Source organism: Microchirus variegatus, assembly GCF_963457635.1.
Source record: "Microchirus variegatus genome assembly, chromosome: 8".
In the NCBI taxonomy this organism is placed as follows: domain Eukaryota; kingdom Metazoa; phylum Chordata; class Actinopteri; order Pleuronectiformes; family Soleidae; genus Microchirus; species Microchirus variegatus.
Window position 1 is genome coordinate 8828845 of NC_139809.1, and position 122073 is coordinate 8950917.

The 122073-nt window shown below is 39.3% G+C and overlaps 9 protein-coding genes across 9 annotated transcripts in view; 3 read left to right on the top strand and 6 right to left on the bottom strand.

Moving 5' to 3' along the window:
- The window catches only part of ampd3b (adenosine monophosphate deaminase 3b), a 13827-nt gene extending 12753 nt beyond the window's left edge, over positions 1 to 1074 (bottom strand). The window contains exon 1 of the mRNA XM_083894379.1: positions 1069 to 1074. The gene's annotated coding sequence lies outside the window, so the exon portion shown is untranslated. The remainder of the gene's footprint in view (positions 1 to 1068) is intronic.
- Positions 1075 to 29107: 28033 nt separating this feature from the next.
- On the bottom strand, positions 29108 to 48282 carry swap70b (switching B cell complex subunit SWAP70b). The gene is made up of 12 exons (XM_083893480.1): positions 48123 to 48282; positions 46464 to 46604; positions 40180 to 40353; positions 39127 to 39354; positions 37727 to 37873; positions 37343 to 37448; positions 36598 to 36779; positions 33230 to 33337; positions 32438 to 32604; positions 31148 to 31346; positions 30772 to 30868; positions 29108 to 30343 (listed from the first exon to the last, which is right to left on the bottom strand). Exons 1-12 carry the CDS (start codon positions 48216 to 48218, stop codon positions 30225 to 30227), a joined length of 1764 nt encoding a protein of 587 aa, XP_083749606.1. The 5' UTR covers positions 48219 to 48282; the 3' UTR covers positions 29108 to 30224.
- A 2270-nt stretch (positions 48283 to 50552) lies between these two features.
- wee1 (WEE1 G2 checkpoint kinase) lies at positions 50553 to 55054 on the bottom strand (the record flags this gene model as incomplete). The annotated part of the gene is made up of 10 exons (XM_083894006.1): positions 50553 to 50709; positions 51451 to 51596; positions 51763 to 51933; positions 52029 to 52114; positions 52231 to 52320; positions 52484 to 52752; positions 52916 to 53088; positions 53253 to 53313; positions 53684 to 53898; positions 54566 to 55054. 10 exons carry the CDS (start codon positions 55052 to 55054, stop codon positions 50553 to 50555), a joined length of 1857 nt encoding a protein of 618 aa, XP_083750132.1.
- Positions 55055 to 56303: 1249 nt separating this feature from the next.
- Positions 56304 to 65321, bottom strand: znf143b (zinc finger protein 143b). Its single transcript, XM_083893202.1, has 15 exons — positions 65287 to 65321; positions 63125 to 63240; positions 62717 to 62905; positions 62496 to 62576; positions 62140 to 62336; positions 61811 to 61879; positions 61609 to 61725; positions 61380 to 61455; positions 60979 to 61104; positions 60453 to 60632; positions 60014 to 60241; positions 59233 to 59381; positions 58645 to 58797; positions 58297 to 58413; positions 56304 to 56561 (listed from the first exon to the last, which is right to left on the bottom strand). Exons 2-15 carry the CDS (start codon positions 63228 to 63230, stop codon positions 56478 to 56480), a joined length of 1872 nt encoding a protein of 623 aa, XP_083749328.1. The 5' UTR covers positions 63231 to 63240; positions 65287 to 65321; the 3' UTR covers positions 56304 to 56477.
- Positions 65322 to 71690: 6369 nt separating this feature from the next.
- Positions 71691 to 74711, bottom strand: akip1 (A kinase (PRKA) interacting protein 1). Its single transcript, XM_083893960.1, has 5 exons — positions 74616 to 74711; positions 73301 to 73490; positions 73133 to 73207; positions 72915 to 73034; positions 71691 to 71928 (listed from the first exon to the last, which is right to left on the bottom strand). The coding sequence occupies exons 2-5, from the start codon at positions 73454 to 73456 to the stop codon at positions 71776 to 71778; spliced, it is 504 nt and encodes a 167-aa protein (XP_083750086.1). The 5' UTR covers positions 73457 to 73490; positions 74616 to 74711; the 3' UTR covers positions 71691 to 71775.
- An 879-nt stretch (positions 74712 to 75590) lies between these two features.
- Positions 75591 to 79144, bottom strand: rpl27a (ribosomal protein L27a). Its single transcript, XM_083894417.1, has 5 exons — positions 79071 to 79144; positions 77847 to 77910; positions 77665 to 77740; positions 76360 to 76534; positions 75591 to 75760 (listed from the first exon to the last, which is right to left on the bottom strand). The coding sequence occupies exons 1-5, from the start codon at positions 79071 to 79073 to the stop codon at positions 75632 to 75634; spliced, it is 447 nt and encodes a 148-aa protein (XP_083750543.1). The 5' UTR covers positions 79074 to 79144; the 3' UTR covers positions 75591 to 75631.
- A 14752-nt stretch (positions 79145 to 93896) lies between these two features.
- Positions 93897 to 98962, top strand: rerglb (RERG/RAS-like b). Its single transcript, XM_083893395.1, has 5 exons — positions 93897 to 94029; positions 96102 to 96158; positions 96410 to 96483; positions 97275 to 97423; positions 98331 to 98962. The coding sequence occupies exons 1-5, from the start codon at positions 93978 to 93980 to the stop codon at positions 98614 to 98616; spliced, it is 618 nt and encodes a 205-aa protein (XP_083749521.1). The 5' UTR covers positions 93897 to 93977; the 3' UTR covers positions 98617 to 98962.
- Positions 98963 to 108882: 9920 nt separating this feature from the next.
- LOC310930812 (rhombotin-1-like) lies at positions 108883 to 117014 on the top strand. The gene is made up of 5 exons (XM_083893862.1): positions 108883 to 108992; positions 109892 to 110105; positions 113467 to 113592; positions 113914 to 114022; positions 117005 to 117014. Exons 1-4 carry the CDS (start codon positions 108971 to 108973, stop codon positions 114017 to 114019), a joined length of 468 nt encoding a protein of 155 aa, XP_083749988.1. The 5' UTR covers positions 108883 to 108970; the 3' UTR covers positions 114020 to 114022; positions 117005 to 117014.
- A 1821-nt stretch (positions 117015 to 118835) lies between these two features.
- Positions 118836 to 121659, top strand: ric3b (RIC3 acetylcholine receptor chaperone b; the record flags this gene model as incomplete). The annotated part of the gene is given in 7 exon segments (XM_083893954.1): positions 118836 to 118956; positions 119910 to 120136; positions 120297 to 120375; positions 120490 to 120583; positions 120916 to 121046; positions 121161 to 121394; positions 121397 to 121659. Coding segments are annotated over 7 exon segments (1149 nt in total).
- Between the last annotated feature and the right edge of the window lie 414 nt (positions 121660 to 122073).

Below are 122073 nucleotides of genomic sequence, written 5' to 3' on the forward strand. Positions count from 1 at the left end.
CACACACACACACACACACACACACACACACACACACACACACACACACACACACACACACACACACACACACATTTTACTATTTAGAAAGTAAATAATACGTGTCCAGTTTGGTTGATCCATATGTTTATTAAATCGTTGCAATACTGTTTAAGTTCTTTTGGGCTTGAGTCTGAAACATCTATGAACTGATGTTGTTGTTATCAAAACCCGGAGGTAAAAGTAAATAGAAGTAGCACCCAGGTTGGTAGTTGATTTACAAGAGTTTAGCTTGAAGTGGTTTGTTGGTTTTAGAATTTCCGGTTTGTCAGATGAGTCACGCTGTGACTTCCTATTCATGAAGGGCGGCACTGATGCTGTTTTGTTGCCTGTGAAGCAACAATATCAGTGTGAATGTAAATTTTTTTTGAGGTTATTTGAGGCTGTTAAGTAGATTAAGATGAATTAGTAACCGGTTATAACTTAGATATTTGCATTAACAGACAACCCAGGCAGTTATGAAAATGAGATTGGTTTCTGTTTACCTGGAGGATAATCAGTCAAATGGTATGTTGAGTGCACCACTGAGGGAAGTGCCTGCACTCGTCCTGCCCTGATAATGGAATGCAATCCTGTGGAGCAGTGAACTTGTTTCTGTTCACTGCCGTGTCTGTAACTGCGGCGTGTGTAACAATGGCATACATTATACATGTGGGTTAATCCTATTTTATTCTGTAAGTTTCACAGAAATGTATCATCGACAGAAGTAAGACGGATAAGTGTATTTATACAGTGTTTTTAGTGTCTAGGTTGCTTCCCTTTCACACAACAGACACGTTCATACTTGTAGTTTCACGGTTACCTGAGATGATTTGGTTTGGAGAGTGTGGAAACAATAAAAACACAAAAGAATACAAAACATACTGCACAAAACTCAACCCAGTCTGCAGTATTAAGCAAAGTGCAACTCTCACAACTATTAGTGCAACTTATCAGTATCTTCTGAGAAAAATATATTATAACAAATATAATAGCACTAAAAACATCTATTTCATTTACAAAGTTTGGTCGTGTCAGCAGCGTACTCACGGTTTGCAGGTTGGTGCACAATGTAAATAACTCTTGGTACTGCAGCGACCCTTATTAGGCGTCACAGGACAGAAGACAGCGCCTTTTAGAGCAGCCTCTCCGACTGCAGACAGCCTGTTTACTCTTTCAGTGCCAGTGTGAACAAGTGCCGAGGATAAACTAGTTGCACTGCTCAAAGTGACTTTCAGGAAGTGATTTGCATCAGTTCAGTGCAGGAAATGGAGGAGGAAGTTTTGTATTTACACTAGAACTTGTGCTTTGCTTGTGAAGAGCAATTGGGAAGTATTTATAAACAGTTGTTAGTTTACATAAACTCTCAAAATATGTAGAAAATAATTGGATCTATAAATATATAGGTTCAGATAACTTTGATCCACAATCACACAAACGATCACTATGTTGTCAAACACAGCTCAACAGAGGTTGGTGTCGGACAGCAAGATAAACACTCAACATTAATAAATGGGCATCTGTTATATTTGTCTGAATGTGCTGAATTATTCACAAAAAGTAATTTAAAAGTAGTGTTTATTGATTGACAGATAAATATTATGTTTTATCTGACCTAAGAAAGTTTACTTCATATTAACATTCATGTTGACCTTTGCAGTGCTAAGTTGCCTGAGGAGCAAAGTGTGTAAAAATCAAGTCATTTAAAACAGCAGGAGCAGAACCAATGTGCTTTACAGAGAAATTATGTTTAGAAATGTCATAAAAAATATCATGATGAACAACTCATGATTAACTTGTGCACTATTTTTTTTTTTATATATAATTACCTGACCAAAACTCTGCAGCATTTTTGATGAGGTAAACCACGTCAAGTAACCATACAATAAATGGCAATTAAAACAAATAAAATGAAGTACTTAAATGTTGTCAAATACCAATGAAAAGGGATGAGTTTTAAGAAGAGATATACAAAAAGAAAGGGCAGAGGCCTGTCTAATGTGCACAGGCAGATTATTACTGATTACTGTTTTGGGGCTGCAACAGCAAATGCATCGTCCCCTCAGAGCTTGAGATTACTTTTTGGCACAGTCAGAAGCAGTCGATCATCCAAAAACCATAATTTCTGTCTTCTTTTCATTAAAATTTTAAAAAGTGAATAGCTATCCAACCATTTATGTTGTCAAGACACCTAAAAAATGATTGGATGGAAAAAAATGTTTTTCTTTTAAGAGGCACATAAAGCTGACGATCATCTACCGAACAGTTGGATGACAATGTTGTGCCTCCTAAGTATAGAGCCAAGTGGAAGCAGATAGAGAGTGAAGAGAAGCCCTGAGGGAGCCCACACCGGAGAGCAGCAGAGGAGGATACAGAGTCACCAAGACTGACACAGAACGTTCGGTCTGTCAAGTAGGACCTGGAGCACTCCATTGCTAAACCCCTAATGCCCACTCAGCGCTCTAAAGGAGAGCAGCTCAAGATCTCATCGTCCACTATGTCAAAAGCAGCAGTTGGATCTAAAAGCACAAAAATAGCACAGTCAGCAGCTAAGAAGAGATCGTTGAAAGCTCTTAAAATAACCGATTCTGTGCTGTGTAGAGTTTTAAACCTGGATTTCTTCCAGAAAGACCAGGAATCGACTGAAAACTATCTTCTCGAGGATTTTAGAAATAAAAGGCAACTTGGAGAAGGACCTTTAATTTGCAAGAACTGTGAGATCTAGAACTGTGAGATCTACACCTGTTTTCTAATCCAGGGTGGCACTGCTGCAATTTTCAGGGACCGCACCTGAGCAAAGACTGCTCAGTAACTGCTTAACAACTAAGTGCAGAAGATTAGCCTGCATGAACTTGTCTGACAGTATTTTGACAGTAACTTCTCTTCTCTCTGCTTTGTACATATATTCTTCCTATATACAACACTTTCCTCTCACACTCAATATTTATCTTCTTTGCATGTGTATATTAGGTCGATGGACTGTAACAACTTAGATGCTCTTTGTGGATTCATAAGGTTTCCTTCTCTGTATGTGTCAGTAAATGCTGTTCAGCATTATTGTGTACACGTTTGACTGTGCACCACTGCAGGTTGGGACATTAGTGCGTTCTGAGTAGTGGAATACAACACCACCTTGTGGACAAAGTAGGAAGTCGCACTCTTGTGGCCCCTTAAAACTTTTGTAGAGTTCCACTTTTGATTGTGCCATTGTTACTTCATCCAAACACTATTTTAAAGAATTGGAATCGTTTCTAGGAATTTATAGTCTTGTTATTTTGAAAATGTTCACAATATCACAAAATTGATTTATTTATTACTGATGAATCAAGACTTTTGCTGACCACACTGAAAGCCATATTGCAGTATAAGCTCAATGTTATGCTTTAAAAGTTGGAGATTACTTTGTAATCTGGCTTCAACTTCACAGTAATAAGGAATTTTGATCCAAACTGACTTTTTCATAAGCCGTGTGCCACATCAGCAGAATAATCTTGTCAACGGCAAACAACAAAGTCTCTGGGTTGATATCGTTTTCTTCAAACTATACTGTTATTGTACAAATGATGTTTCCAATATGGGCAAATATAGCCCAGCAATCAATCATATTAGATAAAAAGCTGTTTCGTTATTTTTAGCTTGGTGTATATGACGATGTGATGATTCGTGAGACAGTTGGATGAATCCATTTAAGTACAAAGAATGTTTGTAGTAATTTGTTAGCGTATATCTCTCTGTTATATCTATGTGTGTGATTAATTGTTCACTTGACCCAAATAGTTGACACGAGCTGCATCGTTTTAGATACTGTGCTGAATGTTATGGGGGAAAATGGGGTGATTCTGAATGTTTGGACATTTGCGGGAAGCACTGATTTTCGCTTGAAGGAGCTGGATTCAAGTGGATTTAAATACAAGATTATAATAAATGTCAATGAAAGGGTAAATTTTCTTTGCAGTATTTAAAACCATTATTTTTTTACTTATTCAAACAGGGAGGTTTTGACATTTTCAAGAAAATAGCCAGATTTGTTGTGGATGTGTTTTTACTGTTTCAGGTCAGAGCATCCACGCTGCATATGATCTGTGGAGGTCAAATTCCATAGTTATTAATATCTTTTATCTAATCCTCTTTAGAATGTTGCTGATGTGCAGCGAACCCTACTGGTCCTTTCTCTCCATTCATCAAAACTTATCTCTGCCAAAACAATTCATTTTCTAGAAATGCCTTGATTGCACAATTTGGGAACATTGTGACCCAAAACAAATTAAATTATAGATCCCATTAAATTTATGCAGCACAGATGAAAAATTGGTTTTTATTTTTAGAATGGAATGTACCCCATTGGTTCACATGTTTTGGACTCGGTATTGAATCATTATTCGTGAAGTCATAAAATCACTTTGATCAAGGGTTAAAAAAAAAAAAGAGAATGAACGCCAAATCCACACATACACACATGCTCTCAGGCAACGACTGTCTTGTCATAAGCCTCAAAAACAAAGTTTAAATGTAGTAATTTTGCAAATTATTCATGAAAACAGGGCCAAAGTAGTAACTAAAACCAGTAAAAGAAGGGACATTGCTGGACAATATTTTACTGGTGAGACAGAATAAAGTTTTACTAACTTATTTTACTTCATGTGCCATTGAGAAATGTGTTGTTTTTGATTGTATTCTTTTGTCTATCTGTCTCAAATAGTGAAGGATAGATTTTGAATTGTGTTTATTTGAGGACCTGTAATGAGTCAATCAACTATTTTGATAATAGCGGAGTGAAAATTTGTTGTTTTTCCTTTCAATATTTTTCTGTTGTCATATTTAGGTTTGTTTGAGGACATCATCTTTCCTAAACAATTACTTGATAACACATTAAACATTCAATTACAGCACAATTATAAAATAAATTATGTTTAAAAGCAACATTAATAAAATGTAAATGTTAGATTTAGATTACATTTTCTGTGAAAATTCATTAGATTTTGCTTGGTGATCAGGACTTGGATCCGGTTTCAGGATTGTTTAAAAACACTTAATGTCCTTGCGAGACTGTGGAGTGTGTTGACACTGGGTGTGGTGTTTGCACAGGTTTTCATGCTCCGAGTGTTTTCTTTAGTTGTTTTTTAAACTGCTCTGATCAGAACTTGCTTCCTGGTGTTGATGTCTGTCAATCTTTAAAAATATGTATATGTGTGCGTTAAATGATTATGGTTAAAATTAGGTTTAATCCTTTGTTTTGGCCATACGTGTGTGCGTGTGCGTGTGTGTGTGCGTGTGCGTGTGCATGCGTGCGTGCGTGCGTGCGTGCGTGCCTGCGTGCGTGCGTGAACACATTGAGTTCAAGTTCTTAGGTGCATTCATTTATTTCAAGGGTGAGGACAAGGCATGCGGCTGAAAACATTCACAATTTCTGTCTTTTGCCACAAGACATAAATCATTCTTACTTTTTCAAACATTGAATTATGAGCACATTTGATTAATCACATTTAAATGAGCAGACAGATTCCAAAACTCAGGCTTCTTGGAATGAAACATTACCACAGTCATTGCTTTGTTGAACTAACTTAGTACTGAATCAATGGGCTCTGCATTCACAATACTTTTCAAAGGCGACTATAAAGCTAGATGGCAGCAGAACACCGACATTAGATTATTTGGTTCTTCTACATCATAACAGAAGGATTTTCTCCATCACTCCGTCATGGCTTCTAAAGTCTGGCCAAAAACTCTTTTCACCTTTTCAGTTACTATGTCTGCATTTTACCTTTCAGAGTAATGTTTTTAAAAATAAAATGTGAATAATTTCCAGATGATATATATACATACATGACAATAATGTTAAGACACTGATAATTAATTCACACATTACAAGGTATTTATGTACACAGACAGTAAAGATACACCAGGTACTTCACTGAAGTTAAAAATAAGAGACGTGTAAAAATATATTTGTGCTATATGATGAAATACAAGGTTGTTTAATATATTCCTATATATATTTTTTGTTTATAAGCTTGGTTCATGTTGTATAAATTGCACTTCAACACATTCAGTTGACTTGTGAGAGGACTTTGACCTTCACAGTTTGTGGTTCAACGATGACCGTCTCTTGTTTCTCCCTTTGTGAGCCTCAGTTCCTCTTCAGTTCATTGGTATTTCTAAGAACATCTTCAGGAATCGCCTTGAATCTCAGCTGCCAAGCTCACTTTGGAGGCTGAGGCCGAGGCAAACATTCTTGTCCAGTCCCAAAGGTCTAACTTGAATTCACCCATAACTCACACACCAACTCTGACACACTGAGACCTGAAGGAAAGCATGCACACTCAATCTTCTTGGTATCTATTATAGGCATCTCGCTGTCATCCCCGGAGTCCAGAGGTGTTTCTGATGGACTGTACAGGCGCACCAGTGGTTCTTTCGTCATGTCTTGATTGACAGTTATCTTCTTCTGTGAGCAAAAAACCAAACAGAACAAGGATTCCTTGTCTTTCCATCAATGTCTTAGGCCAATTTGCATATAATTGTGTGTCTGCGGACTCGCTGACCAACTCATCCTACCTGGACTGCAAACTGAGTGACATCCAGGGGTGAGCGGCGGCGCCGGCGCCCATAGCCTTTCGAGCCAATCTTGCCCTCAGGGGCAACAGCATCTTTTTGACTGTTGTTGATCTTGTGCAGTCGGTGGATCAGGTCGTGGTATACACATGTGACGAGGGCACAGCCCGACGGCTTGGATGTTGTCCTCTTGGTTCTGCTATATGAGGGGAAAAAAAATATTTATTTTTACTCCACCTTCTGGGCAACTGCACTGCCAACTGATATACAACATGCTAACATACGTAATGGTACGATATACTTTATTGTCCACCATGGGCAAATTCATTTTGGTCTTAGTGAAGCTTCATACATCACAAACAATAAATACTAAGCCACACATTTCACAGCTAATAATTAAATAAATAAAGACGCATTAACGGTATAATTATCCAGCTGTTAGCATTGCACATAACCACATTCAACCACTTCAACATAGCTAAGACCCTCAATTTGCACGTTGACAGATCTTTGTCTAATTAATCGTATTAATCATTCACATCATCATAAATATCCTTTTTTTATACATGATGACAAGTGGCATCTGCAGTACTCATTGAAAAAAAGCGTAGTGCTGATTTAGGGCTTGTTGGAATAGCCTAAGCACCACATAAGTCCCATGTACTTGATTCCAGCTGCGGACGTTTGCTGCATATCCTACACTTTTCCCTCTTGACATGTTTACCATCAATCTGTCATCAATCCAATATCTGAGGGCAAACATTTTCCTTCTTAGCGCGTCTCCTTACCTCAATGGAGGTAAAACCACTTGTCCATTCTCATCCTGCTCTTGTCCACCGTGGGCGTCAGAGGACGGTTCTTTGGCTGTGATTAAGATGTTGCCCAGGTCACTCTTCACATGGCCCTGCAGCCACACTCTAAACCTCCAACACAGAAAAGAGGCCGTGATTTTAGCAACTGGCACCAATTCACATACTGGTAGACATAAAGTGATCACATAAGAGCACTAGTAGTATTAGTATTACATGTCCAAAATAATGCACAGGTACTGTAAGGTGTCTTTATATTAAATTTAAATCACAATGTTTTATGATCAGAGTGATGGCACCAATGAATGCCCCCCAGTTACATAGACTGACCAATATCAGCTAACTCATGTGGCTAAGTGACAAGGCATTGTGGTAAATATGATGCCAGAAATACGTTATAATCTTCTTTAATAACCAACAAAAATGTTTTAATACAATTTATGTATTATAATTGGCTTACTCACCTTTTCTTCAGGTTGAAGTTGAGCTCCCCTGTGTCACATTTCACCAGTGGCACGAATGTGGTGAAAACACAGCAGCAGATGATGGTGTGCAGGGCTAATCTCATTTTGGCTGCAAGCTGTCAACAGCAAAGACACACAAGTGGTATTTTGTGATATTTAGTTTGAAATGCTGTCATAAGTGTTTGAAGAAAGCATTTAAATAAATAAATATTAAAGGATCTGTAAAGCAATTATCAATGGCAAATTAATCAATACTGCCAACACCACAGAATACAAGTACAACATCCTAGTCATTCAAAGTGTATCTTAAATTTTACAAGCCATATACATTCCTTACTACATGAAATGTGTCTCAAGCAGTTGTTTTAAAACTTAAATTAAGATTGTGGGAAAAAAAATAAATGAACTTACCTCAGGCTCTAGCTCTAGAATTTATGGCACACTTTCAAGTGTGTTTTGCACGGTTTAGTAAAATATGGTGGTGGTATTTTTTTTTTTTTTTTTTTTTTTTTTTAAGGTTGTAAAGAGTTTACCATGAGTAGAAATCTGAAGTTTACACTGCTAACATGAGAAGCTTTATAGAGAGAGGGAGGGAGCTGTACCTGAATGCCAGACCCAGTGGGAGGGACTCTGGGACAGTTCATGTCAACCCCATCCACCCCACATGTAGACAGTCAAAGCAAAAGCCTGCAGATAGAGATTTATAATCAAGTCAGCAGTCCTCGACCAAAGTGTGACTGATGCTTCTTCCTTTGTGTTTGTCTTGACTTTTGTCTCTTGGAAAACATATTAGAGAAAAAGATTTAGTAAATTAACATAAATATGTGTTTTTCCTTTTCATATTTGTTAAAAAAACCCTGGTAATTTTAGGATTAGATGTAATGGTAACTCCATGCTTGCTTGCAAAGGTGCAATGTGTGGGATTTAGCGACATCTATTGGTGAAGTTGATTGTTGCAGCGGAAGATCTCTGACCTCACCCTTCCCTTTCAAGCATGAAGGAGAACCTTTGGTAGCTTTCAGTTATCATTAAAAGTCAAGTGTATAGTTTGTCCATTACAAACATGGTGGCCTCTGTAGAGATGACCAACCTCTGATAATGAAAACAACTAATTCATACATTCAGGTGATTGTACAGTCAAAGAAAACAGTATATCATTATAGTTAGTTTATATTCCATGCACCCATCCATTTTCTTCCACTTTATCGTCCATGTGAGGGTCGTGGTGGGAGCTGTGCCAATCTCAGCTGACGTAGGACGACAGTTTGCCAGTCCATCACATACAAGCACATCCACTCTCACACGCACAGTCAATTTAGAGGATCCAAGTGACCTAATCCCCATATTGCATGTTTTGTACTGTGGGAGGAAACCGGATAAAACCCACACTCACACAGGAGAACAAGTAAATTCCATGCAGAGAGGCTATTTTTATATTCCATTTCCGCCAAATTTAAAGAATTTCACCTAAATCTTACACACGCTCAAGTTGGTAGCAAACACTGTTATAGCTGAAATGTCTTCTGTGGATGTGATTCCTGTTGCAGTCCAGGTTAGCCATCTGTGATTTAAAATGTCTACAAAGGGCTGAGGATATTTAAATTAGCACTGGTGCCATAGCAACTGCATGCCCTGCGAAACTTAGGTAGGGACACGAGCATCACACTGAACTTGAACTTGATCACTTTGACTGCTCCCTGCATCCACTGGTAGTTAATTAAAGGCATTCTAAACACATACAGTGTAAAGATTAACCAAATATTGAGGTTTTCCACACTGGCTTCCATGTATTGTCATCACCTTAGGGACATTTGGAGCTGTTGAAACCGTGCAACAGTTGGCTTAAGAGGTCAAGGATTACATTAAAGCGTCAACAGTAATCCTGTTGTGTCTTAAAGTTGATGTGATGTTCTCTCTTTCCAGGACAAAATGTGTCAACTATCAGATGGACGGATGTTGCATTCAAGATAATTACAGTTAAAAGTAGGGCTGCAGTTCAACATCAGAACAGAGTGAGAAACGCTGGCCATAAACTTGTTTACCAACAGTTCAAAAGATATTTGATTTACAGTCATATAAAGCAGAGGTCATCATATCGTAGAAAATGGAACCAGAGGAATGTTCAACATTTGCTTGATAAACGGCTGAAATGACAATCAATTATCAAAATTGTTTGCAGTGAATTTCCTCAGAGATGAATAATAAAGTACAGAGCAGCCCAGAAAGTCTGACTTTCAGAGAATGTCCAGTGTGGAAACTTGAACTCCCCCAACTGCTCATTTGATTCATTTTATTTAATAACTTTAATCAATATTAAGTGTAAGTAATATTAAAATCAATGGCAGACTTTTAACCAGAGGTTACAGTTACAGCCGTTACCTAGAAAGAACCTCAATTTAGAGCATTTCCATGCCTGCTGATCCTAGCTTTGTGTTTAGTTGTAATGTCGCTGACCCTGATAAAATCAGTTGCTCAGGGGAGAGATGAGTGTTTTGTTTAATACATGCATACAGTCTACCTGCGTAATTGTTCGATTGCGTTAATATTTCATGATATTATAATGTTAAGACTTGTGAAACTGGTGTTTACTAGAGAGAATGTGCACAAGAAACTGTTGCTTCTGAAAGCCAATGAGTCATCATGTTCAAACCTTCAGCAGAGACGTTCTGTTACTTCTGGCAAACGTGAGCAGGAATTAACAAACATGTAGAAACCTGTATTTCGGAGATATTGCTTTGTACACATTTAGGATTGTTTTTATGTGGTTATGTTCCTAATACTGCCTAATTGTGATGTGGATTGTCCACAACCTTACCCTAACCCTTGCAGATCAAGCTGTGTAATCCACACACCATAATATGTTCGTATCTACGCTCTGAACCTGCATCTGCATCGCACCTATTTTTATTATAAGGCCGCTTTTCAAAATCAGTTTGGAACTTTATATAGTTATGGCATGTTTCCACTGACTCGACTCACCTTGGTTAAGTTGCTTTCCACTAGCATAGTGCCTGGTTACCATGGTACTTTTTTTAGAAAACCAACCTAAACTATGTCGTGGTGTGGCTTGCGGGCTGGGACCATAGTGGAAAAGGGCCATCAGTGATGCCCTCTTCCTTTTGACTGATTGATAAAATGATTAAAGGTGCATTATGTAATAAATCTAAAGCAACTGGCCATAAAATCCTCCTAATATGTCACAGAGACTCAGGAATAATGTTCATATAACAAACTGAACACACAACAACAGTACAGACAAAATATTCGCATTAAAAAAAATATTTTGCAGACTGCAAATCATGTTTATGTTTTAAATCATTTTGGCATGTGGCGCCACCTACCGCCGTCTACCAATCATTGCAGTCAGTAGAGTCTCAGCTGCCGAGCAACCACGGGTTGCCAGTTACGTCAGAAAACGAAACCTAAAAAACCTGAAGTTGAATGTAGTAACCGTTTTTGGCCATATTCTTACATATGGCACCTTTAAGCAAAGTTGATGCCTGGTGATGAATGTATAATTTACAGATTCAAAACAGGAAAACACTTTGCACATCCTCTTCTTTAGACGGGTGTGTAAAGAGGAAAACATATAGATCATTGAGTAGCAACGACACTCTTGCACACTGTCTAAACTTGCAAGCATGATTTTATTAAGGCAACAATTGAATATAAACAATGAAACATTTTTTCACTAATGTATGTAAATAATAATAATAATGATATTCTCTCTTGGCTCAAAATGTATTTACAAGTTCATGATTGTTTTTCAGACACATCAATATTGAGGTGCGTTCAGCAAATGTAATCACAGCCAAAATTACAACAATTAATTTGTCATGTCTGTTTTGATAAGAATTTTCAACACAGACTCATTTGAAGGTTTGATGGATCTATGTCATAGAGTTAGATGCACACAGTGATGTCAGGGCAACAACACGGCACCTTTCACAAGCCAAAAGGTGATTCAGGAGATCTGTGTTCTGACTTGATCCCTTCCAGTTCTCAAAGTAGTGTCTGTTTTTCATCCTCATGCAGTGGAAATTTCGTAACTAGTAAATGGACTATCATCATCAATGTTTGAATGACTTTTTTCTGTTCTTGGAAGTTGTTGCTACTTTTATGTTGCATACAAGAGAAATCAAGACAGTATGGCGCTTGGACAGAGTACAGTCTCATGGAAATCTTCAAAGTCATGGGTCAGTAGAGCACAGTATTTGCAGGCGCCCATTATATGGTATTATTAGACACTCGGTGTCTATTAATAGTCCCACGTTCAGTTCTTTGTTATCACTAAGAGGGAAAAAAAAGGGAGGAATACATGGTGTTTTCCTCACGAGTGTCTCTGGAAATACACTGCTTTACTTGCTCTGTTAACACGTGAGACCCAAGCATTCCTCAAAGATCATGTTGAAGGCAGTAATGGAAAATTTCAATGAGTGGAAGGAAATGGAAAAAAACAAGATCAGATATTTGCTGTTTACATTTCAAAAATATCCATTTACCCAATGTTCAGGACGTCATACTACAGTTTGTCGACCTGAATTTGACTTTTTTTTTTAATATAATTTTGGTCCAAAAATTGACAAAGACGTCATACTATACTATGTCGTAACCTCATACAACAGTTTGTCGTCCTGAATTTGACTTTTTTTGGAAAAAAATAATTTTGGTCCAAAATGTGACAAACAGACTATACCATGTAGTCCTGAATTTGACTTTTTTTTTTTTTATATAATTTTGGTCCAAAACTTGAAAAAAACGTCATACTATACGATGTTGTACGTCGTACTATACTATGTCGTCCAAAATATGACCATTTTATGAAAAAGAAATGTTGGTCCAAAATTGGACAAAAACATCATACTATATACTATACTATGTAGTACGTCAAACTATACTATGTCGTCCAAAATGTGACCATTTAAAAAAAAAAAAAATTTGGTCCAAAATTTGACAAAAACGACATACTATACTATGTCGTCCAAAATGTGACCATTTTTTGAAAAAGAAATGTTGGTCCAAAATTGGACAAAAACGTCATACTATACTATGTCTGACAATTTTTTAGAAAAACAGTTTTTTGGTCCAAAACTTGACAAAAACGTCATACTATACTATGTCGTCCAAAATGTGACCATTTTTTGAAAAAGAAATGTTGGTCCAAAATTGGACAAAAACGTCATACTATACTATGTCGTCCAAAATCTGACAATTTTTTTGAAAAGCATTTTTTTGGTCCAAAACCTGACAAAAACTTCATACTATACTATGTAGTAAGTCATACTATACTATGTCGTCCAAAATGTGACTATTTTTTTGAAAAACATTTTTTTGGTCCAAAACTTGACAAAAACGTCATACTATACTATGTGGTCCAAAATGTGACCATTTTTTCGTAAAAAAAATTTGGTCCAAAATTTGACAAAAACGACATACTATACTATGTCGTCCAAAATCTGACAATTTTTTTGAAAAACATTTTTGTGGTCTAAAACTTGACAAAAACGTCATACTATACCAAGTAGTACGTCATACTATACTATGTCGTCCAAAATGTGATCAGTTTTTTGAAAAAAAAGTTGGTCCAAGATTTGTCAAAAACATCATACTATACTATGTAGTACGTCATACTATACTATGTCATCCAAAATGTGTCAATTAAAAAAAAAATTAAAATTTGGTCCAAAATTTGACAAAAACGACATACTATACTATGTCGTCCAAAATCTGACAATTTTTTAGAAAAACAGTTTTTTGGTCCAAAACTTGACAAAAACGTCATACTATACTATGTCGTCCAAAATGTGACCATTTTTTGAAAAAGAAATGTTGGTCCAAAATTGGACAAAAACGTCATACTATACTATGTCGTCCAAAATCGGACAATTTTTTTGAAAAGCATTTTTTTGGTCCAAAACCTGACAAAAACTTCATACTATACTATGTAGTAAGTCATACTATACTATGTCGTCCAAAATGTGACTATTTTTTTGAAAAACATTTTTTTGGTCCAAAACTTGACAAAAACGTCATACTATACCAAGTAGTACGTCATACTATACTATGTCGTCCAAAATGTGATCAGTTTTTTGAAAAAAAAAGTTGGTCCAAGATTTGTCAAAAACGTCATACTATACTATGTAGTACGTCATACTATACTATGTCATCCAAAATGTGTCAATTATAAAAAAAATTAAAATTTGGTCCACAATTTTACAAAAACGTCATACTATACTATGTCGTCCAAAATCTGATTTTTTTTTTTATAAACATTTTTTTGGTCAAAAACTTGACAAAAACGTCATACTATACTATGTAGTACGTCATACTATACTATGTCATCCAAAATGTGTCAATTAAAAAAGAAATTAAAATTTGGTCCAAAATTTTACAAAAACGTCATACTATACTATGTTGTCCAAAATGTGATCTTTTTTTAAAAAAAACGTTGGTCCAAAACTTGACAAAAACGTCATACTATACTATGTCGTCCAAAATCTGACATTTTTTTTGATAAACATTTTTTTGGTCAAAAACTTGACAAAAACGTCATACTATACTATGTAGTACGTCATACTATACTATGTCGTACAAAATCTGACAATTTTCTTGAAAAACATTTTATTTGTTTGGTCCAAGACTTGACAAAAACCTCACACTATACTATGTAGTACGTCATACTATACTATGTCGTCCAAAATCTGAAAATTTTTTAGAAAAACAGTTTTTTGGTCCAAAACTTGACAAAAACGTCATACTATACTATGTCGTCCAAAATGTGACCATTTTTTGAAAAAAAATGTTTTGGTCAAAAATATAACAAAAACAGCATACTATACTATGCCGTCCAAAATTTGACAAAAAACGAAATACTTTACTCTGTCCTCCAAAACTTTTAAGAACATTTTTTGGTCCAAAATTTGACAAAAAGACAAACTATACTATGTCGTCCAAAGTTTTTTGAAAAATGTTTTTGTTCCAACATTTGACAAAAACGACATATTATACTGTCATCCAAAAATTTGTGAAAAAATTTAATTGCTCCAAAATTTGACAAAAACGACATGTCGTCCAAAATTTGACAATTTTTTTCCCCAAAAAATGTTGGTCCAAAGTTTGATAAAAACGTCATACAATATTATGTCGTCGAAAAATTTACAAAAACGTCATAAGTTGTCCAAAATTAGAAAAAAATTGAAAAAAATGTTTTGGTCCAAAATTCGACAAAAACTTCATACTATGGTGTGTCGTTCAAAATTTGACAATTTTTTCAGGAAAATGTTTTTGGTGCAAATTTTTACAAAAACATCATACTATACTACGTGGTCAAAATTTGACAATTTTTTTCTTAAACATTTTTTGGTCCAAAATTTGACAAAAACGTCATACAATATTATGTCGTCAAAAATTTGACATAAACGTCATACTATACTTTGTCGTCCAAAATATGACAGTTATTGCGAAAAAAATGTTTTGGTCCAAAATTTGACAAAAACGTCATACAATATTATGTCGTCGAAAATTTGACAAAAACGTCATACTATACTATGTCGTCCAAAATATGACAATTTCTGTGAAAAAGTTTTGGTCCAAAATTTGACAAAAACGTCATACAATATTATGTCGTCGAAAATTTGACAAAAAGTCATACTATACAATGTCGTCCAAAAATGAACATTTTTGTGTAAAAATGTTTTGGTCCAAAATTTGACAAAAACTTCATACTATAGTGTGTCGTTCAAAATTTGACAATTTGTTCAGGAAAATGTTTTTGGTGCAAAGTTTTACAAAAACATCATACTATACTACGTGGTCCAAAATTTGACAAAAACGTCATACAATATTATGTCGTCCAAAATATGACAATTTTTGTGAAAAAAAAATTTGGTCCAAATTTAACAAAAACATACTATACTGTCGTTCAAAATTTGAATTTTTTTTTGAAAAAAATGTTTTTGGTCCAAATTTTGACAAAAACATCATGCTATACTATGTCTTCCAAAATGTTACACTCTTTTTTCAAAAAAAAAATGTTCAGTTCTTTGTTATCACTAAGAGGGAAAAAAAAGGGAGGAATACATGGTGTTTTCCTCACGAGTGTCTCTGGAAATACACTGCTTTACTTGCTCTGTTAACACGTGAGACCCAAGCATTCCTCAAAGATCATGTTGAAGGCAGTAATGGAAAATTTCAATGAGTGGAAGGAAATGGAAAAAAACAAGATCAGATATTTGCTGTTTACATTTCAAAAATATCCATTTACCCAATGTTCAGGACGTCATACTACAGTTTGTCGACCTGAATTTGACTTTTTTTTTTTATACAATTTTGGTCCAAAATTTGACAAAGACGTCATACTATACTATTTCGTAACCTCATACAACAGTTTGTCGTCCTGAATTTGACTTTTTTTGGAAAAAAATAATTTTGGTCCAAAATGTGACAAACAGACTATACCATGTAGTCCTGAATTTGACTTTTTTTTTTTTTATATATAATTTTGGTCCAAAACTTGAAAAAAACGTCATACTATACGATGTTGTACGTCGTACTATACTATGTCGTCCAAAATATGACCATTTTATGAAAAAGAAATGTTGGTCCAAAATTGGACAAAAACATCATACTATATACTATACTATGTAGTACGTCAAACTATACTATGTCGTCCAAAATGTGACCATTTTTAAAAAAAAAAAATTTGGTCCAAAATTTGACAAAAACGACATACTATACTATGTCGTCCAAAATCTGACCATTTTTTAGAAAAACAGTTTTTTGGTCCAAAACTTGACAAAAACGTCATACTATACTATGTCGTCCAAAATGTGACCATTTTTTGAAAAAGAAATGTTGGTCCAAAATTGGACAAAAACGTCATACTATACTATGTCGTCCAAAATCTGACAATTTTTTTGAAAAGCATTTTTTTGGTCCAAAACCTGACAAAAACTTCATACTATACTACGTAGTAAGTCATACTATACTATGTCGTCCAAAATGTGACTTTTTTTGAAAAACATTTTTTTGGTCCAAAACTTGACAAAAACGTCATACTATACTATGTGGTCCAAAATGTGACCATTTTTTGAAAAAAAAATTTGGTCCAAAACTTGACAAATACGTCATACTATACTATGTAGTACATCATACTATACTATGTGGTCCAAAATGTGACCATTTTTTCAGAAAAAAAATTTGGTCCAAAATTTGACAAAAACGACATACTATACTATGTCGTCCAAAATCTGACAATTTTTTTGAAAAACATTTTTGTGGTCCAAAACTTGACAAAAACGTCATACTATACCAAGTAGTACATCATACTATACTATGTCGTCCAAAATGTGATCAGTTTTTTGAAAAAAAAAGTTGGTCCAAAATTTGTCAAAAACGTCATACTATACTATGTAGTACGTCATACTATACTATGTCATCCAAAATGTGTCAATTAAAAAAAAAATTAAAATTTGGTCCAAAATTTTACAAAAACGTCATACTATACTATGTCGTCCAAAATCTGATCTTTTTTAAAAAAAAACGTTGGTCCAAAACTTGACAAAAACGTCATACTATACTATGTCGTCCAAAATCTGACATTTTTTTTGATAAACATTTTTTTGGTCAAAAACTTGACAAAAACGTCATACTATACTATGTAGTACGTCATACTATACTATGTCGTCCAAAATTTGACAAAAAACGAAATACTTTACTCTGTCCTCCAAAACTTTTAAGAACATTTTTTGGTCCAAAATTTGACAAAAAGACAAACTATACTATGTCGTCCAAAGTTTTTTGAAAAATGTTTTTGTTCCAACATTTGACAAAAACGACATATTATACTGTCATCCAAAAATTTGTGAAAAAATTTAATTGCTCCAAAATTTGACAAAAACGACATGTCGTCCAAAATTTGACAATTTTTTTCCCCAAAAAATGTTGGTCCAAAGTTTGATAAAAACGTCATACAATATTATGTCGTCGAAAAATTTACAAAAACATCATAAGTCGTCCAAAATTAGAAAAAAATTGAAAAAAATGTTTTGGTCCAAAATTTGACAATATTTTTCCCAAAAAAATGTTGGTCCAAAATTTGAGAAAAACGTCATACAATATTATGTCGTCGAAAAATTTACAAAAACGTCATAAGTCGTCCAAAATTAGAAAAAAAAAATAAAAAATGTTTTGGTCCAAAATTCGACAAAAACTTCATACTATGGTGTGTCGTTCAAAATTTGACAATTTTTTCAGGAAAATGTTTTTGGTGCAAATTTTTACAAAAACATCATACTATACTACGTGGTCAAAATTTGACAATTTTTTTCTTAAACATTTTTTGGTCCAAAATTTGACAAAAACGTCATACAATATTATGTCGTCAAAAATTTGACATAAACGTCATACTATACTATGTCGTCCAAAATATGACAGTTATTGCGAAAAAAATGTTTTGGTCCAAAATTTGACAAAAACGTCATACAATATTATGTCGTCGAAAATTTGACAAAAACGTCATACTATACTATGTCGTCCAAAATATGACAATTTCTGTGAAAAAAGTTTTGGTCCAAAATTTGACAAAAACGTCATACAATATTATGTCGTCGAAAATTTGACAAAAACGTCATACTATACTATGTCGTCCAAAATATGACAATTTCTGTGAAAAAAGTTTTGGTCCAAAATTTGACAAAAACGTCATACAATATTATGTCGTCGAAAATTTGACAAAAACGTCATACTATACTATGTCGTCCAAAAATGACAATTTTTGTGTAAAAATGTTTTGGTCCAAAATTTGACAAAAACTTCATAGTATAGTGTCGTTCAAAATTTGACAATTTTTTCAGGAAAATGTTTTTAAATTTTTACAAAAACATCATACTATACTACGTGGTCCAAAATTTGACAAAAACGTCATACAATATTATGTCGTCCAAAATATGACAATTTTTGTGAAAAAAATGTTTTGGTCCAAATTTAACAAAAACATCCCGCTATACTATGTCGTTCAAAATTTTACAATTTTTTTGAAAAAAATGTTTTTGGTCCAAAATTTGACAAAAAAAGTAATACTTTGGTATTTCGTACAAAAAATAATTAATTTCCGCGTGGACGGCCCCTTTATCATTGATTTAATTATTTGGCATTTTTCCCACTTGACATTTTGAGCTTTGCCAATTTTTTTGCCAGACAAATTCATGTGAAAAAGGCCTAAAGCTGCCATATACTGGCTACCATAAACCCTGGCGTGTAGTCCCTCATACAACCCCACTTCACAAATCCCTTCAACCCAAAATAAGTTTTATGATACATGACCAGTGCTGCAATCTGCTACAGCAGCAACTATAATGTAATGTTTGACACACACACATACTCAGACAGACAGAGAGACAATGAGATACAATGTTATCACTTTTGTACAATTAATTACAGTTGCATTTGTTTTTTAAAATGTTTACAGAATTTATTCTAAAGGAAAGGAATACTTTCAAATTACGAATATTCTTGCAAAATATGAGTTAAATGTTAAAAAATGACTGGTGTATTTAGTAGTGGAGTAAGAAGTGCAATATGAGTGTTAATGTTTTCTACCATTTCAATTGCACTTGTTTTAAGAATTAAATACAGATTTTAAAAGCATACATGATCTGTAAATGTATTATTACTCTGTGGTTAAAAGGACTTGAAAGGACTCCACTCAAACTGCAGGACTTGGGACTTGACTCGGGACTTGAGGGCAAAGACTAAGACTTGAGACTTGTGACTTGCAAAACAATGACTTGGTCCCACCTCTGCTTATTCCTGGCACATTCATGCAAACATCATAATCCCATCTTATCATGAGGGAGGATAATTCAAAGCTCCACTCCATAACTTTCCAGAGTTGTTAAATCGTGTGCTGTAGCATAGTGATCCGCTGTGTCATGTTTATATGCCTGATAATCGTTCAAACTCAAAATGAGCGTCCTCGGGTTGGATTTCGCTTTCTGTGAAGAGGTTTCTGGTCTTAAAGCCTGCAAAAAAAACAACAACTGCAGGATGATACAGTAAATGATGACTGTGTGTTGGGCCTCAGCATTACTGCATCACTTTGAGCCCCCACACTCTCGTTTTCTGTTTCATTAGAGCAATAACTGACTTGGATTGGTATTTGATTGTGTTAAAGCTGCTCTAGAGTTTAAAGGTACAATGTGTAGTATTTATGGGTTCATATAACCCAAAATCCACTTTTTTATACATATTATGTGCTCCTGCATTGTCTAGTGGCTGTATAATAGTTTTTGTTTCATTTTCGTAGTGTTTCAAAAAGTGATTTAAAATAACATGACCGCGGACCGCGGTTGCATAGCCACTGTTAGCAGCGAGACGCCATGTTTCTACCGGAGCCTGTAAGGACAAATGCGAGAGAACAAAACAAGCGTCTCTTTACTTGTAGCGGAAGTCCCGCCTCCTCTCTCTCCGCTTCGTCTGCTACAGCCGCGGTAGCTCGCCCTCTCCCTCGCCTCACGAACATCATCTGCTGACACGGAGAAAGACGACGAGGACGACATTTGACCAGCTGCGGATACCGTAGCGCTCAGGGAAGGGAGGGGGTGAGCAGAGCAGCAGGTCTTTGTTGTAAATTTCAGCCTCTCCTCTAGATGGCACTATAAACTACTTATTTCCCCTTTAAGATAAATGTGTTTTTATCATCCTTCATCGCATGGGCTGTGGCAGCAGAGACGAGTGCTGCAAAACCTAAAACTTAAAACAGTGGCTGTTGCGCAGCGAGAGCTTTACTCAAAAACTGACGTATTTTTGCCTCAGTGGCCTCATGTGCCACAAAATGTCATGTTAAATTGGGGTTTCTAATTTCAGATTTTTAGGTTATAGCCAGTGCTATATTTTTGGCAGTCAAATAAATCTAATGTATATCTTCCTATAATGCTGTGTAGGAACTGGCAAGGTTGAGTATTTTTAGCACTCGGGTTATTTAAGGATAAAAATGACGTGCCAGTAGCTTTCTCATAGCATAGTTTATTACATAGTTAAACATGTGAGTGAGTAGTGTGTCAGAATATCAGTGGGGGTGAGATTTTTTTTCCAAAACAAACTAGAAAGTGACTTTAGAAGGCCAGAAACACTCAACACGCTGTTAAATCACAGATGTACATTACTCTATGATATTCTGGTCATTTTGTAACAACCTTTTGATATTTCGAACTCAAAAGCACTGCCAATATTTTACTTTAGCAGTGTTTCTGTGCAATTTTATCCAACACAGAGAATCGGGCCTATTTCAACACAGTCGTCAACACAGCAGACTGCAGCAGATTCAGCGGCTTATCCTGGACCTGACCTGTTTCTTCTTAAAAATCAGTTTTACTCTCGATGTTTTTATGTTATTTAAAGCTCTTCTTTAAGAATAAAATGTGCTAAACTGAAATGACTTACTACATCATCCTGACCTCTAATGCGATGGCTGGCACGACTTCCCTTTGGCGAGGCATCTCATGTAGGATGACAGTGATGATAAAGATGATGCTGATGATGAATGATGATGCTGTTTCAGCCATGACAGCATACTCAAACAATCATCACTTTTGCACTTTTGTCTTTAAAATGCCTTGAGATAATGTATGTTAATTTGACACCATACAGATTAAGTTGATCTGACGGCTGGTTGGTTTGTATTTATATCCGTTTCACTGAAGCCCACAATGTGCACATCATTTTATTTTGTTATTATTGAAGTAAAAGATAAGCCAGACTCTTTCACTTTCACCTTCTGTCAGCTGGCATTGGCACCATTGGTGACCTTCATGTGGAGGATAAAGCTGCGGAACATGAAGAAAAAACTGTGTTTTTGCTTAATGGAGATGTGGTTGTGGTTACTTGACCACAGGAGAGTAAGTCGATGAACAGTAAAGGAGTAGGGCAATGATGTGCAGACCCACCATTAAAGGCATATGGATTTACTGTTACTGTACGTCATCACTGGATTGGATATCGGAGGGGGACAAAAATGTAAGGTGAAATGGTGAAAGCCTAAATATCACATACATAAAAATGCACCAACAGCATTTAAGCAGAATCATTGTTAGACAGTTGAAACTGTATACGTTTTGACAACTTAAAGGGACACTGTGTAGTATTTATTGGTTTATATAACCCAAAATCCACTTTTTTATACATATTATGTGCTCCTGCATTGTCTAGTCGCTGTATAATAGTTTTTGTTTCATTTTCGTAGTGTTTCAAAAAGTCATGTAAAATAACATGTTCGCGGGCCGTGGTTGCATAGCCACTGTTAGCAGCGAGACGCCATGTTTCTACCGGAGCCTGTAAGGACAAACGCAAGAGAACAAATCAAGCTTCTCTTTACTTGTAGCGGAAGTCCCGCCTCCTCTCTCTCCGCTTCGTCTGCTACGGCCGTGGTAGCTCGCCCTCTCCCTCGCCTCACGAACCTCATCTGCTGACACGGAGAAAGACGACGAGGACGACATTTGACCAGCTGAGGATACCGTAGCGCTCAGGGAAGGGGGGGGTGAGCAGAGGAGCAGTTCTTTGTTGTAAATTTCAGCCTCTCCTCTAGATGGCACTATAAACTACTTAATTCACCTTTAATAGTTTTATGATGTAAATAAATCAGAAATGTAATATTATAGTTTTGTTATCTTCAAGTTGCTTCATTTGTATTTTCCAGCTTGGATCTTCCCTGTGTTTCTATTCTACGTTCACTGGCCACTTTATTAGGTACACGGGACAATTTATATATATTGGTGCCCGGTGGCGTTGAGAAGATGGTCTTCTGCATTCCTTGCTTGTAACACATTACTTATCTGTCATTACTGGACAAAGCAATCTGGCCATTCTCCTCTGACCACTGGATTTGAATTGCTGCTCACTGGGTATCGTCTCTTTTTTGGGACCACTCTCTACAAACCCAAGAGAAGATAGTTATTGCATGAAAATCCCAGCAGATCAGCAGTTTCTGAAATACCCAGATCATCCCATTTTGTCACCCACAAACCATGACATATTCAAAGTTTGCTCAGTTTAAACTTCAGCAGGTTCTCTACGAGCCTAAATGCACTGAGATGCTGTTATATGATTGGCACAGCAGACCTAAAACATGAATATAGTTGTGCTGCCCCACAAATTAAAGATTTAACAGTTTTTGTCCTTAATCTCTGATCACATGGTCATAGTCTTAATATAATACATTTCTTACATATACAGTATATCACCCTCAGACAAGATTGCTTAGTCGTGTGTGTGTGCGTGTGCGGGTCCACCAAAATGATGTATTTATTATTTGTGATGAGAAACAGATTACACAACTATGTGACGCATGAGGTCATATTTTCATTATGCAGAGAATGTATTTTATCAATCACTTGAGCAGAGGAGACGTGTGCTGCGTTCACTCTTTGACCTGTAGCTGTCACATTTCTTACTGTTTGTTGCTGACGTGTCTGCTGATATTGGTTTCTCACTTGTCTTTCATTGTTGCGCTGAAAGTGCAAATACGTCAGGGATCGATTTGGAGAGTCTTGAGATTCCAGTGGGTGCGGCGCAGGATGGAAAATGTGTTTCGGGGGCCAGAAATCTCTGCACCTGGCAGAAAAGTCATCGATACTGATCAACATCATTGTCAACAAAGTGCAGATATGTCTATTTTGTAACAGTTATTGGTCAATAGTTGTCTTTTTCTTGTAGTCCTTTTTTAAATATTTATAGAAACCTCTCACTACAGTGTGTTCTCAGCGTGGGTGAAGCGTGATTAATTGGATACAAACACCTATGTGTGAGTCACACTAACAACGACATGCAAAGGATGCTTACATAAGAAATTGGCTGTAAAAGAGCAGTTGTGTGAAAGTTGCCTGACATTTTATTCAAGAAAAGTCAGGCGCATCCAGCAGCGCTCTGCTTCTCATTTACACAGATTCACGCCTATCGATGAGGGGTGAGATAAACACTTATTATTTTCTGTGACTAAACCTCCTGCCGCAGAAACAGCCCAATTTCTGTGTGGTTTCATCAGCCTGGACTACGTATGACATGGATTTATTTTTAGTTATGCATTATAAACAGCAGAGCATAAGAGTTTGTGTGAATATGCAGCTTACAAAAAGGAAGAAGGAAAAAAACACGTACATATTTATACAGATCCATTTCGCACGATATCCTCCCACACTGTCATGGACCAAAAAAAAGGAAAAGGCTGAAGATCAAGGCTTATTTTTGCCTCTCGTAATCAATCCCTTGGATTCTCCACATTATCTGGAACAAGAAGGATTAATAATTATTATGTTTGTAAGATTGCACAAACGTATTATTGTTATAGTTGTTATTTGACAACATAGCACAGCAGAATTATTTACTGCGTTTTATTGAAGCTGCTGCTTTATATTGATGCAATAAGCAGAGCAAATGCACTGCACATTTCCAGGATGCTTTTATTTTTCACGTTGTCTCTCCCAGTGGATGCGTCAACTATCAAGTGGCCCATAAATGTGTTTTTGAAAAAGTGCCATGTTTACCCCTCTGAAGTTTACAGTGCAATTGTGAGTGCTGCGTTTCCTGCGCCATCACATTCTGTGGCTGTGACTCATCTGAGGCTCCCCAATGATGGATTATAAAGTAAATATGGAAACTAGCTGCAACTGACTAATTCTGATTTTCAATTAATCTGATTATTTGATTGGTTGTTTTGCTCCATAAAATGTCAGAATTCTCAGCCTCCTCAAAACCAAAAGTCTTCAAAAACAACATATTCTACAAGTTAAAATGTTAAGCATTGATTAAGTGTGAGCTATCCTTAACCTTCAACTATAACACTGCCCTGGCTCTCTTAAACCTGGAATGGAACCCTCACTAATGGTAAAAACCTAAAACTATTTAATGTCAAATCTCATCATATCTGCTTTTACTGCCAGGTTAAACTGAGTTAAACTCACCAAGTGTCAGTCACATCAGTCCAGCGATGAGAGAATCTGAAAGACATAAAAACACTGTACTGTAAAAGATAATACAAGAAATGTTTTAGCGGGTTATTCCCCTTCATCCACATTTAGCCTGTCGGTTAATTAAAGGCACATGCAGGGATATTAAGGATTATATTCATAATCAATGAATTAATCAGTGGATTATTTTCTTGGCATCTCCATGTTTGGTCCACCACATGTGAGAAAATATAGAAATGATGGTATTTCTTTGTTATGTGGAGCAAACAAAACCAAATAATACTCCCATTCAAGACGTTATACATCAGAGAGCTTTTTATTTTATCAATAAAAAAAACGCAAACACATTTTAGTTTGATGAAACCACAACGCTGGGAAGTCACATCACTCAAAATATGACTTCAGGAGGATCAAATCAGTTGGGATCAGGTTCCCTCTGAGTCACATGTCATGAGAGGACATGGAATTCCTTTTGTCTGGACTTTGATAAGAGAGTAGAACAGTGTGTGTTAGTCTGTGGTCACAGTGATGACGATAGACTCGTCCCTGAGGGAGGATGATGATGATGATGATGATGATGATGATGATGATGATGATGATGATGATACAGGAGTGTACAGGTAATTCTACCCTCGGCATCACTTTGTCAATGACTTGGCCTTTCACCTGGTAGAGACCAGCTCTGCTGACTCGTGCTTCTGTCAAGTCCGCTGTGCTCAGCTATTTCTTTCTGTGCAATTAAGAAGGATGCTGGTAAACAATGCTCTGGTCAGAGGCCAGCTCCAAACTTGGCTCAGTCATAAATCAGACGGTTTTAACTGAAAAATGAATAGCTTCATCTGCTGGCAGCAGCACAACTCAGTCCATGGGGGTGGAAGTTTTTTTTTTTTTTTTTTCCCTTCCAAAGAAACACTTGTGTTTTATATTTGCGCCTTGCCACACATTCTTTTGTGTTCATGGGGGAGGAAGAGGATGAGACGGCGAAGTTTTGAAGTCTTTTTGTCTTGTCACGTAAAGCATTCCTCACAGATAGAGTAGGGCCATGTCGACAAGCAGTCACCTTTCACCACATCTTGGTTACAGTTCATATTGAGTTGAATTAAAAAATAAAGTATGTGCACCTGTGTGTGTGTGTGTGTGTGTGTGTGTGTGTGTGTGTGTGTGTGTGTGTGTGTGTGTGTGTGTATGTGTATGTGTGAGTCCATAGCAAGTGTTGTCTTTTAACAGAGTGCATCTGTATTGTGAAATGTGTGTGTGTTTGTTTGTGTTTGCCTTGAATGCTTCAGAATTAGTATAAAAAAGGTGTGTGTGTGTGTGTGTGTGTGTGTGTGTGTGTGTGTGTGTGTGTGTGTGTGTGTGTGTGTGTGTGTGTGTGTGTGTGTGTGTGTGTGTGTGTGTGGACTTTCTACATGTATCCATGGTAACCTCTAATTCATAAAGGTTAAATATACAAATGGGAGGTCAGAGCGGCACGTGGCTCACCTTTTAGTTTGGCTGTTTGTGTTGTCAGAAGATATTTATATCTGGAATGAACAATTGAGAAAAGATGGGTTTGATTTCCCCACCGTGGCCTCGGGCTCGGCCTTCCTGTGGGTGCAGAGTCAACCTCACTCAGATGCGCTGATTAGAGCCAGATCCTTTGTCCCAAATTCCGCCGTGCACCCTTGAACCTCACGAAATCTCCAAACTAAAACCTTCACTTATTGGTGTAAATCCGGCGTTTACTCGAATGTGATGTTGTGAAATGTCAGGAGGGACGGTGTGGAGGAACATGTGTTGGTGTGGACGAGAGGGATGACGTTCAGGTGAAGTAAGGTTGAAGGTGAAATTCCACCAGTGAGTCAAAGGCGCTCTTTTACCGTAATAGTCGATGTCGTTGGTGTGAAGTGGAATGCTGTTGTTAATTCCTGACTTTCTGGACCCTCTTTTGGTGTTTTTCATTTTTATGAGGTGCATGAGGACATCTGTTTGTGTCGTTCACTCTAACAGGAACTCTCTTGGGACCTTTTAATCTTCCATCCAGATCTATAATGTGAAGATGCAGCGATATGCTATTTTTGTCTACTCTGTGGCCAGATGCTTCCCTGAACTCTGAATGTGGCTGTATCATTCCCCCGGGGTCTATGAATTGTCATGTGCAACACTGCGAAGGAAGGTAAACGTTCTGCTAGCGTTTTATTCTGCTGTCCCAAGAGAACCCCTGTGCTTCGTAAACCTCCAAAAGTCCATGCTCTTCAGAGCCACATTCGCTGTAAATGCCCAGAATTCCTGAAACTTTCGAACTCTATATATTTTCAATTCCTCACACGCCTTTAGACACTTTGCATCTCAGATGCTCTGGTACTCTAGGGGGCAGTGAGACCCCATAACCCCACCTTATTGTGATCCTTCTTTTTCCAAACCAGCCCCTCTGAACTGCTGCTCACACACACACACACACACACCCCCTGCGATGGATTCCAGATCAGGAATTTAATGCATTTCTGTTTCGCATCACCTCCCAGGAATGCGGCACGCGTGCCACAAGCCTCATAACCTCAGGCTGATGAGTGTGAGGATGTTTAAAAGAGAGAAGGATGATGGGATACAGACGCTGCTGGGGGTTATGAGGGCTGCGGGGGGAGCAGGGAGGGGAGGCAGGCGGGGGGGGGGGGGGGGTTGAAAGAGCGCATCCGGTGCAGCGCTTGGCGCTAATGACAGGCCATCTTGTTGCATAAAGCCATGTTAGTGCAGCTGTGGTATGTGCTGAGCGCATCTGGACCACAGATTTTTGGGAATGTATTTAGTGTGTGTTTGTTTGGTCTGTCCCGTCTCACTCAAATTAACGACTGTTGCACGATACGAGGGAGGATGGAGTGAATTAACGTAGTTGGGGATCTTTTGAGGGGGAGCTGCTCTTAAAGTGGAGGTTTTACAAGCTGGTCTGTTTTGCATAACATTCAGATGCTGTTTCTCTTTGCTCATTTACACATATTTTATCTCGTCAGCATAAGATGCTCGTCGCCATCAGGTTGTTTTGTGGGGAAGGAAAGTTCTTGTGCTGTGGTCAGTTCTCCAGTTCACTGTCTCGACTTTGTCCCAGGAACATTTTTAAATAGCAGCTTTGTTTTTTGTGATTTACAGTCAGATGAGGCTCGTTGCAGTAAGAGCATCCTGGGCTTTTCTTTTTTTTACTCTGTGCTGTGATCTACTATTGAAGCTGGACACTGTTTGAAAGCAACATCACAATGTGATGCATGACAATACAATTCTAAATCACTTTAAAAACAAGCAAGCAAAATAAAAATTAAATAATTACAACTTGATTTGCAAATGTTTGCTCTACATGTCTGTGAATTTATACAAAACATGGACACTTCAAATCCACACATGTGAGAGCCTTAGTCTTTATTATAAAGACTTATTTCAATGTATTTTATTTAGTAAATTCCTGTTTGATCACTTGTGTTTCGGTAACCTTTGAAATAAAAACAGAGCATGATTTTGAATATTTAACAGAATTTAATCCAGACTTTGCCCTACAATGGGCTGGCGAACTGTCCAGGGTGTGACCCGTTGATCGCCCCATGTCAGCTGAGATTGGCACAGCGCCAAAACAGTAGATGGATGGATAATCCAGGCTTTGTCTAAAATTAACATATTATCTCATCAGTGTAGATGTACAATATGTTTGGTTTTATGTACTTCCTCATCGGTTCCTGTCTGACAGACCGTATGAATGAATTAAGTCAAATAATGTCATGACACGTGTAAACAGGACATGTTATCGTCTTTAGACCCTGACCATCTTTGTTTAAGAAGATTGAAGGGAAGGACCATGAAGTCATAGAGATTAAGTCACCATTTCCCTATTGTCTCCTCCAGTGATCTACGGGTTGATCACACTTTCACAGGAAGTTCAGCTTTGTTGTTTGATGTCAGCACATGCTGTAGTACTGTAACCTGTTTGTGAAACTGTAGCACCCTCTGGTGGACATGTTTGCAAAGCTACAGCTTACTATGAAAGTAGAAGGCTGTTATTGTTTTTGATTGGCAAGATGATTCATAAATAAAAGTTAAGAGATGGAAATTATATAAAACAGGAATATAGGAAATGTTTGGCAGTTTCAACATTACTAATACAGTAATGACAAGTGTTAAAATATGTACATCAACATACTGAAATTCTGTGTTTGTTTACAGATCTGCAGTAGAGGGGGAATGAAAGATGAACCAAAGAGTGGTAAGAAAGTTATTTAAGATAGTTTATTACACACTTTTTACATATATATAAAAACATAAATTTGAACTCAATGTTTACTCGGCAGTATCAAAAGCACTGGAGGTTACAGTTACAGTGCAACAACACGGTACAAATGTTTGGCAGTTAGCATTCTTGTTCAGAGTAAGGCCGTGTTTGTGTATAAGCAGGAAGTGTGTTGAACTGGTAACAATGAACGAATAACAATGATCTACTCATCATTTTAGTTGAGATGGAAGGTTTGTTAAACACAGACTTTAAATCACATATTTTATCAGTTGCTAAGGACGTTGCCTCTCTGCAGCCTGACATTAGTAAGGAACTGAAAGAAAAACAGAATGATTTTATCATTATAAAACCATTTATAAAGACCCTTCTATTCCATGTAAACATGTTCCCAAACAGCAGTTTTAGAAATATCAGTAGCTCTATACTTTTCAAAGGATTTTTATAAAAGAATGGATGTGGTTGACCACAGATAATTAACTTTGTTAACAGCCTGAACTCAAAGCAGGTGTTGGACAGTTGGGACTGTGGTCAAACGTAGTGCATTTCATAGATTCAACTAGGAAGAAAATAATACATGGACACTAATGACTTTATGTAAGATGCTCCTCTTAAATCATCAGCTTTATATTATACATAATTGTATAAGATTTCTAATGGTCACCAAGCTTGATCCACTGTTAAAACACTGAAGCACTAATGACTGTTGGACAAATGTACTCGTCTGACAGGATCTAGATCTTCTGACTTCTGATCATAGCTCTTGGTCCTTCAGAACGATAAATGCTAGCTTCTAAAATTGTGTTTTCCTGACCAACGTTTACTGTAACAACTAAAAACAACAGTTTTAAATTAAACTTCTACCAAGTTCGCTCAAAACTTGTCAATCGATACATGCACCTACCTCTCTTCATTTAGCATTTTAGTTGGATCCATGAATTAGTGCTCCTCCCCTGCTCCTCTAACATATTTTGGCCGACAGTGATAGAGACTTGATTAAAAGGGATAAACATTATTACATAATTACCTCCTCAGCATAAAATGCCTCTTTCATTCCTGATGCTCCAGTTAACAGAGACCTCTTTCCAGTCATTACCTCTCTATGTTTTTCACAGACGGTTTATACCGGCAGCTCTCCTCTGAATTGCAGGTCTACAGTTTAGATCTTACAGTGGATCTACTGAGCCTCGGACGTCTGGTTCTTCATCTTCTGCCACTTCTTCTCCCTCAGATTGAGCTCTCCAGCAGAAAAGGCTGCTGGACCCCAGTTGGTGATCAGTGTCGGTCCCTTGGAACCTGGAGAAGAAACCACTCCAAGCATCATTAACCTGACAGGTAAGAGTATTTCACTCTTGGTAGACTGGAAACATCAAAATGTGTATATTATTGCACAGATGTGGCTTGTACATGTCACAATAAAAGACCGCTCTAAAATGTGCAGGTTATTTTTTGGGCAGGGCAGAAAAACCATGGTCTGCAGTTATGAGTTTGGTTTAGATGTAGGAGTGGGTCAAAATATCGTTTTGGTGATATATATCGTCATCCTTCCTTGTGCTGTTGTGGTAATCGATACACCAGGGCCAATATTGATATTTAGTATCAGTTTGAATTAGTCATTTTGTGACATAAGTCTGTCATTATTACCACTACTAGTCCTCACACAGAAAGTCCAGTGTCCTCACAATAGTCGTAGCAGTGCAGGCAGTCAGTGGTTAATGTGTTACCTGGCTGAATAAGTCGAAGCATGCCCTCGTGTTCGGCCACTTTGTGCTTCCAGGTCTTTGTTTTGTTGGCTGCATCTTCAAGCTTTTTGATCACCGTCTGAAAAACACACATCACAATTATTCGATTAGTTTGTAAACGCTGGAACATAGGAAGGAAAACTGTATGCATCTGTACTTACATTTTAAATCGCTTCAGTAGTTAAATACTTTTACTTACTTAACTGCATCATTTTTGCATAATAAAAAATTGGGACATGCACAACAGCCTCAGACCACCCTAGCATTTTTGCTAGTTTAATAAATAATCTCAAGGATTCTACATAAGCCATATTATATGATTTACTGCAAGTGGATTTCAATAGAATGAATCTCTGACCTGGTACTGCTCCAGAGCTCCGTGCCTCTCTTGCTCCAGATTTTCCAGTTGTGTCATTGCTGCTTGTAGCGCACTCTCTTTCACCAGTCGCTCCCTCTCCAGCTCCTGTTTCTCAGCCTCCGTCTCAGCGATTGCTTGCTGCTGCTGTAAATGGATTTGCTCCAACTCTGCTCTCTTCGTGGCCTCCTCCTCCAGTAACCTGCTCCACAGACATTCACATGGGTGAGCTAAACCATTTAGGCATAACAACTTGTGCTTCTGAGAAACAAAACTAAATGCTGATAAGTCCATGCATCATCACTAAATATTCATGTTTAAAGTCAGTGTTTTACAGTCTTGGACTGAGGAAACATTCCGGTGCAAATGTGTCCAACTGATCCAGTTGTGGCATGACAGTGTGTCAGCAGGGGGTGCTGTGGTGCATTTATCCATTTTGGTCATTTCAAGATTGCTTTATTGTAAATTCAGATTACGCTTAATGTGATTAACAATTAATTATTTGTTAAACAAATAAAACATTTATAAACATGTCACTGCTTAAACCTAAATGCAGAGGGCCCATAGTGCCTCAAGCACTCAAGAATGACAGGTGTTACTGATAAAATATACAAAACTAAAGTTTTTTTCATTCATACTATTATTATACTTACTGCATAACCACATCCTCTCATAGTCTCTGTGCCAAGTTCCAAGAACATTTTATTTTCAACTTACTAAAGTTGGTTTCACTGCACTTGTTATAAGAACATTTCATTACAATGAAAAGATCAGTGAACTGGTGGCTACATCCATGGACTAGTCTTTAAAAGTTGCCTTTAGTGCTGATCTCGAGTGAGAGAGTTAAATGCTCTTCACACATTTTATTTAGTAGTCTTTTTTTTTTAATGCAGTGGTGTATTTTTGCTGACTTGTTCTCCAGTGGTTAGTTAAGTGTGAGGTGGTAAGTAAATGTCAGCAGAGAGGAAGGAAGGGAGTAAAGAGTGGAGAGAGGGAAGTAGACTGTGTGAGTCCATGTGTGAGAGAGAAGCCCATATTTTTGATCAGGCAAGTTATAGGTTTTTTTGTTTGTTTTTTTAAATGCATTCGAGGCAGATTGTCAAAGCCTTATGTTCCTCAAGGGAAGAGGAAGTCTAACTCACTAACTTCATTTCTCGAGTGCATTGCTTCCGAGTGCAAAAGAAGCCCAAACTGGTTACTGCAGCAAAATATAGCAAGACATGGTTTTAATCTATTTAAAGCACAACAAGCTCTCACAGATTCTGATGCATCTTTTATTGCTCATTCACTAACCGTGACTGCAGCTTACGAACAATTTCCTCATCCTGTCTGGCACGCCTCTCGTCCTCCAGAGCGTCCTCCAGTTGACGGTACATGTCCTCCAGCTCGCGGACCCGCTGCAGGTACTGCTCCAGCTCTGTGGACTTCTGGGCCACCTGTTCCTCCATCTGCTGTCGTACCTATTGGATAAAGAAATGGAGAGAAATACTTGAAGAATTAATACCAACTTTTGTCTTTAAGCCTCATTCCTCAGTGTTTACCCTGTGTAGTTAATATCTTGAAAGATGAAGCACAATTGCACATTTGTGATGATCAGATAAATGTCTGACTAATTTCAGCTTTTTTTGTTGCTTTTCTTTTTCCACTATGAATTACTTTGAGTAAAAATAGACAAATGTCTGAGCTCCCACAATGTTGATGAAGCCAGTCAGCTGCACATGACTCTCTCTGTGTTCCTCAATATAGCAGCATTTATTTTACATGTCTGTGGTGACACACAGTGATGCATTTTACATCACGACTGATGGAGTTGCCGGTTCGAGTCCCCACCAGGTCAAAAAAGGACTGGGGTACCCCTGAGCAAGGTTTCAAGTAAAGGATGGGTTAAATTCAGAGAAGGGATTTCCCCTGTAGGACTGATACAAACCACAAGTTGTACAATGTTCTTGCGGCTTAATGGTGACAGATTTAGTAGATTTTTTCTTGTATTGTATGCATTAGCCTAAATCCACAATCTATATGGATGAAAAAATGCTGACATGCTATGAGTTGTGACCTGGAGGAAGATGGCGAGTGACCACATACCATTTTCTCTCTTTCCAGGTCCATCCTGTAGCGGTCTTGGAGTTCAGTTTGTGTCTGAAGTCTCCTTCGTTCCTCTTCTGCTGCATTAGCTGCTGACTCTTCCAGAGCCTGGTATGGGGAAAAAAAAGTTAAACTAATTTAAATATAAAAGAACCCAGCATTCTTGTAATTTGGCCATTTTACTGGGTAATATTAGTAATTAAAAGGGTTTAACATGCATTATTGGCCTCACACCATATACTGTTTTCACTTAGTGTACATTACATATTCAGCACATAGTAAAGGCGTTTTACATAAATCTCTTTAGTACAGAATTATTAGCCGTCTCTCTCAGTCTCGTCAGAACAAATATCTGAGTTGATTTCTATACACATTTGTTGTTTCTCATTATCTCCTTGTGTTGAATGTGTCCATTTTCTTTCAAATATGAGGTATAATGTGCAAATATAAAGTCAAAAGGAGCCTTTTTACTGTTAAGTTTTCTTATTTTTATAACTTTTGTAGATGAAGAGCCTAAAACATATAAACATACTGCAGGATAAGAGACTTAATTTGTTACAATATAAAGTCTCACGATTAGATGTCACTAATTCTTACCCACTGGACCTTAGTTGATGGTTGCCCAGTAACTTCCCGTTACCCTACTGTAGACTGCAGCAGTCTACTTGCATGATAGCAGTGTAGTGTGAGGAAGGGGGAGGGAGACTGCGAGAGAGACAGAGAGCCCACTGATATCTGTAGATGACCCTAAGCTCCCTCCCCCCTCCCCCCTCTCTCTCTCCTCCATGCCTGTGTGTCCATTGTCCATTCATGCAACACAGCTGTAGAAACTTGCACCTCAATGGCAGATTATTGTGCACTCGGTGCTTGTGCAGTGTCCCTGACAAAGAGAAATTGTTGTACCTTACTGAACTCGTTACACAACCACGATGTGAACATCCATCTTGTCACAGTGCTGCAACATGCCCTGCACTGCACTGTTGGAAAATGTTTGACGAAAGTGTGATATTTGTCGCCTCAGCTCAGTTGAAGGATAATGTTAATTGGGCCCAGACAATACTGAAAATACCACCCCAAAGCCTTAGAATAAGCATTTTATGTGTACTTCAGATAAGGAAGTACTTCAAAGAGGCTGCAGTCCTATGCCAGTCATAGCAGGCATAATGGACAAACCAGCTAGACTGTCTGTTTTTGTGTTTTGATCTGGAAGCTTGCCACACAAACAAAGAAGCATGTCATCCTTTTCTGGTATGTGAAGGCCATCATAGTTCCCTGTGTGTGTGTGTAGAACTTTCTAGCAGTTATTCAGCGCATTCTGTACGGAATCAGAGTGAGATTGTCATCAAAGCAATCACAATCAAAGCCTTAACATCCAAGGCACTTCTTATATATAACCAACCCCTTATTTGTGTGTTTTCATCTGTAACTGATCATTAGAACCTGTATGCTTTGCCGGTTTACAAACTATTAAGTAGTGTATTGAGTTGTGTTTAGAATAAAACCTCTTAAAGACACTCGAGTTGTCCGCCATACTTGTTCTGGTCGCCCTTTCCAGAGGGTAGTTTATTGAGCTGTAAGAAGCAGCCGATAAAAATCTGGACAGTGTGAGAAGGGGACGAAGGGTTGTGTGTAGAAGTCCTAATCATTGGATGTTCTTACACATGAAAGAAGCCTTGGCAAGAACTGCGGATGTCAACAGTGGTTTAAAAACCCCATGAGAATTTAAGTTGTTTGCATGACGATGTGAGCATTGCTAATTTGCGCTGTTGCTGATAATATGTAAATACACATGTTTATATTACAGATATATAAAAGAAGAAACAATTGGGAACAAAAGCTTAAACTGACTTTAAGCTTTTGTTGGCTTAAACTGACTTAATGTGACATGACTTCTAAAGAACATTCAACTGTAAAACCACAGCTGTCAGCCTTCTGCACTGTTTGTGGGACCGCCCATTTGCAGCATTAACAGAAAGCAGCCAATCACTGTCAGTATCTGTCAAATCCACATTATTAGCCATTACCACTCGGTCAGCAGTGAGTCAGAGGTGTTTTCAAGACCATTTACCCCCAATTCAATCCATTTCCTCTATTTGTGGTAAGTGACGGACTGTTCAGTAAGGGGAGGAGCTGATCTATTGTTGGTATTCATGAGCCTCCTCCTAGTTTCAGAGAAGAAACACCAGTGTTTGAGTGAAGTTTATACTTCACACTGCCATTTACAAGAACACTTGGTTATTGTGCTATGGTGCATGTTAGTTTTAGCTTTTACACCTTGACTGTAAGGAATGTTGTTCAGTCGGACACGTAGTAGCTGATGATCAAAATAATTATACACCGCATTTCCTTCTGCTGATATCCAGAATGATTGAGATCAGTGGAGGTGAAGGAAATAAAAACACAGCCTGATTCCATGAAGTGATGGTGGATTGTCAGATCACCGAGTACGGGGAAGTAAACATGTTAGTAGTAGTTTTATCTTTCTCAAGGTAACTGGCAGAGATGTTTCCTGAAAAGGAAAGCGCGCACACTTCATTTGCAACAGCTGAGGACATGCATTGCTCTTCAGCTCGAGAACATGTCCTCTTCATTATCCGTTATTGGGGAGAACGGTGACCCGAGTTTGCCTATTTTGAGAAGCTTCTTCCTTTTTTGCCACACAGATATAAAAATGCCTTTTGGGGAAATCCCTGAAGTTCCATTCATTCACAAACACATTCCAGTTCAGTAACTTCCCCTTTGCTGGTGTATTTGCGGAGCATGTTTTTAAACAGAAAATAAATCCCTGTATTTCAGGTTCACACTGATGGTGAGAGCTGAAGTGTCTGCACAGTAAACGGTTTGTCTACATGTCTGTTAAGAAAATATCCACCTCTCTTTTTTTAAATCACACTTAAATACAACCTTCCTATTCTGATCCAAATTTATTTATTTTGGCAATAATGCAGTTGTAGAATTAGAGCTTTTTGTCTTGCAGTGCTGCATGCTGTGTTTTCTATATTTGTTTTTACAGTGATTCAATTCTCAATGTCTTAGTTATATTTTCCTCAATAAAAAATGGACAATAAGTTAGGTAAACATGTGCAATCTTATTCTGCCTGATAATGGCAGGTTTTTTAAGATGAACAAATAAGCTGGCCTGGATTTCACCATGTTTTTTGTCACAGTTTTGTCCTTCTGTGTACTGGGGTTTAAATTGTGGTGCATGTAGAGAACACACAGGCCAGCTCGAGTCTGACTAAACATATAAATACAGTTGTAATTCAACTCAAAATCGCATATTTAGAATAATTTCAGTCAGACGAACATGTTTACATGCGTTTTAAGCGTAATGTTTTTACATGTGTGTTTGTCCGTTTCCTGCTCACCTTCCTCATGTTCTCCAGCTCCTGCTGTTTGGCCTCGTTGGCCGTCTGCAGCTCCCTCATCCTCAGCTCCAGCTCCTCCTGCTCAGCCTGCTGCCTCAACCGCAGCTCCCGTCGCTTCTGCCGAGCCTCGCGGTGCGGCACCGGTCGGCCCAGACGCAGCAGACTCACACAGATCTGAATAGCTGAAATCAGAAAGGCTTTAAGTTCCAAAAGATCTATTTTTAGATCGTATTTCTCAAATGTATTTGTATGAAAATAAACAATCTTTGATTTTAACAGAGAGTCCCTTGGTCGCAATGTTTCAATCCATCCAGTAATTAAAAAAAATATACTGTGTATACTACTGTATATGTATTGATAAGTAACAGTTATTGGTTTCAGGTTTACAGTCATCACTATTGGTAACTATTTTAAATAATACAAATCATTTTTCAAGAGGAAATAAATGATGAGTTTTCACATTTATCATTTGAGGACGTCACCTTTCCTGATCAAGTGATTAGGGGATTTTGATGAAAACAGGTTATGGCCCAAAATAGCAAGCAGTTTATATTTTCCATTGTTGCTGATAAACATACTGCATGTTTTCGCTTTCGATTAGAAAGTGCATACACAGCATTGATCAGCGAATGAGACAGTGAGTCATCCCATTGAGGATTTGCAACAGCACACAATAAATGGATGTTATCAGACACAGATAAGCCATATCTGTGATTCTTACTTTAAAAAGTCATTTAACACTCACCCTGGACCCACTCCTGCTTCTTCTTCTTGTCTGACACGCTGATTTCAAAACTTTTCACTGACTTGATGAGGAAGAGACACTTCTTTCCCTCTTTGTCTTGTAAAGACTGAAAGGAAAACAGAGCATACGGAATACATCAAAGAAAATAGATGCAAATGCAAAGAGCACAACAAAATTTATTATATAACAAAATATCAATAGAGTTTCCAGCTTCTTTAAATATAAGGAAATTAATGCTTAACCTGGTTCTTCTTGAGTAAGTGCTTTGTTAGCTAAAGCTAAGACCTGTGTATTTGATGTAAGGTGCAGTTTTAGTCATCAAGTCCAAAGATGAGGTAAGAGTCAAGGGGAAGAGTTTTTCATTAGACGGCAGTAGGTTCTTGCCTCCACAACGCAGTTTCCATCCAATAAGATGTCTCCTTTTTTATGAGCCAGGTCCTCACCGACATAGTAGGAAATCAAATTCGGCTTCAGCACAAACCAGCGCTCGGTCCAGTTCTTCCTCTTGTGACCTTTCTTCATCATGTAGCCCTGCACAGACAAAAAACAATCACTTAAATCAACGTTTGTTTTTGTTTTTAACTGACCAGATGCTCTGTATTAAATATGATCTAAAATATTACATGATCATGGTTCATTTAACCTTTATTTAACCAGATAAGACCCATTCACATCAAGACCTCTTTCTTTTAAAGTGCTACTTAATAGATGCAGATTGCAGTAACAATTTAAGAACACGGGCACTGTTCAATGGATTGCTGTTGTCGGTCTTTTAAGATTAAGATTTTGATCATCTTCTCAGTGGATTAAGGTTGCAACTAACTTGATTGATCTGATTATTATTATTATTTTGTCTATAAAAAGGTTAAATAGAATTGATTACATTTTGTTGTAATTTCCCACAGTCAATGGTGACACCTCACTGTCTTCTGCTGTCCAACCAGAACCCCAAAACAGTTAATTTACCAATCAAGGGAAACAGTAATGAGTCACTGTATATACTGTAAATTACACTGTATACGTGAAAGAAATGAGTCACAAGAGGCCACACTGAGTCTGCTTGTCTGAGGTTACTTCCTGTTCAAGGGTTGGGGTTTTTAGTTATCTCTACTGTCTCTATGTGCTTGTATGTGGTTGTGGTTTTAGACAAAGAGCTTGGACGAGGATAAAGAATTACCAGGACTGACTGTTCCACACACTTTTATCATGTGTGGGGGGAAAAAAGATAAAACTAGCTGGGTACATCCAACAGAAGCAGGTGCTTTATCTGGATGATGGGAAGTTCATGTCTTATTTTAAGACAGGACAAAGACCAGTCTGACCTACTTCTTCAGACAGGATACCAAAAGACACAATTTAACTACTCAGTAAATTAGGAAAAAGATTAGACTTTTTTTTAATGTTGATGAGACACTGCATCTCTCTGGTTTGAGTACCCATCTGTCATGTATCTCCATTTAAAGTAATTCATTTGTGCTTGAAAAAGATTCTCTATGTGACCGCATAAGGTTCAACTCTGTGCACCTACAGTAGTAATCCGACATCTGCGTGTTAATCTGATGCCATGAAACCACGCTTGAACAGAAATAAAAGTTGACAATCTCTCGTTCATGTATGAATACCATTATTATATTATGTGACTTGAGATCCACCTAAACCAGAAATAATCCCTGGTTGTGGGTTTGGTATAAATATCCAGAAATATGGTTACACCGGAGTGTGTTTATTATGGTATGGAATTGAAACCTCTTTCGATACTTTTAAAGACTTTGAGATCGACGCACCTGTTTGAGCACGTCCAGGAGGAGCTCCTGGTAGACTTCGCTGATGCCCATGGAGAGCGTCTGCTGGTCCATGCCTTTACTGAAATGGCCCGACCCCACCAGTTTGATCAGCTCCCAGGCGTTCAGACACTGCTGCGTGGAGTCCAGCTGCAGCTTGTAGTCCTCAAAACGCTCCTCCAGCCAGCTGCCCTTTATCGCCTCAGTAAGCTTACGCAGAAAGTACTCGATCTGTGTACAGAGACAAATTCAGCACGACACACAAACACTCAATATTATCTATAGCTTATACAGAAAATTTAAACACAAAGACAAACAATGATTTCTATCAGATTTGTCTGCAAACCCTTAAGCTGTTTATTTATATCCAGCCGTATGTTTGTCCCTGTTCTGCATTGTTCCCATTATTCATTTTGAAAAAGGTGTCTTGCAGCAGATACATGTACATTATATTTGCAAACAACTCTCCAGTGATTCAGCTCTGATGTTTGTCATACCCAACAATAAATCTTCCAGTGTTTGCAATAGAACAGGAAGCTGGAAACTTCCTTTTCTGCTCTTGTGTAACAGAGAATTACATCTGCTCAGTTAGTGAAGCAGTTGATACACCACACTAATACAACTACACCCGAGTTCTGAATTCAGCCTGTGCTTTGAGATATTTTAAACATTCATTTAGCCATCAGCCATTTCTGGATTGCAAAGATTGGACAAATTACTTGATTAACGACATTTTTACCTTATTTTTCTAAGTCAAGATTCATAAAACAATTATGTTTTTTTGTTTTTAAAAAAAACCTAAAACTTTTCTTACATGATTGGGAGTGATGACACTACACTTGATGCAAAAATGGAAGACGGTGTCACTGTGGTAAATTCCTAACATCTGTGGTTCATTAGTTGGCATTGGTGTAATCAATAATAACGCTGATATTTATGTTAATGGTTTTCAGGAAAGACAGGTGTTCGCTTCTTAATACCACATGGTGTTTGGGGAGAAAAAGGTGCCACAGACTGTAGTGCAGTAATCTTGCACTTGTTGTGATGAACACTTACCTCCTCAGTGACAATGATCAGTGGATATCGGTCTTCAGACAGGAAGTTGAAGATGCTCCAGATCTTGAAGGCGTCATCGTTGGAGATGAGCAGATGACTTTGATTCATGTTTTTCCTGTAGCACAAAGTCCAGCACATTTTGTTGAAGTCCTGCCGGTCAAAGTTATCCGTCACCTGTGGCAAAGCACAATAGCAGCTGTGGTGAGTCCAGGATTAACACTGGATAGCAGAGGATAGCTGTGCTTTACAGGTGGCAGTACACCGAGTAAAACGTGAGCTGATTTAACAGAGGTTTTTCTGTCCTCATCGTCAGCGGTTTCCAAATTTGATGACAACCATTTACCTACAATATTACTGTCATGTATACAGAAGTATAAAACACCAGATAAAGGGTATTTTTCACCACCTGCAGAACAACCAAACTTCTTACATTTGTCCCTCTGGCTCCTCAGGGGGAAAACAATACAAACACTGCTTATAGCAAACTGCCAAAAAAGTGAGAAAAGAAAGGGCTCTGTTTGGAAAAACACAAAATATCTAAGGTTTAAATTCCAGGGCAAATTGGGGGGAAAAGTTCTTAAAAAGGTACACATTCAGCTGTGGAGGGTCCAGAGGAAGTGTTTTCCTTGAGCCATGGACAGAAGTGTCTCCATGGAGACTTCTGGCATCTGTCCCCTCAAAAAGCAAGGCACCAGTAAACCTCTAAAAAAAACAACTCATTCGCTCACTGAACCGATCACGCACTGAACTGTGACAGAGAATGTCTATTCAAAACACACTGTGATTAGTGTGACGCAATCACCTCATTATGATTTGAGCAGCCAGCGATGCAGGACCTGCTTTTATAACCTCCACACAGGCAAAGGACACAATTGACAACTCAAGTATGAGACCAGCATAGAAGATGAGTCTGCACCGAGACATCGGTCACATTTTAATCAACCACACTGTGACACCCCTGAATTCACCATCACAGCTCTCAGTAAGCGTTTTAAATTAAGGCACAATAGCATGCACTCACAGCAAGGTTAACAGTATGGAGATTTAAGAATTTTCAGTGAATAAAAATTCACTTTTTGCTTAAAACTTTCATTTGAATCTCAATGTAGTGTGTTGTTCATTGAGAAAATACTATAAACAAATGAATAGGGAACTCTTGTTAATGGGTTGCCATCATTTACTACTTCCTTATAGATAAGCTTTAGAGTACAGAGCATTTTGATTGCACATCCCAGCTGACGGGATGAGAACAGCAGGGTACATCCTGGACAGGTCACTAGTCCATCACAGGGTCAACACACAGAGATGATGAACAGCCATTCACTCTGTCTTATTAACCTCTACATGTCTTTGGACTGTGGGAGGAAGCTGTAGCCTCTGGAGAGAACCCACACACACACAGGGAGGACACCCAAACTCCACACAGAAAGGATTCAAACCAGTAACCTTGTTGACCAACATGCTGTTTGAATTGTATCCTGGATTCTCTCACGGCCATTTCATTATTTTCAATTTTTTGTCCTGGGAGACATTCAGCCCAAGTGAATGGTCGCACTGGAGTGGTGTGAACTTTTCTAAAGCTGCACAGGATCTGATGTAACGCTCTATTGTGCTAATTTAGGGCGAGTGCCTTTGTGCAAACCTGGGCTGGATGTTAAAGTGACACTCCACCCACAATCTCTGAAACTGTCCTTTCCAGCATTTGTAATGTAGTCCTTCAAAGATCGGCAGCTGACAGCAAAATAATCGCAATGTTATCCACCTGGAGCAGAGAAAATATACGACAATCAGCATGTATGTTAGAAAATATAGTTCCATTGTCTTTTCCACACATACATCCCTTTAATGTTATATTATCACCTTCCTCAAGGCTGAGATGCTCCACTGGGTTTGGCATTTGTTAACAGAAACAAAAACAACACAAAGATTAGCTTTTAACTTAAGTATTAACTGTAAAGAACTTAAACTTTGAGCCATTATGGCACTAAATAATAATAATAAAAAAGATTATTTAAAACCCAATGCACTCAATGTAAGGTTTATGCCACAGCTGCCATAAATGAACAGTATTGGTGATTATCAAAATATGTTTTTATGTTTCTGTAAGTGTTAATACGTGGTTAACTGAAATTATATTGTAATGATAAAATATAACTATAATTGTTATCCATGAATTAATTCAAATGCACTTTTCCCCAAAAAATTGTAAAGCACATTATTCTAATTTCTTGATTAAGAGGTCAAATAATAGTTCATTATTTGCATTCCTGAAGAGAAAATGCTGTTTTAGTGGTTGAATGTTATGCTTGATTAATTTTTGACTTCTCAGAGAAGAAGAAGCCCATATTTGGGGATAAAAAAGGTACATCATTTTGTTATTTGCCCAATAAATAACACCACTTAAAAATATTTATTAATTTTAATATGAATGTGCATGTCATGTTTATTTGGCTGACTGCTATTAACCACTGCATGACATCAGACAGCGTCTATCTCATTCTGCTCATTTTGGACTTGAGGTTCAGAATGAGTCAACAGGGACAGACGAGGAAACCTGAGTTTGTCATGAAGGAGCAGCTCTTTGTGCAACACTGTAATGTCACGCTTGCCTTGTTTCTCTTTGTCCCCGTGGCTCGCTGACTCTTGCTCTCCATCCTCTGCTATTCTTTCTCTCGCTCCATCTATCACTCTTTTCCTTCTCAACAATAAGAGCCTTGTCAGTGGAGCCTCCCCTCCCCTCCATCAGCCACATGCCCATTAAGATTCAGGAGCCACACTCCAGCTTCATGAGCAGCATCACTTACAACTCTCACTGAAACTCCAAAGAAGTAAAACGAGTGAAACAAGACAATTACACGGCTTGTAACCAGTTGAACCGCATAGCATTCTATGCATACAAGGGGCTTTTGCAAATGGAATATTTAACGACAAAGAGTTGTTAATGAAGGGAAGTTGTAATGCTCCAGGGCACATAATTATCATACATAATGTGAAGGTGTTGTCTGGGTGTTTCATCCATGCTAAAACTTGACCACAGAAATGCCCATTTACATACTCTAGGAAAACTTGTTGATGGACTCCTTTCAGTTGCGAATCAGAGTTTGTTCCTACAACGGAAGACAAGTCTGAATGCAGACAACAATGTGAACCTCAACGTCATCAGTCACTAAACCTCAGCTCAACATGAAAGTGAATAAAAAGATGAGCCCAAATGACAAGGAATGTGAAAATCATGAAAACCAAAAGGGAATAAATGAAGCAGAAGGGCAACAGCAGTGTGACATTACAGGTTCATGTTTCATAGTTGTCCTTCCTGTCCACAGAGTGGATGAGAGGAAGAATCTCATTCTCATGCAATTTCAATGACGAGCGAGAATCTGCGTACAGAAATAAAGTTACAACTGACGTTTAAAAATATCCAAACAAATTATTATTTTCCAAAATATTGAGGTCTGGAAATATGAAGTTGTGCCTCAAATCTTGATGCTATTTGTGTATTGTTTGTGTATTGTCCCACCGCAATGCTTATTATTTATACATGATTATTGGACTAAACTTTGTTCCCTACTATCACAGCAGCTCAGCAAAGAAGTTACCACTTTGAATCAACCTTTATTTTTTCTCAGGAATGCTGAAGCTTCATATTAACTTTATTACACTTTGCGATTAATCAGGTTTTCCAATGTAATGGCATTCCAGAGCTTGTAATAAAAGTAATTATGGGAAAAATAAATAGCATTTTGAGAGGAATCCTGTCACAGTCAGTCAGTACAAATAGGAATGTTTACAGTTAATAACACTACTTTAATTGTGTCTGTGTGTGTTTTAAAGTGAACCTTAACCAACACTGTTAGTTTGTGACATCTCTCTCCGACACCACACTCACTCACACACACTCAGGATATGTCAGGGTCACAGAGGGTCACTTGTGTGTGAGGAATGCTACGCTCCGACAAACCACAAAGTGCTGAGTCCTGAGCTTCAGCATCACGTCTTTGTCTGCTGCCAAGTCGACATCGTCAGCGCGTCAGTGTCAGCTTATTCAGCTCAACGACTACAGCATACCGATACAACTTTGAGCATCTCTGCACAATCCAAGATTAAAAGTCAGTGACCTGCTACACTGACGGGAACAAATTATGACACAACACATCCCCAGGAACAGACACAGAGTCACAAAATGTCTTCTATAGAGTTCCCCTTCCTTTACAGACCTCTATGACCGTCTTCAGAGAATGGCTCAGTTCCACTTATTTATCTCCAATAACGATATCAATATCACAACATTGAAATCCAACCAATACTGATAGTAGCCTTTCATCTCCTTTTAATAAATGAGCTGTTCAAAAGTCAAATTTACTGAAGCTTTTATATGAGGCTAGCTATAACACAAGCCGTTTCAAAAACATAATGTTCCAGCTACATGCCAGACATTTGCAGCCCTCACACAACAGTGATGTCATACATGTCTCTTAACAGCACGTTGCCTGTGCTTACTAAAGCACTGCAATCATATACAGGGTTAAGAATCTAACTGTATATTACTTTATTCTTTTTCTTCTCGTCCCTAGTTCAGATCTGGGTTATCTTCTGCTTTTATTTCTGAGGATTTTCATTTTTTTTTATTAACAATTCCATGTGTAAACGAGCATTGTTGTTCTCTGACGCATGTGCACACGTAATCATACAGGGTTTCCTAGTGGGAGCGGGTGGAGTTTCCTCAGAAGTCAGAGCAGTTGAATGCATTGACTACACCCCTGGTGGGTGGGTGGGGTGGTCATGGGTGAGAGTGTGTATATGGAAAACGCTGTGGGATGTACAGGTTAGGAACATGCTCATTATGTCATGTCTCCTTTCCTGGAACTACATTTCCTAAAAGAAAGGTGTGTCTGTTTCAAAGCCATTTTCTAACGCAGCCCTTACAACCAGCTCAAATTCACAGCAAGTAACTTTATTTAAAATACTATCTAAATCAATCACTTTTGGGGAAATGATGGATATGGGCAGCCAAATGTATTCCTAACCTTAACCCTTACCAATGAATGCCCCACAAGGGCCTCAGATATTAGGTTCTGCTTCATTAGGACCAGGCGTTGGACCCGGCGTTGGACCCCATTAATAAGTTAAATTTCATGTTAGTCATAATAATAATAATATATCCTGTTAATGCGTATTATGACCTCCACTTAACGTGCACACTGAAATGAAATGCAAAACTGAAATGCTAAGTAAGCAAGAAAACATTTGTGCTAAATTTGATAAGAATCTTTCAACACATATGAAAGGGAACACCTTTCATGAGGCAAAAAGGTCACAGTAGCCTTGACCTTCACCAACAGAATCTATGACGGTTTTCTTTCAGTGAATGCCAGTGCAAAGTTGACACAGTCATTTGTGGTAAAAGTGTGTACAGTGCAAGTATAAAGGAAAAACACCAGAGAGAACTTAATGAGACACGTGGCATGCGTCCTGACATGCAGCCAATTAATTCTTGTTAATAGCTGCCACAGTAAGGATATTCATTGATAAGTAAAATGGACAGATGAGCTTTTTACAATGAATCTGAAATAAAGAAGTGTGAAGACTACAGAACCCCAAGCACAATCTACATAACAATGACAGAGTTCTATGACAGAGCAAAATTACAATCCTTCACCGTGGTAACAACCACTACACGTACTACTACATCATATGAGAATGTCAGACAGCCAGCTGCGCACCATCTCAAAATGAAAAAGACCTTTTCACACTAACCAGAAAAACAATCACATCATTCTGTCTATGCAGTGATCAGTTATGACATCATCAGAGAAGTTGAATGAACAATGAGCTCAGGACTTGTGCAATGATGAACAAAATGTGTTGTCATTATATAACACCTTAATGACATTTAAACTGGATGTGTATGAAAGTCATGTGATGTATTTACAACTGAATATATCTCAGATGATTACATCAACATCAGAGTCTAATCTTTATTTCAGTGGTGAGACGATCAGACGACACTGTATGAAAATCTAATGGGAATTTCAAAAAAGGTTGACATACAAAAGTGGAATTGAAACTGTTTGGATTAAGTGTTTCAATCTATTTTTAGGGTTTGTACTGCTGATAATGTACAAAATAAAAAAAGAATTGAAGCATTATTTAAGGCAAAGACGACTCACTTTGTCATAAACATAAACATCTTTCTGTGAGGCAACAACTGTGATCCTCTACTAACTTTTAATTCAGCTGATTGTGTCCACATGTGCCAGACCAAAGTGACTCCATGAATAACTGACCTTATCCAGGATAAACTTGTTCAGGTATGGCATGTATCCCTGGGTAGAAACAGGACCCTCGTCATCATCTTTAAAATGCTCCTCCAGTGCCACAGGGTCATGTGGGATCTTCATCACCGTACATAAGTTGTGGGACAGCACCTGGAATGATAGAGGACAAAACATTTACTATCATTATTTACTTTATCAATGTAATTACCAGGTTAATATTAAGTCTATACAACATAGCATCATTTTCCATCGATTGTCCAAAACTCAAATATAATCAGTTAACAGTTAACTCACCAGCAAATCATCACATTTGAGAAGGTGTAATGGGAAAATATTTAGCAATTTTCTTGAAAAATAAAGTGAAGATTGTCACTGCCATTATCACAAGTCCAAAAACAACAGTAAACATATTTCTCATAATGCGGCTCATTAGAATTTATATTTAGACCCTCACTGCAGGAGTTACAATCATATTTTCCTGAGAGATTTCCTCACATTCACAAACATTAAACCTGGCTTAACTGCTGTTAACTGATGGTCAATTTAAAATGTCAGTACAAAAAAATAATAATAATAATAATAATGAGGTTCAATATAATGTTGCATCTGCTGTATCGAGACAAATTCTGCAAATATTCAATTTGGTAATCTCCTCTCTAAATGGTGATGCTTATTCGCTTATTTCATAAACGGATGGTTTCCTGTATTACACAGAATGTCTTGTAAATGTAAGTTGCTTCTGATTGTGCTTACATGCATGAACACACATGGGAGAATAATGTGACAGTGACAAGTTTTACAATCAGAAAAGAAGGGGTTTCACGTCTTGCACAAACAATTTCAACAAATGGCTTAAAGCGACATTGCATTCTGATTTATTGAGGAAATACCACAATAAAAACATACCTTTAATCTTAAGACTCAGACATGGCTGACCTGAAAACTCTGACCTTTATTGTTTAATGATTTATCTATTGATTAAACAATGTTTTGGCTGGAACACAGACGGAAGTGCAACAGACGTGGAAATATGAGGACATAGGTGTTGTTTACATGAGAGTAATCAAAGAAAAACTAATGAACCATTGATTTGCACCCAATTCACACACAATGAATAATACATTTACATACATAAATACATCTACTTTGGTCAGCTCTTTTGCCATAGCTTTCAAACACCTGCTGATGAAGAGTACTGTAATAATCCAGTAACTTCACAATAGAAAACGATTGAGAACAATATAGCAATTATGTGTACAAGATACTTGAGACTGTATGAAGGCACTGTTTTACTGGATGCATGTGTAGTTAACTTTGAAACAGTAGTCGGGTGTGATAGAGAGCCTTTATGGGCATATTATGTGGTTAAAATAATTAATTTTATTTCAATGAAACCTCTCCTCACAATGTTTAAAAGTCCCCACGGGCTCCAAAATGGCTGTGCCCGGCCCTGTTCGTGATTAATCAGCGCGACAAGGACAAACAGGTGCGTCGCAAACTCCCTTTTTAAAAAAAACAAAAAAAACAACGTGCGACAAGACACACAGTGAAAGTTGAAAAGTTAAAAAAAGGTGACCACAGTTCGCAGGGGCTTATGTTTCTGCTCCGTGTCCAAAACGCACAGACTCGTGAGAAAGACATTGACAGACTGAGTTAATACTGTTTTACCTTCAGCTGAGATTTGGAGACTTTGCCGCTTTTGTCCACGTCCAGCGCTGTGAACGCGTGCCATATCGACTTCAAAAGTTCGTCCCGCAGAGCCATGGTGGAGAGAGACTAACCGTGTCCTCTCTCTCTCTCGTCTTTTACTCACACCTTCTGTCTCTCTCTGTCGATATATGTCCTTCCCTGTAACGTCGTTTGTCCGTCTGTCTGTCTGTCTCTCTGTGAACTTGCTTCTCGAGCTCCAGGACGTGAAGAGCGCGGCCACGTGACGCGCGCGCTTGGAGCTATTTGGCACGGTCCTGATGGTGGAGATGAGCGAAGAGTTGCAGCACCGCGCAGCGTGAGACACGCGGAATGATACCGAGATTGTGCACAAATATATTGACATCCAGTGGCGTAGGGTGGTTACAGTGCGCGGAAGGGCACTCTTGATTGGTAAAAACATGAGGAAGTGCGTCTGAATATAAATGTAAACAGTGTATTGTTTATGAAGGAGTGGAACAATAAATGCAGTGCCCTATAATAGCACTTTTCCACTACACAGTTCCAGCACGAATCGGCTGGACTCTACTTTTTGCTTTCCCATTAGTACCTAGGACTTCTTTTAGTACCAGCTCTGGCGTGGTTCCAATAACATCAGCTCAGCTGGCTTGGAACCTCACCTGAGCAGGTACTTAAAAAGTACTAGGTACTATCAGAAAGCAAAATAACCGTGCCGAGGTGAGTCCCGATGGGACCATGCAGTGGAAAAGCAGCATTGGAACACGCAAGCTGAGCTGAGTGTGACATCTGACAAAGGAATCAAACCGAACAATGTTGAACTGTAGATAAGATAAGGAGACGTTAAAATTCACTAAGACATGCGCTAATCTCCAACACGTTTAACTGTCTGGTGTGTCAATATAATCTGTTGGGCAACAAATGTATAAAAGTTAATTGTTGGAATTGTTGGAATTTTTAAAATCTAATAAAAGTGCAGTTACCTTGTGTTCAATGTACATTATATTTAAATGACATACTTAATTAGTCATTTCAGTCTATAAAATGACTGAGAAACCAATGGAAATCTTCCCCCCTTTAGTTTTGTGTGATGACTAAAGCTGATTAACTAAAAATGTCCATTTTGACAGGGTTGAAATTAACCAGATTGCCTTACCTTTAAAACTGCTCACATACTTGAACACTGCAGGTGGAAATTACCTTTATCAAAGGTCAAAACTGAAGAAATATGAGTGGCATGAATTGGCACTATGAAACCTCTGATTTAGGGACCATGCCACAAAAACAAACTATGCAATTCAACTCTATGCCAGTCACCTCTGTCGATTTACTTAAAATGTGTGCAAACAACTACTAGTAGTTTTATAAAATCATCACACTGAACAGAACATAAAGTGAAGAGACAATTTATTGAAAGAACTATGTACATGTTACAACAAACTTTTTTGAGTTAGAGTTTATAACAACAGAGATGAATGCTTCTCTCTAAATGAAGGCAAGCCTTGAGGGAATGAGAGGGACTGGGGTACAGGATGATGATTGTTGTAATGCTACAAGGCGGGGTTGGCAGCACCATTCAATGGGGGGGAATCAAAACCTGTCTTCTATTAAAACAAATAGAAGACGAGATGGATTGTTTTACTAAAACTGCATGCATTTTTTTTCCACCCAAGCAGAAGTATAAAACCTATCAGACAAGGAAAGGTGGGGATGGACTCCTGCTACTTAAAAATAAGAGCCAATGACCTCCAGAGTGATCCAACCTGAAACTGGCCAAACCCCAGAACATACAAAACATCAATAGCAGCATCAATTACTTTTTTATCTTTAAAATGTGGCAGGTTCCACATTTTGCCTACAAAGTGCTTGATTACAAACAGAAATTGTCAGTTCTTAGACCCTCTGATACCCAGCATCAGGCATTTGACAGGCAGTAAGGTGCACAAGGCGACGGCAAGTACATTCACACTGAAGAGAGCTTCACTGCAGCTTTGATCTGCTGCCAACAGGCTTCGGCTTTGTCTTGAGGGAAGTGCAAGGACAGATGCAGAGACCAACGTCTGTGCCGACTTAAGGAATGACAGAGAGTTAAGGTAGGGCAACTACCTTTTGAGGAATGAGTTATTTATCCCAGACTCAAGTTCCTCAGCAAAAGGTCAAAACTACATTGGCAATGAACGTCTCTTGAGTTCAGGATCAGTGTCGCAAACTGTTTATTGTTCCAACAGTGCTGAAGAGCTCAACGCTGTGACCGACGCGAAAGAAACAGCGGTCCTGTCACAACGAAGCAAAGTCTCAGTAGATGGTGATGTTGAAGTCTCTTGAGTTCAGGTTCAGTGTGGCAACTGTACATTGTCCCAACATGGCTGAACAGCTCCGCACTGTGACCGACACGAAAGAAACAAAATGGTCCTGTCACAAACGAGCAAAGTCTCAATAGATGGTGAGGCTGAGCGAACGGTTCATCTTCTTTCCGATGAGTCTGGAGGTTCTGGAATTGGACTGGACTGTGGAGCGGGTCAGGATCCTGTCAGTGGACAAAACCTTCTCTTCTGCTGCAGCCCTGGCCAACTGGGCCTTTTTCAGCTCCCTGAGAAAGACAGAAATACAGGTTAATCCTTGATGAGGCCACTCAGGATGTCAGTTTATTTTATCCTCTACAAAGCTTGTTTTTGTGTTTTAGTCGATAGAGCTCAGTGTCTGTGAACAGCTGAAGATGCAGCAAAAATTAACAGAACCAGTGCTGGATCCAAGCAGTGTACTTTAAATCCACATATTGGCTGATATATCACAAAACTTGATAAGACTGAATATATGACTATGTCCATATAATGCCCCCAGCATGCATTTTAAGGGTTTGGAAAAAACCAGGGAAAAAATTGTCATTTTGAGGAACATTCAACCATGGAGTTTATCAGCTAAAGACAGTGTTGTTGTCAATAGAAGGGCATTAACCATATTAGCATAACAATAGCACCGGGCAGTGTAATGTAAATAATTACTGTGTTCAGCTGGAGACGAGTTGTCTAACACATAGCCTGATTTAAGTGTCGTCTAGTATATGTGGAGGGGAAAACTATTGTTCCCTGTCAGAGCTAACTTTCTGTCTGTTGCTGCAGTTAGCACCTTACATTTGGTGAAAGTAGAATTTATGGTTACACAGACCAGCCTAACCTAAGCAGAGAAAACCACCTCTTTGAGGAGTTGTAACAACTAGTTAAACCTGTAAATACACTTTCTCCTAAATTTTCAGTGTAATGAGACTATGACCCAGGTCACATACAGTGGCCTTATGTCTTTGCTGGGAATTTTTCCAAGAAAAAATACTTACTTTTGTAGCAATGCATTTTTGAACTTCTCGGCACTGAGTTCGGCTCTCAGCTGGTCTGCACTCATTCTGGCAGCAGTGAGGAGTACCGGGTGTTTCAAAAGGTCAGAGGCCGATGGTCTTCTGGTTGGGTCAGGGTGGATCATGATCTAAAAACCCAAGAAAATGTAAGTAAACAAAAGTGAAGCCACAAAAGAAAATTATAGATGTTGTAAAAAAAAAAAAAAAAAAAACCGCAAGCACAAGCACAAAGCAATAACAACCGATAGTTGCAGCCCCATTCAGAACAAACATAGTAACCGTGGGGATTATTACCTTGAGAAGACTGAGAAACTCAGGTGAAAGTACTTGAGGGATGCTGGGGAGTTTTCCCTGTCGAATTTCATGCCACTTGTCTCCATTTGTGGGAAGAGGCTCAGCCCCAGCAGCATTGACAACAGTCAGAGCCAGCGCAAAGATGTCTGCCTTTGTCAGATCACTGTAATTCTAAAAGAGAACAGAACAAAGAGAGATTAGAGACGTTGTGTAAAGATGTGCTTGTTTACACATGCAGTGTCTTCGTTTAGAATAGAAGCACAAACCTCTTGCAAAACTTCATTGGCCAGGTATCGGCTGTCACCCTCCTCCACCTGTGGATTGTTCACTCGTGTCACAAGACCAAGATCACCTGAGGGGGAGCACAGACAAAAAAGGTTTGAGATGAAATGATATGCACCTACTCCAGAGTGTGAGAAGACCAAATGCAGAATGAATTCATACAAGAACTGAGAAAAATATGTGTACCGATTTTGTAGACAACACTGGTGGTTTGGCCATCATCATCATCACAATCATCACAGCTTGGTACAGATTTGCGAGAAATAAAGATGTTGCCTGGGAAGAAAACAGTAATATGTTCATTAGTCATATTTACTCACATGTAATACAGACCATTTTAAATGAAGATTTGGACCCAACAACATGCAAGTCTCACTTCATAATATATGGTCTAAAATTTCTGTTACATCTACATCTTTTGCATTGCACAAGTACTCACTGGGCTTGATGTCCATGTGCACAAGCGATGTTGAGTGAATGTATTTGAGCCCTTGTGCGACTTGAAGCAGCAGATCTTTCAGCTCCAGCTGTGATGGGTAACTGAGTTGCCTGTCGTTCTCTGCAATGACATCTGACAGCGTGCCTCCGCTGCAGTACTCGTTTTGAATAAGCATGTGGTCGTTCTCGGCCCAGGCTGAGTAGTAACGCACCACATGTGGATGTTGGCCCAGAACAGCATGGGCGTACACCTCCCGCAAGGCGTTCTGCCTATGGAAGGGGAGCAGATTGTTTGAATTAGTTATGTTTTTGATCAGCAAGTAAAAGCAGGTTTATACAGTTCAAGTCAACCATCATTGTAAAATGATATCTGCTTGATATGAGAGAACTATAAGCTTGTGTTTTTTTTTATAGTGTTATAAATTCAACTTACTCATCTACTGATCCTGCCAAAGGTTTCTTTGACCTCTTGACGGCATAGATGCAACCATCAAGTCTTTTCACACACTTGAACACAGCTCCAAACTCCCCGCAGCCAATCTTCTCCAGCTCAAGAAACTCTGATTCGTACCGAGGCATCATGTTGCTTTCCATCATGGTGAGCCTCTGCAGATAGAAGCGGTTTATTACCATCAATGACAAAAAAATCATCTCAAATGCAAGTTATAATTAAGTTTTTGATGAAGAACAAACTAAACCAACAATAGTAAAGTCTGTATTTGCACACATTATTTGAATTAGTTTATGCAAAAAAAAAAACATTAAATTACCTTCGAGGGTGGAAGGAATTCCTCTTCACCGTCACTTGCTTCCATATCTTCTCCACAAGAGCTGTAAGATCAAACACGACAGTGAGTGTTTCTGTACAGCAGGGGGCAGTATTGAGCACGTCAGAAGCACATGGCAGATAGGTAAGTAACCATGAGGTCTTGGTTCCAAGCCAAAACTCCTGTTCCTAGTCAACGGCTTTAACGAATCTGGTTATTATAACAATGGGTTTGCTCGACTGTTTTTCAAAGTGGTCATTTATGCATCTGATTAACTAGTGCATCATTACTGTAATAACAAGGTGTAACACCCACGACACCAACAGAACATTGCCTGAAACCGAGAAAATATGTGGGTATTTTCAGGAGAAATCATCTTACACAACTAAACTATCAGTGTCAACAACAAAAAAGAAAACATCTGATCAACATACTCATTCCAGTGTGCCCGCTTCCTGTTGACTCTCTGCTGCGTGACTGACTGGATGAGGAGGGAGTCAGGGGTGAATGGGTTAAAGTTGACCAGAGGTGCCTGGTGTCTCCTGCTGCTGTCTGTGATTGACTTTCCTGTGGAGTCCACATTCTTGAACAGGGAAACTCTCCTGCTGGAGGATCCTGTCCCGAGGGCCCTGGCTCTAGACAGCAAACTCTGGGGAAAAAAGGACATGTTTTTATTCATTTGAGAGCAGAATCAGGGACACATGGATTTATTTAATCACAGCAATCGACAAGGAATCAGATCACAAACAACCCTGGTTAATGCAATTATTATTTTAGTAATGAAATTGTCTGAAACTTCTAGCTTTCAAGCCTGGGGTTAAAAGGCCAATGTAGCTGAAACTCCAGGTGAACAGGTCATCTTACCACATTGAGTTATGCAACTAGGAGTACTACGTAAAGTGGGTCACTGGGTCGTTAACCGACACAGCAGGTAATTCAAAAAGATGCCTACGCAAAAACACGACCTAACACCAAATTTCTTAAAAAATTAAAAAAAACTTTATTAAAAAAATTAACTATTTTATAACAATTCCTGAACATACTGTCATAGCATGTGTGCATATAAGAATATGTATACATTTTACAACGATGCCTCGTTTTCTTCTCAAATTCTGCTTATCCTATTTATGTTTTATATATTTTAAACATAAACATAAACGTAACCGACTCTGTATCGCTAACTCGCGTTAGCAAAGATAGCTTAGCTTGTTTACGTGGTCTGCTAGAACACTGAAGAAATGTGTAGATTTAACCACTAAAATGTCGAAAGGACTCTAGTCATTTTACAGAAATAACATTTGTAGACAAGAGCTCACCTTCGGCGTGTGCGGGGTGTCGAAGAGTCTGAGTTTTCTAAAGGTTTTGTGCGGAGGAGTGTCTGGACAGTCTGGGATCGGGGAGCTGGAGCCTTCCCCGCCGTCCTGTACGTAGGAACGCTCCGGTGAACCACTGTACAGTTGGGACGTTTTCCTCGGTGATGGTGAGCAGGTAGTAGAGATAACACTAGCAGGGGACCGCTGGTGAGACGGCGACCCGAAACCCTCCTCGTCCCACAGTTCAACTTCGTCGTCCTCAACGGACCGAGCCAGAGGGCTGCTGCCGTCGTCCAGGCGCTTTTCGCCGGGAGCCCGTCGCACAGGCATCGGGGAATCCAGCTCGGTGAAGCCAGACTCTCCACCGGTGCTGTTGTTAACATCCTCAATAGGCTCGTCCTCTCCATCGCTTGACGTGAATAATAACTTCTGGCGAATTGGTCGAGGCTTCGGGGACTGCGATCCATGTCGTTGACGACTGTAGCTGGACATTTTCAGGATTTAAACCCCAGCTTCTTCGATGGGAGAAAACACGCGGTTGGACTCCCACTAATGCTGCAGTGGCGTTGTCCGTAAAAAGCACAACGTATCCAATGCTTGACTACCTTTTAAATAAGGTACTTGGCTTCAAATGTATCCAACAAGGTTTAACAATAAAAGTTTGTTAACATCACAGAAGAAAAGTTTACGTGTCCACGAGCTCCTACACGCCCATCAGCGGTGAGAAATGGCACTGGAGTTAGCTTGCGTTCAACGTCCCAGCAACGTCCGTAACTTTCCGATCAACCGTTGGGTCCAACTCTTGTATCGGTATCGGTCACCAACGTCTCGGTTTGTCGCCGACTCAGAACTTCGTCCAAACCAATGTTTACACAAAAACTTTGTCGGTAAAGAACGAGAAACCCCTTCCTATCACGCGCGTGGCAGAAGACTTCCCGCGACCGTTGATCACACGACCAGAGGGAGCCAATCACGAAGCGTCTAGGAAGTTTGAAAAATGGGCGTTCCAGAAAGTGCCGTAGAGACGTTACGTCAACGATTGCTCAGCACAGTATGGCGCGAGTTGCGACAACGCGGCCATTATATACGCTAAATCGAAGGAGCAGCGTGACGTCATAGATGAGAATACACGTTGACCCCGCCCCTATCTGTTTCGAATCGGTACTATCGATAGTGACAAAAAGTATGATCTACAGTGGATGCAATTTAAAACCACCACAGCAAATTTGAATACACTTCATGACAACAATGTTTTACATTAATTACCCCCACTATCCCTTAGGGTGACTGTGCAATCTCTTTCTTGCACCGTTTAATAAATTAATTAGATAATTTGGCATCATTGTATTTACACTGTATTTGCTGTGTTTTGTATTCTAACATGAGTATAGTTTTTAACTTTGCTTGTTTTGTTAGTAAAGGCCTAACCAGGGACAGGGGTTGCAAATTAGTCTTGACTAGAAACCTGTATGCATGGCATCTATTTTATATTTTATATGAAACAATGTATAATATATTTGTCCCTGCTCAATAAACTTCTGAAATAAAATTAAATAATATTTTGAATAAACTAGTCATCTCCGGGATACATATACTAGTAAGTCAACCTGGCCATGATTAAAATAATTTTCAATCAAGTCAATTAATTACACTATCTTTTTTTATTAGAAATAGCATTAGCTGTACACTGCACTGTACACTGTGCATCATAAACATTAGAAAGCATTTGCTCCTCTCCCATCTTATTGACTGAGGGACAAATTAGCATAGCGGAACTCCAGTTATCAAAATACTATTTACACATAAAAGCAAAGTTCTGTTGGGAAAAAAAAACATGATGGAAGACTTAATTTCTTTTCTTGATATAATCCATTGACATGGATCCGATCCTTATTCACAGTTCAAAAGGAGTCCATTAATCATCCAGACCAGGTGACTCTCCTTGTTGTATTCTTGATGCTATTCTGATGGCTTCCTCCAGCGAAGGCTGATCACTGAGCTACAGAGAGATGGAAAACAATGTGTATTACACAAAACACTGATTGACACACTGGTAAGGACTGTTACTACTGATTAAAAATGCTGATTAAATCTATTCACTCTGCCACCCCTTTGAAAGACACATGATAAATGAAAAGCAGGAATGAGAACTGGAACCTCTGCTGCTGTAAACAAAGCCCCTTGGGGGTTTGAGGCCTAAATACTTAATACATTGTTTAAATTTAACATCACAGCAAGTAGTTAAACCAATTTACTTTTGAATAGTTAATACACTAATCTTTCACGTAGGGACAAACACTGTCATTTCAGTCATGTAGTGGCCCCGCCAATGAAAAACAATGACCCTGCTTTAAAGAAAATTCCAATAATTTCCTTCTGCTTTTGCTGATAAAATTTAATATTGGCCACAAAGCAGGAAAAAAACACAACTGTAAATTATATCAATCCAGCGATGGCTTCCTTTTCAGGAACAGTGGATTACAAATGGAAATATCTCAAATTGTTAAGTTTCAGTTTAGTTTTCTTAATTAAATGTACCAGCAGGAAGCCAGACCACCTACACCCATTCAACTAAACCCCACCTACCTGTGATTTATAATCAAGCGTTACAGCAAATAGCAACAGGGTGGAATCAGGGGTGTGAATATGTATGTGGGGGTGTGGGTTTTACTTAAATACTCGTAAATCCTGGCTGAAAAGCCTGTCAGTATCACATGAATCCCCTGTCAGTATCACATGACTCTCCTGTCAGCATCACATGAACAACACTACTATTTTGACCAAAAAAAGACAAAGACATTTGTGGGATGACATTGTCCCAGAAATCCATTTTAAAGCGGACCTAGACCGGAAGTTCCAATTAATGCTGTTGTTTAGTGTGTATTTGCGTCATTACCTTGTTTACGAAGCCCTGAAGTTTCGAAACAAACAGTTCAGCCATTGCTGAGAACGCTGTGTTTTATTGTAATCTCGGGCTCAGCGAGATCTCTTAAAAAACTAGGTCCGGTTACGTAAACAGCGGTTCTCTGGAACAGCAGATCCTCCTGCTCTGGTAACTAGTCCGGGTACATCCGGTTGCGTACATTTGAACCACAGAAGAAGAATAACGTCCGTTGTGGTGGTGTTTCACGAGCGACAGTGTCTTCTGACTCAAGGTCTGACTCTGGGTCAAAGTCATAAAAGGGACTGCGGCGGGGAGTTGTGAAGAAGCTATATTTAAACATTGTTAAAACAATGTTTTGATAATGAGTAGCAGTGCATCTGCCGTTCCAGAGGGGGGAGCTGCGCTTCCGAGAGCGGGTGTGCTGACAGTTGGGAAGGCTCTACGCTGGCTGGCCAATCACAGCACACTGTCTTCTGGGGGTGAGATTTATGTCTGAAATATCACAGCTGGGGAACAGCGTTTCTGACGCTGAGAGGATTTCTATCGGCGCGTTTACAGCAACTAGGAGGTTTTTGACCATAAAAACAAGTTAATGTATGTAAGTAGACCATCATAACTAACATAATATGTTAGCTATGATGGTCTACTTACATACATTGCACTCTGCACATGTTGCACATATATTATATGTGCAACAGGACCACTCTATGTGAGCTTTAAATACTTAACATTTTCTACATTGACACAACATGGAGAGGGAAATGTTCTTGTTTTCTTCGTCATTGAAATGAACAAATTCACAGACATGAACTTAGGCCACCATTCTATATTCTATATTTATTCTACCAACCTGCACAGCAATGTGAGTGCCATTGGAGGTGGCCAGTAAAGTGACGGGATGATCTTGGCTGTAGCCTGCCTCCTCCACAGATTGGAATGAGGTCATGTCTGGTGTCATGATGGCCACCTATGGGAGACAGATATTGCACTCAAAATCAACAAACCCCTTTGTTTCTTTATTTTCTCCTGTTTTGAGAAGCATGAAGAACACTTGTTTCTCAATTTAAGTTACTGTGACACATTTATTGGTGCATCCATGAAACTGTACAAATTAAACTACAGAGAAACAGAACGAGAAAGAATTAACATTGTTTTAACTTTTCTGTACAGTCAACACAGAACTCACACAGTTGTTTACCTGTTCTTCTGAGCCATCTGTTGTTACCATGGTGACTGAGTGAGCCCCTTGCATTGCCAGCTCATGGGCTGGAATGGTTATAGTTGTGCCTTCTTGGGTCACCATGGTGATTGTGCCACCCATGGCTTGCAAGTCCGCTTCCGAGATACTGACCTGACATGAGACACAATTCACAGTACAGCTTTTGTGATCTATCATCACATATCTGTTCATAAAGTGTCTTCAGTTATCCTGAATATGAGGTTCATCATATTCATACCAAAATCATGCCACCAAAATACAATGAACCGAGTTCAAAAAGACATCGATTGCCATGTCAGCCAACATGATTTACAAAGGCAGATCAATCTGAATCTGAAGCCCAATGATCTCAAACTAAGCAACAGTAAGTAAGGTACTAAAAATCCATGGAGAGCCTATCACGAGGATCTAAAAATGTGTTGTTAAACATAGATGATTAAACATGAGTGATGTGGTCACATCTCTTTGTTCTGGTTAAAGCTTGACAGATACATTTATGTTATCTGTTGTCCAGTTGTACTGAAGCGTATTCACCAGTGAGCTGGTGGTGTCGCCGTATTCTTTTACCTGCTGTTGTGTCCCATCTTCCTGTTTCACCAAGGCAATGTGCTGCTGGCCAACCATGTCAGTGCTCTCTACTGGAGCCTGCTCTGAGCCCGAGTCCTCTCCTCCAACCACTGTTGTTGTATAGTTCACGTTTGGATCATCAATGGCATCTGAATTAACATTAACAAAGGTTTCTGTTAGTGTTTGCTTTTTAGCAGTTCTGGAGTTGTTCATTCACCTCACTTACATTTCCCTTTCTAGTACTTGTTCTAAAAGCATTTTCCCAAACACAAATGAAAAATATATGCTTCACTATGCACAGACCGTAAAAATGTAAATAAAAATCAGCAAAACCATTTCAGCTGAGTCATGTTCTGCCTGTTTATTTCTTCTTTTGAGAGAACAATATTTGTTACATAGTTGGGTAATTATTCTTTGAAATGACTCAGCACAAATTTGTTGTTAACAGCGTCACCATACATGGTCTATAATGACTGTATCAGACCAGTATTAGTAGATACTATCAGTTTGTGATAACGGTATCAGGATTGGACACAAAAAAGTGGTATCATCCCATCCCTAGTTGAGATGGCTCATTTTATTCAACTAGCAGTTCAAACCTTGAATATACTACTATAAATTAATTTTAAAAATACAGCTTACATAATATTATATATTGTTTGCCAATTAAAGTATCAGTTTGTTGTTTGATGTAATGAATAACTGTTGCAGTTCTACATTCAGTTTGATGTAATCTTACTCAGACTTAAGCACTTAAGTGTTTTTGTGTCCTTATACTGACCTGCCGGTGGTTCATAGTACTCATCCTGCAACTCCTCGATGGGCTCTGTGTCGTTGTGGGCTGTGCGTTTGTGCATGGCGAGTGTGGAGATCTGTTTGTAGGTTTTCCCACAGTGGTTGCAGTTGTAAGGTTTGCAGGGTGTATGAACAACGTGGTGTTTGTAAAGGCTGGAATATTCTGTGAACCGCTTCTCACACCCAGGCACTGTGCACACATACGGTTTCTCTCCTAGAGAAGCAGGAAAGCAGTCACACATTGAGATTGTTTTGCTTGATTGAACAATAAGAAATGTAAACATTCTGTACGTCTTTTTTTTTGTTTTACAGCATAAATAGGCAAGTAATAAGTTTTATGCAAATCAATTAATGTTTAACTTTCAGCCTGTGGCTGCAGGCTTACTATGACACACCCAAAGAAGTAACAGTATGAAGTAACTCACCGGTGTGAATCCTCATATGGTTCTTGTAGTTTGTTGCACTAGCGAAGGACCGCCCACAGGTCGGCTCAGAGCAGTAGTATGGCCGCTCTCCAGTGTGTGTTCGGATGTGAACTTTTCGGATATTAGACGTGGTGAACGACCTGCCACAGCCGTCTACAGGACATTTAAAAGGCTTCTCTCCTGCATGGTAAGAAATGCAACATCAGGGTTCGATGAGTTTAATGGTTCTTACTGCATCTGATTAAAAATTCACAGTGATGAGCCAATCCTGGCCACGTATCACTATCTGTGTGATTTCAAATTCAGGGGGGTGTACCACTCTGGCCTGTTCATTTACACCAATAGTAACAGTACTTTAAATAGTAACACACAGTCAGGTACTTGAGGCAGTCAATAGCAGTCAACACTGACTGTAGCAAAACACACTTAACAATGACATACATGTATTTGTGGTGTATTCTCACTTCAGGTTAAAGGTATATCAGTACATAATGACTCAGTGCTCAATGAGTGTCTGTATGAGTACCTGTATGAGTCCTTGTGTGCTTCTGAAGGTCACCAGAGGTTTTGAAGGACTTGCAGCAGTTCAGTTCCTGACATCTATATGGCTTCTCCCCTGTGTGTGTGCGTGAGTGACTCTTCAATCCATACCCTTAAATAGCCCAAAAAAAACGATATTCACATTTATTTTTAGGTCAACAGCACTTTGTCACGTAGACATTTTTATTCTGTCTTCATATGATAAGAATGTCATTATTCAACAAGATGTACAATGAGAACATTGCGGCAAACTATTAAAGATCTCCAAAGCACATCATGAACAAAATGCCTCCATCTTTGGCTGTCACTAGTATGATGACACAAAACCATATTAAATTGCATAAAGATAATGTTGTTTCTGACAAATAATCCAATCTCCACAGCTACCTGTTGCAAATTTCTTTCCACAGCCACGGAAGTCACAGATATATGGTTTGTCTCCAGTGTGCGAGCGCTCGTGTACCTGTAAGAATCACAACCATACTGTGCATTAGTGAAGATAAAAAACAATTACATGGTTGAGTATGGACAAGCAAGTAAACACAGAACACACACACACACACACATTTATATACATAAATAAATAAATAAATAAACAACCACATCTCCCACTCACCTTGAGATGGTGGGCAGTTGTGTAGAGCTTTCCACAGCCCTCATATTCACAACGAAATGACTTCTCTCCTACATTCGAGACTCTTGCTGGCCTGTTGTCTTGACCTTGTAACACAATCTAAAAGAAGCAGTAAATAGACGTTGATTTGAATCTAGGGTGAGATACAAATTTATGAAATATAAAATAAATCAAGACACTCTACCCTCATGTGAACACCATTATCTGCTTCCACTCTGCCGTAGGATCCTAGAGGGTTTTCGATATTCTCTACCTGATAGAGAAGAAAAAGATTAATTTCAGAACTATGAACCTTCACATCAAAAGAAGTCAGACACACAGGTATATCTGAATCTGAAAACAGTTTACATGATAAACCGTAAAGAGTGAATTTCAACATTTAACCCAAACAAATGTCAAAAACACTTTGGAATGCAAAAGATTAAACTATTTGTGATCACATATACAGCTAGTGTTCTGAATCGTACTATTTGTTAATTATTAAATGAAGGCACAATGCTGTAGTATGTGTACCTTGGTGGTGTACTGTTCCAACACACTGATGGTCTCGTGGTCTATGGCAGCGGCATCAGCCTGGAGGTCTGCAATGGTTCCATCAGCCTGGATGGCCAGGATGGTGTTGGACTGGGGCATGTGCACCGTGTGCTGGATATAGGCTGTACTGCCATCCTCCAGCTGCACTTCCTGCAGGCCACTCTGGTCATATGTTTCTGCACAATAACAAGAAAAAGATGTGGTATTAGAAAAGGACTCTGGCCTTGATTCTCAAGCGTAATAAGCATAAACTGCTAAACTTTTGCTAAAATGGATGGGTGTTATGGAAAAGAAATAGCACAAGAAGAAATACATTTGTGCTTATAATTATTTACCTTTGGGTGTGTGAATGTAGGCTGTTGTTCCATCCTCTAGCTGAACTGCCTGACCATCTTCAAGCTGTAAACTGTCCCCCCCTACATAGAAAAAAACAAATGAGGCACTTTGACAAGAATAACTGCTTTTCTGTATTTATTTACAAATGCTTGCAGTCCTGTAACACTACGGTGTAATGCAGAAGGAAAAACAAATAATCCTGATTTGAGATAAGTTTTACCTGCTTTAGGCATTGACACATGCTGAACATAGGCAGCAGAGCCGTCCTCCAGTTGGATAACCTGTCCATCCATGAGCTGCCCATCAGAAAAGGAAGCTTTGGACTCATGTTGGATATATGCAGTAGATCCATCTGCAAGAGTAACAGCTTGCAGGCTCACAGTGTCCATGCTCTCCATCTGATCACCATCTGGGGATTAATATGACAATAACAGGTCATAATCACTTCCCCTCAGCATTTTCTGAGGGGACAAACATCCGATACCAATATCCATTTAAGACGGAAAAGTTACATAAAATTTGAATTTTGGCCTGCTGTTTGTCCTAGGCAGTGCTGTAGTCTAACATCGACACGTTAACATTGTGGGTGACCAACAGTTAGTGATCAAAGTTCAGTGTTGGGTCTCACCTCCCACTGCCACAGCCTCTGCCAGACATAACGTGACCGGCTGCCCATCTACATCATGAAACTCTGCCATTCCCTGTGAGTCCCGGTTGATCTGGGCCAAGAGCATGTTTCAGCTGCTGGAGTAAAACACACAGAAGACACATTTACAACAGCCAAGTCAGATACACACCGAACAGAGGATGTACAAAAACATGAACATGACAGATAGTCCATTCACACATTTGTTTATGTTACTAATGTACAAACATATTACCTCCATAAGAACTACATTATAATCACAAACTAAACCTTAGAGCTCTGATAATGAGATAATTTATTAATGAATAATTTATATACATTCCAAAGGTTTCATTCTATAGGATAGGACAAGACAGTAAAAATCCCTTAAAGGTTATGACCAACAAATCGTATGTAAGCCACTAACCACCACCACCAAATGTTAATGCCCACCAGTACATATCAGACATCTGTCAGGAGATGTATCAACTTACTTAGTTTGAAACTGTAATACAGCCAGGTTTTTGATTGAGGCTTATCAGTTTACTTTAGTGCTTATTCTTTACTTATTGTATTATTAATGTTTGTCAAATGTTGTTTTTACAAATTAATTTGCTACTGTAATTATTATCATTAGTAGTAGTATTAACGTATCCAAGTAGAAATGAAAACAATTAAGTTATAATTTCATCACCAACAACCCCAGGATTGTGTTTAATATGGTGTGGTTGCATATATTAGACCAGGGGTCACCAACCTTTTTGAGACAGAGAGCTACCTTAAGGGTAAAAAATAATATGGAGGGCTACCATATAATATTTTTTTGTTTGTTTACCATTTCAATGATTAATATTATGCATTCAACTGCATACACATTCCTTCCAGTGCTTACTCCTAACGATTACCAGTTTTTATAAACAATATCAAAGATATTTTACTGACAGATCATACGGATACATGCAAGTGAGGTGAAGTGAAGTGAGCCCGCGGGCTACCAGGTGCCCGTGGGCACCACGTTGGTGACCCCTGTATTAGACACTCTAAATTGACTGTAGGTGTGAGAGTGGATGGTTGTTTGTCTCTATGTGGACCTGTGATGGACTGGCAACCTGCCAAGGGTGTATCGCCTTTGGCCCTATGTCAGCTAGGATTGGCACCAGTGCCTCTACAACCCTCATGTGGAAGATAAAGCGGTAGAAGATGAATTAATGAATATTACAGTAAAACAAATAATAATCTTAGAATTATACTCTTAAAATAGTGTTTGTTTGAATTCAGATACTGAAACAACCAACTCAGGGGCCCTCATCTTGTCAGTAACCATGTATACAACATAACACAATTTCTATTTAATTACATTTTAGTTTAGTAAGTCTTATAACTAAGTTTTGGGCACTTGTGTGTTGTCAGTTGTAATGCAACCATGTTTACATAGCTAAATCGGCTGCAAGTGTGTCCATTTCGTAAGCTTTTCCTCATGTAGATGTTTTCATTCATTTGAACTGAATCTGCTCTGACGAGACTGACGCTGTTTCTGTTTTTTGGCGCTTGTTGACTTGTAGGGTCATGGGCTAGCTAGTTAGCTATATTTGTGCAGCACAGCTGTGACTTACCACGAGTGTCGCAGTTAAATTAAACACAGCACAACAAGCGTGATGATGAACCGACTGTTATTATACTGACACAGTACAAAGTAGAGCACCGAGTGCTCGCATTAGCTAATAACCAACGCGCTGTCAAACCGGAGCTAGCATGTTAGCCACCTTGATAACAGTGGTGGTATACACACAAAAAAGCTCTATCGGGACATTTTGACGGTTATCATTAGATTATTTCTATAACTTGCCATGTTAACACGCTAAAATCTTTTTATATATTGAATGTGAAGTCTGAGCTGGTTGTGTGTGACAGCCGAGGCATTAGCTAGCTGATTCAATGAAGCTACACTCCGCGAAACTAGCAACGCAGTTCGGAAACAAGACCTGGGAACTGAGCTAAGAAACGATAACATAAGCATTTTGACACGGTGGATGTCTCTCTCTTTTGTGGTAAAACTGTATTTTTCAGGCGTCTTTAGTTCCCGTCGCAGTCAGCCACACACCCCTCCTCACAGAGATGGCTGTGGGAATAATGCACACTGGGTAAAAACCAATTTATAAACTAACCTCCGAAAAATTTCCAACAATTCCTCCTGTTCGACCACCATGCACCAGTGCAGGAAACGCTCCGTGACGCCAGGATGCCCGGAACATGTACGCCAGCACAATCCTCCGATCAGTACGGCCCGCCTACCCGCACACCAATGACTGTGGTTGGCCCGAGTCTCAGACACTTAACGCCTATTGGTCGAATACTCTGTCTGTCTTTGAAGATTCCGCGCTTGCATTGCGTTATTCATGTCCCCGGGCCCCTACCAGACGCCATTCCGCGTCAATTTTCATATTGTTTCAGGGTTTAAACTGGGAAAGCAAAGCGTTATCATATAAAAGAAACGCTTAAACGTCAACACAGGGCGATCGCTGTCTGTCGCTGTATATTCGCCATCTCTGTGTGTCGCAGGACGCGGGTACGCTTATTTTTTCTGCGACGTAAACAGCGACGTGTGAGGAGATTTTCGGCGTCCATGTTGAAAACAAGGTGATATGGGAAAAACAGAGGCAATGTGGGCAATGGAGTGAAGAGATGTGTGGCCGACATCTGTCTGACAGTGACCCACAGATACAAATGTCCTTTACACTGATACAGAACAGTATACAAGTTTCACCTCTTACATTAGGGGGAGAGAGGGACCAGGCAACAAACAACCATTTTAATATGGTTGTTATTCCAGAAAGAGATCACCACTATCTGTTGTATCGTGACTGGCAGAGGAGCTGTGGGGGGTCAAAGGATGATTCCAGGGGCCAAGCAGGGAAGGTGGTGGACACAAAAGACCCTTAAAGACTGAAGAAACAAAGAGCAGCGTTCTCCTCGCAATCACATGTGAAAATGCTAATTACTAGCAACTCGAGTGGAATGTGTAAAATATTCATATTATTTTATTCCCCAATCAGACCATATTTGAAATCATACTGTGATTTATCAGTCTGGATTTCCTCTTTGAAAAAAACCAAATCATATCTCACAAACACTCACACTGTCAGGATATTTGTCTTTTTTCTTTTCTCACAGGGGTTAGTCACAAATCATAAAAGCAACACATGGAAAGCTGCATCAAAACTAAACACACCAAGGCAGACTATTTGAAATTGGAGGTTCTTATCAAAATAAAAGCTCTAATTTAATAATGGGAAACAGTAAAAAAAAAATTTTTTTTACAATTTTTTATGGTTCCTCATACTAAAACCACCAGTAAAACTGCATCCAGTATCCATATTTGTATTCAGTAGCATATTATTCATAGCCTTGTATTGGACTACTATTGTTTCCAAGGCCTCTGTATGTTTACATAATATTTTATTGTCTATTGTGATTTACTCTATTAAACCAAGTGTTTATGTTTTTGTGTCTTATTTGCCATGTTGAAGTAAAGTGTTTGATAAATGCACTTGCCTCTCCTGAAGAGAAATACACATTTATTTGTATCATAAAAATACATTAATAAATAAAGCATAAGACATATTTTACATGTGACTTGCTCTGGGCCGATTGGATACATGCACTTTCATATTTTTATGATTATTAAAGCTGTTAATGGGAGGTGAAACAGCAGAGTTTGTAAAAGCACCAACATGGATCAATGTCATTTCTCAATCTGGGATTAGAAGCAGATTGAATGATTCAACTGATATTTGACTGCATCATAACAAAGCTACTGTGACGTGACAGTGGTGTTTGGTAACGGACTCTCTTGGTCAGCTGACCTGCAGACAACCGGCCTCTCCAGTGGCCAGTGGGAATAGTGACTCAGTGCTGAGCACGTCTCCATGGTAACCGTCATAAACAGTGAGATGAAGTTGTTGTCTGCAGCTGACGGTGGATAGTAAAAAGAACGTGTAGGTAATGTCCTATGTCTTTTTTATCATGTGTTCATTTTAAGTTCAGAGGAAATCGAGAGCAGAGCTGCATTTTTAGCTTATTTTCCTCTATTGTTTGTGACAGAAAAACAGCTTATGGATACATTTTCAGTCATTTAATAAGAATAACTTATGATATTTATATTGACGCATGCATGAGCCATGTGACTTATGTCTTATAAAGTAGGTGGAACACGCTAGTTGCTCCAGTACAGAACTTGGAAAATCCACTTTTGTCACTTTGACTGTAGTTATGTTTGGCGTTTGTTATGTGGTTTAACCAAATACCCTGGATAAACATTTCTGTAAAATTCTACACCATGTTCAAACTGTGCCGAATGTCAAATTCAAGGAGAGAATTTGGTTTCAAAATGTTACATTTGTCGCAGTCTGACTATGGACTTACAGTTATGGTCTAACTGTTAAGTATTAAGTTAGTTAAACTATTGAATATTTTTACCTGAATATTCAAATCATTATTTAAGCTCCAGGATGACATGCAGGCAGATGGCAGCCTCTGAGGCTGCACTCGTCCCACTGCTTGTGGGCAAAGAAATCTACAACATCACCTTTGTCCTGGACAGCTCAGAGAGCATGAGAGCTGCTCTGGGGTCAGTGAAACGCCTGCTGATCCAGACCCTGCTGACTAAAGCTTCACTCAGGAACTCTCTCTTCAACATCATGACCTTCTCAAATAAGGTGAGGTGCAGGACCAAGGAGGAAAACATGTTAGGTTGTGAAAAAACACCAAATGAATAGAGTTGCCATAGAAACATTTATGAAGATGGAGCTCATATAAAAGCTCTGCATTCATTCTTTCATTCAGCCTTTCATTTCCGAGATATCCTTCCATGAACTAAAGCATTCAGAAGAAGTCACCTGTTAATAATGGCTTGGTATGAAAAGTTAGTGATGACAACATGTCATTTAAATGAGAACGTGTCTGCAGGTGAACTGCTGGTCCCACCACATGCTCCCCTGTGCTCCTGACACAGTGTACACAGCACTGTCCTGGATTCACTCCATCAGCTGCAGCCCGGGCAGGGATCTCCTGGCCGCTCTGAGTTTGGCCCTGACTGACCCAGCCTGCCACGCCGTCCACCTGATCACCACGGCTCTCCCTGACCAGCCGCAGTCGGTGCTGAGAGCCCTGCCCGCTCTAGCAGCCAGGAAGTCTGTGAACATTTTTTTCCTGCAGGACTCAGACGGTCAGCTGGACAACAACACCAAAGATTACCTGCAATGCTTCACTCAAGCCACAAGAGGAAGCTGTTATTTGATTATAGGCAGTCCACTTGGGAAAGTGGGGAAGGTATGAAGTAATATTCAATTATTATTCTCAGTAGAAGTTTCTAAGAACACTAACGATACCATACAAAGTTTCCACTTAGCAATTATTGGCTGGAAGTTAAGGAACTGGCTTATATTATAATGGAAGTGATGGGAGGTCCAGCTCTTATCAAAGATTCGGTTCTTTTGGCTCACAAATGGCTCATCATTCAAAGCCTTGTATTTTAGCCTAATTTATCATTTATGAATGATTGGTGTGTTGGAAAGCTATTTTTATTCAGTGGTTTTTTTTAATGATTTTTTCCCTGTTTCTTTCAACATTTTAATCAAACCTTTAAATGATCAACCGAATACAGAACAAATCAAATAAAGAAAGGCCAAAGTTAACATTATTAACACTATATATTCACATTATGACACCTTCCTTCTTTCACGTAGTAGCCGAGGAGTGCTACAAACTGTCAGAGAAGATTAAAGCCACTTCTCACTAACTTTATACCATGACATGTCAACAAATTCAGCTTCACTTGTCTTGGAAATGGTGCTACACCGTGTTTAGATGTATCTCCACTGTAGGTGATTCCTCTGTATGTTGCTGAGAACCAGTCATCAGTGCCAACCTTCTCTCCAGTCATGTCCTGTTGTCCGTTCACTTCAGAAAACACACCTTCACGTCTGCTCAGGTTGGTTTTTCCACATCACTGGGACATTTAAAGACAGCATCTGTCTAACAATCGGGTCTCAAATGTCATTCAGCACTATGGATACAGTGACATACAGTAGATGTAGTGATTCAAGTGTTTATGATCCCTCAGGTCCAGCGTGGATAATTATGTTCAGCCGCTCACCTCCTGCATGTTGTCGGCACAAACACTGAACAGTTCTGGGCAGTTTTTCCCTGGATCTCGGGTGCTGGCAAGGAGGGCAGTGGACGGCCTGTACCACATGGGCACCGTCATGCAGCCAGTTCAGGTGAAAGTCAATCAAATATACAACAGAATTAACCAGTAGATGAACAAATGACAGCAAATTACCCTTCAAAATAATATGATTACATATGGTCTGTACATGTTTGGACAGTGACCAGGGGGGGTTAACAAGGGAAGGTGTTTACATTCCAAGAGGCATTATGGGAGAAGGTCACAAGACATCAGTCCAAATGGTTCCACGTTAAACTGGCTGAATTACATACGTTTTGAAGTCCAAAAACAACATTAATTTGTATTCAACCAATAGAAAAACATTTGAATATTAAAGAAAAGTTTCAAAACTGTAGACCTACTGTATATCATCATTTAAAATGACATTACTTGTTTCCTCAGGGGCCCACGGGACTTTGGGTTGTTGAATTTGACCATCCATTGCATGCAAATTGGGGTTTTTCCTCCACCGAAAGGCAGTTAGTTTGCTCCCTGGACATGGTAAACCACCACATCAGGCATCAGACTCACTGTCTCCTACCTGGATATGCCGTCCTGTCGCCATGGGAACCAAACCTGAGGAGATATGGGCCGGGGAGAGTGATAGCTGCCACAGAGCGCAGAGTTGGCTTTGGAGGTATGTTAAAAAATATACTATTCCTTCAAGTAAATACTTCTATTATGGGTTTTACTTAATGAATGATGGAAAAACAGTCAGTTTTTTCTGTAGATCATAGTTAATTCAAGCTTATACTGTACATACAATACAAATTCTTTGACTCTCTTCAGGCTCTTTCTGTCTTTGTTAAGTGTTTAAAATGTGCATTTCAGTAAATGCACATTGGGATTTTTTTCTGTTACTATGAAAAACATCTCTCAAACATCTCAGTTTTTTGTCCCTGCAGCTGATGGTGTTACAAGTCTGAGGGTGCTGATGTGGAACGGCTGTGTATCTCTGGTTCCTGACCCCCTGGTTCTACCCATTTCCGCCTCTCACTATGACAGGATAGTCAAGGATCTCCAAATGCCTTCATCAGCCCTGAGTCAACATTGCAGCTGGCGTGGCGCTCGCACGTTCACCTGCAATCCCCAGGTGTCCTGCATCGACTGTTCAGCATCTGCACCGTGCTGCCGTCCAGCCACAAACCACTGGTCCTGCACAGTTCCACCCGACTGCAGGTCAACCCTTGGAGGAACGATCCGATCTGAGCAGTCAGTGCCAGATAAATGGGTGGACCTAAAAGATACAGATGTGGGGCAGAGCAGAAGTAGTGAGGTGCCCTCATCCTCCTCTGCATCTCTTACTGAGGATGAGACCAGAGCAACATTTCCTGCTGGAGTGAAACTGAGCAGTAAAAAACAACGTCCTCCCTGGAGGTACTGGAGGATAACAGGGCCTGAGCCTCAGCACAGACAGCCAGGTGGGATCTCGACTAAAATGACTTGATTTGATTTGGTTTTCACAAATAAAATATCAATAAGTGAACTTTAAAACACGACAAAGCACACTGATGGTCTGTCCAACTTGAGATATTCAAAAATGATCTAATCACTAGGACAGAACTGCTGATTTCTTATAGCATAGACAGTCATCCTACAAACTATTAGCAGCTGTCTCACTTTACTAGCACAAGGTTGCTGTTGCCTCCAGCTGTCTTGACAAAATATCTATACCTTCCATTGTGCAGTGCACTAATAACACTGTGCAACACAAAATCTACTACAACAGTCAGTTGTTTATATTTAAAAGTAACATAACCAATCTAAACTCTGATCGACATGTGCATCAATTCTTTTTTTAAACCATAGCTGGATTTGATAAAATCAACAAAACTAGCGTTGTAGTAAAAACATATTGGACTTACACAAAAATGTCCATGTTGCAGAACTATGACAATATCAAGTAACTAATTTAATCTAAAGGAGATCATGTTTATTTTATTTTTCTTCTGCAGGGAGTGCAGTACCGAGGAGAACCTCTCAACCTGCGAGGTTCAGCTTCCCCGTGCCGCAGATTTGTGGCTCGCCAAATCACAGCTCCATGTTTCAGAGACTTCCAGGTGGAATAACAACACCGCACTTCAGACCTCGACCACCTGTGGGACTGCAGTCCTTCTCTGCCAATGATGTGGCAACTCTTCTCTCATAATATGTCAGTGCATGGATGAACACAGTTGTAAGAAACAACAACAAATTACATACATATTTTTAAAAAATACTTTATTTACTGACACAGTATTAGTGCAGATAAAAATACTGGTAAGTGCCACACATTATGCTTTAATACCAACACTATCTAATACTGAAGTTAACTGCAATATAAATTATGGCTTATTATGCAGGATATAAAACATTTTGATAAGAAAATAAAATGTAATCTCATGTAAAGCAGGCAGCCAAGCACTAGCATTGGTCAGTTCTGTTTTTGTCAGAGGTCAAAGGTGATGCTGATGCTCTCTCCAGCTCTGACACTAACCAGCTGAGTCTGCTGCTGCTGCGATTCCTCCGTGCTGACAGTGATAGCGTACGTTCCGGGCGAAACCTCGATGTAGAAATCTTTTCCTTTTCCCGACACATGAACCTGAAGAAGAGACTTTGATTTTAACTGAATCCTGTAAAGATGCTGTTTCCAAAAAAATGATTCTATAGGCAAATGATCTCACTGCAGACTCCGTGAAAATCAGTGACACACCCAATGTAAACAAGCGGAAAATACAGAATCCATGTCCAAGTACGGGCCAAAATTATACTAGGGTTCTTGTTGATATCAAATACTAATATGGACCTATGTTTCTGAATTGAAGCTAAAGTGAAAATACTTTCTCAAGAGTTAATGATTACTGAAACTACAATATCAGTGACTGCAGGACACAAACTGGACGGAGGACAGATGATGACATTTACGCCACATAGACTCTAGGGGAAAGTATGACCTGTCGCTGTGTGCAATTGCTAACATTACAACCATAATTAGACTACATACACTATGTATGTAGTCTATGTAAAGTGGCTTTAATACACTACCGTTCAAAAGTTTGGGGTCACTTGAAAATGTCCTTATTTTTGAAGGAAAGGCACTTTTCAATGACTATAACATTAAATGAATCATAAATACACTCTATACATTGCTAATGTGGAAAACGACTATTCTAGCCGCAAACGTCTGGTTTTTAATGGAATGTGTACATAGGTGTATAGAGGCCCATTTCCAGTGTTCTAATGGTACATTGTGTTTGCTAATGGCGTTAGAAGGCTATTGGATGATTAGAAAACCCTTGAAAACCCTTGTTCAATGTTGTTAGCACAGCTGAAAACAGTTTTGCTGTTACTTTGACCAAAGCAAAGTTTGAAGGGCAAAATGATTATTTTGAATAAAAATAGTTATTTCTAATCTTGCCAATGTCTTGACTATATTTTCTATTCATTTTGCAAATCTTTTGATTAATAAAAGTGAAAAAATTGTATAGGTGACCCAAAACTTTTGAACGGTAGTGTAAATGGATAAAAAAGTAGATTACGCATAAACAAAGCAGTTTACTTGACTCTAATGTTTCAGAAAGTCCTTACATGTATCTGGGTTAGCAGAGCAGATGTCATCTTCTCAGCAGATGGTCGAGTGTGGAACCTGGATACATGATTCCTTTCGGTGTCTGTGAACTCAGTGCAACAGCCCGACCCATAGACCTTCTGCAGCATAGACAGAATCAACATGTCAGGATTCACAGTTGCTGGTGAACAGCACACAGTATCAGATAAAGGCCAGTGCCTTCACGAATATCACTGACCTTGCACTCGTAGGTCGTCTGTGCCATGAAATCTGCGATGGTTGCAAAGGCAACATCCAGCTCTGTGTTGGCTCTCTGAAAATGCAAAAAAACAAAAAAACAAAAAGAGAACTCAGCCAAGGTGCAGTGACTCAAAAACAATCCATGGACATAAAAGCAAGTGGGCACCTTGACATGGATGTGTGCATGTTTGTCTGGAGTCGTAGGGGTCTGCGATGCACCAAAGCTGGTCCAGTCAACACTACGCCTGGCTCGCTCCAGCACCTCGAGGCCCAGACTGCCAGAGCGCCGCAAAGAAGACTCCAGCCATGCTCGTCTTGCCATGAACAAGTCAAGTACAAACTCAGGTGGTCTTCATCTGCATAGAGGAACAAGCACAGAACACTCAATCAGACATGTTAAAGTGTGTACTCATGGTGTGTTTGATGGTGACGTGAGGCGATACCCTCACCGGACTCTGACTAAAAACTATTTAAAATTTAAAATGCTAAATTATTAAATTATACAGTAGAAAACAATACAGTCTTAGCAGGAATTTCTTTATACATTTTGTGTGGGGCTACGTAGAACATCTTGTGGCTGTGGAAAGAGTCAAAACAGGAGAGTAGAATAGGAAATATAAGACAAGGCTCAGACTGAGACATTGGGGACTGACAAGTGGGTTAAAGCTAGTTGGGAAACAGCAATGGCCACACCTGATAAGTATTGAATTATTGTGTTTCAATCAGGCTTTGAGCTTGGCCCCTTATCTCCAATGAAGGACAATATTTACACTTCAGCATACCAAGACATTTTGGACAATGATATGCTAGTTCCAACTATGTAGCAACAGTTTGAGGAAGGCACTTATCTATTCCAACATGACTGTGCCCCAGTGCAAGCACTATGGAGACATGGTTTGACGAGTTTGGTGTGGAAGAACCTGACTGGTTAAAAAAATGCCTTTAGAAGGAACTGGAACACAGCTTGTGAGCCAGGCCTTGTTGTCCAAAATCAGTGTCTGACCTCATTAATGCTCTACAGAATAAATGGGCACATATAAAATCTTGAAAAAAGTCTATCAAGAAACGTGGAAACTGTTTTAGCTATATAAGGGGGACCAATTATGTATTAAAATACTGTATATGTATTTGAATACGTCACTACACTGCAATGTCGGGCGTCTGAATACTTTTGTCCATATGGTGCAAGACAAGCGGGCGGAGAGAACTGCGCATGCGTGAAGATTAACGTCATACTCGGCGACTAGCATGTCACTTTTCTCTCAGATTTTTCAGGTGCTTTCTCGATATAGATGAAACTTAAACTCCTACATACAATGCCAGCGTTTACATCAAATGTTCTGCGCTGTGTCAACAAATATTCAACGACTGCTTTACTTGTTCAACTGTTGCGTGCAGGGCAAAACAAAAAGCACAACAAAAAGCATACGAATACATAAACACAGTGTTTGAGAAAAGTCCACGCGTCATTTATCAATTACCTTTGATTGGTCATCTTTACGTATTCCACGTCTCGACTGCTGCGTGGGAAGAAATTCAGCTGTCATTCACTCACACGCCACACACCGATGTGTGTCTGTGTTGCTCTCGACAGGACAGGAAACGCTGTAAGCGTAACAGCGCCCCCCTCTGTATAATACCTGAAATTAGACAACTGCAATCTCTATTAGACCCAGTAGATTTGTATTCGTTTTGACCCAAATGCAACCATTTCTGATTTAAGTAATTTAAGTGATCATCGTCATAAATTATATTTATAAAATAATCAGTGTCACAAACGCTGAATATGTTATCCATTTGAAAAGAAAACATTGTAACCCATTTCCCAATATTTATTGCCAAAAGCAAATTTGTGCACATTTCTCACTTTAGCTTTTTTTTTTTTATCTTATTTTGACAAGAAAAATCCATCAATCTCCAAGATTGATAAATAAATAGCAACCTCATGCCATGCACATCACTCAAAATAAAAATGTAACTACAGTTAAAGATTTGAGTTTACTCCTGACAAATTCAGGGACATGGCTTAATTTTGTGATTTAAAATACTTCAGCATCACTGGGTTTGAAGTTAAACCAAGCAAATCCAAACAGATTTTACTCAAAATGCTTCATGTAATTCTCAATCTACTCCACTTGGTTTAAATGTACAGATTATGTGCTGGATGCCTTCAATCATGCTACTTTTCTTCATTGTAGTGTAGGGCTAACAAGTGGTCCACACAAGAAAGCTGCTCGACAGTTCACACATTGCAATAACTGCCTTCTTAGAAAGTGAACACATTAACATGGTCCAAACATGTAGCCTTGTATAATCAGATGAGACTGAGGAAATGAGTAAGAATAGGAGAGACTGGGTAGTGTTAGAGTTTTCTAATTCCAGAAGATGGAAGTTATGCAATATCATAGATGCAAGCTGCCATAAAATTCCATAGAAGACATGACAAACGTGTTTCCACCCATATAGTTTATTTTTGCAAAAAACACTGACAGGAACTTTATGCCATCAGCACACAAGCTCCTCCCACTGCCTTGATCTTCTCCTCGGCCTTTCGGCTGAAGAACTTGGCCTTGACGATGACGGGCTGTTTGGGCAGCTTGCCTTTGCCCAGAATTTTGTAGTAGCCCTATAAAACAAAAAAAACATACATCAAAAAAACAGTTTCATTTCAAGTTGAATAGCAAGAGAAAACAAGCGAAAAAATTAATTAGGCTCCTAATGACTTGAACCTTTCTGTCTAATATATTCCTAAATATTATCATTACGCACTGTCTGAGGAAAATATTGTAAAAGCTTTGTTGCTGATCATGTGGCCGACAGGTCAACATAGAGCAAGTCAGTGAATAGGATCAGACTTCAATCTAAGAGGACTCTAGCACACCAAGACAACGAGTTGTGTCAAGATGAGACTCTAGTCTCTATAAAAGTAACCAGTATTACACTCAAGGACAACAATACAACATACAATGTCAGAACTGACTGCTTAATTATTGTCTGTACCAAGTAACATTGTCTTCCACCTTTTACTATAGCTTATGTTCATGACAAATTAATATACTAGCTGCTAGTCCCTCAGGTGTTACACCTAGAACAGTCATATTACTTAATAGCTAAAATGGGCATATGACCATACATTTTCGATTAAAATTGTTACGAAACACATTTGTTTACAACTTTACTTCTGTTGAGGAAAGGAGAGCATATGAAATATTGGTCAACACTTACAGCGCGCACAGCATCAATGATGGGGGCGGGGCCATCAGGCTTCTTGCCATAGTTGAGCCTCGTCTGCTCGCTAACCAGAGTCCACAGCTTGTCCAGGTTGATGGTGGGGCAATGAGTTGTGTTTCTTTTCAGATGGTAATGTCTCATACCCACTTTACCAAAGTAGCCTGGATGGCTGAGGACAAACATAAGGCAGAAGTTAGCTTTATTTTCATTCAACATGAAAGTGAGAGAATGGGTGGGTTATCCACAGATAAAGCAAAAGATGGCAAAAGCTTTGTCGCTGATCATGTGGCCGACAGGTCAACAACGTGCAAGTCAGTGAATAGGATCAGACTTTCATCTAAGAGTACTCTAGCACACCAAGACAATGAGTTGTGTCAAGATGAGACTCTAGTCTCTATAAAAGTAACCAGTATTGCACTCAGACAATATAACGTACAATGCCAAAACTGACTGCTTAATCAATTTAAACTTCCACCTTTTACTACAGCCAAGGGTAGATGATAAATTAATACACAGGCTGCTAGTCTCTCAGGTGGTACTCCTAGGAACAGTCATATTACTCAACAGTAAATACTAGTAAATATGTTACACATTCGTCAACAACTTAAGACACAGCAGTTCAGAGTGTCCTAATATGGCATCACTAAACTACTTTTTGCTACACTGCACATATCTCTTCTGTGGACCCATCTCCCCATGGACATCACAGTTCACAAACTGAGGAAATAACCAACATGTATTTAAAGCTGCAATTCCTGATCAAGACTTGAAATTGAATCTTATGTTTTACTTAGGGCTGCCCCAGACTAAAGGATAAATAGCCAGATTTGTGGGTGCCTTCCAATTTTAGGCTGATTTGAACAGATTATCTGGCTAAATTATCCTGTAGGGTGAGGGGATAACTGACAGTCAGATGCAGTCTTCCCGTTTTCAGGTATTAAAGACGTTTGATATTTACGACTGAATGGCATTTGGGACGTGAGCAGAATACCACAATAACCAATGAGAGCAAATGGACTTGGAAACAGGTGTTACATACATTTATTTAGAACCGTAACTTGTACAAGCTAAATTCTTTCTGTCTACTCAGCCATAACTTCATCCACCTTTTTTTTGCATTTCTCAGCAAAACGCAACACACACAACAGTTAACTGACAATGCCGACAGTCTGCCTCCATGCCCGTTATATTCTGAAGCCATGTTAAATCGTCAAATAAAAACCAGACAAAACAATTTTCAAAACTCTTTTTCCAATCGACAAGTACAACAAAACCAGTCAACACACGTGAGGCACCTACTATTTGTCGAAGTTGATTCTGTGGTGATGCATACCACCAGCATTACCACGACCTCCAGGATGCTTTCTGTGCTTGCCTGTTAGGATGGAAAAGCTCATGTTAATTGTGCATCACATTGGCACAGTGATAAAAACAAGTGATGATTAAAACCATCATAGGTAGACGGGTATGTTTATACTCACCAACACGACCATGTCCGTGGCTGACGTGCCCTCGGAGCTTCCTGGTCTTGGTCTTCTTGGTGGGCTATTACGGAAGGATTCAATGAGACAAACATTAGATGACTACATCTTATGAACATGATTCTGAATTTAACCAACACAAAACCAACTAGCTGGCTACATCACCATACACCAAATGAACCCACCACTTGCTAATGTGATGGCAGGCGTTGCAAGAACACCAGTAAAGTATGACTATATTCCTAAACATTATTATGCACTAATCAGAGGGAAAATATTGTAAAAGCTTTGTCGCTGATCATGTGGCCGACAGGTCAACATAGAGCAAGTCAGTGAATAGGATCAGACTTCAATCTAAGAGTACTCTAGCACACCAAGACAATGAGTTGTGTCAAGATGAGACTCTAGTCTCTATAAAAGTAGCCAATTTTGCACTCAAAGACAGTGTACAATACAATGTCAAATTTGACTGCTTAATCATTGTCTGTACCAAGTAACATTAAAAACACATGTAGTCTTTCACTTTTTACTATAGCTTAAGTTAGTGATAAATGCACATACTAGTTGCTAGTCATATTAATTCACAGTATAATCGGGCATATGCCCAATGTCCATACGTTTTCAGATAGCAATTTGATTAAAATTGTTAGGAAACACATTTGTCAACAACTTTACTTCCAGACACAGCAGTTGAACGTGTCTGTACTAATGCAGTTACTACACAACATTTAACTGCACATTTATCTTCTGTGAAATAAATACTGGAAAGAATAAGTTATGTTAGCCACGATATAAGGAGTTCAACCGGTCCATCTAATGTCCACGGCTACATGCTGCCTAGCATCTAGACAAGCTAGTGCTACTTTACCTGCGTTGGCTGATTTTTTTTAACGATAAACAAACAATAACATTAAGAAACTATCTATACCTGAAATCATGCCACATTTAACTAGATTGTGGCTGTTTTATTTACGCGTAAATTCATGGTAATACAGAGACGGAACCACCGGGTTTACTGCAGCAGCCGAAGGCCGAGCTAGCGCAGTCAACCGCTCACAAAACCTTATAATGTGAGCGAATAAACACAATAACAGTCATGAACTGCGTACAAGAGATGTGTGTACAATATACGGTCATTCGGTTACACGTTTTCGGCACGAACAGCCTCGGATGGGAACAGATTTAACTCTACATCAGTGTTCAGACATTCACGATAGCACCTACCATCTTGGAGGAGAGTTGAAAGAGGAACGGGATTTGCAAGTCGCGCGGTTTTGTGCGAGATGTGTTGAGTGCAGCGTTTCCTTGTGTTTTGAACGCGATTTGCAAACGGGATCAAGGGCGCTTTATCGACACCTACTGGACTGGAGTATGAAAAAGCTGTAAAGAGAAAAAACAAAAACATTATTATCACCACCGTTGTTGTTCTTTTTGAGTTTAAATAGCAGTAATAGTAGATAGACAATATTTACAGAGACGGCATGTTATAAAATATATAATATATATATATATATATATATATGTATATACATATAATTTGTATACATCCATTATCTACTAAGAAACTGGAGCCACAGCCTGTGCTGAAATCAAATAAACAGTGTTAAAAAAGTGCCATTGCCAAGTGTATATTGTTTTTCAGCCAAATTAAGATGTTCCAATGCTTATTATATTAAATAGTATGTTACAAATTGTTGCTTCAACTACATTATAGATGTTAAATATGTTAATGTAAATATTATGCACTTGTTTACATTGGCTCAGTGCAGAATTGTCACGGGGCTCAGGTTGAATCATCTTTCCACCAATCAAATCACCCACGTCCCTCTTGATATTGGACACATGGAACAGAGCTATCACTTTCATCCTCAGCTCACATAAACCCGAGGACACTTCACCTGCCTTTGTGACGCACACATCTTGTTCTGTCTTTGTTTATTCTCCCTGTCAGGTAAGACATTACAACAATTATACTCAATTTCCAGTGTGTCGTTTGTGTATTGCAATTATTTATTATTGCTTATGCGTTGTCATCATTCATTTCCCCCTCGGGAATATTGTCTATGGACGTGGCTAAGTGAATTTCATAATTCCACTAATTCCACTGCTCCCTCTCCCGCTTCTTCGTGGTTTTTTTCTGTTTGTTTTGTTTCCTGATTTTTTTGCCATCAAACATTGATGACACAGGAGATTTTGTACCAGCAGCTACTTCCATGTTTTCTGTTCTCTTTTTTTTCACCCAGGGGGCCTGATGTCCTGGAGATGGCAGACCTGCCCCACAGATGCCATGGAAACTCTCCCCAAAGGCGGGCAGCCTTGTTGCCACAGGTAGGCAAGTGTAATAGTGCAGCTGGCACGAGAGGCCAGGTCATCAGAGAATAGTCTAAATCCAGAATCTGTTATTACCAGTGCAACGTCGACAGAGAAAGTGAGTGAACATTCGATGATTTGTTTGTTGTCCTATATATGTACAGCTCTGCAGTAATGGATCCTGGAAGAAAAACGAGTCCGGACAGATTTGCCACAGAGAAACTAGAGCGGCATCACCATCATCTGAGAAACAACCGGGACAACCTGTAACAAGTGTAGCCACTTTCCTCAGGAGAATAAGGTAACTACAATACAGCATGGGGAACATGTTTACCTGACAGGTCAGTTTATAAGCATTCAAAGATCTCATTTTGAGACTAGAGATTGTAACAGATTATCAGGGAACTATAGTGGCCTTTGCTGTTTTTCTGGTGGGTCAAAATATCGATTTGGTGATATATCCTTCTTTGATACGCTAAGGCAAATGAATGAATGCAAGTAAACAGAACAGCGGGACTTATGTAACCGGGGGAGAGTTTTGAAAAGAAAGCTGAGCAGCCTTGGTGGAGGTTTGAATTCTCAGTACTTTCTTAAATATGATTTCTTTCTGTACTATAAAAAACCATGACACACCATTTTTTTTTAGCATAATAGACATCATACAAGCCCTCGTATATTTTCACAGGGTTCACCCAGAGGCCCAGAGGATTCTGGGTAATTCCTGCATACCTGCTGTGAGCCTGCAGCGCCTGGACCTGCGGTCTGTGTGTTTGTCATCGCTGCAGCCCGTGGTGTCTCTGGTGCGACTGCCATTCCAAACACAAACAGAGCCCCACACTAACGTCTCTGTGACTCGTCAAACTCCTCAGCAGGTAAAAAAAAAACCATGAAGATTTTCATTCAAGACAAAGACGAGCACAAGTTCTCTTTCATGCTTATTTCGTTTTCATTTTATCCCTGTGTCCCAATCTCTGCTCGCAGAACGGATTCATTCAAAATGAGGCGGATATTTTAGAGATCAGAGAGGATTTACCTGAGACGACACCAGCTTTATCTGATCACAGTCAACCAGAAACAACATCAATATCCTGGACAGAACCATATTCTCCTTACAGTTGCCCCTCTGAAGAACCTGAGCAGGACTCAGGCTTTGACTGTGAATCAAATCCGGATCAGCCTTACATCCTGTTTGACTGTGGCTCTGATGAATGGCAACTGGAAAAAAAAATGGATTCTGAAACATTTTATTTGGATCCAGATCTGGAACAGACCATGGTGATCCAAGTGGATCCAGAGCCAGACACAGCTCTGAATCACTCCCTGCAGCTTGAGGACGAGACCGAAACTAAATGTGGAGTAGATGTAGTTGAAATGGAGGACAGCGAAGAGCAAAGAGCAGATGTTTGCTGCCAACAGGAGGAGACCGACTTGTCCTTCCATCAGCCTGAACACGGAGATGTGACCGAGGTGGAAAGTGAAGATTTCTGTGCTGTTTGTCTGAACGGAGGTGACCTGCTCTGCTGCGATCGCTGCCCTAAAGTTTACCACTTGGCCTGCCATGTACCCCGTCTCACCAGCTTCCCACTGTAAATACTGCATCAACACCTACCTCTGTATACAGTTGTCAGCTGTGCAAACACTGTCGCCTTCTCCATCACAGTTATAAGCAGCTCAACCAGTCGAGCCTAAACAGTTGCTCACGCCGGATTAATGAGAGTCAATTATAAGTCAAGCCAAGAGCAATATGTCAAATCAGACTGATTCATCAATCATTTTCATTTTAAACCAGTTGAGACTGATTGAGTATCTTTTCTGGAACAGTCACCACCTTAATCTTTCCTCTGTACCACATAATGCTATGTTTCAAACCAGATAATCCTTTATTACAAAAGCACAGAGAGTAAGAGGTCATAAATAGTAAAATAAAGTTATACTTAACCAGATCAGTGGCAATCAGCTGACTGTCGTGGGTCTAGCTCCACCCATACCGTACCATTACTATGGTAAACCAAGGGAAGGGTTCAGAAAAATGTAATGTTGGGGCAAAAAAAACATACCGTACCGAACCAAAACATGCCATAATATGCCATAATCACATAATCTAGCTGCCACCCACCCTGCACTGCTGCTGTATACACACAAACACTCCCTCAGTCAGGTCTGACACTATTGCTTGACACAGCTCACTTTCAGATGGATGGATGGCATAACTACCCAAAAAAATTACCAGAAGTTACGCACTGGAGCTTTAATATTAGAACTAATTAAAAAAAAAAAATAGAATAACACATCACACTGTAAAGAGTGTCAAACCTTAAAATGTACAATATAGACATACGTAGTAAATGATAATGCACTGATATACAGAAGAATACCATTTACATGATTTAAGACCTTCGAAAAACAGTGGGGTTAAATAGCACATAAACCTCAGGCTTTAGCTCCACTGGTAATATTTGGGATAAGGATGTATTTATTCTTACTTCCTAGTTTCCCTCAACAAAAACGTGTCTCTCCTTGTAATATCTGCCTTTAAAGATAATATACAGTAGTTTTAACTTCCAGACTGTGAAATAACACCAGTCTTGTGTGTCCTGCAGAGGTGACTGGGAGTGCACGTTGTGCAGATCTGACCAGGAGTCTGCAGAAGCCTACGACTGTGAGAACATTCAGTTCTGTGGTGGAGTCAAAGCTCCGTACACTTTGTCCAACCAGGACCAGAGGGTGAGCTGCAGCGCAGAATCTGGTTATGGACGCTGATCATAATAATGTTAATAGTAAAAGTGAATGATTACAGGTTTGTTTGTGTGTTTCCACCTGCAGAGATGTGAGAAGCTGACTCTGCTGTTGTACTGTCACCTGCTCAGTGCTCCATTTCATGAACCTGTCAGCCCTCTGGTCAGTCTAACAGATTTACAAAGATCTTAAAGGTCAGGGATTTTAAAAAAAGAATATGAAATGTCTACAGAAATATACTATGCACTACTTCAAAGTTCAAAGTTGTAGAAAAAGAGTTATTTTTACAAATACAAATACAGGAGGGAGTGTATTAAATGGAATTATATACAAGCATTTATATATAAAGTGATTTTTATCCTTTATTTAAATGCCTTATGAATGTAAATGAGATTATTTATGAACTGACCGTACTTTGATACTTGACATTGGAGATCAGACATTCCTCTGAGCAGACAGACCAGGGATTAACAATCATTGAGACATAATAAACAGTGTCACACACTTTCACTTTCATAACAAACAAGGATGTTAAAAAAAATCATTAAAAAATAATCTCTGTGAATGTGCTCCAGGCCCGGAACTACTACCAGATTATCAAGAGGCCCATTGACCTGTCAGTGATCCGCAGGAAACTGGACAAGAGCGAAACCCTGCACTACTTCAGCGCTGAGCAGTTTGTTGACGACGTCCTGCTGATGTTCAAGAACTGTGCTACGTTCAATTACGTGAGTTTGTTTGTCATCACAATGTTGGAATCTGATAGGATTTGTAATTTTAATCTGATTTCTGCCGTTATTGAAACCTTTTCTGTAATCCCAAGTTTAACAAAAAACTGAGCCACATCAACACTTATAAATAAACCAGGCAAAATAAACCCTTTTTTCACTGCAGATATTTTTAACATGAAACAGTCGAGCAAACATGGGTTTTATTAGTGACATAAGGTTTCACTCCAGTTTTATAAGAGGGTAAGGGTTAGCCAGGGTCAAGTGGAAGGGAAGGTTGCACTAAATACGTGACACTCTAACCTGGAGAAGCTGTTTTTGTTTTCTGAAAATTGTGGAGACATTTTATGCAAAATCAACTTTTTAATAATTTTAACCCTTATATTTGGGACTCTGGAGTCCCTATGAGTCGGCAAAGTTTGAAAAAAATGACTCACTCATGTTTTTGTGGTCCTCCGCACAGGAGATAAAAGACGCGATGTAGACTTCTGCGATCATTGCTACGTCACAAATTCCTGGAATTGAGCTCCGCTTTGTCCTGAGACAACGTGAGGGTGCAGGCGAGAGGAATAGTATCCGGAAGAGCGGAAGTCTGCGAAGTGTTCTATTCTTGGCTGCACAGTGCAGCACAGAGTTCTACACAAACTTCCAGCCTCAGAGGATTTATGTGTGGATGTGTGGATACATTTTATATATGACGGCAAATGATGGCTTTTCCAAACACTAACTGTTGTTAGCTGCCGGAGCCTCAATGACGCTGACATAGTTTCCTGTGTCTCATTTGCATTTAAAGAGACAGACACTCAAAACAGAGCGTTCTGAACAGGGCTGTTTTGTCAGGGTGATTGAACTGCTGTGGTGCGTCATCCTTGAGGTATTTTGACCAAAGCATGTTCACAGACATGTTCATTAGGACACCAGGGAACTAGGTTAACTTGTACAAAAAGGGTATAATATGTCTACTCTAAAACTCCATACAATAAGGTAAATGAGATAAACGACATTGGAAAGAATCCTAACCTAATACCCCGTAACTCTAACCTCAAATGTTATCTTTTTGTCGTGCAGCCAGACTCTGAGGTGGCTCAGGCCGGTCAAAACCTGGAGGTGTTTTTCTTCAGTAAACTGCAGCAGATTTTCCCGGACAGGACGTTCCCATCGACGAGTCAGGACAGAACAGACTCTGCTCGACTCCGGTGGCAGACGAGGAAGAGGAAGGAAAACCACAGGAGGAAGAGATGCATGTTTAGTGGGAAGAAATATTATCTATAGTTTTACACTGATGTGCAATCAAGAACAGTGATAATCAATTTACTTTCACCGTTTAATGGAAACAAATCATGCGATGGGAAGAAAGAAACTTGTCGTGTCATTTTCACATCAGATGAGAAATATTTTTTCCTCAATGAAATAAAATACTTTTCCCTGCAGCTTTGTTTCCCTGACTCAAGTTGAGTGATTTACGAGTTATCAGCAGTAAGTATAATGACAAACGGAGAACAAATGTGTTTTACATGACACACTTTATAGAGACACTTAAGTTCTCTGCATACAAGCACGGATGGATTATTTGACAATGAGCCTGCCCCACCTCAAATGAATACAAACAATATTGTCCTATTTGTCCTATTAAGACAAACAGTTTTACATTTGCTTATGAAGACCATAATAAGAATTGTGCTCAAGTATCCAGAGTTTCTGTTAAATAATAGTATTTTTAATATATGTACAGTATATATTTGGAACTTTCTCATGTTTAAAACACCTGTTGTGGTAAAAAAAAAAAAATGCTTCTCCACACACTCACCGTTACTACATATAACTCCCACCACCAGGGGTCATCTTTGTATTTATTTCCACACTGCATTTTCCTCACTGGTGTGTGGCCACTATCAGTGCAGCTGGAGATTATCCTGTGTGTTCTCCTACACACAGACAATGTTGATGTTTATTCAGAATGACCATTAGAGAATATGAAGCCACCATTTTTTGGTGAGGACACAGGTTGTAAATAAAACCCCACAGCTAAATCTTGATAACTTTATAACTTCCTCTGCTTTGGCTACAAACTATGTCTAGGTGCTATCTAAATACTGTGGAAGTCTCAAAGGCTGACTGCGTGCATCCTGAATCCAGAAACTGTGCCGTAAAAATAGCCATCAGTCCCTCTCCAAACTTTGTTATGTTACAACAAAACAATACTTCAGCTGTGCCCCTAGCAACGCTCACCCATCCACATCCACCACCAGCAGCAGCAGCCTGTGGTTTCACGAGTCTTTGGTGCTTGGACACGATGGGGGGAGATATCAAAGCGGAGGGAATGAGCTTGTGAGCAACAACCCGAGGAAAATCCGTCCCCCCTGAAATCTAAACAGTGGTAATGATGGTGGTTGGTGACCTGATGAGAGTGGTGAAGGATGAAGAATGAGGGATCAGATTGAGAGAGACTGATGAGGAGGGTGAGAAAATGGATAAGACACAATGAGACGACATGAAAAAAAGAAAAAACACGTTAAATGCTTGTGACGCAGGTTTGTGAAGCGTTTGGTTAAGATGAGACGCACACTACAATACTGTGTGTTTTGTTATGATTATGACCATGATTCAGAATGACAGGAACATGCATGTGCACGCACACTCAGCAGAGCAAATCACATTTCAATTTGTGTAAAACAAATAGCTTTTTCCACATTTTACCGATTGGAGTGAGCCAATATTTTCAAGCTGTAGAAATTCTCTAAAAACTGTGTAAACATTCAAAAAAAAATGTACCTGTTTATCTTTCTGGCTTGTTTGAGTTCAGATTTAGATGCAATCTCAGACTACTCACAAATGTTTGACATCTATAATCGTCCTAAAGTGGTTTTATTATATTATATTGTGACCTTTTTTTCCTTCTAGGAATCTAATTAAATTCATGATGTTCTGTTCTTTGCTTTTTTGCTCCTAATGTGATTTTCAGTGGAATGGAAATTTTGTGCTAGAATGGGTGACATCTAATGGTGAGACTGAGTATTACAACAAGCCCTCCCTTTCCTAAGCATGTCAGGGAACCATGATGGCCTTATCATACCAAAAACACTCTTCCACAGCTCTCTAATCTCTCGGCTTATTCCTCTTTCTGATGTATTGGTTTATATATTAAGGTTATTTGGTCAGAGCTGTTTGTTTTTGTAAAACGATACCGTTGTCTATGCACAAATAAAAGGTTTATTCAACTTCCGGCTTTAAATGACTTTAGGGGCCGTGAAGGTAATGCAGGTGGGCAAATGGGAAGGTTTTCATTCTCAGCTTTGTAATTAATCTTCAAATTACTGTAAAAATGTGAATGACAATTAAAATGATTGTATTTATATGCCTTTGTTATTATGAATAATTATACAGAGCATTTTCTTCCTATAGTCACCCCCGCGACCTTCACTTTATGCGGAGGATCAAGCGTAAGACGGATGGATGGAAAATGGGTCACACCGTTATTAAGTTTGAGAATCCCTTTTCTTTTTCCAGGATGCACCTCAGCGTCAGACAGGACAGAGCAGGAAGTCTTGGATCGTTGGTGCCAGTGGCTTTGGTCAAAATGCTCTGTGTAATATAATCTGTAAAGATACTGTAGCTGCACCATGACTGCTCTTTGCTCTGCAAAAGCCTGTTTGAAATGGACGGCCAAATAAACCTGATAAAACCCACTCTAGCCAGGCCATAAACACAATATACTGTTGTCGAGCAATGTATACCTCCACTAGGATCTAAACATTTAAAGATATTGCCATTGTAGACATAGAGAGGAAAGATGAGAGAGCTTTTAAGGGGCCAGAACCAGCCCTAAGGCTAATGTTGAGATAAAATGTGGGAAATTGACCATGAGATGTTATCAAAGGGAGGTTTATTCTGCTCTTGTGTCTTTTAAACCCACTTTATTCAGGCCGGTAAACCGCAGTCACAGGTCTGCTGCTATCTCTTTATCTTCTATCCTTTCTTTTCTGTGTTGTAATGTGCAGATGTTTCATTTAAAAACATCAAAGCCCCATGCCCCCCCCCTCCCCACACACACACACTCTGTCTGAAATTGGATGAATCACTAATGTTCACAAGAGAAGAAAGAAGAGAAAGTTTGTCCAGCCTGAGGGGAGAACATCTTCTCTGAGATAAGCTCTACATCTAATGTTTAGACCAAACTAAAGAGCGCACATTAGCTACGATTATACAACCGCTTTGGCTCTTGGCGTCTCATCTCATTTCAGCACCATCACTCTGGAACTGTTGATGAATACTTCCCTCGCTCAGATTACCTCTCGCTCTTTGTCGTTTGGGGTCGTTCAGCGTCATTCATTCCCTCACTTCCAGTCTTGATAAGTTGTTTTGCGGTAAAATAACATAATGTTCTTGAATGATCACGTCTGGGATTGAGATAAGTGCAAACTGTTTTCTTTGGAGAGCATTTCTTTAGGAGCTGAGATTGTAGTTTATTACAAAATGCATGGGAATAGATCAGGAGCAGGTTTATGATAAATGCATCGTGACAAAAGTGGATCTTCCAATCGACTATATTTTCAATCTCAGTCTGGGATATAAAACCTAAAGAAAACAATGATTAAAGTAATGTTTTATATATAACTTGAAACACATTCAAGCCATGAGTCAATTCACTTCATAGTTTAAAAATCACAGCTATTAAAAAACTCTAATTTTGTACCCAAATTTGGGAAATAAGCAAGGGATGAGATGAATATGGCAACCTGGAGCCCAAATACAAGTGAGAGTGAAGGCTGTCATGAGAAGCCTTTGAATATTTAAATCAATCCAGGCTTTGCTTGATCCACTCAAGACTGTGACTCAGCACAACAACCGGTTAATATGAATTTATGAAGTGAAACCAGTACAGTGCATTATGATCACAGGTTCAATTTAAATTGATCTTCAAGGGTGACCAATGATTGATGGCCGACATCTAAACCTTGGACGTCAAAATTAGGATCACACTTTCCATTGTTTTGCTGTGACAAGGCCAAATTATTTCTTTCTGTTCTCATTTTTACTTTGTTCACTTTAGTTTTAAACCTCATCTTCTCGTTCTCCCTGCTGGAATAAAGTCTCAGTTTGTGGATTCCTGCACACCTCCAGACAATTAGTGCTGATGAGATTAACGGAAATCTGATCAAATTTTGACATCAAAATGTATTTTTGACTGTAGGCGATTCAGAGGAAGTTTGACTCCCAGCCACAGGCAGAGAGATATCCAAAACTCACAAGGAAAGTGGCATTCAGCAAAATACTAAACAAGATGCAGGTGAAGACAATCAGGAACATGTGTGAGTAATCAGTGGAGAATAAGGGAAGTCAGTAAAACGAGACGTGATACACAAGTAAGAAAAAGTTCAATAGGAACAGTATCTAGATCAGAATATACACAAGGATCTATAAGCTATACATATACAATTGGCGTCACACACAAGTGATGAACCAAAGTCTAAGAACATTTATGAGTAAAAAACATTTCCATAGAAAAATCCAAAGATGCCTGGAAGCAGACCAAGGCATGAAATTTTGCTCAACTGAAGACAAAGAGATTTTAAACAGTCAAAACTAAACAAACATAGCTGTGTAATTGTTGCTTCTGACTTCATTTTCCAAAACTTAAAAAAGCTCCTTCTCTTTTTTTTTTTTTCATTTTAACAATGGCATCTCCTACTGCCAAAAGTTGAAATCACCGTAACACAACGTTTCCCACATCATACATGGTGGATATTCTCATTTCACGGAACAAACACAAACCTTCCATAGACAGATTCCTTGTGCACACATTTCATCTCTGAAGATCTGGTTAAGCTAAAGGCTAAGATTTGAATTGTGGTTCTGTTAACCCTTTAACAACGAGCATATTGCAGGCGACACTTTGACACTTTGCATTACCGTAAGTACACGATGGTTTGTCCGGGAAAAACTCCAAACGGTTTCTGAAAGCTAAGAAGTTGCACGTCAAAGTCAACATGTGGTTATTATGGTAATTTAAATCGCGATGTTACCGGAAGACATCTAATCTGTGTCCGAGAGGAGAGAGTTGGAAATTGCGACAATGATTCAAACAAAATTATTATTATTTTAAATATGTTTAATACTGATCAAATTTAACACACAGAGAATGTAGTGTTTTCTCGAAGTAAAACGTTTATTTTTTCTTCATTTTGAATTATTAATACACTATTCTAACATACAATAAATTGTAAAAAACTGGAGAAATGGGCAAAAGCACCTCCAGGACATTTTCTGGCCCTTGTATGGTTAAAAGAAGCAAAAAAAGTGAATTTTGAGGCTTAGGCGTTAAAGGGTTAAGGTTAGGGTTAGACATATGTGTGTGTCTCTGTGTGTGTCCAACTATTGCATTTCTTGGTTGTGCTTAGTTTTGTGGGAACATGACGTCGTCCCATGTGTTTGTCGCTCTGCAGCTCAGGAGAAATTATTCTTCCCTCTGCCTGATTAAAAGCTGCTATGGATGGCTGACTCTTTACTGTAAAACACCGAAATGTGCCTTTTCCCCTGATTACAGCGGCGGACTGCGCTGTTCATTAAAATGTTTCATTGACGAGATGCAGGAAATGAAATGAATTGCAATTTCATAAAATTGATGGATGGCATCGTTTATCTAATCTAAAGTGCTGGAAGCTGACTGAGATCATCAGCTCTGTATTATGTCATTCATATTCCAATGGTCTGGCGTTAGGTGCGATTTGGGCAAGCATTTTACCAATATATGCAATATTCATCCGTCTCTGTTTCAACATTTCTTTGTTCAGTCCTCAGCTGAACTCCCCCAGTATAAAGTGATATGGTACCAATTATATTTGCCTCATGCAAACGGACTTTCAGGGTATATGATATCTAAACATCACTGAGTGTAATTGAGTAAACATTCCAAAAGCCCCATCCGTGCCGTGCATTGGAAAATGGATTTGGATGTACATATTGCGGTCGGGTTGTTTTCATTTCCTCGTTACTGTTCATGCTTTAGGTTCCAAAACTTTTATCCTAAATCCAACAAAAGAAAAGAGCACCAAAAAAGGAGATTTGGAAGCACTTCACTCTGAAATGGATCACCGTGTTTTCGGGACGCCCTGAGTAACATGTTCTTAATGTTCCATAATTTAAACTGCAAAAAACTGTAGTTTTGAAAGGAGTCAGGCCACAGTTATCTTGAAGTTCAAGTTTGTTAATACAACTATTTAAATACCCAACAAAATGGAGGGGGGTTAAAATTAAAATATCTCCAAATGAAGACTAATGTTATCCATATATATTTTCCAACACCCCTTTAACCCATAAAATTCATATGTACGTATTAATGGGCTGTTTTTGCTGCCATTTTTAATGATGTCATCTGCTTTACCTATATCCAATATTGTGAAATGACCAAAGAGTTTTGTGCTTATTTTGTACTACTAGTTACTAGTTCACTGTGTGTATTTGTCACTAATAGATCATGACTACTCTACTACTACTACTTCTACTACTACTACTAGCTGTTTGCTGCATGTTCTATTCTCAGTGGACAACATTTCCCATGATTCATTCCATGCTGCTTCGCGATAACATCAAATTAGGTCTTCTGTAGGGATGGAAATCAGTATCGGTCCATGTCGGTATCGGTGCGATACTGGTCAAAATCACTGGATCGGATATCGGACAGATAAAAGTGTAAAATCTGATACAATCCAAAGATCCTATATATGGCAAAATTCAGCAAAATCATTGTAGCTAAAATAACTGTATCGGAATCAAAAGACAAAAAAATGGTATCGTCCCATCCCTAGTCTTCTAGGATCTAGAATCTAGGATTCCTAGTGGCAGAAAAGGACATACTGTCCACTTAAAGGTCCAGTGTCTAAGAATTAGTGACATCTAATGGTGAGATTGCAGATTGCAACAAAGGAATGACCTTCAACTCTCTCTTTCCTAAACATGTCAGGAAACTGTGGTCGACTTCATTTAGCAGACAGGATGTAAACACTCTTTCACATTTCACCTTTTCAGGCTTCCATTCGGGTTACTGTAGATTGTTGGCACAAGATGACAGCCTCCATAAAGCAACTCCCTTACCTAAGTTTATATAAAGGGAAAACTGGATAGTGTTTATACCCTTAGACATTTTTTGCCAATAAACCCCAATGTTAGGTACTGGACTTTTAAAACAGCCTTTGCTAAGTGTGTTGGAAATACAATTCAACCTTTTTTGGGAGGTAAGAGCTCATTAGCTTTGCATGAAAACCGATACAGTATCACATGGAGCCAGTATGGAAATTGGGCCCAAATGTTAAGAATGAGCGTCAGTGAGTGGTTTTGGTCGAAAAAAAAAAAAAAAATCTTATTTTATAGGCTGATATTCATGTGTGTGAAATTGAAGCTCCTGCACGGTGATTTATTGGCTGTATGTGGCACGTGTTGTGTGGTGGTGAAGCTGAAGGATTGTTCATCCAGGTCGACTGAGTATGATGTCAGGAGTGTGACTGATGCTCTCATCAGTGTTTTTATTGCTTTTCACAATGTGCCTTTACTTTACTATATTGCCTCAGTCTGGTGAGCTGCGACCGTACAGTTGGTAACCAATAGTCATCAACAACCCCCCACCACCCATCGTATCACTGTCTTTGTCTTTTGTTGAAGCAGAAATATTATCACAATCAAGATCTCATTACACAGAGGTCAACGATCACTGCACAACCCAAGGGAGCAAATATGCAGTTTTCTTGATTGAATATTAAATACAAACAAATGCCATCAGTCAGAGAAAGTGACGTGATTTTATCACAACTAAGGCAACGCTAGTAAAAGAAGACAACGAACGGTTTGAACACCAAAGAAGCATCCACGTTACATTTCCTTCACATTCTCACTGTCCTGATTCAGCAGTTTCCTACAGAAGCTCACTCACTTCATGTCTGTTTTTACTTCCAGCAGCTTGTTTTCAGCTTAAGATCATAATCGCTGGAGCTTTAACAAGAAATGAGGGAAAAACAGTGCCTCCAAACAAATACTACAAGGTTGGGACTGTTTCTCATATCATGCTGTAACCTTTGACTAAGTGCGAGTGTGAGTAAGAGCCAGTTAGTGTCATCCTGGTTAGAGATTGAGTCAACTGTTTCAGTTGAATATGAAACAAAAGCCCGGTGAGATCCAGCATGTGCAGTTCAGTGCCTTAATGTTGGAGAATGACCATAGTTTTTCCATAATGATAAAAAGGAAATGATCACAAAAACAAAGATAGATTTTGTAGCATTGGTCCAAATTCGCCAAAAATGGCTGATCAATTTAAGATGGCGGATTTCCTGTTGGGTTTGGATCATGGTCATAATGTAATTGTTTCTTCGCCCTGAACTTCTGCACATACGCATGTACGATAATTGTGGTGTTCAGGGTGAATTTGGCCACTCTTATTGGCTCCTCCTCCCACATCAAATTTTCGACATGCATTCCCCGAACCTTTTTCAGGTGTACATTTTCACCAGGCCTGATGCGGTCGCTAAAATTGGTGAGTTATGTGGTATCTTCAGGCCTTCAAAAATACGTTTCATTTGGCAGAAAATTAATAATAATAACAATAATAATAATAATAATAATAATAATAATAATAATAATAATAATGATAATAATAATAATAATAATAATAATAACTTATTCAGTTACAATAGCTAATTATCATGTTACAGAACATGTCATTATTAAGTGCTCCTCAGATGTAGAAACCTGCCTGGTATCCTCATTAAAAAACATTTTCCCCTGTTATTTTTTTTGTCTGACCATGCAGACATTTTTACCATTCCTAACATTTCATCAATATAGTTTTTTCTTTCCTGGCTGGAATGGGCTTCCATCATATTACTCTTTGAAAAACCGCACAAATATCTGTAGGTGACGGTGACACCGTCATATTAGAGTCGGTTTAGTCGCTGATGACCTTCGAGTAACCTCTCTGTGGGGGGGAGAAACAGAAAGAAGTGATATACAGTATACGCACAGAAAGAAAGAAGGGGGAAAAAGACGGATTAAGAGGGGGGGGAAAACAGGGGGAGAGAGATATATATGTTGAGTACAGGCAGGAGAAAGAAAACAGAGACAAGAGAGGTGTGAGAGAGAGAGAGAGAGAGTAACAGAGAGCTTGGCACACAGACAAAGCGTTCGTCTCCCCTCCTTCTCCCTCATTGCTTTAAAATGTGAAGCAGCCCTTTGAAGAGGAAGCGAGGAGGGCAGTCCTGTATTCCCATTCAGCCCGGTCACTGTAGTGAGCGTTTAGTGCGCTGACGCTAACCAAGACACCAGACACAACACAGAGTCAGAGAAGCAGCTGAGGACCTGACAGAGCACAGGCATGAACGACATCAAGCTGGCTCTGCTGGGAAGTGAGGGGGCTGGGAAATCAGGTGAGTGGCTTTTAATTCAAACCAGTGGATCTTCAGTTTGTAAGTATAGTGTATTTACTGTATGGTTAATGTTTACCAAAGACAGAAGCTGTCCAACACCTGCTAGTTTTCCTCATCCAGACGTTCAAATGTCATTCTTCTGTCTCTCCTTGTTCAAATGCTTTGTATAACATGATCTTGTGAGGGAGATTCAAAACATTAGTAACTATTAGTAAATTAGTAAATGCTATTAATTCTTCCTCCAGATCAGATGATCAAGTATTCATTTTAACTGTGGCATTCTGATTTATGGTATTCAATTGAAAGTGATGCTGGAAACTTCCCGAAAAAAATAATATGATTATTTATAAATCACATCAAAGGTCTGTGTGACCTGATATAGTCCGTCAGAAGTTGCAGCTCTGGTTCTACGTCTCTAAATGCACTTTGTGCATATTTATTTATTGATTTATTAAATGTGTAGCTGTTTTTAATATTGAGTCAAATATGTTCATTTCAAGCCATAAATGTATGGAGGCTAACTGAATCTAATAAACTTAAATGGTTCAAAAATGACATCTTTTAATTGCATTACACTGTAATGTTGTCATCTATGTGATGTTGCTATGCTATTTATTCACATTCATTCATTATTCAAGGATTAAAACCATATTTTGAGGTATAATAATCAACTTTTTTTACCACTTTCTGACAAATCTGAACCCAACACATTAATCAGTGATAAAAATAATCATTAGATGCAGCCCTAGTAATAAACAACTGTTGTTTTTTTAAGCTTTATGAGTGGCTGCCACTTTTTATTATTATTTTTTTTACCAATGAGACAGGGACTAAAAAGACAACAAACTAACTAGCTACAGCCATTACTTAATAAAAGCTGTGACCTAGGTTTGTATGTGTAAAAAAGTCACCATACTGTGATTTTTAAATACTGCTCAACTCCTTTCTTGTCTGGACATTGGCTCAGTAAGATGACAATCTTTAAACATTCTTTTCACTGGCCTTTGGTTTCATGTTACATAACCAGGAAACTATGGTTTATTGGCTTCAATCCTTGAAGTAAAACCAAAATAATGAGATGATTTGTGCCTCTAGATAATCCCGGGCTTTGTTAAATGAAAGCCCATCTATCACAGAGCTGATTCCGAGGCTGGAAGAGGAAAAAAAGAATTAAAGTGCATGTGTGGAGGTTTTTCTTTGTTCACCAAAATAACAAGTTAAACAGATGTGTATAATGGTCAGGAGTTGCAGCAGTTCACATGTCCATAACTTATATGAGGTCAAACATGTTCCAGATCTGCTGCCAGGACAGAGAAGATCATCTGAGGCCCTGTGTGCTGTCTGGGGTGTTGTTGTTTATCAGTGGTGATTGGCACTGCACTTTGTAAAAGCTTCATAAAACAAAGGGACATCTCTATTCTCACATCCTGGCAGTGAGGCAAAGCCATTACTGTGGAGAGTCTTCAGTGTCTGGAGGCTGAATGTGTGTGTTTAGTGTTTTCCCCGCTCTCTACTCTTCTGCTTCTTGTTTTTGATGCACACTTGTAATTGTTTAGTTGTTTAAAATACATCAGTTGGAGTGAAGAAGGTCCAAAATAAAAACTTGGCAATGTATCTTTAAGTTTCCTTTGCGTTTTCCAGCACACAGGCATGCACGGATAATGCACTGTGCCATGTAACCACATTTGTGTGTCCCCATAGCCCAAGTACAACCCCTGCAAAATCTCTCCAGAGGCCAAAGACCACCATCAGCCACATGCTCTTCAAAGTTCAGCATGTGAAACTTCAGCCCTTAATTGAAACTGATTATCTATGGGACCAAAAGTGGCACACATACTCTGTTTTAAGTGTTGCTCTCAGTGTGGGGGCGAAGGAGGGGGGGTGGAGTGTAACTGTTCCGTTTGCCAAATATGCACTCGGAGCCTCCTGCAAAGCTGTGCACTCTCTTTGTTGTGAAGCTACAGTGTCACCTCTCCATTTACACAAGTCGAACCACCACTGCTGCCACCTGTGAGGAATGAGAAGGTCATGACGTCATGATACATCTTGTTGTTTCTCATTATTTCCTTCAGCTGTCCTTGTTCGCTTTTTGACCAGGCGTTTCATTGGTGAATATGCCTCCAATGCCAGTAAGTGTTTCCAGATTTGATAAATAAAAGGGTGGGTTCTTGGTTTTTGTCCGTATGAAAATAGTTTATCTACAGACAGAACATGTTATTTAATCATAGATGTGAGGGAAGTTCCCAGGAGCTTACATTTGTTATATTGGAAATATACGAAGAACAGTGACTTGTGGAACGCAAACCTATTTGTACAGATTATGAGACTGAAACAGTCTCTGTAATATGATTGTTTTTGACTGTTTCAATCTCCACCACAGATTCTCTGTATCATAAAAGGCTGTCGATCGATGGCCGGCAGCTGAACCTGGAAGTTTTTGACCCTTGCTCTGAGGTAAAGCATATCCTGAACATCTAAATAAGGCTGACTCATCCAAACCTCTCTGTTTTGAGTTCCTTGGCTATGCCCTGCATTTCATCAGGTTGTCGGGAAATGCAATTATTGCACAGATGACCCCAGAAAAGGAGGAGGTTAAACAAACGAGAATCCAAGACAGATGGGTATTCTAACTTTTCAGGGAAATATGCTCAAGCTGTACACACAAATGTCATATTCCAGCAATTTGTGTGACATATGATGATCATCATTTACAGGTGTCGCTATTATCGTTGTTAAAAACATCAACAAATCATCAGCGACGGGAGAAAAAAACAGCTTTTCTGAGAAAAAACCCATCACTGTCAATAAAACACGTCACTGTACCAAGGAGGCTGCAGTACATGGACATGACTTTAAGTGAACCATGGCTTTACACACACACAAACACACCCATATAACCCGGTTATATCTCCCATAAAAAAGAGCTGAGATGTTTCTTACTGCAGAGTTGTTTGCCCCCCTGGGCTCAGAAGAATGAAAGCCGTTCATTGTCTTTGTCGGTTAAATGCCGCCTTCTCATAAGAAGCACAGTCACTGTCCTGCCCCCTTTGACCTGGACAGCAAAAAAGAAAATATGGAGTCAATAAAGACAAAGGATGAGTGGATTTTACACGGAGTGCTGAAGAATCAACGTCTAAGGGCTCAGACATGTCCTTGGACCTTTTGTCCTTCCTCAAGAACAAACTATGTCTTTCTTCTGTTTAAACTTGTGTAAAATCTTGTGTTCTTACGTTCGTTGTCAGCAGAGCGCGGAGGCCAGGTGCATACTCGAGGAGCCGGTGGACTGGGCAGACGGCTTTGTGGTCGTGTACAACATCAGCGACCGCAGTTCCTTCATCCACGCCAAGAACATCCTGCTGCAGATCCGGGAGGCGCGCATGGACAACTGCAAAGGGTCAGAAGCAGCACAGTGAGGGTATCTGTGAGACATTGCGATCAAAGCAAAGGTAGTATTTGAACTTGCAGTGGCACCTGAAGTGGTTTCCTCACTGAGGTCACGAGTTGCTGCAAGTATAAGAGACAAAGAGAGCATCACTGCATTAACATTTAAGCTTAAAGTATAAAGAATATAAAAAAATATCACACTTTATCCCCATCTAAAATGTTTCTTCAGTTGCAGTTGAAGCCTCTAAATGATCGAAGGACTGAATTTCCCCCCCAAAAAAGCAAACAAGTGCTTTTTGATTGTACTAGTGGGACGTGCCGTAAACACAACAGGAAACAAAAACTGAGCACTATGGTTGTCCTACTTTCACTGAGGCCGAGCAGGAATCCTCATGCAGTTCTGAGCTTGAGGAATGCTGGAAGTCCAGACTCCAACAAACTGATAAACGATTCATGGCGACAAGTGAGGGACTTGCTGCAAACATACAAGCATCAACATTTACTAGTTTGCAACAAAAAGAGGCCAAACGCAACCATCAAGCTGGACTGTCACGCACCGTGGTCTCTCCTGAAGAGATTTATGTAGTCACTGACGGGTGTCCTGGACACAAATCAAATGACTAATTAGCCAAAATACATCTTTTATGAAGGGTATGACTGAGATGATTTTGTCTTATTTTAAAATGTCTAATTGCCTTCATATCCTGTTGATAACGACGCAACTCCTTTTCAAAGATAATGTCAAATTCCCATCAAAAGAAGATTCTTTTTTTAAACATTTTCTGCTGTAAATCAGTAATATATGGTAAGAAAAAGTACTTCTATAGTCACAATGTTGCAGCAATGGGCTCAGAATGAATCATTTAGTCGCTCGACATCCTCTTCTTCATCTCACATCTTCACCCTCTCTGTTGCAGTGACATGGAGGTCCCCGTGTGCCTGGTGGGCAACAAGCAGGACCTGTGCCACATCCGGCAGGTATGCGAGGACGAGGGCCGCTGCCTGGCACGGGAGAACCACTGCAACTTCCAGGAGGTCTCGGCTGCCGAGAGCTACCAAGACATCGCCAACCTCTTCACGCAGCTCATCCGGCAGGTGATGGAGCACCTGAAGTACAGAGCCGACCGACGCCGCTACAGCGGCTCCAAGTCCATGGCTAAACTCATCAACAACGTGTTTGGCAAGAGGAGGAAGTCAGTGTGATGATGGCTCCAGGGTTGACAGTAGACGATGAGCTGCAGATACACAGCAGGGATACACCATTTGTGTATCAGTATGTGGTACGAACAACAGCCCAGAATGTTTACATAGAAACTTGATGTAATTTACTGCAAACACTTTGCTAGTTCTTGCTAAGGACCTTAATATTTCCAACAGTGGTGCACATGACCTTTAGGGCAGGCTCAAGAAATAGTCGAAAGTAGTCGAAAAGGTTGACTATGATACTCCCAGAATGTGTGTTTTTTTTGGCAATAGAACAATACATCTTTGTGTATCAACTCTATATTCTTTTCTGATATCTTGCTCATCTTTTTTTTTTTTTTAAGTGGTCTATAAAATACACATCTGGCACATCTATTTAGAGTCAGACTGAGGTTCGTTTATGTGAAGCTGTGCAGTTATTAAACTACACTGAATGATAAAGGTGTAAATGATCCTGCCCAGGTGCCACAAGGCTGTGCTAAATGTAAATGAGGCACAGTCTGTACTTGTAGAGACAGGTCTAATCAGACAACCAAAGTCAAACCACCTGATTACCATGTGTTGGACCTTTTGTAGGAAAAATCTTCGGCACCGATTAAAATTGTTGTTTTTCGGGCGGACTCGATTTATGCATGATGTGAGCTAAAACTAATGATGTCGTGATTTATTTTAGGAATCATCTGATTAGCCAACAGAGTCCAAGAATGTAATTGAACATTTGGTGCCAACTTTCAGAACTTTTGATAAAAACAACAACTTCTGACTTGGCTCCTTTCCAAACATAATGTCTTGCTGCTTTGAACGCTGTAGGTTTAACACATGAAACACAACTATAATGTGGACGCACACGCACATCTGAGCAGCCGGTGAAAGGACCAGCACAAACACAGCCTCGCTGAGTGAACACGTCAACAAGTCACATTTAAACATGGATTTAAGCATCTTGAGGCAGTTTGTATCCTGCAGCTGCTGAACTTTTCTAAAGAATCCATAGATAATGTCAGCTCTGATAAAGTTTACTGACTCTTTTGTGATACTATCATATTGCAAACGTGTTTGTTTAAACCCCCCACAATACAAGTGTGTAATTATATCCTTTTCCTTTGATATACTGTGTATATATTAAATGTCAAATGTATTAACTCCTGTGCATATTTGACCTTTTAACAGAGCACCACTAAGAGCTACCGTAACTGACGCAAATTAAGGTCATGGACTCGTTATTTGCTGAGCTGTTCTTCTTAAATCCAGTTATGTAATCGACATAGTGTACAGAATGTACCAGACGTGTGAGGGGGAAAAAAAGTAATTAAAAGAGTTCTGTGCTGTTTTTTTTATGATGTTTCTTTCTTTTGTAAATACTGTAAAAACACTGGTTGTTCCAGAGGAAATTAAAGTTAACAGTGTCTAGTAACAAGTCTGTTTTATCTCTTTAGGGTGTGTTGGTTTAAGTTTGAGCTCAACTTAAAAAAAAAATTTCTCTCTAAAGCTTCAATAAGCAGACATTTCCTGTGTGCAGCTGCTAAGAAAACTAAACAATAACAACACTGTTTTAGAGGCAGGAGAAGTGAGAAATGCTCTATTATTACACTGAATTCTTTAGTCAATCACAGGACTTCCACTAGATGGCAGCATAGTTGACACAAAAATAATGATCATAAGGATGTCCTCTTTTAGTTAGGACACAATACACTTGATTCTACGCCATTCTACTTTTAGAGATTCGCAAAAGTGACCAATAAAGTTAAAAGTTAAAACTGTGGCCTAGTGGTTAGGGCTTCGAGCTTGAGACCTGAAGGTAGCCGGTTCAATCCCCGACCAGTCCGCAGCTGAAGTGCTGTTGAGCAAGGCACCTAACCCCCTCACTGCTCCCCGAGCGCCGCTCACTGGCATGGCAGCTCACTGCGCTGGGTTACATGTTCTACACCTCACTGTGTGCTGTGTGTGTTCACTAACTCACTGCAGAATTGAATTTCCCCTTGCGGGACTTAAAGGGTTCTAAAAAAAAAAAAAAAAATTTTTTTTAACCAATATCTATATTACGTGACCTATTACATTTTATGGTAAGGTCGGAACCTCTCATTTTATTCATAGAGGTTTTAAAGGGAGTGAAGTTGAAATGAATAAATAAAAATACTTACATTTAATCCAAACGATGTTGCTGCCCTTTTCTAAAGGAGCTCTGGAATCCACACGTGTTGCCAAAGCTGCAGATAGAAAAATAAAAAAATATTTAATAGGCAAAAGAATCCTAAAAAAAACCATTATGTTGAATTAGAGCTGCCAAAGCAAATTTGAATGACATGAGTGATTCTAATCCGTGCAACAAACATGGCCCTGTTTCTGATTGTATAATTTTGATTATGCATAATACGTTTATATATAAACAAGGATAATATATTAATCTAATGTTATATTCTCCCTTAACTTATCACCTTGTAATATAGAGTTCATGGAGCAGAGAAGACAAAGTCATCATTGCCTCTTTATTTTAACAATGAACAAATAGTGTGGCATCTGAATAGCATTGGGTTGCCGTGGCAACACCAAGCATGAAGAGAGTCAATAAGAGTACACACCTAATCTAATGGAGCACGGACAAAATAAATAACTGGTGTTGACACATTCAAATTAGATCAAGATTAATCAAATCTGCTTTAGTCCAAGTCTCTGTTGTTTACTTGCTCGTGTAATGACCTGCATCAGTGGGCGGAGTTTGCACCTTCAGCTCATAAATGCTTACAGATACAAAGTGGGTAAAGAATTTTTGGAGAATTTGTTTTTTACTGTCTTCTTAATAACTAACGTTTGTAATTGGTTAAATCTTACAGCCGCACACACTGTAAGTTTGAAATCACAAATGTTTTCATCTCAGAATTCCTTTGCCACAAAAGGAAGTCATGTGTTTTACATTTCCAGCAGCAGTTTGCCTTGAAAAAAAAAAAAAGGCTCCACCCACACAGACCAAACAGGAAATTGAAGAAATAAGACATCAGTGTCAGCCACTGAGTTTAAGTGACAGGTTATTTCTGAGGAGGTTTGGGCAGAACAGCTCCCACAGCATTCTGCCTTAATAACAAAGTTGTCAGAAAAGTAGACTTTAAATAAAAATGAGAAAAATGTAAATCTAGGATGGTAAAAAAAAAAAAATACACTTGATCTCCCAATCCCCTCTTCTCCACTTTCTGTCTGTCTTTTCCACAGAGCTGAGGATGAGGAGTGCATACTGACAGAGACACAACCTACAAGCGTGGCCTCGTAGCTTCAGGTCAGTGATCTTATTTGGCCCCTGTGCCGAGGAAGAATTGGTTTTGGCTGAGGACAACCATCCGAACCGAGGGGATTGGAAGCTGCTGGGACACGGCGAGAGCCAATCACAGAGGCCATCGATCAGTTCCCCTTAATCTCACAGCTGGTGAGCACATCCCCATTCCAATCTAAAATGCTGCAGCTTAGTCAGACTGACAGGGGATTGGGCCGCTTCCAAACACTTGAACCACTACAGAAATAGATCCACGTACGAGACGGAACAGTTTGTCTGCAACATCAGATGGCACTTCACTCCGCTCTCAACATCCATCACTGTGGCTGCGATCATGCCTGCAAACATCAACAGTTAGAGTTGTTTAATGCAGCCCTGACTGAAACTCACATATATATATATACACACATGTAGTGAGATAATAGTTTGTTTCCATTTTAAAGCTGTAGTGTGTCGCTTAAATATCAAATTAAAGCGTATTTTCCATGTAGCGGGACTTTAAATCAGTCTAAATCAGCAACATGACCTCATACTGTGGTTGTGCTACATGAGTGAACACAGTGATTGGTTATTGTACACATGCAAACATCTGTATTGTGTACTTTGCCTCTAAAGAGAGACATTTTCCGCCGTCTGAAAGGAAAATAATAGGCATCTTTGGAGAATCCTGGTGTCACAGGACCTTTAAATACACAATCCAGACTATCTAGTTTTATTAAACTCTTGTTTTTCAACATGTATTTTGTATTATGGAGGGAACTGTGTTGTTTGTGGTCTGAAATAAAGCAGTCAAATCCTAACAAATAAAGTGAATCAGAAGAAACTATGGATCTCTGCTGTCAAAAATGCAGAAACATTGCAAATGTAGGCCGGGCAAAAATAACTCAAACCACTTTACTGCTTTAAAAGTCAACTTGTATTTATAGTTTCTGAGATGCAAGTGCTTCATAGAGTATAATGACAGAAATGTGGTATTTATAAATACTAATACACGCAATACAGTCATTACATTGGCAGAGCAGAGCAGAGCCCCGCTGACACATAACAGCTGCCATCCATCCATTGTCTGCTGCTTTATCCTCCACATGAAGGTCACAGGTCACTGACACAGGGCGAAAGGCGGGGTACACCCTGGATAGATCGCAGGGCCGAACTACCATTCACACCTACGGTCAAATTAGAGTGTCCACTTAGCCTCTGTACATTTTTGGACTGTGGGAGGAAACAGGAGAACATGCAAACTCCACACAGATAGACCCTTATTCCAACCGCAAGGCAACAACGCTAACAGCGCTAACCGCTACTCTGCCACATGGGCCAACAGCTGCCACTTTGGCGGCATGAAAGCAGCTCTAACATTGTTTACACATTCAACACGGTAGTTAGCAACTGTCAACGTGTCATCTCTTTTGTTGCTGTTGGTTACACTTCATGACTGATATTAGTCTGATACAGTCATTTTCGACCGTTTATAGACTATGAAGCTGTTAACCCTTTAAAGGTACAATATGTGGTATTTATGGGTTTATATAACCCAAAATCCACTTTTTTATACATATTATGTGCTCCTGCATTGTCTAGTCGCTGTATAATAGTTTTTGTTTCATTTTCGTAGTATTTCAAAAAGTCATGTAAAATAACATGACCGCGGACCGCGGTTGCATTGCCACTGATAGCAGCGAGACGCCATGTTTCTACCGGAGCCTGTAAGGACAAACGCGAGAGAACAAATCAAGCGTCTCTTTACTTGTAGCAGAAGTCCCGCCTCCACTCTCTCCGCTTTGTCTGCTACGGCCGCGGTAGCTCGCCCTCTCCCTCGCCTCACGAACCTCATCTGCTGACACGGAGAAAGACGACGAGGACGACATTTGACCAGCTGAGGATACCGCAGCGCTCAGGGAAGGGAGGGGGTGAGCAGAGCAGCAGGTCTTTGTTGTAAATTTCAGCCTCTCCTCCAGATGGCACTATAAACTACTTATTTCCCCTTTAAGGTACTACTCAACCATTTGGTCGACCACACTTTAAGTCACTATTTCTCATTGAAAAATGCATCAAGCTGAACTCACTAACACTTAATGTGACTTGTTCTGAATGTTGCACTTTATGCAAACCAGGTTTATTATGAACAGACATCTCAACCGTTTGGTAGAAACCTGTATCTGAAATACTGTAGGGTCTAATTTAAAAATAAATAAATATTTATTGGCGTTATTGTTATCATAAATAAATAAAAAAAAATAATAAAAAATGTAAAGAAATAATTTTTCCTTTGCTTTTTTCTTGGTGCGTACCTTAAAGGGTTAACACATTTGTGCCGAGTCATTTCAAAGACACAATTGTCCAACTGAGTAGCAAATATTGTTCTCCCAAAAAGAAGCCAAAACATGACTCAGCTAAAAATAATGCTTTTGCTGATTTGTTGTATGTGAATAGTGACATATAGGATGATACTGTACTAGTTATAGCTCAGTAACACTGGCTCAACTAAAAGTATGACTTTAACAGTTATAATTCAGTTTTCTAATTTGACCAGTGCATAAGTCTGCTGTGAGAAAAATTTACTTTTCAATCTTGTGAACCCTTTTAAAATGTTATTTGTCAAGAAGTGCACACTTCTGTTAATGGAACACAAGGTCATAGAAGTGGTAGAGCAACAGCAACATCCTGTAAATTCAACAGCGTCTGTTAAATCTCATCACTCCTCTAAAGTACAAGATACAATATCTAAAAGAATTTCAATGTTCCGTTTTAGTTAGATTTACAGGTTTGAAAAACCTTTCAAATGGAACTGTGCTGAAGCAAAGACATCGCTGCAGTTAATCAACAGTTTTTGTTGTTGTTGTTGTTGTCACTTTACACACTCACAGAGGCCTGGCTTATTCAGATAGAGAAAGTGTGAAGTGCTGTAATACATGACTTGTGCTCCAGTCCTGGAAAGGTTTTGCGCTTGAATAACTCTTTTCAAATTTGTTTGAGGCAGACCGAACAAAGACACCCACTTCAGGAGGGCAGAGACGAACGCGGTCCACACAGAGTGAATTCAAAATGTGCCAAAGACTCTTTTCTAAAATATGATCCATGAAAAGGTTCATACACTGCTGTGTGCTCACTTTTGTAACAAATGATTTGTAAGGATTAGAATTTGCTTTGAATGAGCTTATTGAGTCCTGCAGGACCCGGCGTACCTGTAGCCTCAGGCACGATTTATGTAAAATTATCTATCAAAAGCTTTTAAAACTCGCAGCTCCAAATAAACAAACTAGTTTGAACAAAATTGACTAATCCCTTAGCATTAATGTCAAGAATTAGAACATTGAGAGAGTGCCTTCACTAAACATCTCAGCTCAGTTTAACCTTAAGATTCTTTTAGGTGATTGTGAATCTGCGTTAAAATAGACACCACATTTATAGCAGATGCACTGTTGTTCCATTAATCAGACAAATACAGAATTGTGTAAATGAAACTTGACTTTTCTAAACTGAAATCCTGAGCTTAGCATCATCACCGCACAGTTACACTCATTCACACCTGAAAGATGCCCTGCACGAGCATAGTTTCACACGTCAGTGTGCTCAATTATAACATCTCTTATGGATGTCCACACTCAGCCCATGTGACATAAAGAGGAGAAAGGGCCAATTAAATATTTGAGTGTTTAATCCTTGAATGCGTCATTAAAATGGCCAGTTTTAATATTGTGGCTGCACAGTGTATATAATAGGTCTACTATATAGGGCCAGTAAATCCCAGCAGACATCAATGGCCATAATTGAAATACAGGATAAGACTTTGTTAGGAGCTATAGTGGAGTTATACTACAGGCCTTCACATATAAAACCACTGCAGCAGTGGCATGTAAAGGAAAACTGCCATACTACAGTTACAGAGGAAAAAAATATAAATAAATAAAGTTATACTCTTGATATTATGTCATATTTTTGTTTTACCACAAAGCAAAGTTTGGTGCTTGAATTATTATTGAATGAAGTTCTGAGTGATGTCATATTACTTAACCAACAGCAGAGTTTATTGTCAGAAATGAAATCTACAACCCATAATCATGTATGATTGTAGCCACTGTTTCCAAACACACCAGCCACTGCAGAGTCTTATTAAAACTGTATAAGAATACCACAGATACAACAGATGAAATCTAAATACACTTGGAAATCGTTTAAGAATTCCAGACTCAGTCACCGTGCCGAGCATTCGAGAATAGAAAACACCACAGAGTTTGCTGAGGGCATTGTTTAACCTTAATACTGAGAACCGCAGACATTATTATTAGTCCGGACAGATAGATTATTGCAGTGAGATATTGATTTTCATTGCGGTTTTCAAGGCCAGCACTGACCACAGTCCATAAACAACAACTGCAGCCTGCTTCCAAATAGATCACCCGGCCCCTAAATCCTCCTCATTAGAAGTTGTGGCATAAACAACTGTTCTAACATAGCCTCTGGATCAGGTCACACTAATTAACCAGCACCATCGACCAACTATTCCCTCATTATCCGCCCTCTCATCTCAACGCATGTAGGACGTCAAGACAGCAAGCGATCAACAGACTAATTAATCAGCTGATGAGGTGCAAGTGAAGCTCCAGGTTCCCTCTTCATTTGCGAGACACATGGGAGCTAATTAGTTCAATTATTAATGTGTCTAATTAAATAGTATCTCTGGGTAATCATGGCTACAGTCTTGTGATGATAGATGGCTCTGTGGCGCTTTAGAGCGCTCTTGTCCTTTACTTTGACATACATCAACTCCAATGCAGCGGCTGACCTGGACTCAGCATTGCAGGCTATTCACAGAGCAGACCCCATTAGGCTAATTGTGCTAAAAGCAGTCTGTGGCTGACATTAAAGGTGAACTGTTGTTAGGGCTCTAATTAGCAGCCTGTGAAAACAGGAGGCCTTTTTGGCCATCTGCTGCGGCTCGCCTTGCCGTCATGTCCTCGGTGTGAAAAGGGCAGGGACAAATTTAGAAGATGTTTTGTGGAAGGGCTGTTTGTCAGACATAATGCCGTGGGAGGTTGGTTCACAGGGAGCACCTTTCATACAGTAACAGCCCAGTTTAGAGGGGGGGAACACTCAAACCGCTGCAGTTTGTGGCTGCTTTACAGCAGCACAAAACCAGTGTTATTGTGACTGAGAACCAATTTCTCACCATTTGAATACATTTAAACCAGGGTGTAACATAAACAAGGGTTTCATATGCATATTTGTGTAAGTGTGACTTTAAAAATGGTTTGGTTTATGTACAGCCTTGAAATCAAGGTTGTCTTGCCCTGCCTTGTTGCTGCAGCAGCAGCCCCAGGCCAGATTATATGAATCTTACTACACAAATAAGAAGAATGATATGACATGTGAAAAACACAGTAGTTACTCGATGAACTAGGGAAAGGAAGAGGTGAGCAGAAAACCAACCTCTGTTTGTTACAATCTACAGTCTCACCATTAGATGTCACTAATTCTTGCACTGGACCTTTTCTGCATTAATGTTACTTTCTTATAGCAGAAGTATAATCATGATTCACTTAGTTTAGTTTTTTTTTTCCTATTATTTTTATAATTTTCTTTTTTTATATATACATAAGTTAGATAAAGACCTAATTTGATATACTGTACACTCTTTTCCACCAAGAACCCTTTTAAAACCCTTTATTCAGGAAATGAGTTTTAAAGGGTTCTCTGGATCATAATGGTTCTTACTGGAACCATTAGTGTTACCAAGAACCCTTGAAAAACCCTTTCTTCGGGAAAGGGTTTTTCAGAAGCAAATGGTTCCAGGTAGAACCTCAGCCCTTGTAGAAGGACCCTTTTGGAACACTTATTTCTAAGAATGTAGATCCAATCCAATCCAATTTAACTTTATTTATAAAGCACTTTAACAACATCAGCTGACACAAAGTGCTGTACATCAGAGATAAATAAATAAAACATACAAACGTGTGACCTAATTGAACAATAAAACATACAATAAAACAATAAATATCAGCGTACCTGAAAGGTTGTCTTTCTCCTTCGTGAAAATTGGTCCATTCGTGCTGCTGAAGAAACATGGTGGCACAAGATGGCCGCCCCTATAAAGCAAGGCACATTAAGGTACACATAAAAGTCTTATTCTACAGTTACTAAAAAATAAACCATTTTAATTCCAAAGCAGTTTCACACCTGTACAAACATCCCTAAGGGCAGTATATTCAACGTGTGTCAACAAACCCTGCTACATGTTACACAGGATCTTTAATTATTAAGCGACTACTTTTTGAAACTTAAGTCAACATACAGTATATAAGGGACAACATACCTGTATGGTCACGCGCGCTCTGGTTAGAGACACATGTTTGCTGACGCACGCGCACGTGCGCGCATGGGAGGAAAAAAGAGAGAGAGAGAGAGAGAGAGAGAGCTGAAAAGCCACAGCTTTGACTACAAGGCGCCCTGGAGATAATTGGTGTCCTTGGAGTTGAATAAGCTCATTCTAAAACACCTCAGGCCCGAACTGTCCTGGTGTGTGGCTGTCTATTGAATAATTGATTCAGAGTGGGAGGGGGCGGTTACTATCAGATCTGAGCATAATGACTTTATATAATTAGCACGCAGCGTTGAAAGAACCATTTGACTGTGAGAGTTTTTTTTTGCGGAGAGGGAGGGGAGGGAGAGAGAGAGAGGGCGAGGGAGGCTCAGTCAGTCTGTGCAGAGGAGCTCATTTGAGGGGAACAGCCGCAGCCTGCGCAGATACACAAATGCTTATGCACTGACATCAGCTCAGATAAAGCACAGCCGCTCTTGATTTGAGGACACGCCGCTTCTGTCTGCAAGGTGATACCCGGGGACGCAGACCTCATCCATCCACACGGGGCTGCTTTTACGCGCAGAAAGCGACTCTTGCGACCGTTACTTTTGTGTTTTTTTTTTACTCCACATGAAGAGCGGAGCTTTTTAGTTCGAGCGCCTCCGGCTTGTAATTTACACACGGACGGAGTCAAGGAACCTCTGTTTATTATCGCTGAGAGGGAGAAGAATTAGAAGAAGAAGGGGGAGGCTGTTCCTGCTGTTGTTGGACTGTGCTCGTTTCAAACAAGGATGGTACTGGACAAGGAGGAGAGTGAGTACAGAGGCACAGCTCACTTTGAACTGACACAGATCACGTAAACGCTTTGCAACGTAGCCTCCTGAGGTTCGACTGACACTGTCAGTGTTTTTTTTTAATGTTCTTAATGAAGCGAGTTAGTTGTTGCTGTGGGAATACAACACAACTAATACAACACAAGCTATTCCAGTACAGCACCACATTAAATGACACAATAAACAACGAACAACAATAACAGAGTCTAGTGAAATGCAGTAAACTGTTGTTAGGTGTACCTAATAAAGTGAGTGTGTTTCCTGATTGATAACATCAACATCTGTTAAATGCTCATTAATAAGGCAAACGTTCAACTATGAGTAAGAATAATATTGAAGTTATTGATAGTGGATTTATTTTTGGAATTTGCATGATCACTCTAGTATTTGCCTGTGACAATTAAATATATAATAAATCTCCTCTGCCTTATTCTAATTAAAGGTGCATTATGTAATACATCTAAAGCAACTGGCCTTAAAATCCTCCTAATATGTCACAGAGACTCAGGAATAATGTTCATATAAACTGAAACAAACTGAACTCACCAACAACAACAGTATAGCCAAAATATTTGCATTTGAAAAAAATATTTTGCAGACTGCAAATCATGTTTATGTTTTGAAATCATGTTTTGGCATGTGTCGCCACCTACCGCCGTCTACCAATCATTGCAGTCAGTAGAGTCTCAGCTACCGAGCAACCACGGGTTGTCAGTTATTTCTGAGCAACAATGGCGGAGAAAACGAAACCTAAAAGACCTCGGTATTTTGAGTAACCGTTTATGGCCACATTCTTACATATGGCGCCTTTAATTTATCCCAATAGACTGAATATGTGTTCCCGGGTTTAACCTGTTCCTCTGTTGCTCTTTTTGTCAGGTGTGTCTCTTGTGTCCCTCCAGTCCAGAGAAAAGTCAAGGGGCTGTGCAGGCTGCAACGGGAAGATACGAGACCGCTTCATGCTGCAGGCGCTGGACAGGTACTGGCATGAAGATTGTCTAAAGTGCGCCTGCTGTGACTGCCACCTGGGCCGGATGGGCTCCACCCTCTACACTCGAGCAAACCTCATCCTCTGCCGCAGGGACTACCTGAGGTACTCCTAACCTTTCAAAACAAATCATTACAGAGGTCAAGTTGTGGCTGTATAGATCCACTGAGGATCCAAGTGAAGGAGAATAATCTGATAATGTAGGTTATTAAAGAAGCTGTCGGAGCAGAGATATCAAATGTAGTATGTGTGAGCCTGTACCGGGAAAGGGAAACTGAAATTCTCAAATACGGCGCTGCACGTAACAACACAAAACAACACGTTCTGTCGATAAGGCGAAATAATGACTCTTTAATTAAGAAAAGCTGTTAGTGAAAAAGAGAGGAGACGGCCAACATGTACAAGAACGCAAACATTATCAACTGCTCACAGATGTTTTTACCCCAAAAGTGGCTTTGCATAGAGGAAGTATAATGTTTCTTAGAAATATGCACTAAACACTTCAATAATAAATCCAATATGAATCCAAGAGGGTTAACACATCTTTAGTGGAGTCTGTTTTAGTCATCATATTGTGACGCTGCACTGTTCATCACACAAATCTTTCTGTTGGACTTGATATGGAACACATGGTTCCCGCACATTGACCCGTGTATTAACAATTACAGATACTACAATTCACTTCAGATTGTGAGGTCATGGTTTGCAGCGTGGAAAGTTATGCTTAATGTTCAGATGGATACACTGTGAAAACACTGTCGCTATAGGCAATGGTGACATGAATGCTAATATTAACAATACTTTTGGCATCGAAATGCCACAAACAAGTAAGCATGCTACAATATATTGCAGCTGTTGTTATAGTCCAACAAAAAACACAGAGTGTTTATGGGTCTTTCACTCCCAGGGTAAAGACCAATTTATATGCTTATGATGACGGACGAAACAGAGCAATACCACCGGAAATTATGGGGGCAGTGTTGAGTCAATAGTCCAAAACAACTGTAAGCGGAGCTATCTGGTGAACCAAGTTATCAAAAGTCGCAGCAAACATACAGAAATATTGAAAATGCTTGGGATCGATCTCTCTCTCATCGGCAAAGCCAACAAGTAATGTTCCCCATTAATGGGACGCCTTGCATTTAGTGGTCTTATATGCCACGGCCAAGAAATCCGCTTATGTTTCAGTATATATCGGATCAATAACACCCTTTTTAATGTTTGTTGATGCTTGGTGATGGTTTCTCGGCACCACCCTCTAGAGGAAGTAGTGTGTCAATGTCCATAAAACTCAAGAGACTTTTTTTGGACGTATGTTCGTAAAATCGATGAACACGGAGTATAAGTGGGCCTTTAATGAGAAACTTTTTAAGTATCACTCAAATTGTTGTCCAATAAGGAGCCAGAATTCTACAAAGAGGCAGAAATAAATAAATAGTTGCCGAAATAACACGGAGGAGTGGTACCTTTTGTTGTCTCTCTGCTAATATAAACTAAACTAAGCTATAAGCTATGCTAAATTGAGCTAAGCTAACCACCTGCTGCTTTGCGTCTCAAATCGGCTAATCTCTAACACATGTCAAACTTTTGCTTTTAAAGTACACAATTAGAAGTGAGTCATATTTAACACATCTTGAAGCCCTTAAACATATTTTTTAGAGCATATAAATAAAAATAAACATTTGTAGATTGTCTAAACAGCACACATTTAGCTTTGAGGTCATTCAGCCCCTGTTCTGCATGACTGTGATTCAATACACAATTAATATAGGATATGTTTTAAATTTAATTAGTATTTAAACAGGTTTCTGCCTCAACAGACTTACAAGTGTAAATCTCAATGTGTGTTGAGTGTTCAAACCAAAATCTGGCTCAAACGGCTCCTCTGAGACTTTTCTACCCTTCATTTTCTTGTCTGAAATAACGATGTCTGGTGTCAGGTCAGCAGGAGAACTCCTGATATCTCAGCCACATTGCTGAACTCATGTGTTAGTCTCATGTACAATCCAGCTGGATTTGGTTGGAACTAAGTCTCTCATTAGCTGCACTGCACTTAAGAGACCAAAACCTCTTTTGACAGTTAAATTGGCTAGATTGCCTCCTGTTTTCCTAATCATTTGCGAGGGTGCAGACCAAAAAGCCTTTGAAGAGCGGGATTAGAACCATGTGATTTCTTTTAATTGGACCATTAGTAGAGAATTAGCATTGAGCTCCGCAGCCTCGTTAAGGAGAAGGAAAGACCCACCAGGTGCCTGTTCAGGACTCAGGCTCGTTAGATCAGAACATTCTGCTAATTAGAAGTCGTTTTTGTTCCCGTGTTGTTTGTCACTCATTCGATGACATTTTTTATTTGTCGTCCAAGTCTGTGGGACACGCATGCTTGAGGCTTTTCCTCATTTTTTTTCCCATCATGGTTCCACCTTAAACCTCCTTTTCTATTTGGCCTCAAATAGATTATGGAAATCGGCCGTGGTCACTTAGCTTCATGTGTGTCAGGCTCTCGGGGAGCCGTTTGTTCATTCTTTTAGAGGTGAATGAGAGGTGAAGCAATTTGCAGCTGGTCAGCACTGAGTCACTGAGTATTAAAAACAACATGGGGTTCGTTCCCAGGTAGTCTGAGGACAAAGTTCAAATGCTGTCACATAAATTGTTAGTTTCAGAAAAGCACCATAAATTGACTCACAGGTTTGAACCTCAAACAGTCATATAGGGCACAAAAAAGTCACAGGTTTATAAATGTTCTTATATCATTGGATCTCTATGCAGTGTTAAGGATTTTATTTTCTAACAATAAATAGAAATGGTAGTTATGATTGTGGCAAAAATAGCAAAATACCCTGTTATAGCATTGATATATTATGCTAGTATTGTCATAAGCAGGTAAATGATGATTATTTCTGTATATGATGCTTCATAGCATCATATACACATAATATACACATAACTATCATATATTTACCATATAACACAGACTAAAAAGAATAATGAACTGAAGAATTAAACAAAAGTAAAAACACAAAAATAAACATGTCCATTAATTTAAATGTAGCATAAGCAGAAGTGTGATACTCAAGTGAGAAAATATCTTCTCATTAATCAATGAAGTATTTATTTTGATTAACGTGAAACTATGGAGACTCTACAAAGTATATAACCAGCTATTATTTTAAATTCATCTCTGGTTTTAGCTTACATGGTGACATTCAGAAAGTCCTACTCTGAATTACAACTATGAGGCTTTTTTCAACTTGACTTCTTGTATTTATGGTTTGCACAATAACTGCATTAGTGTTAGAGCATCATAATCTGCAGGGAATTAAGTTGTGCTTGAGCAGACGCAGGGCTCTGTTGAAGTTCTTTTTAAGGCTCCCTTTCATTTCACAGTTTCTTACCCTGTAGATATCTTGACTGGTGCATGTGTGTGTCCAGACTACAGGTCTGTTTGTTGCCCTCTGTGCCTCTGCAGGCTCTTTGGGGTGACAGGGAACTGTGCAGCCTGCAGTAAGATGATCCCTGCTTTTGAAATGGTGATGAGAGCCAGAGACAACGTCTACCACTTAGACTGCTTCGCCTGTCAGCTCTGCCGCCAGAGGTAAGATTAGGGCAGCAATTAGCCAGGGTGATCAAATTCACTTGACTTATTATGCAGTGGTCATCATGAGCAAATTACCAATGCATTGTAATCAGGACCTAATTAAATTTACAGCAGAGTCTAAAACCCCAAAGGCTTAAAGACTTTGTATATAACTTGGATAGTTAATCAGACAGCAATCATGCAAGATTAATTTTCTGATTATCATAGCGGTGGATGTGTGCTGAAAATATGCCTGAAATGCTCCTCTGGGAACTCATGATTCACTTCAGCTCCAGTAAGAACCAAGACCCAGTTCTATATCTTTGTTCCTCTCTGCAGATTTTGCGTGGGAGACAAGTTTTTCCTCAAGAACAACATGATCCTGTGCCAGCTGGACTATGAAGGAGGCCATCTTAATGGCAGCGCTGAGAGGCAGCCTCACTGAGAGGTAATATTCTGATGATGATAAATTACAGGCCCAGACAGCTGCTCTGACAGTTTGAACTAAACCATGCAGTGAGGTATCTGGAAGGCAGACAAATGAACTCGCGAGCTCATCCCATATATGACCATATGCATGCTCAAGACTTAAGACCAGAGGCTGTTGAAATCCATGCCAAGACCTTCTGTTGCTTTGAAAAACTCTGCATTAAATCACATTTAACGTGTATGCATAAACATCATGTTTTTGTGCACTTTACAATGATCATTTTATCTAGATTATGTCGCTGCCAACTCAAACTAATGTATCAGGTTTTATTGAAAAACTGTAGCATACATTTTTTAGCCTGCTTTAGCAGAAATGTGAGCTAATGGCGCCCGACACAAGAATCAAACCGAACAATGCCGAACTGTAGATCCGTTAAAAATACTTTAAAATCCTGAAGACATGCGTTAATCTTCAACATTTACCAAAGAAATGTCTAAAATCTCAACATTGAATAGAGGAGTCTGGTGTATTTAGCGACAACACTGATGCTATCGCAAGCGGCGAGCCGCATCACAACCCCTTCTGACGTATTTCAGTTCAGTGACTGTATCAGACGGAGTCTGTGCTCCGGTCAAGCAGGAAGTACTGAACGAACAAATCTTTTTAATGAACCGAGTCTAATGATTCAGTTTCACCGAAAACAACTGCTTTACAAGTCACCAGTCACTAGTTTGCGTTTGTGTCACGTATAAAAAAAGTCACAACAGTTTCATGCTGCCGTGCTATGATGCGATGGTACTATAGTAATAAAGTAAAAAATAAAACAACAAACCTTGCAGTGCCGTGCCGTGCCAGGTATAGTGGAAGTTGATGGAAAACCTAACAGAGGTTAAAAAAAAAAAAGATGTTTAAAAGGGGAAAAATGGCCTATCATGAATGATAATGGTCTGTGTGGATGTTGAATGTGTTAAAAAAAAAAAAAGACAACTGCATGTCTAACTTCATATGAAAAAAGATGTGACAGACATTTGTGTCATGAAAATGACACAAATGTCTGTCACATCATGAAATACCCATGAGTGTGATGATGAAGGGTCCTATTGAGACTACTTATGAAAGCTTAGAAGTCAGTCACAATACAGGAATCTGTTAATATTTCACCACAGAAAAGCCATGACATGGTGAAGACACACCATTATTCAAAATGACAGGGTCAGAGAACGTCTCTGTTTATCATAATTGCTTGAGTGAAATTGTGGAATGGGAAATGAGGAACCAGAGATGAAGCTGAACTTTTAACAACATACAGTGTTATTATTATCATTCATGTAGGGTGGTGACATAACTTTCTATTTTCTGCTACTGAGAAAATGTCTGGATTTAGAGAGAGAGGCTTCATTACACAGGCAATTAAACTCAACAGTCCAAAAGCACTTACCCTTTTGTGTTGTCTGACTCAGCTGCATAATGTCATCACCTCAAAAAGAAAACACATCTGTTCTTGTTACCTGGTTGTTAGATGACGTACATAATCCACTGAAGGCCAACTAGGCTGCAACGCAGTGGAAGATGTGGAAGATGTGGAAGATTTGAGCTGTGTGCAGAGAAAGATGAGAGCTGTGTCATGTCTGCAGCAGACTCATTTCACTCAGGTTAAATGTTTGAGACTCTAACAACGCGGGAAGCTGCCTGCAGGTTTACATGTGTATAAAAGGGCAGGTTTAAAGGGCAGACAAGTGAATCCAATTGCCGCACAGCATTGCCTCAGTTGTAGCTTTTGAGGGAGGATTTTAAAAGGAAGGTTAAAAAGCAAGTGCAGCAAATGGCACAGAATCCACAGGTATGGAGGTTTCAGGGTTTGCTGCGGCTCAGAAACGCACCAACCTATCATTAACTGTACCACTGCATTACAAGAAATACAGTGCCACATCAGAGCATTTTGACTCTTGATTGATGTCAGGGTTCATGTTTGAACAGCATTTCCATTTTCTTTTTCAAAATAAAAGTCTTGATATAGGACGTGAGGTACTGAGATATTTGCATGAAGTACACTGTGTTTGGAGTTTCAATAAGAACTATCACTCGAACACTTTAGTTTTGGATTTCAGCTGTTTTCTTGATTTAGGTATTCATGGTGATAGATTGATTTCAACTCGATTTAAACACATTGTAAGCAAATGACGATGAAGGTGATGACATTTCACTGAAATACCCTATCTCTGTAAGCCTTTTGCTGTTTATTGTGTGAACAGCGTTAGAAACTAAGCGAGCACAGAAAAGTATTTGCACCTCATGAATACTATGGTACAATGTATGCAGTGTGTGAAAGCCCAGGGATTTAAGGCTTTTTGAGGCAAATAAAGAGTTTAATTCCTCAAAGAGATTATCAAGGTTTGGAAAATGTGATTAATTTTTGCACAAATGTCAGTCTTGGGTGATACAGCTGGTGCTATTCTATATATTTTTCTCGTCTTTAAAAATACATATATTTTTTTTTTAAATTTATATTCAAAATGTACACGTTAATCAACACTTCCGTGTCACAGTGAGCTGGATGGCCTCCAGCTGCTTTCCTTTGGTGGGATGTTGCGGTACTAATTAACCCTTATTTTATTTCTATTATTTATAAATTATTAGATGTCATATAATGAAATGTGTATGCAGTATATCAGTATGTATTTTTTTCTCCAAAAAGAGATAACTTTATTATCTATTGAAGATAGTCTTGTAGCAAATCACACAACAATGTATTCATAGAGTTCTCTGAGGGTGGCAGGGGGATGGAGCCGATTCCAGCCGACACTGAGCGACCACAAGTCACCGCTCTATGACGAGGCCTATCCATAATGTACACAACAATGTATTTGATGACAAATAAAAAATATTATACTATAATTTGCAGATGTGCAACTTTGATAATAGGTTTTTGTTGAACCTCTGAAGTCACAGATTGACCTGGACCTGATTCATATTCTTCTTTCTGTCGCTCTCTCTCTGCAGATCAGCGCAGAACGACTGTGCCAGCTGGACTGTACAAACTCACAGCAGCTTCCTGTTTCAGACTTACCCAAGTGTGCAAATGACATTGATGGGACACTTTGCCAGCAGTCCATGTTTGAACTCTCTATGGAAGAGCTGCATGGTAACTATTCTGAAAACTGCTGTTTCTGATAAGACGGACCAGGCATCAACTGAGATGGAATAATAAAACAATGAGGAGGATTTTCCAGAGCACTTAATGTGGACTGCGGTGGTTCTGCCCCCAATTTCTTACATTCAACAAAAAGATAGAGTGAAGCCGTGTTTGCAGATCATTTGTAGAGTTAGTTTCAGCAAACTTGAAACACTAGACGGATGGTTTAAGCCAGTCAGGCCACACATAGCATCAAACAAGTCATCCATCAGAGTAAAATAGCAAGTTCCCAGTCACTGAGATGTCTTGTGTTTTGTGGTGAACTCCACCCATCTGGCACGATGGAAGCCCCAAATCAAACTGAAATACTGTATATTTACATATACTGCTTGGTTCAGCTGAGGAGAATCAACTGAAAGTTGGAGTGGGACTTCTAACTCAGTGCAGCCTTATTTCCACTTTCATCTCAAGCTGTTTTTTCTTTTCTTGACTAATTAAACTGAACTTTCATTTCCATTTGTGTGGTCTATTACATATTATCACATTTACGATTAATAAATAAATAAAATAATGTCATCTATATTTTAATGCTTGAAGTACACAAACACCCCTTTTTTTTTATTATTGTTGTACACATTTCCAATACAATGGAAAATAAATGTGTTTTGGTTAGAATTAGTTATTTTTGCACACACACCAACAAGTGATAGTGAACGTGACCTCTGCATTTAACCTGTTACACACCAGTAGTGAACACACACACACAAGCGGGAACAGTGGGCAACTTATCTGTGTCTGGAGGGAGTATGTGCCTTGCTCAGAGGCACATCAGCTCTTCCTGGGATTGGACCAGCAACCTTCCGGTTACAAGCCCAGTCCCTCTAGGCCATGTCTGATTTTGGTTCAGTGTTACAAAACTACATTTGTGATTACAAGAGGTGGAAAGATTACCGAAATGTTCTACTCAAGTTTTGATCAAATTTAAATAATAACAAAAATCAAGTAAAAGTACTGGTCTAAAAATGCAGTCAAGTAAAAAAGTAGCTTGTTTAAAACGATTGTGTCATGAAAAAGGCAAACCTTTACAAACGAAAGTGCTGATAAAATATGTAAACAACACAACATTTATCAGCCAAAACGGGTCAAAAGTCACAAACGCTTTAAGTTTCTCATTCACACAAGGACCTTAAATCAGTGTCAATTCACCTGTCCTCAGAAAACATGTTTTTACTCAGTAACAGATGTAATTTAAACGTTGCTAAGTACAGTACTTCCAAAAACCCATACTCAAGTAAAAGTGAAATTACACATTTTATATTCAATAAAAAATGACTTTAAAAAGTACAAGTACACAAAAAACCCTACCTGTAATTCATTACTTTCCACCTCTGGTTATTTCCGTCTCTGAGCAGTATAGATATGTTAGCTTAATTAGCTTAATTATCAACACCTGTGAATTTCTGACTGACTGGTCAAAAAAAAGTCAAAAACGGTCGCTTGGCGCCACCCAGCGGTGAAACACGATAAGCACACACCCCTCAAACTACTTCCGTCCTCTCAGTCAACACAAGGGAGGAGGACGACATCATTGACCGGCCTGTGTCTCCGCTTCCGTCCCCTCACCGTGCACCTGCGACCAAAACCCCGGGACGCGTTGTGTTGTCTTCGCAGACACGTGACCGTTTACCTGTGTTCGTGATGGGGATGTCCACATTCCAGAAGGTGACCCTCGCGACGTGTCTCGTGCTGTGCGTGGCGTTGCTGCTTCCCAAACTGCTGCTGTCTCGCGGGAGGAAGGATGCCGCTGAACGGCCGGAGGGTGCGTCACCTTAGCGCTTCTCTGTCGGCCGTTTCTGTTGAGAAAAAGACGACGCGCCTTTAATATACTGGCTCAATTTTTGTTTGAAATGGCGATAACGATGCTTGTTATTTTCGAGTAGAATAGGTGGTGTTTGCAGTTACTCTCTCCTCCCTGACAGGGGCGCCAAAAACACCACTGCCATGCAGCCACTTTATTGGGTAAACACAATAGTACACAGGATATTTTCCTAGAGATGGTTGTGCATAAAAATCCCAGTGGATTAGCAATTTCTGTAACAGCCAGATTAGCCCGCCTGGCACCAACAAAGCATGCAACTGCATGATGCTATAATTTCACTATGACACAAAATCTCTGAGGAATGTTTCATAGAGGTCCAACCTGGTGCGAGCCAGGTGTACCTAATACAGTGGGCAGTAAGTGTTTGTGTAAAAATCAAGTTATTACCATCATTTTGCCTTTAGCACTCCCTTAAATCTTTTCAGTTAAAGATTCAACAAGGTGCTGGAAACATTCCTTAGAGTAGAGTATGTTTTGCGTATCTGTAAGTTGTAATGCACATGTGTAAACGGTAAACTTAGGCATAATATTGTTGAATTTGCACTTATTTTTTAGAAATGCCAGGTTGTTCATAATAGGTTAAGGGAATTAATAAGGGAAACATTGGGGGTTCTTGTTTATAGGTTATTATGCTGTTATTTTACTGGTCTGGCCCACTTGAGACAAACTACACTGTATGAAGCCTAAAAACTAAAACTGAAATGCATCACCTGGTTGCTGCATGTTGTTTTTATTATTATTTGTGCTTACATGTGATGTGGAGAGAGCCGGCAAAGCCACATAATCACCTTTCCTCTCCAGCAGGACGTCTTGACCATGTCGACATGCCCGATGTGCTCAAAAGTGCTCAATCAGAGAATGTTGTTTGATATCCAGTGGTCCTTTCTGTCCACGTTCAGGTCGCTTCCCTCCGATGATGCACCGACAGTCGGCCTCTGAGGTCCGAGGCCAGAGGCCCGGGAGTTCTGGCTTCTCCAGAGCCAACAGCCCGGAGACTGTAGCCAAGGCAAAGGGAGCGGGACTCGGGGTAGGAACTGGAGGTAAATCTAACCTGGCAGGACAGATCATCCCCGTGTACGGCTTCGGGATCTTACTCTACATCCTGTACATACTGTTCAAGGTGAAATATTACAGACACAATACACACAAGTGCCTCAAAGAAGAGCATCCCCAAATGTTGCTTTTGTCCTACAAATAGTACAAACTTAAATGGAAGTAAGATTATAATCTTAACAACACAGTCATGTGCTCTTGAAACCCTGTTCTTTTCTCCCTGTTAGATCACGTCTAAGGGGAACAACAAGCCAACAGAGGGCAGGTTTCCTTCAGTGCGGTCAGAGAATAAGAAGAGGAAGATCAGTGAGTAGCTTCAACTTGTTTAGGGAGGTTTCACTTTTAACTTTTGATTGTTTTTGTGTGTTGTACCTCATTTAAGATCAGAACATCTGTTTCTTTTCTTCTTCCTCCCTCCAGCTGACTTTGAACTGGCTCAGCTGCAGGATAAACTGAGAGAGACAGAGTTGGTGATGGAGAATATTGTTTCCAAAGCTCACCACAGTCCTGACAGGTGTGTGTGTGTGTGTGTGTGTGTGTGTGTGTGTGTGTGTGTGTGTCTGTTACTGATGAATCACGTCATCAGTGTCTCGATTGAGCTTGTTTGGTAGTTTTTTTTAAAACAAAATGTAGCACCACATGAGCTACCCTCAAAAATATTTATTGTACTGAAATACAAGCGTGGCAATCTAAAAATATCAGTTTCCAACATTTAAGTATTGCATTTTTTTACTGGCATAGAACAAAGTTAAACATAGATGTAATGAGTTGCTTATTGTGTGGTTTCAAACTCCGAATTTTAACAGATTATAAACACTATAATGTTCAGGTGTGTTTCTGTTGCAGGGTGAAGGGAGTGATGGCGGATCAGGAGCAAAGCCTCCTGCAGCAGCTGACTGAGATAACCCGCGTGATGCAGGAGGGCCAGCTGGTGGAGGGCATGACTGCAGGAGTCAAAGCCCAGGACGCCTGGGAAGGTATGTCAACAGAAAAAAAGAGATTTCGATCTCACTGGTTTCTACCTGGTTAAAGGTTAAATGAAGAAATAAAATACCCACATAGGCTGTAATCATCCTTGTTTATACTCACAGATTACCCTGAGCAGCCTGAGCAGCCTCATCAGTATTGGGAACACTCCCACTGCTGTTGTCAACACAGTCCACAGACGCAGATGGAGGCGGAGATTCCCGAAACTGCTGAAGTAAAAAGTGATTTGCTGGAAAACATTCCTGCTGAGGACATTACAGGAGGAAGTGACGCTAAGGAAGCAGAGGGTCTGAGCACAGACGGCGTGAGACAATCTGATTTGACACCAAGTAATGAGGAGACGTGGGGCTGCAGGGCGAGTTAGGTATAAAAGAGAGGGTGAACCTGCATGAACACAAGGAGAGCGGTGGTAAAATCGATCTGGGCGTCCCAGAGGAGGAGCTGGCCGGTGTCCTGAAGGAGCTGGAGCTCACACTGAATGTGACGTCCATGATTGAGCAGGAGAAGATGGAGGACCTCACCAGACCCGTAGAGATGGAAGCTGCTCACAGCCAGGTCAGACGGAGGAGCAAGAGAAGGAGAGCAAAGAAAGCCACACACTGACTCTGTCCTGTTCTAAAGACTTTTTCTTATGATTGTTGGTGACAGCATGAAAATATGAGTTGCCAGCTGCTAAGAAAAACATACACACAGTTTATATCACTTACATCAGCCTTATCATTGAATAAAATGCGCAGTTTATGGACCTGAAACTTCCAAGTATTCTCAGTGTTTCCTTGAAACAAATAACGGCTTACTATTTAAATATCAAATATGACGATACTGGGCTGCACAAGATAGAAATGTATTATTTATCTTTTTATTTAAACCAAGCATATAGACAATTTAGATTATAGCCTGCATCAAAGGTATTTATAAAAAGAAAAGCAGTCGAGGACAGCTGTATGTTATATTGATAGTAGTAATCCAGTCTGCAGTGGACGTTTTGCTGACATTCGTAAAAAAACAGGACAGTGC

Coding starts and splice junctions, on each gene's coding strand:
- swap70b (XM_083893480.1), bottom strand. CDS start 48,218: ATGGCTCTGCGGGACGAACTTTTGAAGTCGATATGGCACGCGTTCACA. Junction 37,874..39,126: donor TCCTGGACGTGCTCAAACAG/GTGCGTCGATCT, acceptor TTGTCTGTGCAG/GGCTACATGATGAAGAAAGG. Junction 30,344..30,771: donor GCTTCGACTTATTCAGCCAG/GTAACACATTAA, acceptor TTTCTTCTCCAG/GTTCCAAGGGACCGACACTG.
- akip1 (XM_083893960.1), bottom strand. CDS start 73,456: ATGGCAAGACGAGCATGGCTGGAGTCTTCTTTGCGGCGCTCTGGCAGT. Junction 73,208..73,300: donor ATGCACACATCCATGTCAAG/GTGCCCACTTGC, acceptor TTGCATTTTCAG/AGAGCCAACACAGAGCTGGA. Junction 71,929..72,914: donor CTCTGCTAACCCAGATACAT/GTAAGGACTTTC, acceptor TCTCTTCTTCAG/GTTCATGTGTCGGGAAAAGG.
- rpl27a (XM_083894417.1), bottom strand. Junction 77,741..77,846: donor CCACGGACATGGTCGTGTTG/GTGAGTATAAAC, acceptor CCATCCTAACAG/GCAAGCACAGAAAGCATCCT. Junction 75,761..76,359: donor TCATTGATGCTGTGCGCGCT/GTAAGTGTTGAC, acceptor TTTGTTTTATAG/GGCTACTACAAAATTCTGGG.
- rerglb (XM_083893395.1), top strand. CDS start 93,978: ATGAACGACATCAAGCTGGCTCTGCTGGGAAGTGAGGGGGCTGGGAAA. Junction 96,159..96,409: donor TGAATATGCCTCCAATGCCA/GTAAGTGTTTCC, acceptor TCTCCACCACAG/ATTCTCTGTATCATAAAAGG. Junction 97,424..98,330: donor CGCATGGACAACTGCAAAGG/GTCAGAAGCAGC, acceptor TCTCTGTTGCAG/TGACATGGAGGTCCCCGTGT.
- znf143b (XM_083893202.1), bottom strand. CDS start 63,230: ATGCTCTTGGCCCAGATCAACCGGGACTCACAGGGAATGGCAGAGTTT. Junction 61,726..61,810: donor ATAATGGTGTTCACATGAGG/GTAGAGTGTCTT, acceptor TGCTTCTTTTAG/ATTGTGTTACAAGGTCAAGA. Junction 61,456..61,608: donor CAACTGCCCACCATCTCAAG/GTGAGTGGGAGA, acceptor TGATTCTTACAG/GTACACGAGCGCTCGCACAC.
- LOC310930812 (XM_083893862.1), top strand. CDS start 108,971: ATGGTACTGGACAAGGAGGAGA. Junction 108,993..109,891: donor GGTACTGGACAAGGAGGAGA/GTGAGTACAGAG, acceptor TCTTTTTGTCAG/GTGTGTCTCTTGTGTCCCTC. Junction 110,106..113,466: donor TGCCGCAGGGACTACCTGAG/GTACTCCTAACC, acceptor GTGCCTCTGCAG/GCTCTTTGGGGTGACAGGGA.